The following is a 139,649-nucleotide window of genomic DNA, read 5'->3' as shown; positions in this document are numbered from 1 at the left end:
GATAAAGAATGCAACCTTTAACACTAGATTGCGTACTCACGGCAGTTCTCCTTGCCCGTTTTTTGGTACGACTTGGAAAGAGAGAAAAATTAATGAATGATCGCTGATGCGTCGGTTCTCGATTGTGTTCAGGAGACGTACAGATTGATTGCGCGAAAATAGTTTCTCAAATGACCTCTTAACCCGGATTGCTTTCACGCAATCAGACTCTTCAATGAAATTACCTAAGGGACCTATTTGAATAATAATAAAAAATGCAAAACAGTGAAATTTTGTAAAAAAAGTTGTCAGATCGGAAATTGAACACATTAATAGTCTCCCAAATACAATCGAGACACCGCGATAAAGAGCGAACCTGTAACAAAGTTCATTTAAACATAAACATTATTTGTGGTTAATTTAAAGAAAAGAATAAGCATAGATTTTCTGTACAGTGAAGCATCAATATATTCTCAAAGAACAAAGGCGTTAAACTACAAACATTACAATGAATACAAAACTTACATTTTTATGTTTTTCTCCTACATGGAGCAGTCCAACAATCGCTGCTTTTGTATGTGTGATATTTTGTAAAAATTAAATGTCCTGGCGTGCGCGTAAGTATTTTTTATAGTCACGAGGATTACAAAAGCGGTTTTGTTTTTCTTGGTGATAACGTGGTTTTTGACACTAAATGAAATATAACTTGTAGCGGTGCTACACAACACGTCTTAACAAGTCGGCGACCAGAAGTACAACTAACTATACAGACTCTAGAATTTTCCTAACAAATGATAAATTGTTCTTTCTTCTGTTTCGCAGCTTCTTGCTATCAAGCGCTGCGGCAATGATTTTGAATATCTGCGCCCAGCGAGTCATAGTGTTTAAAAGTACCTTTTAAACGCTGGCCGCGAGTCTTGGATTTCGTTTCTTTACTCTCGCGTTGTCATGCTTAGTATCATTACAAACTACAGCTCGATGGCTGTCCTTTTCTCATATGCAAAAATGTCTGAAATCCAATAATATCACAGAGAACAGAAGAGGTATGTTACAAGTATTAGAACAACAGAGGTGTTGTTAAAAAATCTGAAGGTATATCGTTTTTAATTTTTTCGCCGACTTCTCAGATTACATTAATGAGGCGTAATATGAATTAATATGTCTTCGGCGCATTTAACTGGCGCCTGTATGAGATCTCTAGAATTAATACATTTCGTTTGTTAACACAGATAAAATTTATAGGTACCTACACAACTGCCACCCTACTGTATACTGACGTGTTCCACTATCACTGGACAACAGTATACAGCAGCGGGGCAATCCAACTTCTTCAATTTTCTATCTTTAAACATTTTAAATTATGATTTTTGTCCTGTATGGACCCGAAACACTTTTACTCGTCGTCAAATTTTTAATTTGTTATTTGTTCAGAACGTATCAGCGTTATAATATGTACATTTATGTTTACAAATGATTTACAATAAGCGAATTTGTAAGTCAACGTTTTTGCTCCTTATGTTAGAGTATAATCGTTGCCTGCTACTGGCATGGATAAATACATGAATTTCACGCGCTGTGCGCTGTCCACGCTCTTTGTGATTTCATTGGTATCATTACTACGGATAGGCTGTCTGAGTTTGTGATACCATTTCACTTTTTATCACAAAGTTTGCTAGGAAAGTGTTCACGACGTTGCTTCAAAGTGTTGTGCCACGGCGTGTGCATTCTTGGATTGTCAATGCTGTGACGTGTAGGCTCATCATTTATGGCCTAGTTCAGTGGTTCCCTGACGTAATTCACATATTTTAGTGACTGAACCCAACTCATGCGTTCAGCACCGCGTCGGCACTTGATTGAGGTCAAGGAATTTACAGTGTTTTCTACTTTATTCTGAACCGTCTCTTTTATAAAAAGTCTGTCGTCGCACGGCTCTACCGAGGGTCAAAATGATCTCTGTTTGGTAAGTACTCGCACTTGTTTTACACTTCGACACACAGGTACACTAGTTTTCTGCATTTGTTAAACATTCGTATAACTCCAAAGTCCTTTTTTGAGACGTGACCTTTCAACATAGATCTAGTCTTACAATGGAATACATACAAATGAATTTTGCAATGCATCATTATTGTCTTAAACTAGGTATCTAAGGATTTACATTTATAGAATCACTGACACACTGGGTTTACTCGCTACTTATTCAGTATATATATAAACTTTTAGGTGTCAATTACATTTCTTGTTATATGATCACCACTCAAACCCATTACTACTATATACACTCTTTAATAGCCTCTTTGTCCCATGGATATTTACAGCATTACATTATGCATTTTACAACATTCTGCTCAATGTCGATGCCTTTTATTTTAGATGTCCATTACGAGCAGTTGGTATTTTTAAGTTTCACCTTTCGATATTAACAGGACAACATGTGAACCTAAGTTTCATGCGATGTGCATAAACCTCCAGTCATACATCCTATCTGATGTTAGTGTCTGTCATTCAGATGTTGAAGAGAAGAAAACTTCATGGTATGTAAATTGTGATAAATCAACACAGCTACACTTAGCTATGCCTCCTCCAAGTCTACTAGGTGTCTACTAGTCTGCAGAACCGGTTATATGAAAAAGAATAAGCATTCTAATATAATCCATTATGGAGTCGAGGTAGCAGTTGTCGTTATACTGGTTATCACTGTTAGCATTCAACCGCGATTCTTATACATATATTTTAACAACGCGTTTCAAGAGACAACGCTCTCATCATCAGGTTGTAAAGTCTATGTCATGAAATTAAACGGACTAAAAAGACAAAATACCATCACAAATAGTTGGGAAGTCCATAGAGTAAAAACAGAATTAAAAGTATATTGGACTGTGGGTCCTCGTCTTACATTGAAGTTGTTGACACAAGTCGATGGCCGTCCCATAGCTACCAAGTATGCTGTCGCACTGTGCCGGCTCGGGAGCTGTTGTGGACTGACGTGCCTAGGTGTTGTGGCGTGGTTACAGCCGTGTGCTTCACAGTAACGCTATGCTATTGGGCGCTTTATTTCCTTATTGCATTGGTCTGCCATCGTTAGCCTCTCGCAACTCCGTCAGTGACATGCTACCAGTTTAAAGTCGCATACCTACCCTAAAATAATTCTAAAAACCCGCTAAAAAATCTCATTTCTTTAAAATTATCTTGTGTATTTAGAATATTGCTTTGTTTCTTTTCATGGATAGCTATCTCGAATTCCTCTAGTAAATCAAGTTTCCTCCCTTTCTTTTCTACATGCAATATTTCTACGTTATCTTCTATGCTATTAAGGGGATGGCCTGTTTCATATATATGGTTCGCAACAGCTGATTTGTCATAACTTCCTAACCTGAACGCATCTTTATGTTCTTTATACCGGATCGCGAATGATCTTCCTGTCTGCCCTATATATTTTGCAGCACAAGTTCTGCACTGAATCTTATAAACTCCCGATCGTTCAAACTTATTTCTCTTCTCGCCAATATCGTGCTTAAGGCTATACCTCACTAGGTTATTAGTCTGTAAAGCTATTTTAACATCGTATGGCTTAAAAATATTGGCTATCTTTTGTGAGACTGTTCCGTAGTATGGCATCGTGATCATTTTCTCTTTCTCTCCATCAGGTTTTTTCCTTTTGCGCTTATTACTTTTCTGTAACAGTTTTTTAACCATATCTATTCTGTAACCGTTATTCATCGCTATTCTCTTAACGGTATTAATTTCAGTCTCCCTATCTTTTTCGCTCATAGGTATATTGACTGCCCTATGCACGAGACCACGGAAAGCAGCTTCTTTATAAGCCTGCGGATGGCATGAATCATCCGGGATCACGGCATCAGTCGTAGTTTGTTTTCCATAAACGGAGAACGCATGTTTGTTGCCCTGTTTTTTTATATTCAGGTCCAGGAACTGTAAACAATTGTCAGTTTCATACTCTACGGTAAATTCTATTTTATTATGTGCATCGTCGAACTTTTTTACTATTTCCTCAATGTTCTCACGGGAACCATCGACAAGTAACAGAGTGTCGTCAACATAACGTTTGTAATAAACAATTTTACCCACAATGTTATCGTCAGAATTTAGAACTTTATCTTCAAGGTCGTTGATAAAAATGTCCGCCATAGTTCCTGAAATACTGGACCCCATGGCTATTCTCTTCTTGTCCAAACTATTTATCGTCCATGTTTCACTTCCATACATGGCTACACTCCATACGAATACTTTCAGAAATGACTTCCTGACACTTAAATCAATACTGGATGTTAACAAATTTCTCTTCTTCAGAAACGCTTTCCTTGCCATTGCCAGCCTACATTTTATATCCTCTCTACTTCGACCATCATCAGTTATTTTGCTCCCCAAATAGCAAAACTCCTTTACTACTTTAAGTGCCTCATTTCCTAATCTAATTCCCTCAGCATCACCCGACTTAATTAGACTACATTCCATTACCCTTGATTTGCTTTTGTTGATGTTCATCTTATATCCTCCTTTCAAGACACTGTCCATTCCATTCAACTGCTCTTCCAAGTCCTTTGCTGTCTCTGACAGAATTACAATGTCATCGGCGAACCTCAAAGTTTTTATTTCTTCTTCATGAATTTTAATACCTACTCCGAATTTTTCTTTTGTTTCCTTTACTGCTTGCTCAATATACAGATTGAACAACATTGGGGAGAGGCTACAACCTTGTCTTACTCCCTTCCCAACCACTGCTTCCCTTTCATGTCCCTCGACTCTTATAACTGCCATCTGGTTTCTGTACAAATTGTAAATAGCCTTTCGCTCCCTGTATTTTACCCCTGCCACCTTTAGAATTTGAAAGAGAGTATTCCAGTCAACATTGTCAAAAGCTTTCTCTAAGTCTACAAATGCTACAAACGTAGGTTTGCCTTTCCTTAATCTTTCTTCTAAGATAAGTCGTAAGGTCAGTATTGCCTCACGTGTTCCAGTGTTTCTACGGAATCCAAACTGATCTTCCCCGAGGTTGGCTTCTACTAGTGTTAGTATTTTGCAGCTGTGACTTATTAAGCTGATAGTTCGGTAATTTTCACATCTGTCAACACCTGCTTTCTTTGGGATTGGAATTATTATATTCTTCTTGAAGTCTGAGGGTATTTCGCCTGTTTCATACATCTTGCTCACCAGATGGTAGAGTTTTGTCAGGACTGGCTCTCCCACTGCCGTCAGTAGTTCCAATGGAATATTGTCTACTCCGGGGGCCTTGTTTTGACTCAGGTCTTTCAGTGCTCTGTCAAACTCTTCACGCAGTATCATATCTCCCATTTCATCTTCATCTACATCCTCTTCCATTTCCATAATATTGTCCTCAAGTACATCGCCCTTGTATAGACCCTTTATATACTCCTTCCACCTTTCTGCTTTCCTTTCTTTGCTTAGAACTGGGTTTCCATCTGAGCTCTTGATATTCATACAAGTCGTTCTCTTATCTCCAAAGGTCTCTTTAATTTTCCTGTAGGCGGTATCTATCTTACCCCTAGTGAGATAGGCCTCTACATCCTTACATTTGTCCTCTAGCCATCCCCGCTTAGCCATTTTGCACTTCCTGTCGATCTCATTTTTGAGACGTTTGTATTCCTTTTTGCCTGTTTCACTTACTGCATTTTTATATTTTCTCCTTTCATCAATTAAATTCAATATTTCTTCTGTTACCCAAGGATTTCTACTAGCCCTCGTCTTTTTACCCACTTGATCCTCTGCTGCCTTCACTACTTCATCCCTCAGAGCTACCCATTCTTCTTCTACTGTATTTCTTTCCCCCATTCCTGTCAATTGTTCCCTTATGCTCTCCCTGAATCTCTGTACAACCTCTGGTTCTTTTAGTTTATCCAGGTCCCATCTCCTTAAATTCCCACCTTTTTGCAGTTTCTTCAGTTTTAATCTACAGGTCATAACCAATAGATTGTGGTCAGAGTCCACATCTGCCCCTGGAAATGTCTTACAATTTAAAACCTGGTTCCTAAATCTGTGTCTTACCATTATATAATCTATCTGATACCTTTTAGTATCTCCAGGGTTCTTCCATGTATACAACCTTCTTTCACGATTCTTAAACCAAGTGTTAGTTATGATTATGTTGTGCTCTGTGCAAAATTCTACCAGGCGGCTTCCTCTTTCATTTCTGTCCCCCAATCCATATTCACCTACTACGTTTGCTTCTCTCCCTTTTCCTACACTCGAATTCCAGTCACCCATGACTATTAAATTTTCGTCTCCCTTTACAATCTGAATAATTTCTTTTATTTCATCATACATTTCTTCAATTTCTTCGTCATCTGCAGAGCTAGTTGGAATATAAACTTGTACTACTGTAGTAGGTGTGGGCTTCGTATCTATCTTGACCACAATAATGCGTTCACTATGCTGTTTGTAGTAGCTTACCCGCATTCCTATTTTCCTATTCATTATTAAACCTACTCCTGCATTACCCCTATTTGATTTTGTGTTTATAACCCTGTAGTCACCTGACCAGAAGTCTTGTTCCTCCTGCCACCGAACTTCACTAATTCCCACTATATCTAACTTCAACCTATCCATTTCCCTTTTTAAATTTTCTAACCTATCTGCCCGATTAAGGGATCTGACATTCCACGCTCCGATCCGTAGAACGCCAGTTTTCTTTCTCCTGATAACGAGATCCTCTTGAGTAGTCCCCGCCCGGAGATCCGAATGGGGGACTATTTTACCTCCGGAATATTTTACCCAAGAGGACGCCATCATCATGTAATCATACAGTAAAGCTTTCGAAATGTGGTACTACAGAAGAATGCTGAAGATTAGATGGGTAGATCACATAACTAATGAGGAAGTATTGAATAGGATTGGGGAGAAGAGAAGTTTGTGGCACAACTTGACCAGAAGAAGGGATCGGTTGGTAGGACATATTCTGAGGCATCAAGGGATCACCAATTTAGTATTGGAGGGCAGCGTGGAGGGTAAAAATCGTAGGGGGAGACCAAGAGATGAATACACTAAGCAGATTCAGAAGGATGTAGGTTGCAGTAGGTACTGGGAGATGAAAAAGCTTGCACAGGATAGAGTAGCATGGAGAGCTGCATCAAACCAGTCTCAGGACTGAAGACCACAACAACAACAACATGGCTAACCCATCGTACTGAATATAAAATTTGTTATTAAACGTAAAATAATTAAAACTTGTAATGAACTGTAGGAGTTCAATAAATTCAATTGTCTCTTGCGTTAAATTTCACCGTATTTAAGGAAATTTCTCTTAGTGATTTCTATTGTTTCGTTAACCGGAACACAGGAGTATAAGTTCTTAACATCCAACGAAACCAAACGGGAAGTCTACTAGGTGTCTACTAGTCTACAGGACTGGTTATATGAAAAAGAATAAGCATTCTAATATAATCCATTATGGAGTCGAGGTAGCAGTTGTCGTTATACTGGTTATCACTGTTAGCATTCAACTGCGATTCTTGTACATATATTTTAACAACGCGTTTCAAGAGACAATGATCTCATCATCAGGTTGTAAAGTCTATGTCATTAAATTAAACGGACTAAAAATGTACATATGTATATATGTATAAGAATCGCGGCTGAATGCTAACAGTAATAACCAGTATAACGACAACTGATACCTCGACTCCATAATGGATTATATTAAATCGTTAGTGTCAGGCGAGACATTGATGTTAGTGTATAAATACAGAAATTTAAGACGTAAGTTATTAAAAACTGCCGCAAACATAAACTTTAACAAAGAATGTGTGAAGAATCATGTTACCCCGAATTACGTGAAGTTGAAACTTTGTGATCGCAAGTCATGGGCGGGACGACTAGATGTTGAAAAAGCAAAAAAGTTTTGGATACGCGCAGAAATTAAATATCTATATAAAAAGAAAGACTTAATTAAAAAGCAAATAGTTCAAGCAGAGACTAAGGTCAAGGAAATATTACCGATGAACGTATGGGAAGAGGTTACATGTAGACATCACAAAATACTACAGAAGGAGTTTATAAAGAAAAAACAAGATAAAAAACTTCGTAAATTAAGTAATAACACGCGCGAAGATGGAAAAGATCAACAATAAAGCCTTTCGTCTTTAGACTTTTATCCACGGGTGGTTAACAAAACGGATATTGTATTTGATAATACAGAAGTAGAAATGTTAAATAAGACATTAAAGTTTAATATTGAGCCGTCATTTAACAAGAAGATCGCGAAAGAAGTAATTGCCCTCACTAAAATGACAACAGAAATTGCCAAATTAAATAATAATGAAACCGGGCATGTCGGTCATAAGCTACATAAAATAGTAAAAAATGAACTAAATAAGCGAAATAGTGTTAATCATAAGACTAGAGCAGACCGACTAACTGTCGATTCTATAAATAAAAAACTTAACGAAGTGAAAGCTATTGCCACGAAAGCGGATAAGGGGAATACGGTCGTAATATTAAAAGAGGAGGAGTACGTTTCGAAGACCTTAGCGTTTTTTGTCGAAAATGGCATTACGGAAATTCCGAAAGACATAACAGCCAATTTCCAAATTAAAAACAAAAATGTTCTTAAACGCACACACTTCCTGCTGACAGAAACCGAAAAAAGAAGATGTGTTATCATGAATCCAACGGCCCCCAAATTAAGATCACAGGTGCAGACATAAAGATCTGCATCCGGTTCGTCCGATTGTTAACGGTCGAAATAGTCCAGCACACAAAATAACGAAATTGTTGAACCAAATTCTGAAGAAGACTTACGTGTATAAAAATAACTATTCGGTGCATGGTAGTATGACCATGATAGGTGAAATTAAAGATGCGCCAGTCACTGACACTTCCCGTTTGGTTTCGTTGGATGTTAAGAACTTATACTCCAGTGTTCCGGTTAACGAAACTATAGAAATCATTAAGAGAAATTTCCTTAAATACGGTAAAATTTCAAGAGACAATTGAATTTATTGAACTCCTACAGCTCATTACAAGTTTTAATTATTTTAGTTTAATAACAAATTTTATATTCAGGACGATGGGTTAGCCATGGGGTCCAATATTTCAGGAACTATGGCGGACATTTTTATCAACGACCTTGAAGATAAAGTTCTAAATTTTGACGATAACATTATGGATAGAATTGTTTATTACAAACGTTATGTGACGACACTCTGTTACTTGTCGATGGTTCCCGTGAGGACATTGAGGAAATAGTAAAAAAGTTCAACGACGCACATAATAAAATAGAATTTACCGTGGAGTATGAAACTGACAATTGTTTACAGTTCCTGGACCTGAATATAAAAAACAGGGCAACAAACATGCGTTCTCCGTTTATGGAAAACAAACTATGACTGATGCCGTGATCCCGGATGATTCATGCCATCTGCAGGCTTATAAGGAAGCTGCTTTCCGTAGTCTCGTGCATAGGGCAGTCAATATATTGATTGGCGACTCCATGTTGTCTTGTGCACTACGACCAGATAACAGGTATACTTGAAAAAAGAGACAGCATTGGTCGTATATTTTTTACTATTGCAAAATCGATTTTCTGTCACTGAGTGACCATCTTCAGTGCTATATTGTATAACTTAAATTGGGATGCACTGTTGTCACTAAGCTATATAGTCTATGTGATTGCCGTAAGCTTAGTGACAACAGTGCATCCCAATTTAAGTTATACAATATAGCACTGAAGATGATCACTCAGTAACAGAAAATCGATTTTGCAATAGTAAAAAATATACGACCAATGCAGTCAATATACCTATGAGCGAAAAAGATAGGGAGACTGAAATTAATACCGTTAAGAGAATAGCGATGAATAACGGTTACAGAATAGATATGGTTAAAAAACTGTTACAGAAAAGTAATAAGCGCAAAAGGAAAAAACCTGATGGAGAGAAAGAGAAAATGATCACGATGCCATACTACGGAACAGTCTCACAAAAGATAGCCAATATTTTTAAGCCATACGATGTTAAAATAGCTTTACAGACTAATAACCTAGTGAGGTATAGCCTTAAGCACGATATTGGCGAGAAGAGAAATAAGTTTTTAACGATCGGGAGTTTATAAGATTCAGTGCAGAACTTGTGCTGCAAAATATATAGGGCAGACAGGAAGATCATTCGCGATCCGGTATAAAGAACATAAAGATGCGTTCAGGTTAGGAAGTTATGACAAATCAGCTGTTGCGAACCATATATATGAAACAGGCCATCCCCTTAATAGCATAGAAGATAACGTAGAAATATTGCATGTAGAAAAGAAAGGGAGGAAACTTGATTTACTAGAGGAATTCGAGATAGCTATCCATGAAAAGAAACAAAGCAATATTCTAAATACACAAGATAATTTTAAAGAAATGAGATTTTTTAGCGGGTTTTTAGAATTATTTTAGGGTAGGTATGCGACTTTAAACTGGTAGCATGTCACTGACGGAGTTGCGAGAGGCTAACGATGGCAGACCAATGCAATAAGGAAATAAAGCGCCCAATAGCATAGCGTTACTGTGAAGCACACGGCTGTAACCACGCCACAACACCTAGGCACGTCAGTCCACAACAGCTCCCGAGCCGGCACAGTGCGACAGCATACTTGGTAGCTATGGGACGGCCATCGACTTGTGTCAACAACTTCAATGTAAGACGAGGACCCACAGTCCAATATACTTTTAATTCTGTTTTTACTCTATGGACTTCCCAACTATTTGTGATGGTATTTTGTCTTTTTAGTCCGTTTAATTTCATGACATAGATTTTACAACCTGATGATGAGAGCATTGTCTCTTGAAACGCGTTGTTAAAATATATGTATAAGAATCGCGTTTGAATGCTAACAGTGATAACCAGAATAAGCATTCATTTTACTCTGTTGCTACAGTCCTTCGTTTATCTATATGAAAACCGTTGAGTACATTCTCCATGAATATTTACTAGTTTTGTGTTAACTTACTTATTTAGTGTTTTCTGCCTACTGGTAAGTTCTGACAATACAATTCTGTGTTATACAAGTCATCAACATGAACTGTTTGAAAATACCTGCAATGATCGTCCTTCAGTGTTTGTAAATTATACCTTTTTAATTACAGGATATCATTTTTGTGTATTACGTGTATAACTATGTCACTTCAAAGATTGTGATAGTGAATAGCTGTAAGACAATGTTTGGGTAGCTTGTGATCATTTGTAGATGTACAGAAATGCTTGGCACTCTTATCGGCAACTTATAGTATCTGGTCTGACCCCTTGTGGTTTGGTAGTATGATACCTCAATTTAACTTCTATAAAGTCTGACATATTGTAGCCTTTTCATGAGCACACATTCGCACTATCACATTCACACAATTTCATTCCTATAATTATTTATATTACGGCGAGGTCCTTTTGATTTGGTACCTAGCACCTAACCACTAGTAGTGGAATAAAGCCTGTGCACCCCATGCTGGACTGTTGCAAAATTTATTCAAGATGCTGGATCCAAGATGGCGGCCATAGACGTGGCAACGTCATGCTGACGTCATGGCGAGAAATTCAGATTTTGTCAGGATAATCGGTCAATTGGGCTGCCTCAAGTAATCTAACTCCACCCCCTCCCTCCTCCTTCCCCTGCCCTCTCTGCCCCTCTCCACTCTTCTCCCATCTGTAAATTGGTGGGAATAGGAATCAGTCTGTGCTGGGCTGCTAGATAGGACAGACATAAGTCTTTATTTTGTATGCATTGTGGTACATTGTTTTCTTTGAACAATTTGAGTTGTCATAGACGGTAGCTCCATCCAATGTGTTCACCTTGAGGTCAGGAGTCCAACTGGCCTAGCACACAACACCCCATTCAGAGGGCGCTGTAGGCTCTCCTCCTCCCCTCCTGTAATGTAATACAAAATGGCGGCCCAGGGGAAAATGGCGGGAAATTCGATCTGTCTGTGTCTAGCTGCTGGACTGGGAGGATCTCACGATGGTAGGCTAATATAGCAGGCGCAAGGCATTGTTTAAACAATTTGTTTAAGAATATTGTTTATTTCAGAATTCGCAATACACCTCGAACTGATGCTGGTGTTTTGCACAATTTAGACAACATTAAACAACTGTGGCGCTTCTTCATTCCAATCGTGCAAGAAACCATGTAGTTATACTATCACCAATTGCTTAAACGAATCTGGAAAACTTTCTTGCGTCTCGCCACCTGCACAGGCTGCCCGGAGTCGGAGTGCGCTAGAGGGACTTGGAAATGCTGGCGTTCATGCCGGCCACTAGAAGAAGCCATGTGTCGGGCCCAAAGCACTGGCATGCGGTAGCTGCAGGGTGGCCACATGCTAAGCATTTCCTGTAACACTGGAAATACCTGCAGCCTTCCTCCTACTCATCTCCTGTGCATGGACGTCCCTTGTTGTTGAACATGAACTGCTTCAGGAGTTATTAAATCTGGTGTTAAATAAGCAACAGTGTGAGGAATATTGTCACATACATGTTTCGAAGACATCACAGGAACTAAATGTACCACTGCACAGAGAGAGAGAGAGAGAGAGAGAGAGAGAGAGAGAGAGAGAGATTTGCAGATGATGCAAGAATATTTAAACAATTTGCGATGTAATTATACATTAGTTCTGAGGAATATCATCACCACACTTGAATACAGACTTTAAAAAGAGATCGCAGAATCCATGTGAAACCATTCCTGAGACGAGCTGCTTCAGAAATTACTGAATCCAATTGAATATGTCTCTAATTTACATTCAAAAAGATCGCTGCACAGTAGTTTGCTTCAATTTTGCGATGTATACCGCCACAATTTAACACAGACTCTAAAAAAGACCGCAGCCCACTGGTGAAACCTCCGTCTCCACCCCTCAGACACTTCACGTGCTGCCGGCCAGGGTGGTCGAGCGGTTCTAGGTGCTACAGTCTGGAACCGCGCGACCGCTACGGTCGCAGGTTCGAATCCTGCCTCGCGCATGGATGTGTGTGATGTCCTTAGGTTAGTTAGGTTTAAGTAGTTCTAAGTTCTGGGGGACTGATGACCTGAGAAGTTAAGTCCCATAGTGCTCAGAGCCATTTGAAGCCACTTCACGTGCTTTTGTGGGAAACAGATTCTGAAACCGATATCAGCTGCACTATACGATTTTACACACGAAAACAATGATATTTGGAAGTCGAAATAAATATGTCTATAACTCTAAACATGACGCTCATCACTTTTCGAGTTTTAGCTGCTTGTTTGAAGGCACTGCCAGAGAGAGAAAAATTTCTGAGTCCTACAGCTGCTATGGTCTTCATCACTTCTCTGTAACGCCGAGTGGGCTTAGTTTATACACTATGTGCTCAAAAGTATCCGGACACTCACAAAAACATACGTTTTTCATATTAGGTGCATAGTGCTGCCACCGACTGCCAGGTATTCCATATCAGCGACCAAAGTAGTCATGAGATATCGTGAGAGAGTAGAATGGGGCGCTCTGCGGAACTCACGGACTTCGAACGTGGTCAGCTGATTGGGTGTCACTTGTGTCATACGTCTGCTCGCGAGATTTCCACACTCCTAAACATCCCTAGGTCCACTGTTTCCGATGTGATAGAAGTGGAAACGTGACGGGACACGTACAGCACAAAAGTGTACAGGCCGACCTCGTCTGTTGACTGACAGAGACAACTGACAGTTGAAGACGGTCGTGATGTGTAATAGGCAGACATCTATCCAGACCATCACAAGGAATTCCAAACTGCAACAGGATCCACTGCAATTGCTATGGAAGTTAGGGGGGAGGTGAAAAAATTTCGATTTTATGGTCGATCGGCTGCTCATAAGCCACACATCACGCAGGTAAATGCCAAACGACGCCTCGCTTGGTGTAAGGAGAGTAAAAATTAGATGATTGAGCAGTGGGAAAACGTTGTGTGGATTGACGAATCATGGTACACAAGGTGGCGATCCAATGGCAGGGTGTGGGTATGGCGATTTCCCGGTGAACATCATCTGCCAGTGTGTGTAGTGCCAACAGTAAAATTCCGAGCCGGTGGTGTTATGGTGTGGTCGTATTTTTCATGCAGGGGGCTTGCATCCCATGTTGTTTTGCGTGACACTGTCACAGAACAGGCCTACATTGATGTTTTAAGCACCTTCTTGCCTCTCACTGTTGAAGAGCAATGTGGGGATGGCGACTGCATCTTTCAACACGATCGAGCACCTGTTCATATTGCACGGCCTGTGGCGGAATGGTTACACGACAATAACAGCCATGTAATGGACTGACCTGCACAGAGTTCTGACCTGAATCGTATAGAACACCTTTGGGATGTTTTTGGAACACCAACTTCGTTCAGGCATCACCAACTGACATCGATACCTCTCCTCAGTGCAGCACTCCGTGAAGAATGGGCTGCCACTCCCCAAGAAACCTTCCAGCAACTGATTGAACGTTTGCCTGGGAGAGTGGAAGCTGCCATCAAGGTTAAGGGTGGACCAACACCATGCTGAATTCCAGGATTACCGATGGAGGGCGCCACTAAAGTTGAGGGATGACTGTGTGTGTCAGTGTAGGCTGTGTTAAAGGTGGTGGTATACAGTATTCTGTGAAGTCTGATTATAGTGGGGAAAGCAAATATAACAACAAATGATTCAGAGAACTTTGTGTAAAGAAATTTCTTGATTTGTACCACATTCCACCTTAGGACAAACGAGTATAATCAGTCAGCAAGCAATGAGAGTATAAGGGAAAATACTATATGTTATAATGCAGTTCTGCCACAATATTAATTTACCAAGCTAAGCAAGAAGTTCAGAACCTCGGAAATAAAAGTGAAATGAAGTCAGTGTAACATTGATGCAGGGGCCACATTAGTAGATTGTTTATGAAATACAAGATACAGAGTCCTACAGCCAACTCGTGATAGCCAAATATCCACTCATCTGCTGTAGCTCTAAAAGAATTGTTTTATCTAAATATAGCAAAGCTACATTTATCTATGTGGTTAGCGTCTTAGTAAGGCCTTTACTTTTCAGGTAAAACATTAGAAAACACGGCTTTTTGGATTTGCATGTGTTCTCCCTATGCAGTCTTTCTCATTCTGTTTAATAGTTGTCCTCTACTAGGAAACTATAATAGCCTTGTGCTGTTTAAATAAAAAAAAAATGAGTCTTTCGCATCTTGTAGTCTCAAATCATAGCTTGATAATGAACTCAGTTTCTCTTTGTCGTTGTCACAGTTGTTATGTTATGTTAACCGGGGACCGAGAAACAACGGAGAGGCTCCGTCCCCGCCGCAGCCGCAGTGGTCCGCAACCCTACGACGACTACCGCAGTCCACTTCACCCCTCCGCCGCCCCACACCGAACCCAGGGTTATTGTGCAGTTCGGCCCCCGGTGAATGCCACAGTTGTTACATTATTTCGAAATCTGTTTGGTGCATTTTGCATCAAAACAGCTGAATACGAAATGTAGCTAAAAGTCGAAATTAGTTTTCAAGCTTTAAGGAAAGCCATACCTCTTTTCAGTCTCGAGTAAATAGATGATATATATTGGTGATTGGAGAGAGAGAGAGAGAGAGAGAGAGAGAGAGAGAGAGAGAGAGAGAGAGAGAGAGAGAGAGGAAACCATTTACCAAACAAGGCCCGACTTTAGTGAAGTTTTATAGCAGAATATTAAAACGAAATAATCTTTCTGTGATCCGCAGACATCTCAGCTACTCTGCCGAAAAATAACTAGTTTTTCTGTAACTGAAAGAGGAATAGGACTACACGTCCTCATGAACTTCTTCATGGATACATAACTCTATCATTTCTGAACTTTCAAAGCTCACATAGCAACACTTTCCAAGTCCTGGAATAGCAAGACTATTTATTGTATTGGCGAGCCATTGCAGCAACACGTCAGTAAGCACCTGAACGTGACGAACAGCTGTCTCGTCGAAATATTGTGCAGCTTCCACAACATTATCCAACGCGACCCCCGTGAACCAATGAAGTATCTCCTAGTAGAGGACAACTAATTGAACAAGACAGGTTTACTCGCCATAAAGCGAATAGATTTTTTTCACTTGCCACACACTATATGATAGAGAAACACGGTAAATTCCTAACATCAGAGGTAACTATTGGCACTTACGTAATGCCTGTAGACAGTTCTTCAGCATCCAGACCGACCGCGGTGGCGCAGTGGTTAGTGCAGTAGACTTGCAATCGGGAGGACAACGGTTCAGACCCGCGTCCAGCCATCGTAATTTAGATTTTTCTTGATGTCCCTAAATCGCTTCGGGTAACTCCCGGAATGGTTCCTTTGAAAGGGCATAGCCGACTTCCTTCCCTATCCCTCCCTAATCCAATGGGACTGATGACCTCGTTGTTTTGTCCCCTCTCCCGAATCAACCGGCCAACCAACCACCATCCAGAAGGCACATATAGATTACCGTAAGTGGAAAATACTTTTTACAATTTTTGACGGGGTAACACATAGGAAAATCAACATTCTTGTACAAAATCTTTATTAACTTTTGCTTATGTATTACACACAAAAATAATTGTTTCTTTATTTTTGGCTGCTGTAGTTTTAATAATATCCGCATCCAAATAATCTACTTCTTTTCAGACTACTAATTCGATAAGTAAAAAGAGGGTACATTCTGTCTGCCTATAGTTTGAATTATTTACATGTAAATAATGTGGAAATTGTTAACATAAACTCCAACAAGAACAACACAAATATTATAAACTCCACCTGAACAGACCTCGGAAGACCCAAGGGTACTGACCGACTGCCGGATCATCCTCAGCATATAGGTATCACTGGATGCGGATATGGAGGGTCATATGGTCAGCACACCGCTCTCCCAGACATTGTTAGTTGTCAAGACTGGAGCCGCTACTTCTCGATGAAGTAGATCCTCAATTGGCTCACAGAGGCTGAGTGCAACCCGCTTGCCAACAACGCCCGGCGTACCTGGACAGTCACCCGCTCAAGTGCTAACCAAGCCCGACAGCTCTTAACTGACAGGAACCGGTGTTACCACCGTGGCGAGGCCATTGGCAATACAACTATTATACAGAAATATTATATTAAAACTTGAGAAATTTTTTTTCAATTAAGTACATCGTTCTGCACAGTGCCACCAAATATAGATAGCGCCAACTTAAATCTGATTTTCAAGAATCATTTTATTCCAAATGTCTTAAAAGTAGAACAAATATATAGGACAAATTTAAATCATTTCCTCTTGAAGAAATTAATCCTTCAATTGGATGTTAACGTCTCATGAAAACTAAATGGAAGTAAGGAAAGAAGCACACCTGGATTATTTGATGAAAACAGTTGCCACGAAGTAAGAGTATAAGCTGTTACTGGAAAAAGAACAAGCCATTGCAGATGTGCAAGCAAGACTTAGAAATTACTTTAAACAAAAATCTGGATATGACAAGGAAATACAAGATATTAGCCACATGTTGGAGTACTCACAGAAACTGATGGATTTGGGGACGTTTTCTAGACCAAAGCCGTTGCTGCTTCACAAGCACTGAACATGTCAAACTTACGAGTGCTTGACTGATGACCCAGAAACGAAGACAGACATTAGCACAAAGAAAAATAACATACAGTCTTAAAAACAGATAGACTACCAGCAAAGAAGTACAAATGCACAACTGTGGAATCTCAAGTTATGAAACTGCAGCTAAACACCACACAGGCCAACAGCCATGATAGCTTGAGGATAAAAAAGATCAGTATATCCAAAGAAGTGACTAGTACTACAGTGATGATCTTGACACTTTTTTACTTAGGTTAATACTGTTATAATCTAAGAAAAAATAAAATTTTGTCAGTGGTAAAACAATAACCCATGGAAATCGATTCCTTTACATTGATAACTCATTGTTAACAGCCATTACACCATCAACAAAATTAGTTAATAAACTATACGCCTTTATGTGTATATTATAGGGAGTTCAAGTTTTTTTCGTTTCATTGCCATATGTCCAATGACCTACATTAACTTAAGCTAGGTTTGCTCATGTGTCTGAAGTGATATCACAGCTTGCGTGCCGGCCGAAGTGGCCGCGCGGTTCTGGCGCTGCAGTCTGAAACCGCGAGACCGCTACGGTCGCAGGTTCGAATCCTGCCTCGGGCATGGATGTGTGTGATGTCCTTAGGCTAGTTAGGTTTAACTAGTTCTAAGTTCTAGGGGACTAATGACCTCAGCAGTTGAGTCCCATAGTGCTCAGAGCCATTTGAACCATTTGAACAGCTTGCGGTATTCTGTAGTGGCACTGTGAGCTACTGTTCACACTGGACAATACAAATTCTACACAGTTGCACAATTTTCAATTTGGCGTCAGCGGAGATGATTCGACGAGATTTGTGTAGTAGTGCGGATTGTGGCATGCGAATTGAACCAAGCGTTTAATACAAAGATAAGAATTTCAGATGTTGGCTTTGAAAATGGATTTCGTCTGGGAATAAAATGTGGGCTACAAATACATCTATAAAAGAATTAACATTGGAAGACGAAAGCCTCTTCGTAAACCATTTCCGATTAATAAGAATTTTGAGTACTCATTGAATCAAGTATCGAGCTCCATTCAAAGATGTGATACACATAATGAGAGGATGCAGTTCCAGTGCGTGTGAAACTGGAAGTAACTTTTACATATCTGGCATGTTATCTCTACAGTATACCTTCAATATCTCTAAGAACAGAATTTAAGTATTCTCATGTGAAATGCTAGATGCTTTTTGTAGAAGAAGGAACGCTCAAACGATGATCTGTTTATGAACTACTTTCGAATAACAGAAGAAAATTTCGAGAACTTTTTGAGCTACAAGTTGAACTCTCTAAAAAATCCAATACTCACATTAAAGTTACATTACTAATTGGAACGACAAGTGATACTTTGATATTCTATATCTGGAGATAGCCTGTCATCTCCCCAATACTTATACCACATCCCCAAAGTACAATTTCAATGTTCTTTTGTGATGTGTTGGATGCTATTTAAGATAAGCAGAAGTCTCATTTGAAAGCTAATATTTTCATGCTTACACCTGCAATTAGTTAAATAAGACAACAAATTTATTCTATACTGAATTTAGAAGTTATACTTTGTGCAAATGCTTTAAAAGACATTGTAATATAGTTGGTAATTGTCTAACATTCTGCGTGGTGTCTGTTTGTTCTATATCGCGCAACGACGCTCTGAGCGTGTTTTTTTAGGGAATTGACTAGTTTGAACCTGGGACCTGTTGCTGGTAAGGAGACGCCAGACCACACATGACATGTAGAATTCAGAAGAGTTCAGTGAGACTAGCGATGATATAACCAAATACTTAATGATTTTAGCGTCAGCTCCACTGCACTCCCTGTAAAAGAATCTTAATACTAACTAAATTTAGTGGAAGGGGTCCAAGGCTTTCCTATTTTTAGTTAGCTGGTAAAATAACGTCAAAAAAGCAGTTAAGTTTACCATTGGAAATTTTATTCTACTCACAAAACATTGTTTATAAATTGCACTATTGATAAAAGGAAATGTTTTAATACAGGATGATAAAAACCAACTGTGTTCAACAAAAATGTGAACGAATATTCCCTGAATGGGTTTCCAAGTTCTACAATGGATCGAAGGATGACCTATGCCATATCACATCTAATAATCTAGGTTTAAGTTAAGTTCCACAAAAGAGAAAACTATCAAAATGGTCTACAGTGACCCTCAATTATCTTTAATTACTTATCTAACTTGTCATAAATTACAGTGGCTGATGTGGCTTCTCAATAACTATACAACAGAAAAATCATCGCGTTTCAGATTTTTACTTCAAGTGGCAAATGTGAACACTATGAGCTTTAATTGACGATCGACACTAGTATTACGCAAAAAGGGGGTGTAACAGATGAGACTTCTGCAGTTCTGAGTGAAGCTTTATGCGCTGTTATGCGGCATCGCTGTCTCGGAAGCAACTCTTTCTTAACTTCTCCTTACTACAATTTACCGAAGTTGGTTTAAAAAAAAACTATCTGGCTGTGTTTTCATCTGACCAATCAGGATCTCAATGTTAAACTTAAGCTCCGCCTACAAAAATTCTGTCTATCCAATGAGAAACGTTATACTTTTCGTGGTGGGGCAATGTTTTTAAAGTTTGCAACGTAACAGAGACGCGAAAAAGTCTCACGCTAAAACTTGCAGCTGGTGTGGTCCTTTAGTGTTATCGTAAGATCTATACTGTTCTTCTGGAGGGCTCTATGTTTTAACATGGGCTGGGGGGTGGTCCTAACGTAACAGAGACGCGAAAAAGTCTCACGCTAAAACTTGTGGCTGGGGGGGTGGCCCTTTTTGTGTTATCGTAAGATCTATACTGTTCTTCTGGAGGGCTCTAGCTTTTAACATGGACTGGGGGGTGGTCCTGACGTAACAGAAACGCGAAAAAGTCTCACACTAAAACTTGCAGCTGGGGTGGTCCTAGTGGTTAGCTGGCGACGTGGGTGTCCAGTCCGTCCCTTATCGTAGGGCCTTCTAGCTTAACACGGTTCTGCTCTCGGCTTCTGTTCTCGTTTCTCCCCTCGGAACTGCGTCTATCTCACGGTGGGAAGGTATGACATGCATTTAGGCATTCTTGTGTTAGTCTGTGGTATTCCATTTGCTCACTCGTTACTCGTATTACTTTGGTTAATTTAATGTCACGATTTATTCGGAGCTATGTGACATACTACTGGATTTGCTTATCATGTCAGGGTTTTCATGGAAGATGTTGGATTTGCCTGACACCTTACAATTGGATATTCATATCCCTTCTTAAAAGGTACAGGCAAGTTAAAATTGTATTGCCAAATTAAACCTTGTTACTGCCTTTCTCAAATTAACTCAACATGTGTTTAAATGCATTTATGTTGGCGGCACTAGAATTTGAATATACAGCCTGTATTGAATTAATTTTCATGTTATGTCGACTTAAGTGAGCTGCTGTGAAACTACAAATCATCTCTCACTAATAACTTAAAAATAACTGTGTTGCGCCCCTGCTCCAATTGGTGTGGGCGAGTTATGAGAGATGTCATCAGTATTTGATGCAAGAAGCGACAGGGAAGCAGAACAGAGGGGGGCCATGAAGGTGTTCTTTTGTATGAATGGCCAGAGTTGATGCAGCAAAACTCGTCGCCTACAATAGGAAATCTATGCCAGTCATCATCTTGAAATGAGTCATGTTGCTGCCACTGCTAGACGCTAACTTCACTAAGCTGTTGGTCTGCCTCATGCGCCTAAGCCTGGATACCATTGGGAGTCGAACTGGTGCCTGTAGGCTGCAGGACCACCTACTGGCTGACTTACACCAACTGCAGGTCTCTTACTTTGGGAACTGTTGTTCACAACTGAGCCTGCCAAGCTGCCTTGTGCATGCATACTCTACTGCTGCTGATTCGCCAGATATGGTCACATTGCCGGCTGATGTGGCCGAGCAGTTCTAGGCGCTTCAGTCTGGAACCGCGTGACCGCTACGGTCGCAGGTTCGAATCCTGCCTCGGGCATGGATGCGAGTGATGTCCTTAGGTTACTTAGGTTTAAGTAATTCTAAGTTGTAGGGGACTGATGACCTAAGATGTTAAGTCCCATAGTGCTCAGAGCCATTTGAACCAATGTATTTTTGTGGCCACATTCTACCATAGCTACCTGTTATCACTGCAGTCTGCTCTGTGGCTCACAGTTTAACTCTACACGATCTCTGGCGCATCCTGGACTGATTCGTACACCCTCAAACCAGCATGAGCGCCTTTCTCAGACCGTCACAGCTGTATGTCACCTAGGATGGAACCCTGACTAAGTGTTTCCTCACTGCAGTACTGCTGACAGCTGGTCATAGCCCCACTATGACCTGCTTATGCCGTAAGCTGATTACACCAGCTAAGGCTATGCGCTGAATTCAATACTCTTCGCTGACACCAGGGCCGGCATCCGAACTGTCCACTGTCTGAGACAACATAATGCTTTATACTGATGAATTAACTACAACATTATTACCATTTTCAGTTATCAGAAGAGATCCACCTGGCTCCTGCCCATCGCCTCGCTGCAACGCTGCCCAGGCAGAGCTGAACACCATCCTGCCCTCCAGAAGAATAATTCTTCCATCTATCTTGAAGATCAAGTTATCATAGACTTCTACATTTCATATCAGAAATGTTTCTGCCACGGATGCAGCTGGAGTGTGGACTACATTGGCAGCCAGGATGTGCAACGTCAAGAACACGGTAGGGTGAGTGCAGAGACTTTTTTTTTGTTTTCTTGATCTGCAAGCGTAATGGCGTGTCAGTCTTCTACCACATTTTCTTTTCATGTGCAGTTTGTCACAAGCAAACTCTGACATTGTCCTGGGGATGTGTAAAAACGTATGTTAGTTTACACCTGGTTATTATGGTCAAATAGTCGTGTTGTGAGCAAGGGGTATGGATTATTGTTTTTGGCGAATAAAGTAATAACCTGAGCAGCCACTCAGGTGGAGAATTGGTGTTATAGCAACAAGTGTTATGACAGTGTGACATTTAAGTGTTCTTCACATCAACCTATTTTGTTCCCCTGTTGTTTGTTTCTTGTGTATTGGGCAGAGCTTCCACAGTGTGAGTTAGAGCCGCAGGGGGTTGCCCTTGAGGAAATACTGCAAATTTTGGCTGTTGAGTTAGCTCCGTTGAGAACAAATAATGTGGACATGCTGAAGCAGTTGAAGGCTATTAGAGGGGAAAAGGCTTCATCCAGTTTACCTGCACCCACAATAGTTTCAGTTTAATTGGCCTAGTTAATTCTGTAGAGAGCTTTGTAGAGAAAAACTAAAAGATTGTGGAGCGGCGTGAGGGAATGGAGAAATTAAATAAGGGCAGTACTTGCTTGAGGCAGACAGCCAGGAGAAATGAGTTAATTGCTGCAAAAGGTAATAAGACTGATGAAATTAAGGAAAATAATGTTGGATTAGCAGCTCTAGTATCGTGTGTGAATTCAGAATGTGAACTAGCTGTAGTCACAGACGAATTAATAGGTGCTGTACTGAGGTGAACGAGTGTGTGAATAGCAACGTGGATGATATAAATTTAGACGCAGTAGTACCTACGCCAGCGTAAGTTGACTGGTGTTTTACATAGGCTGCGGAGCCTCCGTCAGGTGTATTTCCGAACGGATATGTACAGGGAAGTAAGCATGCCAGTTACTTTTGTTTCACGCAGAGAGTAGCTGTATTTTTGTTGCGGATGCTGCGATGGAGGCACTGGAAACTTTTGATGATGCAAATAATATTATGCTGCAAATGTTAGGAATAAATGCTAAAGACGCATTTATTTCTAAAGGGACTGATTCGCACTAGTGAAGGCAGCACTTCCTCAGAAGGTGAGAGGGGGTAAGAGAAACTGTCGTGCAGAAATTGATCTTTGGTAAAGCACGGTGGAAGATGGGGCTAACGATATTCCAGCTATGGAGAACTGTTGCCAACGATGTATTGTCACAAAGTTCGTCTGTCATGAAAGACAATCCAATTAAACTGTGGGTTATGTGTCAATATAGTTTTAGCGATAAACTTCCTGGGAAGACGTAAGGAAAACTTTTGCTGCAAAGACGAAGTACCAAGGGATGTACCAAAAAAAAAAAGGTGAAGAAACCACTGGATAAACGAGAGGAACTGCAAGAATGATAGATCAGTTGAGTATGACCATTTAAAAGAGGATGTTTGTTAAGAAGAAAGCGGTTTTCAGTGTTATTTTATTAGTTGGTTTCGTAATGCCTCAATATACAGGGTGTCCATAAAGTTACTGTTTCAGAACGCTAAAGAAAGAGAACCACTGCTCAGAAAGACGTCAGATTTGAACAGTACATTATTGAGGCAAGAGTGCGGGGGGGGGGGGGCGGGGGGAGGGGGGGAGAGGGGAGGAGGACGTCATGAAAAAAATTAGCGGAAATTTGTCCAAGAGATGGTGCTCTAAGCGGCACACGGCTGTTAATAACTTTGCATCCGACAAGCCCAATGTGATTGTCTCTATGGAAAGTTGTGCACTGCTGGTAAGGCTCTTTTACAAGAACGGTGACTGTGCGTCAGGAGCCCAGAACAAGTTCTACACAATGAAGGGTATGAAAAAAGGCATTGATCTGATGCCTGCTAAGGGTCTGGAGAAAATGATTACAAAATTCGAAAAGACAGGTTCTTTTGAAGTGCAAGGTGGCAGAGGGAGGAAAGCGGTTGATCCGTCGTCAGATAAAGATGTGGCCACAGCATTGCAGGAGGGGTCGAACGGTGGTGTCCAAACATGCAGTACGCGATGAACTGCCCAAACGCTGGCCATGCACGCGAGAACGACACAGAAAATCTTACGAAATATCCTCCACCGCCATTCATATAAAATCACCCACGTTCAAGAGTTGCTTCCTGCTGTCCTGCCATCAAGACAAACGTCGCTCTGGATTTTCTTGCTCGCATGGAAGTGGACAGTAAGTGTCCATCGAACAGGACAGTCGAAGCCCCCTTGCATCACCAAGGACATGTCACTAAACAAAACAGCAGAAAATGAGCAACGGAATATTCGCACACACATCAAGCGGTACCATTTAATTCTGCAAAGGTGACTGGGTGATGTGTGTTGACAGCATCATTTATCGTAGGGCCGTATTGTTTTGAGGAGATGACTCCTGCGTGTCCTGTTACCTGTTCGATCACTGGTACACGCTATGAGAGTCTTTTTCGCACCGTCATTCCAACCCTTCAGCAGGGTGGATGTGTGGATAGGATCACTTTTATGGAGAGTGGTGCTCCTCCGCACATTGCATAGCCAGTGAAGCAGCTGTTGCAGAGGCATTACAGAAATGCTAGAATTATCAGCCGTCATTTCCTTACAACCTGGCCGTCCAAATCACCTGATCTTCAACCGTGTGACTTCTGGCTGGGAAGTTATCTGGAAGGCGTGGTGTTAATGCTTCGATTACGAATGTAGCTGAAATGAAGGCATGCTCTGCGCAACGTATTTTGAATAAGGCCCTGAGACACTTGGATATGCTGTGAAACATGCTGTTTCTCGATTTCAGCTTGTAGCAGAAAACGGTGGACAATATACTGAACACGCCTTGTGCCAGTCTCATGAAAATTAGAAATCGATGCTGTTTTTGGCCCCAGGACAGTTAAAAACCGATGTCATTCTGTTTTTTAAGCGGTATTTTGCCTCAGGACAATTAAAAAACGATTTTCCCCGTCCTATGTGGTACTATATTCTCTTACCTAAGCCCTGGATGGGCCTACCTAACAGTGCATTCATGCACACTGAACGGTACGGATGATGTAACGTGCAACTCAAACCATAATCGTCGTATTTCGATTCATCTGTCATTTGTAGCTGACACATATGTACATAAATAGACTTACAGCTCGGTAAAATTTTAGTTTTTTTCCCATGACTTTTGTCCCTGCTCAATATCATGCTGTTCAAATTAGACATCACTCTGAGCAGTGGTTCTCTTTCTGCAGCGTTTTGGTACTGCAACTTCAATTGTAGACACCTTGTAGTATTGCCAATGGGTGAAAAGTAATGTAAGTTCAATGAGCTGAACTGCCCACCCTCCTGAGGTCCCTGTGCACCAGTTATCAGTCGATGGGTTCAATATTAGAAGTAGGAATTTGTTGAGTTTCAGCCAGTGAACATTGTCATTTAAGCTGAACTAGTACGGGGGAAACCTGAATATAAGGTACATTAAATGTGAGGTATTGTCAAGACTTCTTTGAGGGATATTGATGTTTTGCAACCAGTGGACTGGTTCATCTGGAGTGGGTAGGCGTGTTGTGCCTCGACTCTGGTTGACTTGTCACAGCTGTGTTAATGAGGGACGTCATCACGAATGGGTGCAAGAAGTGTCAGGGAAGCAGGACAGAAGGAGGTCGTCGAGACATTATTTGCCAAGAATGGCCAGAACTGACATGGCAACAGTCACCCCCTAGGCCATACTGTACGCAGAGTTACCACATGTCTAGGTTTCATCACCAATGGCAGGGACAAGCACTGCTAACAGTAGAAGTATGAAGTCAGGCTAGAGTACTGCCAACTGTGGTTACGTGTGGTCTGGTCTGGTACATCTACATCTACATGATTTCTCTACAATTCACATTTAAGTGCTTGGCAGAGGGTTCATCGAACCACCTCCCTGTACTACATGGCAAGGAGTCCTAGCTGTCAAAACATCGGTCTAGCCACTTTACCCAAGCAATATCGGTCACTGCCTGCAGCCATCTACAAGAGGAATTCTACGCCAGTCATCGCCCTGAAATGGACCGTCTAGTTGCCATTGCTAGATTCTGACTGCACTAAGCTGTGAGTCTGCCTGCTGCACCTGTCCGCATGCTGCTTGGAGTCTAACTGGTGTCTTGCACTGGAAGGCCACTTGTTGGTTGACTTCCTCTAAATGCGGGTCTTGTGCTAGGGGACCGTGGTTCACATCTGAGCCTGCCTATCTACCTCGTGTGGGTATACTACTGCCGCTGGATTGCACCACGTGGGCACACTACTGCTGCCAGCCACTGTTGCTGCGGTCTCTGCTGGGGTCCACTGTTCAAAGCGACACATTCTTGATTGTCCTGCACTGATCTGCACGCCAGCAAAAACTGGTGTGGATGCCTGCCTCGTAGGCTGTCACAGCTGTAAGCCACATGAGCTGGTGCCCTGACTCAGTATTTCCTCGCCGCCATACAGCTGATGGCGGGACGCAGCCCCGCTATGGCCTACTTACGTTGTGAGATGGCCACACCAAAGAGGACATCGTGCTGATTCAGCATGCTCAGTGCACACTTGGACCAAAGTTCACACTGTCCCATGTCTCCAACAACGTAATGCTGTATATATTCGCCTGGTTCCTATCCACTGACTCACTGCGACCACACACAGAATGGGTAGCTGAACGCCATCTTCACTTCCAGAAGAAAGGCTCTGCCACTCAGCGTAGAGATCAAGTAACCCCAGAGCTCTACACTTACTTACCCACAAGCAAAGCTTTTCTGTATTATAGAAATATTATGGTTTCACCACATTAAATTAACCATTATTTGCTCATAACTGCAAGAACAAAAGTTTTGCCGACCGCTGGGGTCGAGCGGTTCTAGGCGCTTCAGTCCGAAACCGTGCTGCTGCTACAGTCACAGTTTCGAATCCTGCCTTGGGCACAGGTGTGTGTGATGTCCTTAGGTTAGTTAGGTTTAAGTAGTTCTAAGTCTCAGGGACTGATGACCTCATACGTCAAGTCCCATTGTGCTTAGAGCCATTTGAACAAAACTTTTAAATACCACCTACCTTGAATGTAGAAAGTTAATATTATTTTCCTATTATGAGGGGTGGTCAAATGAAACCTGAACACTCACCACAATGGGACCATGGGATGGTTCGATTCAAAAGTAATCACCACATGTGTTAAGACATTTATCCCACTGGGAGATGAGACAGTCAATTCTTGTTCCATAGAACGCAGTCGCCTGCTGACGGATCCATAATCAAATCACTCTTGCACTTCCTCGTCCACCTGAAGCTGACGTCCAAGCATGTCTTTTTTCAGGTCACCAAAAATGTGCAAATCACGCGGTGAAAAATCCATCATGTACAGAGGAGGTTGCAATGTTTTCCGACCAAATCACCGAATCGTAACCTTTGTCTGACTGAAAGTGGGAGCGGATGTTATCGTACAACAAGATGATTCTATCCAAAAACATTCCAAGGGCCCGCAGGCAAACGGCAAGGTTAACACTGGCAAAATCCAACATTATCCCTGCCAAAGAAATCCAAACCTGTTCACACAATTATTTTCAGCCATAATGGCTATGTTTGTGCACCGTGACTGTGTGGGATAATTATTTATTTCAAGTTTCTGCTACCAGTCACTTTTTATTTTATGCTTAATCTAACATAATGCAACGTGTTTCGAACATGTTCTGTTCATCTTCAGGCTTTTATAAATACATAAATGCATATAGAGAAATGTTACTTAAAAATAAACAGTCTTAAACTAGATAATCTAGTACTTTTTGTCCAGTGTTTTTTTATTGTAGCTGCTGGTGTGGCATTTGGGGGGAAGGAGGGGCAGTATATGGCTAGAAATCGAAATCAGTGATGTCTTCTGCTGGTTTTCTTCCTTGTGGTTGACTATGTAAATCACAGCCTGTATAGGATGCAAATAGATTTGCATCAGTTATGTGTTACGAAAATAGTGTGAAAGGCTTTTATATGACAGTTGAACACTTACAATTTCATCATCTTGCTGCTTCACTTGCATCACTGGTGTAATGGCGGAGTTGTTGATTGACACAACACTATTGCACATTATATTTTATCACTGATTGGCAACGTAATTCACTGCACAAATTGCTTCGATGTTATACACACAACACAAGATGGTAGACTGTAGCATTTGAGTCTGTATCGATTATCGAGGTTTTGTATCGATATTCTTGGTACTGACAGATTTTTAGTCAATTATTTACATTGGCCTATCTTGAATCTATTGAGTTAGAACTGGCTTAAGATGGAGAATTTTGAGTTTTTGAATTCGGTTATTTCATTAAGAATGTTATCTCCATGCTTTGTGTTATGTATGAAAATTTCCATTTCTTCCATGATATCCATTCTTTTACTTTTTCCTATTTTCTGTAAAATTTCGAGGTTGTCTTCGATTTTCAAAGGCTGGCCTGTGTCTTTAATGTGAGTTGCTACTGCTGATTTGTTACATTTATCAAGCCTGTAGCAGTCTAAATGTTCTTTGAATCGGGTTCTGAAATTTATTCCTGTTTGGCCGATATAATATTTATTACATTTTGTAAATTCCAGATGCATCAAGACTTGTTTCTGGTGGTTTTATATTGTGAATAAGCTTCCTACTTAGGTAGTTGTTGGTGCTGTAGCTGATTTTTACTTCTGTGTTTTTGAACAGTCTTGCTAATTTGACAGATACTATTCCAAGATATGGCATTTTACATAACTGTTCACACAAGTTCTGATAAGGTCATGATAACCTCCTCTTTTGACTGCAGGGGCTCTCTACTCGTCGATTTCGTCGAGCGTGGAACCACAATCAACGCGCTGGGCTATGAACACGCTTTGTAGAAACTGCTATGTTCCATAAAGTCAAAACACCCAGCAAATGCTGTCGGACGGAGTCATCATGTTGCACGATAACGCCCACCTCCACATTGCCAATAGAGTGAAGGCTACACTTCAAAGATTTGGTTTGGAAACACTGCAACATCCTCCCTACAAACTGGATCTTTCACCAGGCAATTCTGACATCTTGGTTGACCTGAAGAAAGGCATGTGTGGACGTCGGTCCCAGTCGGACGAGGAGGTGCAGGGATGGGTGCGGTTGTGCATCCGTCAGCGGCCGACGGCGTTCTACGACACAGGAATTGACAGTCTCTTTTCCCTGTCGGATAAATGTTTTAACACGTGTGGTGGTTACTTTTGAATGGAACCATTCCAAGGCCCCATTGAGACGGGTGTTCGCTTTTCATTTGACTGCTCTGTATGTAATAAACACTATCATATCACGGATCAGAGCAAATGATGATGATGAAGTCCCATACTCTTTGGCAGAGTGTAGGGGAATGATGCGGGGGACCCGCATCGCAGTACTGGGCAAGGTCCTTCCTCCGCCCGTAGTGCGGGTGAGGTGAAAATCCCTGACCTCGCCGGGAATTGAACCCGGGACCCCGTGCTCGGGAAGCGAGAGCGCTACCCCGAGACCACGAGCTGCGGAGCTCAGTGCAAACAGAATCTAGAATAAAAGCACACGTGTGGTCCGAGTTGCTTGGTACTCAGCCTACAGAGTGGAATCATACTCCACATCATTTTGTTGTCGTGATAGCTGCACACTTATTGTAACAGCAAAAATAATATATTTTTTTTTGTATTTGACTAAGTACGGTAATACATTTTTATCCAACTTTCACAAGGCGTTTCATTTACATTTTGAAGAGTATGCAGGATATTTTTCTAAACACCCATAAAAGAAAGCGACAAGCTTTCTATATGTATAATTTATTTTCTGTACACCCATACATTTACTGAAAGCAATCCTTTTGGGTACCAGATGGTCATGCAAACGTATCACTCTTATAAGATTTTAACACTGTGTTGTGTTCGTTGATATACACATTGTTTTGTTTTGGGGCGCAAAAACAACAGGGGTCATACGTGCCCCAGTCAAAACTACAGAACATGAAGACAGAGAGGAGTTAGAAAACGACTACACTGAAACGTCCCCTTTGAAAAATTATGAATGACAGTGCTGGTAAACTTCTACGTTATTTGATACTGAGACAGCTTAGTAAAACTGAACGTAGTCAGACAGTTCTCTCTTTACTTATTCTGATCATCACTAAACTGACACATAATATTTTTGTAGCGCAACGCAATCTGACTTTCAATAATCCCTACAAAAGAATGGCCCTGACTAACAATAACCTAATCCTTTCATGAATCACTTGCCACACAAAAATCTTCGTTACTCCAACTACTGCAATACAGCGAGCGCCAATACTGCCAGCTAAATAAAAGATTCTAACTACTGAAGGTACTAACTACGGATAGGAGTAGTTAGCAAATGAAAGATTTTGATACAGAACAAACAATGTATTTACCGTGATAATGTTCAAAAGTCATCCTGTATACATCTATCAATTCATGACATCCATCTTTACAAATTTCCTTTTTCTGGCGGATACACGCCCAGAACGTCCGCTTATAGTAACCTCTCAAAACTCTGGCATCTCTCTCTCTCTTTCCACATCCACCACTGCTGGCGGCTGACCTCCAACTGCACAACGCTACGCGCTGTTCACATCCAACCAGCGTTGCCAACCCCAGAAGATAAAATTATGGCATTTTGTATTTAAAATTATCGTTTTTATCTAAAATTATCGTATATTGATAATCTTAAAAAAAACAAAAACAATAATGCTGATAATATGACGTACACAATATTTGTTTTCAATCGCGAATGGCAAAGTCTTCCCATCTTTTAAAATTTTTATCCATAAAACCTCCTAATTACGAACCAAAACGTCTCTAATCGCGATGCTAAGTACTAAAAATACGTTCAGAACCAGATAAACTCGGAAGTGTCCAAAGCATCACAGATTTTATGCAAGGATAATTCGCTAACCCCGATCGAAAAGTAGCACTGTGTACGTAATATAATTAAAAATAATAATAAAATTAAACTCACCCTAATAAGCATCGTTGTCGAACTCCACAACGGCGTCACTATCCCGATGAGATTCCTTCTTCTTAGCATAAATGTTCGACGTGTTCATTGATGCAATCATTGCACTGGTTGGTTCGAACTGTACACAATTCTTCACACGCTGGGAAGTGAGCATTACTGCGCTGACTGTACCCGAATGTAACTTATTTCTCAATGGTGTCTTCAATAGATTGATTTTTGAAAAGACCCGCTCACAATCAGCACTAGAATGTGGTAAAATTAATATATCTAGCACAAAGTTTCCTATTTGGAGGAACTCTTGGTTACCATGAAGGTCCCTAGCGTTCTTTATGAACACCAAAAATTCATCCACCTCTTTAGACCGTAGATTTTCGGAAAATTCTGCACGTGGCAATGCTCTCCACTGATCATCAATCATTTGCATAAGCCTTTTGTCTTTTGAAGAAATCCTCTGAACTGACTTTATAAGTGGAACAAGCGTTTGACGGCCTTGCAGCACTTTTGGACAATGCTATTTCTGGTGTTAACCAACTCAACATTTTTAGAACAGAATTGTTGAAATCATACCGCTTTTTTATCTCACAACAAGATACTATAAGAAACTGTTGCACTCTGTAGTAGAAATCAGTCACTTTAGATTTTTGTGAGATTTTTTTCAGATTGGCTCATGAAATCCATCACAGTTACACCTAAATACATTTGCGTATAAGGCACAAGTTGGGCTGGGTTTGCTGGATCTATGTCTGTCAAATCAGTTTTATTGATATAATCAGGAGACATATAGCAGAGAAGGATTTCTTTGTACGTTTTGCACATTGTATCCTGCAAAGAGCAAATTACTAATTTCTCGCTTTGAAAATATTGATTCAGAGACACAAATTTCGGTAGAATGCACTCGAGAAATATAAAAAATACACGTACAAAGTTGTCCCTGAATGCCTTTGCTAACTGTTCAGCTGCATACAGTCTTTTTTCTTCCCACTTGCAAGTGAAAAATAATTGCAATGCATTCCATTGTTCTAGAATACGTGAAACAACAGTTAACAAAGACAACCATCTTGTTTAAGACGGATGCAGTATCTTGTGAGGTTCGACATTACAAAACTGTTGGAATTCCACAAACTGGGCTATTCTTTTTGAACTATGCTTAAAGAATGAATATGTATCCCTTGCTGTGTCTTCACATAGTCTTGGTAATCGTTTGCAAGCCTCACATGCACATAGGTGCAATGAATGACATATACATGTCTGTATAAAAATACCAGGAAAATCTCTAATTATTCGACTAGCAGCAGAATTATCTTTCCCCATCATTGTGTTGCACCCATCCGAAGCAAATCCTACTAAATTTTCAGGAAGAATATTATGTACTGACAAGGCTTTACGTACGAGGTCGTACAAACGATTAGCAGTGGCACCTTCATGAGCGGCCTCTGCATTTTTCTCTTCAAACAGCTGTAACAACTGCCAAAATTTAGTATGTATTTTGGAGCTATCTTCATCAAAATACCGCACACAAATTTTTCGTAGCGGAAATGTCGGTAGATTCATCAATTATGAAACTGAACTTTTGTCTCCGTAAAACTTCATTCAGTTCATCCAAATGACATTTACCTATGGCATTCTTTATCACCCCTGTGGCTTTTGTTCTACCCAACTGCAAGTTCTCAGCTATTTTAGAATCGGGAAAGGCACTTTTAATTACATCTGTTAAGTGATTGGCTGTATTAATAGAGATGTTATGTTCTGCCAAAAATCCACATAGCAATATTTCAGCCCTCTTGCCCTGCTTATGAAATGTATCAGGCGATTTTGATTGTAATGAAAAGTCAAGTTTCTTTTGTAGAGGCCTGACACATTTTACGGCAATTAAGTGTTTTTTCCCTTTAGCGTGATTTCTCACTACAGTCAACTTAGCACTGAATTCACATCTACAAACTCTACACCGAGCTTTATATGCATCATCACTAACAGGTTGTAGCCAATCCTTGAAAGATAAATCAGTCAACCATTCCTTTCTGAACTTTTGTTTCAAACGTCTTAATTTCAACTCACCACGCAGCCTCAATTTCTTCTGTGGGGTCCGCGGAGAATCTACATCACTGTTGTCACTTTCCATTATTTATATTTGAATACACTACTACAGTATTTATTTAAAGAACACCACACTTTAATTTCCCTTAAGAACAAAACATTAATAATTTCACCAGCAACTGATGATGGTCTAGCCCTAATATCCCATATTGTTGTGAAACAATATTTGTTAGGCGGTAAGGGTATTCCCCGGAAGCGAATATACAGTGTTAAGAGTCGTTGGACTGTTGTGGGGAGTGGACGAGAGAAAAAGAGGAAATTACTTATATTGAATGGAGTATGGACTTAAATATATGAAAACAGATTATTAACGTATGAAACTACTACAAGTATCAATTTATTTTCATTTTAAATCTTCATAAAAATTATCATAGATTCCGAAAATATCAGCAATGTACTATTATCGTGTTCACGTTGTAATTATCATATATCGCGATAATTTATCGTATCGTTGGCAATGCTGCATCCAACTGCCCAACACAACAATAGCGAATATTCCAACAATGCCAACAAGCCACAGACTGCACGCAGCACAGTCAGTGATTTTCATACACAGCGCTAGGTGACGTTACCAACATGACAACCTAAACAGCCTACTTACAACACGTCAATCTCAATCGTCGTAAGAGAAGACAGCTAAAAACAGGGACGCGGAGGAAGTTCTATAAAATACACCATAGAGAAACAGAGATCCAAACCTAAAAATTAAATGGCCTTCGCCATATTGCTACGACGGATAAAAAGTAAAACGCTGTCGACACCTCGCGCGTCGTTCGCCAAAACTGCCGATAACTCAGACGGCAAACCCAAGCGGGGACGAAAATGGTTAAAAAATAGGCTTCCGTCAGGAAATGGCGGACACTTAAAACTTGGGTGCAATGTGCACAAAGTAGTGGGGCAGCGCCACGTAACAAATGGCGATGGTTGAAAAGGCAGTGCCCAATACGAAACCTAGTTAAAATGATCTCTTCCCGGCGGGAGGGCCGAGAGGAAGTCGTCCAAGACGCTGAGAGAGGCTTAATAATCTGGAGCTTATACCTATGAAGGAGGACAAATAGCGATGCCAAAGTGATACCGATTGCTTCTTATTTTAGCTTTTGTGATATATAAATCACAACCTCAGATGTTTTTTCGCATACCATTCACAATATCAAGCACTCCTTAGTTTGTTAGACGTCTGAATTTTTAGCACTCGTTTCTGTATTTCCACAAACAAGGTATCTCCTTGAACAGTTCGAGAAATGTACGTTTCTTGTTAACGACCGCTTTTTAGGCGTCTTTTGGCCCTACGAAGCACACATGAGAAAATTACAAACACGAAAACCAAAATACAGCGATGAGCTTCGAAATTCAGCCAAAAGGTGGGAGTCGAATGACGCTATTCGGTGCCGGGGTAAGGAAAGTGGCATCACAAAGTACAACCGAGGTGAGCTTTGTATGACATGACAAAAGTTGCTTCAGTTGAGTGACGCCACTGAAAACAGTGTTCACACATGCAGCTACGGTGCCACCGCAGTAAGGCACTAGGTCTGGTGTCAGTTAAATTTCTTAGTCTTGTGGCTTCCCCTGCCATTTGTAATTTTTATATGGTGATTTGCGTTACACAGCGGAGCTTGAACTGCAGCGCCTGTAGGGTACGACCCCGTTTTGTTGCTGCTTGTCAGGAAATTAAGTCTGTTGAAAATACGTTGTGTAGATTGTCTTTAGGATGTCAAAGGAAATCTGTGGTAAATTCTTAAAATGCCCAAATGTTATTTTACTATTGTCGGACTGGTCAAGGTGGCACAATGATTAGCACTCTGGACTCGTACTCGGGAGGACGACAGTTCAAACCTGCGACCCGTCATCCTGACTGAGGTTTTCCGTGATTTCCGTAAATCGCTTGAGGCAAATGCCGGGATGGTTCCTCTGATAGGGAACTGCCGATTTTCTTCCCCATTCTTCCCCAATCCGATGGGACGGATGACCTCGCTGTTTCGTCCCCTCCCCAAATCAACCAACCAACCATTGTCAGTTAACTATTGGCTACGGATCTAATGACAGTCTTGATTCCGCTGGCATTTTAAGTCTGGGTTGGTCGTTAGTCCCCTTTGAGCAGCTTTCCTATCTATATTGTTTATGCAGTTTTTCTGTACTAGCCTCGTAAATTATTCTCACGGAGCATTAAAGCTGAGCTGTCACAGCAGCTATCGATTTCTGAGAGATCTGTGCTAGCAGCAAGTAGGAGCCTCTCTGACCCAGAGAAAACTTGATCAACGACAGCTAGAGGTAGCTGCAGCTGGAGAGACAGAGGATGCAAGTGTCCGTAGTGTAGAAAGGAAGTAGCTGCCGAAGTGAGAGGAAGTAAGCAACACGGTGCAGGGTGGAATCAGATTAGCAGAGAGTGTGCGTGGCTTTCAAGCACGGTGTCCAGATTCCCCCTCGCTGAAGCGAAGTCTCTGGACCAAAGAGGGCAAGTGGCTGTGGTTGCAGCGTGCTGCCTTCCGTTATACCAGTTATCGAATGTGGACAGAAGCGAGGAATGCAGATTCCACACAGGTCAGTGGGGTAGCTAGTATGCGGTGGTGAATTTCACTAGCGAGAATCTGATTTCCGACATATCAGCGGGTGTCTGGAGTCTCAAATTGGTTAGGATGTTTTGTTAGAGCAATAAAGAACGTGTTAGATTGCGCTGTAGCGCGTAATGGGACTGCCTACAGCATCAAGCTTAAGTTGTTGGAGTAAGACACTGAACGATGATGAGAATGTTAGAGGGCATTGCAATGAATTATTCAATCTGATTCAGCCACTGTGTTTGGTGTTGCTGTAAGTCTGAACTGCTTCCTAAGAGACAGTTGTGCATATAGTTTGTTTCGAACTGCTTCTCTCTAGCAATTCCAGTTGAGCATAATTGATCCCATTTGGCTGTCACGCATAACAGGTTCTGCCATGTTGGATGTATAAGGGGCGTTCAAAAAATGAACATGTCCTGTGCCAAATGAAGGTTAAAGGTTTTTTTTTACGAGTTTGTTGGGCGAAGTAAATTGTTAAACTTATGTGACACGTTAATATTAAGACATTATTATGTACTTAAAGCTTGTAACAACAACAACTGTACATACAACAACTGTACATATAATGATTTTTTCTTCTGATTTTCGATGAATTAATGTAAGCAATGTTTTGATTTTATTTCTTTTTCTTTTCGTGTCATTATGTTAAAGAAAATGTAAGCAACTTTCGATGTGAATATTAATATTTATGTCAAATTTCAAGAAATGCTATAACAGAATTGAAGTGTAACACATGTTGAATCTATTGTAACATGTTTAAAAATTGTAATTGTGCGCCTGGTCCATACGTAGGCAATGTATTAGGATATGTGGAATGTAAAACCTTTGGTGAATACCCTATCTGTAGGGGAGCGGTAAAAGGTGGAGGGCAGGCGAGTGCGGGAAAATGCACACAGGCGCGGCACGGCATAACGGGCTCAGTAATACAGTCGGAGTTGGGCATCGGTCTGAGGAACACGTTCCGGATCGAGGAGGCTATCCTGGAAAAAGTGGTTTCATTGAGCCTCGGATGTGCCGTTTCCGACGACAATACAGCATGGCTATATTTTATAGGCACTGAATTGAAAAGGATTGCGACGCTAAGAAGAAGCAGAGTGCCGATACAGCAAGAGCCATAGCTGTGATTGTACACTCCTGGAAATTGAAATAAGAACACCGTGAATTCATTGTCCCAGGAAGGGGAAACTTTATTGACACATTCCTGGGGTCAGATACATCACATGATCACACTGACAGAACCACAGGCACATAGACACAGGCAACAGAGCATGCACAATGTCGGCACTAGTACAGTGTATATCCACCTTTCGCAGCAATGCAGGCTGCTATTCTCCCATGGAGACGATCGTAGAGATGCTGGATGTAGTCCTGTGGAACGGCTTGCCATGCCATTTCCACCTGGCGCCTCAGTTGGACCAGCGTTCGTGCTGGACGTGCAGACCGCGTGAGACGACGCTTCATCCAGTCCCAAACATGCTCAATGGGGGACAGATCCGGAGATCTTGCTGGCCAGGGTAGTTGACTTACACCTTCTAGACCACGTTGGGTGGCACGGGATACATGCGGACGTGCATTGTCCTGTTGGAACAGCAAGTTCCCTTGCCGGTCTAGGAATGGTAGAACGATGGGTTCGATGACGGTTTGGATGTACCGTGCACTATTCAGTGTCCCCTCGACGATCACCAGTGGTGTACAGCCAGTGTAGGAGATCGCTCCCCACACCATGATGCCGGGTGTTGGCCCTGTGTGCCTCGGTCGTATGCAGTCCTGATTGTGGCGCTCACCTGAACGGCGCCAAACACGCATACGACCATCATTGGCACCAAGGCAGAAGCGACTCTCATCGCTGAAGACGACACGTCTCCATTCGTCCCTCCATTCACGCCTGTCGCGACACCACTGGAGGCGGGCTGCACGATGTTGGGGCGTGAGCAGAAGACGGCCTAACGGTGTGCGGGACCATAGCCCAGCTTCATGGAGACGGTTGCGAATGGTCCTCGCCGATACCCCAGGAGCAACAGTGTCCCTAATTTGCTGGGAAGTGGCGGTGCGGTCCCCTACGGCACTGCGTAGGATCCTACGGTCTTGGCGTTCATCCGTGCGTCGCTGCCGTCCGGTCCCAGGTCGACGGGCACGTGCACCTTCCGCCGACCACTGGCGACAACATCGATGTACTGTGGAGACCTCACGCCCCAAGTGTTGAGCAATTCGGCGGTACGTCCACCCGGCCTCCCGCATGCCCACTATACGCCCTCGCTCAAAGTCCGTCAACTGCACATACGGTTCACGTCCACGCTGTCGCGGCATGCTACCAGTGTTAAAGACTGCGATGGAGCTCCGTATGCCACGGCAAACTGGCTGACACTGACGGCGGCGGTGCACAAATGCTGCGCAGCTAGCGCCATTCGACGGCCAAAACCGCGGTTCCTGGTGTGTCCGCTGTGCCGTGCCGTGCGTGTGATCATTGCTTGTACAGCCCTCTCGCAGTGTCCGGAGCAAGTATGGTGGGTCTGACACACCGGTGTCAATGTGTTCTTTTTTCCATTTCCAGGAGTGTATGTGTGCTGTGCGCTTCGCCATCTCGCCGCCCGCCAACCGCCGCATCGACACGAACAGGTTGAATCTTTAGAATTGTATTCGTGTGGACCAGTGTTAATTTTGTTCATGACTGTTCAATAACAACTTAACTTTTACCAGAATTAATTATCCCTATCACTAACCTAGACAGGGTCCTTTCCACGTGTTGTGCAATCCGAGTGTCCCGAAATGAAGATTTAATGTTTATGTTAATAAGAATTACCTGCAGACCTATCTATGCTAGAAAGATGTTTAAGGAGTTTTATTGTTAATGAAAATATAAGCAAAGAACAAAGGTCTGACAAAGTTGGAAGATAATTTTGGAATTGGTTTAGTAATGAAGCTTAATTAATTTGAGACAAAATTAATGGTAGTTAAATGAGGAAGTAATAAGACAAAAAGAGTAGCAACTCATATTTTGTAAATCTTGAGTGCTTAATGTTTCCACTCTTTTCTTTTCTATTCATTTAAATTTTGAAGTGTACTGAACTGATTTGACTAGCAAAGTTAAAATCAATATAAAACTTAAATTTATCAGTGTTTTACCCCTATTAAAATTGACATTGTATGTGTGTTTCAAAAGTGCTATTACTAGAGTAACCTATGCCCGATTTCAGTCGGATTAATAGACAAAACACAGTTTGTAGTAATCATTGTAGTGTAATGTTGTGTATTTATGGCTTGTCCGAATTAGTGCAGAAAATGAAAGTATTAGTTCAGTAGATTTTTCTGGTTCTAAAATTTACCATATAATGCAGTATTACTACGTGTTATGCTTGTACGTACATCCACTTGTACAAGGAAAAACTCACTTAATGCCTAATTAGGCTGGCGACCGTATTATTAACAATTGGTAGCATCTGCAGTGTATGTTTCTTGTCCGTCCTAACGTGAAGTTGCACTTTATACTTGCTTGACGTATCATTGTTGTTACTGAGTGGGTGAAAGTCTGATTTTGCCTCCATTCAGGTACACGCGGTCAACATATTTACTAAAATCCTTTCTTATAAGGTGAAGCCCGTCAACTTACCATAGTACAGGCTTTAAAGAGTTAACGTACGCCCGAGCGGAGACGTTACAAGCTGTCATATGTAACAGGTTCATTCCTGTTGGAAGTAGCAATTTATTGTAAGACTGTTGAGTGTCGCATTTAGAACTAAGCCTTAAAATAAAAGATTTTAGTTATTTCTGAATTATGACGACTGTTACGTAAATAATAATTGCACAGAACTAGCCACATGTAGTAACTGTGTGAATGCTGTTATTTTGTGTTAATATTGCCTCTCATGTCTGTTGGGTTGGGTTAATGAAAAGCTGGTGCAGTTAGTTGTTATTAAATGAACTGATTAAGATATCAGTTGAGATAGAAATTGATTGTTGTACTGCCTGATCTATTTTAGACTATATGCAGAGTTGTTTAATGTGTTTAACATTATCAAGTATGTCTTTTAAGGCTTTTCAAATGCTGTGTTGAGTGAAGCGTAAATTTTAAAGTATCTGTTGTGAATAAATTTTGTCATATGCAATTCTTGCTCATGTCGGAACACCCAGCACGCACTGCACACTCACCCTGCCACTCATTTCAGCAATGTGGTTAGCACACCGCGTGTGCGCTCGTGTCAGTCTAGGTGCTACCCACATGCTGGTGTATGTAGAAATTAGTACTGTGCAGCGCTTGGATTATGTGACGTGGCACCTCGAGTTACGCGATATGATCCACTGGATTATAAGATGCGAAACTGCGGATGAAATCCGGGGGACAAGTGGCTGCACAACAGAATGTGCCGAATGACATGTGTGCTAACCTATTCTGTCCCCCTGCTCACACTCATTGCCCTCACGCCACTGCTCCAGAGTAATTGTTTGTAAATAATAATAATAATAATAATAATAATAATAATAATAATAATAATAAAAGGACACCGATTCCAGCACGCATTTCCGACACCTTTAACGCGTTGACTTTCGCTGGGTAAATGTCAGCCACAGCAGAGCCTCACGCCTGAAGTCATGTGCCCATCAGGGAACACACACTCCACTCTTTAGTACAGTAAGTCCTTGGATGGCGTGTAAAGTCGTGAAAAACAAGGTACAGTACCTGATGTCCCGTACACTGGGGTCAGCTTAATCAAGAAACGCAGGGCTGCACTATATACTGTACTAAACAGTGTGTGACTGCTGGCAGAACATGGCGTCATGTGATAACCTCTGCTGTTGCCAGCACCGACCTCTTAGCAAACAGCATGTTAAAGCACAAGTGGTGCTTCCCTCTTCTTGAATCCAAGGGTGGAAGAGGATTTTTATAATAAATAATAAAAGTTGCCAAGCATGTTTCAGTGTAATTGTTTAAATAATTAATGAAATGCATCCATATTTAAACACACGTGAGCTAGTTCACCATCTTGGATTGGGGATTGGAGGGGGACAGGAGGAGACAGGGAGGGTGAGGAGAGAAGGATGGGGAAATGTGGGTAGCACAAATGGTAGCAAATGCCAGGACAAATCGCCATCTCGAATTGCACAGACAACTTGGGTTGACAGAGGGGATAGGTGGAGGGGTGAATACAAAGGGCAGGGCAAGGCCTGACCATGGACCTCATGATACTGACGTTGATGTAAGCCTAATGTCTGCACTAGAACTCTCTTTTTCCCATAGCTTCTATGATTGTTTTTCCTGGCTTGACTTTCATTAATAGTTAGTTGTTAGTGACCATGCATTGCAGTGTTTCATTGGTGTTAAATGGAAAAGAAAGAAAAGAGAAAATGCACGTTTATGATATGTGTTGAAATTGGATATATGGCCTAACCTCCTTCCCCCCTGTCTCTGTCCATCTCCTCCTCCCCTTCTCTTTTTTTCCTCAGCTCCACCTTCCCTCTTTCTGTCCAGCAACTCCTTCCTCCATCCATCTTATCCTCTCCTCTCTCACACATTTCATCCTGCCCCCCTTTCCCCCTTCTCTGTCCATTACCTCATTTCCCCTTTCCTTGTCCAAGTTCTCCTCCCCCTCCCTCTCCTTTTCCTCCTATACCTCTGTCTCCTCTCTTCGTCCATCATGTTGTCACCCCCTTTCTATGTCCCTTTTCACACACACACACACACACACACACACACACACACACACAATTATATATATATATATATATATATATATATATATATATATATATATAATTGGTATGTAAAAACCCGAATATTCGAATGCAGTATTGTGTCACAATTTTAAAGGAATTGGTGAAGAACTTTTGGAGATATACGATTTTGAACAAACGAACATTTGCATTTTTATTCATATAGATAGATTTACTAGTTGCCATTTGAATACACAATCTTTGAAGCTTACTAATATTTTACAGTGTATAAAAGGTAATTAACAGCTGTCATGGACATAAGACATAAAATAAAGGGAGGACATAGAGCTTCTAATCGAATTTCATTTGATGCTGTCAAGAAACAATAACAAGTTATTCCAAACAATAGCAAATTTGACATATATTTATATAACATTAAATAATAATGATTAATGTTTAACTCTTATGGCGTTCCTAGCTCTGTCTAAGACCTCAAACTAGAACAGACACGTTGTGTTTATTAACTTATGTAAAATAATTTTACGTCAACCAATCTTCCAACAAGGGAAGCCATTAGAACATTCATTTAAAATAAAATCAGACAATTATGTATTTAACGTTCCACAAATAAATAAATAACTATAAATAATACCTCTGCTCTTAAAAGAGGCCAGGCATTGTCTTGAATGCTCTACGTTATTGATAAAGTAATCAATTCAAAGTTAGTCTTTAGCGGAATGTGGGCTGTAATGGATCAGCCTGACTAACACTACACACATCTATTGTTCACAGCCCATGCATCTCACAAAATCTCCAGTCTGCCAGTACCCTGCTTGCAACTGAATCAAACCTTATAGAAGTACTTGTCCAACAACATATGCAAGTATATGAATATGAGGGAGAACTGACCGACTAAAGGTTTGAATCAGAGCCCAAGACAAGCCAGCATGACTTTATTGGTTTGAGTTTCCTGAAAAAGGGTATAGGTTCCATATCTGGAGCGAATGTTGTCCACCAGGTCAGTGTAAAAAAAGTGGCAAAATTTGCATCTTTCAGCAAACTTTGGCCTCGCTGAACGGGAAACTACATAAGGATGCAAGTTTTGGTGAGTTATCAACCCTCGTACAAGCAATCATAGATTTAGTCATCCAATGGGATTATGTTGGACGCACTGGTAGGTTGTTTCGCAGTACACAAGAGACCCTGAGTCCAGTGAGGGGTAGTCCAGTGACAGCCAACGCCACCTCTTCCAGCTCTTCTCTGCTGGACCCAGGTAATATGTGAAACCTTCTCAGCACCGAAGCCAACACAGTCTTTATCTCCAGCTGGGCGAAGCGCGCACCTACACACATGCGGGACCCGGCGCCAAACGGTACGTAGCTGTACGGCAACCTGGAGTGGGCAGAACCACCCTCCAGGAAGCGGCCCGGGTCGAACTTGTCTGGGTCTGGGAAGAGGTGTGGCTGTCGCTGGAGCAGGCACAGCGCCAGCAGCACGCAGCTGCCGCGAGAGGCCGTGTAGCGACCTCCCGCCAGCTGGATGTCTTCACTTGCGTAGTGTGGAAGTGTTGGCACAACCGAGAACAGCCTCAGTGTCTCCTGCAACAAGATCAGTTCAGTGCTATCGTCTGCTTAGCGTAATTCAGTGTCTTTTTTTCCATTGTCCGTATGCACAACTACTCATCATAGAAAAAAGACTATACAATAGAATGGGCCTTTTTCAGGCCATGACAAATTTACAAAATGGAGAACGATAGTAAATTGTCAATGTGTCTGCAATTCATAAAACTGGAGAAAATATTTGAACCACTTTCAACCAAATTCATGCAAACAGCCTTTGAGCAACTGGGCACTGATCCAGTCTACGTTAGTAAGCTGAAGAGGAGGTAAAATAGTCCCCCATTCGGATCTCCGTGCAGGGACTACTCAAGAGGACGTCATTATCAGGAAAAAGAAAACTGACGTTCTACAGATCGGAGCGTGGAATGTCAGATCCCTTAATCTGGCACGTAAGTTAGAAAATTTAAAAAGGGAGATGGATAGGTTAAAGTTAGATATAGTGGGAATTAGTGAAGTTCGGTGGCAGGAGGAACAAGACTTTTGGTCAGGGTTATAAATACAAAATCAAATAGGGGTGATGCAGGAGTAGGTTTAATAATGAATACAAAAATAGGAGTGCGGGTAAGCTACTACAAACAGCATAATGAACGCATTATTGTGGCCAAGATAGACACGAAGCACACGCCTACTACAGTAGTACAAGTTTATATGCCAACTAGCTCTGCAGATGATGAAATTGAAGAAATGTATGATGAGATAAAAGAAATTATTCAGGTAGTGAAGGGAGACGAAAATTTAATAGTCATGAGTGACAGGAATTCGAGTGTAGGAAAAGGGAGAGAAGGAAACATAGTAGGTGAATATGGATTGGGGCTAAGAAATAAAAGAGGAAGCCACCTGGTAGAGTTTTGCACAGAGCATAACTTAATCATAACTAACACTTGGTTCAAGAATCATGAAAGGAGGTTGTATACATGGAAGAATCCTGGAGATACTAGAAGGTATCAGATAGCTTATATAATGGTAAGACAGAGATTTAGGAACCAGGTTTTAAATTGTAAGACATTCCAGGGGCGGATGTGGACTCTGACCACAATCTGTTGGTTATGAACTGTAGATTAAAACTGAAGAAACTCCAAAAAGGTGGGAATTTAAGAAGATGGGACGTGGATAAGCTGACTAAACCAGAAGTTGTACAGAGCTTCAGGGAGAGTGTGAGGGAACAACTGACACGAATACGGGAAAGAAATACAGTAGAAGAGGAATGGGTAGCTCTGAGGGATGAAGTAGTGAAGGCAGCAGAGGATCAAGTAGGTAAAAAGACGAGGGCTAGTAGAAATCCTTGGGTAACAGAAGAAATATTGAATTTAATTGATGAAAGGAGAAAGTATAAAAATGCAGTAAATGAAGCAGGCAAAAAGGAATACAAACTTCTCAAAAATGAGATCGACAGGAAGTGCAAAATGGCTAAGCAGGGATGGCTAGAGGACAAATGTAAGGATATAGAGGCCTATCTCACTAGGCGTAAGATAGATACTGCCTACAGGAAAATTAAAGAGACCTTTGGAGAAAAGAGAACCACTTGTATGAATATCAAGAGCTCAGATGGAAACCCAGTTCTAACCAAAGAAGGGAAAGCAGAAAGGTGGAAGGAGTATATTGAGGGTCTATACGAGGGCGATGTACTTGAGGACAATATTGTGGAAATGGAAGAGGATGTAGATGAAGATGAAATGGGAGATACGATACTGCGTGAAGAGTTTGACAGAGCACTGAAAGACCTGAGTCGAAACAAGGTCCCGGGACCAGACAACATTCCATTAGAACTACTGACGGCCTTGGGAGAGCCAGCCCTGACAAAACTCTACCATCTGGTGAGCAAGATGTACGAGACAGGCGAAATACCCTCAGACTTCAAGAAGAATATAATAATTCCAATCCCAAAGAAAGCAGGTGTTGACAGATGTGAGAATTACCGAACAATCAGTTTAATAAGTCACAGCTGCAAAATACTAACACGAGTTCTTTACAGACGAATGGAAAAACTGGTAGAAGCCGACCTCGGGGAAGATCAGTTTGGATTCCGTAGAAATATTGGAACACGTGAGGCAATACTGACCTTACAACTTATCTTAGAAGAAAAATTAAGGAAAGGCAAACCTACGTTTGTAGCATTTGTAGACTTAGAGAAAGCTTTGGACAATGTTGACTGGAATATTCTCTTTCAAATTCTGAAGGTGGCAGGGGTAAAATACAGGGAGCGAAAGGTTTTTTACAATTTGTACAGAAAGCAGATGGCAGTTATAAGAGTCGAGGGGTATGAAAGGGAAGCAGTGGTTGGGAAGGGATTGAGACAGGGTTGTAGCCTCTCCCTGATGTTATTCAATCTGTATATTGAGCAAGCAGTAAAGGAAACAAAAGAAAAATTCGGAAAAATTCGAAGTAGGTATTAAAATCCATGGAGAAGAAATAAAAACTTTGAGGTTCGCCGATGACATTGTAATTCTATCAGAGACATCAAAGGACTTGGAAGAGCAGTTGAACGGAATGGACAGTGTCTTGAAAGGAGGATATAAGATGAACATCAACAAAAGCAAAACGAGGATAATGGAATGTAGTCGAATTAAGTCGGGTGACGCTGAAGGAATTAGATTAGGAAATGAGACACTTGAAGTAGTAATGGAATTTTGCTATTTGGGGAGCAAAATAAGTGACGATGGCCGAAGTAGAGAGGATATAAAATGTAGACTGGCAATGGCAAGGAAAGCGTTTCTGAAGAAGAGGAATTTGTTAACATCGAGTATAGATTTAAGTGTCAGGAAGTCGTTTCTGAAAGTATTTGTGTGGAGTGTAGCCATGTATGGAAGTGAAACATGGACGATTAATACGAGGGTTATCCACAAAGTACATTACATTTTGGAATTAAAAATAAATAAAGTATTGGAAATTTTTTTATTATATACGGATGAAGGCCACACTTAAATACTACTTCTCTACATAGTTGCCATTTAAATTAAGGCACTTATCGTAGCGATGGACGAGCTTGGAGATTCCTTCGTCGTAAAATTCGGCCGCCTGCGACTTCAACCACGTGGTTACCTCTTCTTGAAGCTGTGCGTCGTCATCAAAACACTGCATAGTCAACCACTTCTTCATTGCTGGGAATAAGTGGAAGTCGCTCGGTGCCAGGTCGGGACTGTACGGCGGATGAGGAAACAATTCCTACTTAAATGATTCGAGAACTTCACGAGTGGCATTTGCCGTGAGGGCCCGAGCGTTGTCGTGAATCAGCAAGATCTTTGAGCCCAACTTTCCCCTGCGCTTGTTTTGTATTGTCGTCTGAGGGTGTGCAGAGTTTGACAATACCTTTGAGAGTTTATTGTAGTGCCTCTTTCCATGAAATCCACAAAAATCACACCTTTTCTGTCCGAAAAGACAGTCGCCATCACCTTCCTTGCCGATATTGTCTGCATGCATTTCTTGGGTTTTTGGGGGCAATTTGTGTGCCCTCACTGCATTGACTGCAATTTTGTCTCGCAGTTCGCATGCTTAACCCATGTTTCGTCATAGGAACGATGCGATCGAGTAGTGAGTCGCCATCTTTCTCGTAAGCGTCCAAAAACCTTAACGCTGCAGCCATTCGCTGATTATTGTGAATCTCTGTCAAGATTTTTGGTATCCATCTTGCACAAAACTTGTGGTAACCAAACTTTTCGGTAATGATTTCGTGCAAACAAACTTCGTGAAATTTGTGGAAAACTCAGAGAGTTCCGTTATTGTGAAATTACGGTTTCACGGACCGCGGCATCGACTTTTTCGACAAGTTCGGCAGTCACTATGCTGTTCTTCCACTTCACTCTTCGTCGTGAACGTTAGTTCGGCCATTTTTAAATTTTATGACCCATTGACGCACTCCACCTTCAGTGATTATGTTGTCCCCGTACACTTCACAAAGCTGCCGATAGATTTCTATCGGTGTACAGTTTTTTTGCAGTCAGAAACCTTATTACAGCACGCACTTCACACCTCGCGGTATTTTCAATTAACGCTGACATTTCAAATTGTCACAGTAACTCAACGGAGTACAGCACGAACCTCTCACTAGCACTGCAGGATGCCGACTGAGCGGCGGAATGCCATGACACCAAGATGGCCGCGCTAGCCCCGCCCCTAACGGACACAAACGAAAACGTAATGTACTTTGTGGATAGCTCTCTTAGTTTAGACAAGAAGAGAATAGAAGCTTTCGAAATGTGGTGTAACAGAAGAATGCTGAAGATTAGATGGGTGGATCACATAACTAATGAGGAGTTATTGAATAGAATTGGGGAGAAGAGGAGTTTGTAGCACAACTTGACAAAAAGAAGGGACCGGTTAGTAGGACATGTTCTGAGGCATCAAGGGATCACAAATTTAGCATTGGAGGGCAGCGTGGAGGGTAAAAATCGTAGAGCGAGACCAAGAGATGAATACACTAAGTAGATTCAGAAGGATGTAGGTTGCAGTAGGTACTGAGTGATGTTTGAATCACTTATTTTACTCACATTGTAGTGTTTGCCTCCAGTACAGATAAATTTAAAAAACGAATGGTAGACTTTCACAGATTAAGTTTAAAAGTTATCCTGAAAAATGAATTACAGCAACATTAAAATGCACGGTGACTGCAAGGAAAAGAATATTACACATGGTAACAATGGAGTCATGGAAACAGTTGGGATTTTTTATTTAAAGCAGTTGGAAACCATGACTGGATGTTCAGTAAAAGAAATAAATAAAAGAGCATATGCTACGTGGAGTGCTTTTGGTAAACTGTGTATGATTTTTAAAACTAACCTTTGATATGTTTGGAAGTAAAAGTTTGCGATCACTGTGCAATATCAGTTTTGACTTCCGACAATGGGATAGGGATCGTCAGTTCAAAAACCATCAAATAAACGAGCTGGGAATTTCTAACGGAAGCAGCAAAGCAAAATAATCAGTTAGGAAAAAGACTATAGTAAAACCTGTAATTACGACCATAATGAAAATGAAAGATGTGGCTGACAAGGGTAGTCAGGAGAATCAATGGTACCCTGGACCATGGAAGATCTTTACTGGGTCCCAAGAATTAAGGTACGACTGAGATGATGACCTAATGGCAGATGGTTACACATAATCCGTTCATCATAAGAATAAACCTGATGTAAACAAACACAAACGCCATGATTGGTCAGAAGCCGTAGCACACGTACACTGATGGTGTTACGCTCTTGGAAGTAGGTCCTACTTATGTATTATATATCTTATTACTAAGTTACGTTAAATGAATCTTTAAGATATTCAAATGTATTAACAGCCATCAACGTTTTTCTTAATCACGCTTTAGCTACGCAGTTTTTATTTAAAAAATCGTGTACAGTCATAACCTCAGCAGCGTCGTGCTCTGATTGTCGCGCTATTAATGCGCATTATAACAATGACTGAGGCTGCTTTCTGTTCCGCAGTGAAACACGCGCGCGGAACACATTTAAAAAGTGTCGAGAAATACGTTGTTCTTAATATTTTTCATAAATTTACGGATATAATCGGCTTTCAAGTTTTCACAGCGGTCAGTTGGTAAACTCTCAGTGTACGTGTAGCGCAGTCGATAGCGTACTGGAATGCTAATTAAATGCCGTTATTCGTGCGGCGGTTGAAATCTACATAGAGTCATTTTTCTTCTCGTTCAATTTGAAATACCTACATCTCCTAGTTGTAAAACTCCTCATATTTTTTTTTTATAAATAATGCACGTCTTATTGTTTCTAATTACACATTGGACGCGAAATTCCTGTTTCCATTTCAAATACAAATTTTTAATTATCGATGTTTTAGGAAAGACTGTTTATAGAAGTTGTTTAATTTAAGAAAACGTAACAGTTTAATTTTTAAGGCACACATGGAAAACCAAATCATCTTTATTTGGAACATGTCCACCGTTTTATACCACAGCGGTAGATACTAAACGCGCAAACAAAGCTGACACTAGGCGCGGTGGCTGATGGGAACGACTGCAAAGGCATTTCCGCGGCCCCTCACGCCGGAGGTTCGAGTCCTCCCTCGGGCTTAGGTGTGTGTTTTGTTCTTAGCATAAGTTAGTTTAAATAGTATGTAAGTCTAGGGACCGATGACCTCTGCAGTTTGGTCCCTTAGGAATTCACATTTTTGAAGGCATTTCCCATTTACAGCCGCTCCCATCAGCCAGCGCGCCGAGTGTCAACTTTATTTGCGCGTTTAATAAGTATCGTAGAAACATGAAAAACAATCATTTTCACAGCATCGAGCACTTCATACAATTGCTGCATTGCATGAACGCAATAGAACGGATCTGGAGCCAAGCTGCGGCTTTTGGCCGGAGAAGTAACAAGACTGTGCTGCCACACGTACTGGAAGTAACGCACGCAGCTTTTTCACACGTCAGTGCTAAACGCTGGCGGGATATAGAACTGCTCGTCATAAAAGAAGAAGAGAAAATGCTGCGCCTGGTCGGCATCGTGGATTCTGTTGTTGATAGGATCGTTATCAACGTAGCAGGTGACACTTCCAGAACTGAAATGTATTTCTCGGATCCGGATAAGGAAGGAACTAAGTGATTACCAGACGACTGACTGTAAGTATAACCTTCAGTGGCTACAATATTTAACTATACGGTGAAATCCTTCAATATTCTCTTACGTTACACACAGCTTATGCAGAAAAACTACCCAGTGGTTAAGTCAGGAATTTTCGTCATTCTTGTTTTTTAACTACAACAGTGCGTTAGCTAAAAACGACAACGTGTTGCGGTTTTCGTCTAGTCGTCTAAGGAGCGTATTGTGGGAGATTTGAAATGTATTATTTCATTCTGCTTAAAAATTAAATGACGTTCGAAGCCCGCGCGACCGCTACGGTCGCAGGTTCGAATACTGCCTCGGGCATGGACGTGTGTGATGTCCTTAGGTTAGTTAGGTTTAAGTAGTTCTAAGTTCTAGAGGACTGATGACCTCAGAAGTAAAGTCCCATAGTGCTCAGAGCCATTTGAACCATTTGAACATTCGAAGCTGTATTACTCCTCTGCTTGTCTCTTTTTACGTGTGAACTGCAGCTGGCCACGTCACTGCAGGCTAGCTGTACCAGTTGACCGGCCCAGTGCTGCCCAAGTTAATTGCGCCGGCAAAGCTGTTGTCTCTTATTATCGCTAAGTCGGTGTGCGCGTAACGCACAGCACAAAACTTGCCCGTATTATCGTACTTCACAGTACTCGGGACAGCTTCGCTGCAGTCCCACGTGAAACGGAAATCCAACGAGGTTCCAGCAAACGTGGAAGAATACATAGTGCAATGTTTACATCAGGTTTATTCTTACGATGAACGGATTATAGAAACATGCATAAGCGAATGGGTGTGTGTACTGCAATGAGCAGATGGGGCCTTCATGAACAGTGGATGTCTAGTAGCGGATTGTATATTTATATCTATTGTTATACTGTCAATATTTTGTAAAGTGTTAATAAAATATCATAGAGTATGATAAGTATCTTTTCTGTGTTTCAAAATCACCTAACTTCGAGGCCTATCACAGGATTTAACCTTCATGGCACACTTTCCTCTAGTTAATAACACATTGGACAGGAAATTTATTTACATTGGCCTTGAAGCATGATGAACAGTTTTTATTCTGTTTCGGGGCGACGAACTGATCTGGCATAAACTTATTCAAGATCATCCAAGGGCAGAAACACGAAAATCAATGCGGTTTCCTTCAACCCATTGTGCAATGATCACTTTTCGTGCACAGGAATGTTAACATGTTGATACACAACAAGTCTAGCTCTGAATTATTGAAGGATGATATCAAACCACTTATTTTGCCTTCTCGTAATACTAAGATACAAGCACAGACTGTAAAAAATAGTCCTCAAACGATGATATAGCTTCGAGTTTCACTCTCATTAAAATACAGTGCCGTAAATAACAGCAGCCTTTGGTGAGGTCTTCACGTATCTCATCATTCACAGTTCCTCATAATTGCATGAAACAGCCTCCCACTGCTCGTCAGTCCCACGACGGTGCAGCTTGCAAAGGAACTAAATAATGTTGGTTGTCATTTCAGTGACAATTTGAATGAAGGAAATGAACAATATATTCATTATGTAATGTGCAAATTGTAAGAAAAAGTAATTTTCATGTGGTATACTACATGAAACATCGTACTACTTGTTAAGTTTTGATGTTATTGAACTGAACTACCTGTAAACATGTAATAAAATATTACGATGGACCTGCCAAAACTTTTGAATGAGGGTGGCAAGAAAATCTGTAGTCCTCTTGTATTAGATTTTGCAGACGAAGACTACGAGTTTTATGAATTAGAAAAAAATGAGCTGTTCTAGAATACTGTTAGGTGAAACTGCTGCAAATATTTGTTGAAACGAAAAAGGTATGGAATATCTCGAACAATTATGGTAATCTCGCGTATATTTTACGATTAGGCATCAGTTCCTTTATTCTGATTTCTCACTGCACGGGCGAGGTGAATCTTTATGGGTTTGAGAAAGAGAGAGAGTTGTATGACGTTGCTAAATGTTGGTGCTCGTTTTAGGGTAACATCAACGTGTTCATCCACGCATAAACGTATTGTCGTCTCCCTGATATCTGAACACATAAGCTATGAAAGATGTCTTCTGCAATATCTAATTTTCGTCTCGAAATCCAGTGTGTCCATGAGTTAATTCCTTCCACCAACAAGAATGATTACTGAGTCTAGAGCTTTCCCAACGTTTACAGTTCACTATAAAATCACTAAAAACGATCTAAGGACAACATGTAACTACCTGGAAATTTACGCCAGAATGCATGAACCTATGACCAACTACAGTCACGTTCCATTCTAACTCAGTTTTCTCAGTTACTTCTTTCTGGAAAAAAGTATCTACGGTGATGGAGCATTGTACCCTGCTCAAAGCTTTGTATACATAACTTGAAACAACACAGAGTGTATTCAAAGGGGTGTCAATAAATTTCTGGCCACATAGTATGTAAGAATTAATGAAGTGGCAATTGACTATCATTTTTATTGAAAATGGTGTGTAATGTTGTATGTTTTCCTGCTAAAGAGGTAGTGTGTTTTATGACACAGAAACCATTAAGGAGGTTCCGCAAGGTTCAGTCTTAGTTGCAGCTGGTACATTACGAGGATATGTGTTTTTCCAGACCAGAAATATGGTAAAGATATTTTGAAAAGAATGCAAAATCATTTTTTCACGTTGAGTCTCTCCCTTAATTAACAAAAATAGGCTGCTGTACATCCCGTTCAGCATGTCAATGGGCATAGCACCAAAAATAAATTTAACAAATGGTCAAGAGTTGTTCAGGAGCATACAACCTTCTAAATATTCCGGCTTACATACAGCGGGAATCACCTAACACTAGCACCGCACCTAACATTAGCACCGCAAATATTTCAGATCTGGAAGGCGACTTTCACGGAACTGAATTGTAGGCAAGGACACGTATTTGCAGCCAATACATATTTTGCGACGTTTACGAAAATGCAGTTATTTACAATAGTTACAAATTTTTAAATAGTATCACGCTTATTGACAGTGATATCCTAAAAGTAACGTAAATGAGAATGTCAACGGTGTTCGTTGTAGGAAGGTATGCAAGTTGGTTACTAGTTATCGTATTGTGAACCTCTTATATGCTAGGCGACGATGTTATGTTTGTATACATTGTGTTGTGTGTACACTGCGACGGTTCTGTCACTGTGTGATAGTGGGCGCAGTAGGATGTACTTGGAAGATGGTATTTCCCAATGCGGAAAGAGAGGATACACTCATGGTTTATAGTGAACGTAGAAATAATGCTGTTCGTTCGTGTACTGTGTACGCTGGAAGATTTCCCCAATGGACGTTGATGATCACGATAATTATTTGTGAAATTCTTCAAACAATTACGTGCAGGCAGTAGTGTAACGCCTAAAATATGTAACAGAATGGAATGTGTGACTGGAGAGGAGGGTGAAATTAATGTTGTGACTGCTAGATAAGCAAAGTAGTTCCCGTGCAATCCCACGTCATGAGTCTGGCGTTCTCCATCGTTGTAAGTTGCCATATTTCTCTACAGCAAGTGCTGCATGGAAATGATTTTGCGAATCGTGTGAACTTTTGTACATGGGCATTAAGACATGCTATTCCGGGTGTGTCATGTATCTTGTTTACAGATGAAGGAAAAAAAATGGTTCAAATGGCTCTGAGCACTATGGGACTTCTGAGGTCATCAGTCCCCTAGAACTTAGAACTACTTAAACCGAACTAACCTAAGGACATCACACACAACCATGCCCGAGGCAGGATTCGAACCTGCGACCGTAGCAGTCGCGTGGTTCCAGACTTGTCATATACAAGTAAATCTCAGAAACGTACACTACTGGTTTGTTGACAATACCTGTCGGCTTCGTCAGGTGGTACGTCAGCGTCCATGAAGGTTCAACGTGTGGTGTGAAATAGTGCACCATTTCTTCACAGGCCCGTTGTTCGTAGATGGAACACTGAATTCGCGGAAGTATTTCAATCTTCTACCGGACCATCTTCCACACATGTTACAAGACGTTCTCTTTCAGTATCGGAGGAAACTGTGATATTCATATGATGATTGTCCGACTCATAGTGTACGAATTACGACTATGTTTTCAATGATCGTTTCCAAATCTGTGGATTGGACGAAGCGGACCTATACCTTGACAGGCCTATTCCCAAATCTGATTCCTTTGGATTTTTTTTTTTTTTTTGTATGGGGGAAGCTGAAAGACACTGCCTACAAGGACATACCAACCACATTAGATGAGCCGGCTGGTGTGGCCGCGCGGTTCTAGGCGCTTCAGTCTGGAACCGCGTGACCGCTACGGTCGCAGGTTCGAATCCTGCCTCGGGCATGGATGTGTGTGATTGCCTTAGGTTAGTTAGGTTTAAGTAGTTCTAAGTTCTAGGGGACTGATGACAACAGATGTTAAGTCCCATAGTGCTCAGAGCCATTTGAACCATTTTGAACCACATTAGATGACATGAAATGGCGTATTACTACTGCCTGCGCTGCAGTTTTCACTGCAATGCTAGAACGTGCGCAGCAATCATTGCATGGCAGACTGCAACCTCGTATTGACGCTGGTGGTGGTCATTCTAAGCACAGGCATCGGTTCTTTATTTGTCCGACCCTGCAGAGGCACTGTATTCACTTTTGCTTGTCTTTCGTTTGCCCAAGCTATGTCCCATTTAACAACAAGACACCACTTGAGGCGTATTAACATCCGTATAGTGCTGCATGTACGCACCCACGTCTAATTCACATTCGTTTATGCTACCACATAGAACAAGCAACGGTCGGTGTTTAGAATGGTCAGACTACGATATCTCGTAAACTTCTTGCACTATGCTCCTACAACAAATAGCACTGAGATTTTAATTTACTCTTCTTTCGTTGTGGTACTGTTAATAGGCATTGTTCCACTGAAATATTTGCACCTATTGTAAATAAACACAGATTCGAAACTGATAATAGCCCGTGTACTGGCTGCAAATACGCGCCCTCTCCTACAGTTCAGTTACGTGAAAACGGCGTATCAATAGCTCCTTCCATGTCCGAAATATTTGCGGTGCTAGTGCTAAGTGATTCACTCTGCATACGAGCACATGACAATTTAAACTGAGTGAAATATTTTCTAGAAAACTTATTAACTGCTAACATCTGTAGCTTGGACACTCCACGCCAATGAAAATCTCATTAAGATAACATTCTATCTATTTTTATTTGGCATCGTTTCGAATAAAACTCTGCTGAAATTTACTCCACGAAACCAAGCCATAAAATATCTACGGGGTCATGTATTACCTTTTCGGAAAACGATCTTAGACTAGTAGCGAGCTATCTTAGTAGTTCGGCGCCTTACCTCTCAGGGCTCGTGACTCATCCTTTCCATCAACGAGAACTGACAGTAACAAAAATTTGTAATTTGGGATTTTATGATGAATTGAGTGATACTGAAATCATTGTTAACAATTTCTCAGTGCAAGTAACGTCATCAGCTTCTCAGTGCAAGTAACGTCATCAGCACAGCTGAAGCTGTATATAAATGTTTAAACAGTAAATATAAATAAGAGATTCTGTTCTTGGCGTCCAGCGTGGTAGGTGGATTCCCAGTCTCTGCTCTCTTGCTCGCCCGGCCGTTCTCACACTGTGACCATCTGGTCGGTCGTTTGATAAGTTTGCTTTGTGATCCTATCTACTTGCAACAAAATGTTCCTATACTGTGTATTAAAACCTGCCAACAAAGAATGTAATAAACGTGTGCAGCGATGTGGCAAAAACGCAACAATATTTCTACGTCCTATTTTGTTTCTCTTCATGGAACGCCATCCTATGCTTACATCACAGCGAGCTAATGCCTGGCCGCGCACGGCGAGAATTACCACTACTCGTCTTTGTGCTTGACAAATCCTATCTTGGCCACCAAGTTCACCGGATCTCTCCCCAATTGAGAACGTTTGGAGCATTGTGGGCGGGATACTGCAACTAAATCGAGGTTTTGACGATATGACGCGCCAGTTGGACAGAAATTGGCACGATATCCCTCAGGGGGACATACAGCAACTCTCTCAATCAATGCCAAGCAAAATAACTGCTTGTACAAGGGTCAGAGGTGGACCAACTCGTTATTGACTAGCTGAGTTTGTGAAGCTTTCTCTCTTGAATAAATCATCAGATTTTCTGACATTATACCTCACGCCACCGGACTTTTTCCTTCAGAATCTTTTTCTTCAGAATCTTCAAGGTTCTAGTTCACCAACCCGGACGGCGAACACTAGAAACAAAGAGGAATTAATGGATCGCATTCAACATGCCGCCAATCACATCAGGGCAATGCCACGAATCTTTGAAAGAGTTCGGCAAAATACCGTTCGACGTTACCAAGCTTGTGTCGCGCCAGACGGTCGCCAGCTCGAGCACCTGCTTTAAGTAAACAATGCCCTAGCTACAAAAAAGATCCTTTTCAGGCCCCAACCAATTTGTTACAGGGTTTCTGTACGCGAACTAACAGCTGCTGACGGGTTTGTTCCCGGTACGTCTTATGAAATTACAATGGATTGTGTAGGGACCCAGGCGGAAACGCCCACAGGCCGCCAGGATGGAAAGGCTGGCGCGCCACCACCGAGCGTGCGGGCTGGCTTGGATACATCGCGATCTCCGGCAGGCAATGCATTCGCGGTCATACTTTGTCCACAGCATCCGGCAACAGGGCAATCCGGCGGCCAATCGGAGCGCGTGGCGCTAAGATTCCGTAGTTAAAAAACTGTGCGCTGTCGACCTACAAAACATTACTAATTTTTGATTCCTACTGGCATCAGCTACCCAGGTTAACCGAGCTGTTCTAGGTGCTTCAGTCTGGAACCGCGCGACCGCTACGGTCGCAGGTTCGAATCCTGCCTCGGGTATGGATGTGTGTGATTTCCTTAGGTTAGTTAGGTTTAAGTAGTTCTAAGTTCTAGGGGACTGATGACCTCAGCTGGTACGTCCCATAGTGCTCAGAGCTATTTGAACCATTTTATCCAGGTTAAAGTTTTTCTCCACCCTGTATGTAGGCAGAGGTAGTAATAGTATGACTTGATGATATCTATGATAAACAATAACCAGTGTTCTATCTAGTTATGGTTCTCAAAAACGTTTACCACAGACGTCGAAAACTAGTTTTTTGGGTAAAGACCAAAATTTTCCACTGCCAGTAAAACATTGGATAGCTGAAGTCTTCGGAGAGACGACCTCATACAATCAGATGCATACAGCGAATTGGGAGGGGAACCAACAGAGGACACATACACGCATCACTAGCTACTACTTTTGCATTTTACGAAGCACAGTAGGGTTTGCAACAATTCCATTATCCTTATTTACTAAGAAGTATGGAGTAGCCTTGCACTGCATGAATAAGAACAGCAACTTCAAAGTGCTCCCAGAACGTGAGGACACAAGATGGGCTTTAAGTCACTGTTTATATGACGTTCTGAGTAGTGAAATGTCTACCTAATTCATACTGTGTGCAGTGAAAGTCATCAGTCATCCTAAATCCATTTGTACAAGAACATTTGAATGTGGGACGAGCACTACTGGGAACTTTCCTGATATTTTAAAATATGTGTCAGGCAATGTATGATCAAAAAGTCTGGGACTGTGTTTATAATTTTGAGTCGGGAAGGGGGGGGGGGGGAGGGTCAACAATAAAGACACAGCTATTACCAATGAAAACAGTAAATTGGACGATCAACAATAAAGACACAGCTATTACCAATGAAAACAGTAAATTGGACGATCAACAATAAAGACACAGCTGTTACAAATGAAAACAGTAAATTGGACGTTTGAAATGCAAAGGAGGATTTCTTCGACTCCAAGCAGGATAATGTATGATTGCGATACTTTATGTTTAACCAATTTTCGAAAAAACTAACAAAAATTATCTTAGAAATCCTCTATAAATTACATCCTTAACTTGTGCAATGTAAAATTATCGTAACATAAAATTATGTCAATTTAGTTACACACCACAGCCTATCACAAGAGTCAATATTACTCAACATTTAACTGAAGGCCATATAAAAAAATATCAGTTACAACAGGACTTCCCTGCGGTCTGTCAATCGGACCATGTCTTAAAACTGCCCGTACGAGTGAAACTAGCTCTATTAGTCTAGAGTTTAGTGTGCCTACCTTGACGATGCTGTCGATGACAGTCAGCTGTGTGAGATCCTCCAAGGTGCAGGGCCGCAGATAGTCGTCTCCATTCCCAAAGACGGCGTCGAGCTCTTTTTGAGCGACGTCCTGCCACTCGGGGTGAAGTCCCAGTAGCGACAGGGCGAAGCCCAGCGTGGAGGCAGTCGTCTCTGTGCCCGCCATGGCGAACGTGCATACCTGTCCAGCAACGAAACAGTGTCAGATGCGGCGCCTCCCAATTGGCACTGGGGTCCTTAGCGACCCAGCAGTGGATACGTTGGCAAGGATGGAGAGGGCTTGGGGGGTGGGGGAGGGAATCGTCCATGTCCTTCTCCTGAAGCTAAAGTACAAAACGCCAGGATGACCAGATTAAATTTTGGACGCAGCCTCTCCCTAAAACGAGTCCAAAAGTTTTGAGCACCACAACACCTTTGTCACTACTGTGCAGCGCAAGGTCACTTCAGATGGGTTTCAAGCGTCTAGGGCTATAATTGTACAGATTGTAGAGGACGCTTAACTGAGTACTTTAGGATAAAGGATTAATAGATGCAAATGCGTATTTGGTTTGTATTAACATCAGAACTTGGGCCTTACAGCACCAATAAGGCTCACAGCAACTCTTCAAAATGGCAAACATAGTCTCAACACACACACTACAATGATATGAAAAATTTTGCCATACTGAGATTTTCTTGTTATTTATTGCACAATTCGTCTTTTCCCTGAGGCTTTGCCAATGCATGAATTCAACACATGTAATGAACACATCTCCTAATCCCCTTTCTGTATAAACCTCTTTCTCCCTCAATCCATCGATTTCATTCCCACATCGCCATCTGCCTTTCTCCTCCTCCCCCTCTCTGTCCCTTTATTTCAACCTCTCCCTCTGATCATATGTTTCTTCCCCATCCCTTTGAATATATCTCTCCCCTCTCTTTTTCCATCTTTATATCCCCCACCCCTTTTCCACCTGCCCAATACCCCTCTATATTTTCCACATACCTAGTGCATCTCTCCTTCTTCCCTTCTCTCGGTCCATTTCCTCCTCTCTCACTCTGTCAATCTCTTCTGTCTATCTCAACTTGTCCTTAGTAAAGCTCATTGGCAGGTGTAGCCCGTGCAATACAGTTCAATAAACCAGGCCACTACTATTTCCACAACATGCCTGTCATGGAGGCAGGCTACACATCAGGAGCTTGAAAAATTATTTGCTCGCCACCTGAAATGCAGGCAACCATGCAAAGCATATCCATGAAGCAGGCCAATACTGCAACACACTGTACCTGTCATAGAGGGTAGTCTATAGGCCAGGGGCTGGAAAAAAAAATTTTCTGTGTCTCTGCTCCTACTGGAGCTAGGCAGTTATGAACCCCACAGTCCTGATACTTTTGAGATCAATTGTTTCTGAGCCAAATTTGGTTGAAGTCGATCCAGGGTTTGGGAGGAGATCCCACACATACACACATTTGGATTTAGGCTTTATACATAGCAATAGAGAGGGACACTTAGGACCCTATTCAGTTTCTTCTAGGATTCCATGCACCAACGATTTTGTGCAGCACTACAATCAAAAAATCTCTAAGACATCCGATGATATGCTGGTCACTGGAGAAAAACACTTCTTCCAATCCAACAGAAACAGCATCCATTGTTCAGGTTTTTAGAAATTAATAATGAAGTGAGATGGTGCTTCATTATGTCGTAGCCAGAACCTCTCTCATTACGAAAGATGCAATCTCCAACAACTGTGGCAGAACATTTTCAACAAACTTCTGGTAACGTGCACCATTCAGACTGTGCGGCAGCAAATAAAATCCTATCAGTTGAAATTGTATAATTTCAGGCCATTAGTAGGTAGAGAATCCTTGGTGGTGATTAGAGAGGAGTGTAGCATATTGGCTTTTCATCACACCATACATGGTTGTTGCGGCATTTGGAAACACCGTCACGTCACATCTATGGGCACTATAAACTGTAGGAAGATGGACATTTCAGTAATTCACTGTGCACTGGATTATCCATTGAAAGAATTGAAGAAATCAGTGTTCAAAGTCATTTGGCACCATTAGTTGCACACAGTGTTCACTATAGGGGTGTAATTGCTGGTCTGGTGATGTACTCTCCACATGCTTTTCTTTGAAGTGTGCATTTCGTGGGCAAGATGATATACAGTTATTGATGAAATTTTTCCCTTTCGAACAATTCTTTGTCAAAAACGTTGATATGATTACAAGATTGAAGACGCAGTTACTCATATTTCTGTCCATGTCGATAAATTTGTTCCAATTAAAAAGACACCTGACGAGAAATTTTTCTCTGAACAATCGTTTGAGTTTCTGGCCCCTACATTTTGCTACACCATATCTGTAAGTTCCTGTAACAGGTTACGTTCTGTCTTCGATACCCAGGGATTAACTGTAGACAGCGCCGTGCAAAGCATCATATGCTATTGTGTGTGTTTTTCAAGATAGCGCCACCAATGCCGAAACGACAGGCAGCTATTTCTTATGAAACTTTAGTTTACAAACACATGCCTCACACGCATTGCTTATACAAGTCCTCACATCACACGTTTTCGGTCACTGATTCCTCTCCAAATTCTCAGTTTAGGATCCTCTACGATCTGTATAATTTTTGGTCCTAAAGATATGGGATCACCTCTATGGTCAAAATTTTGATTCTGCGCATCACTGATAGTGTTTTTCACACTCAGGAAGTCCAGGAAAGGAAGGATGCTACTATCGTTACTGGGAGTGAATGAAGGAAGGATACTGACCATATCTTTCCTGAAGAACTCATCTATTATTTCGTTTGAAATGATGTACCATAACCATTGACTGTACCATATAAACTGTAGTCGCCAGAAGCGATTTGAACCTCACTACTTCTAAATATGAGTCCCATCTCATTTCACCCAAACGAGGATCTATGAGACCTCAAAGATATTCTAATATCGAGAGGATACGAATGTACCTGTCACTTAATATCACTTACGGTGGAAAATAAGTATTTTGAGAATTGAAGTTTAACAAAAACATGCTTCGAACCTCCCGTGTTAGAAGACAAGCTCAACGTTTTTGCATCGCTTAGAACTGAAAGTAATGTTTTAAGACAACTGAGTCATGAAGATGGTGTAAGTAGTTTCGTTAGTATCAAATGTAGGTTCAAATCAATTAACGAATAAGATTAAACTTCCAATTTAAAGTTGACTATTTGGGAAAGTATTGCTTTTGTATTAATATAGGTAAAATTTGCATGGCTGACGCATTCTTTTTGTTTCCTCGTATTTGACTAAAAAGTATGTGTGCTTATACACTGCCTGATTAAAAAAAAGATGCACCCAGAAGACATGGTAGGAGGCCATGTAAATGATTTAGAGTTTCACTTCTCTATGACAGATAGAACGGCCACTAGTGTGCACATGTGTTGTTCGTGTTTAGTGTTGTTACCAGTTTTGGTAGGGTGTGCAAGGGACGTGTAGAGAGTCAGATGATGAGTGATAGGCCTGAAGAACACTATGGTGCCGCGCAGATTAGAGGATGTCAGAAAAGTGAAGAAAGAGCTTGAGTTTCAAGTGGTGCAGGACGAACACAGGAAGGGAGTAGACATAGGAACAATCAATATTGTATTTGTAAACTCCGTAGCTGTGTTGGAAAAGAACCAGAGCTGCAAGTGCTAATAGAAAGCACTGAATCCCAAATCGTTATAGGTATGGAAAGCTGGCTAAAGCGGGAAATAAGTGCAGTCGAAATTTTTACGAAGGACCTAACCGTGTTTAGAAGCGATAGATTACATACAGTTGGCGGTGAAGTGTTTATTGCTGTCAGAAGTAGTTTACCTTGTAGTGAAATTGAAGTTGGTAGTTCCTGTGAGTTAGTGGGGGGTGTTTGAAGTGGTAGGTACAAAACGTCGTCCGAAATAGTACTGAGCGTCTTGTCAGAAAATTATTTCGGACAATTAGTTCAGGAGCCCATTCGAAGTGTAAATGAATGCGAAAACGTACTTGACCCCTTAGCAACAAATAATGCTGACCAAATAGGGAGCATTATGACAGATACTGGGATTAGTGACCGCAAGGTGGTTGTAGCTAGATTGAATACCGTAAATTCCGAACTCATCAAAATATACGCAGAATCCATCAATTTAAAAAAATCAGATAAAAATCAACTTGGCACCTTCCTAAGAGACAGTCTCCATTACTTACAATCCGACTAACGGAGCAAGATAGCGCAGTGGTCAGCAAACTGAACTCCCATTCGCAAGGACGACGTTTCAAACCAGCGTCCGGCCATCCTGGTTTATATTTTCTGTGATTTCCCAAAATCGCTTAAGGCCAATGCCGGGATGATTCCTTCGAAAGTGCACGGCCTCTTTCCTTCTCCATCCTTCCCTAATTCGAGCCTGTGCTCCGTCTCCCGTCTCTAATGACTTCGTGGTCGACGGAACGTTAAACACTAATATCCTCCTGCTCCTCCAGTCTGACTACGTAAGCGTTGACCACATGTGGCTTCAATCCAGAGAAATAGTGTCGACGCTAGTTGAGAGATATATAATAAATGAAATAATAAGAGGTGACATTGATCCCCCATGGTACACAAAAAAGGCCTGAAAACTACTGCAGAAGCACCGAAAAAAGCATGAAAAATTCAAACGAACGCAAAATCCCAAGACTGGTGAAGCTTAACAGAAGCTGGAAATTTAGCGCGAACTTCATTGCGAGATGCTTTTAATAGTTTCTCCAACGAAACTCTGTTTCGAAATTTGGGAGGAAACGCAAAAAGATTCTGGTCATAAGTGAAGTACACCAGTTGCAAGCCGCAACCAATACCTTCACAGCGCAATAACACTGGTGACGTTATTGATTGACACTGCCACTAAAGCCTAGTTACTAAAACGGTTTTCCGAAATTCCTTCACAAAAGAAGACGATGTAAATATTTTAGAATTCGAATGTAGAACAACTCTCAGCATATGTTGCTTAGAAGTAGATATCTGCTGTGTAGCGAAGTAGCTTAAAACACTTAAGAAAAGCAGGGCTTCCGGCCAGATTATATACCAGTCAGATCCCTTCCAGAGTGTGCTGACACAATAGCTCCATACGTAGCAATCATATGCAACCGCTCGCTCGTACGAAGATCCGTACCCAAAGACCTGAGAGTCGCACAAGTCACAGCAATAACCAAGAAAGAAAGGAGGAGTAATTCGTTGAATTACAGGCCGATATCACTAACATCGATTTACAGTAGGACTTTGGAGCATATGCTGAGCTCTAACTTGAATCACCTCGAAGAAAACGATTTACTGCCTGACAGCCAACATGGATTCAGAAAATATCGTTCTTGTGAAACACATCTGTGTCTTTTTTTTATTTCTACGAAGTAATGAGTGCTATCGACGGAGTCGTCAAACTGATTTCATATTTTTAGATTTCCAGATGTCTTGACATCGTTCCTCAAGAGCAATTTTTAATTAAATTGCATACCTATAGAGTATAGTCTCAGCTGTATGACTGGATTCGTAATTTCCTGTCAGGAAGAACACAGTTCGTAATAACTGACGGAAAGACGTCGGGTAAAACAGGAGTAATATCTGGCGACCCAATGGAAGTGCTATATGCCCTCTGTTCCTGATCTACGTAAACGATGTAGGAGACAATCTGAGCAGCCCTCTTAGATTGTTTGCAGATGATACTGTCATTCGCCTTCATGTAAATTCATCAGATGATCAAAACTAATTGCAAAATGATTTAGACAAGATATTTGTATTGTACAAAAAGTGGAAGTTGACTCAATTATGAAAGTGTGAAGTCATCCATATGAGAACTAAAAAGAAACCGTTACACTTGAGTTACGCGATAAATCACACAAATCTAAAGGCTGGAAACTCAACAAAATACTTAGCGATTACAATTACGAATAACTTAAATTGGAGTGAACACATGGTGTGTCGTGGGACGATCACTCTGTTTTTAAAATAATTGAAAAGCCACGATCGCTTCAGTCGTTTATTAGGTGACCGGTTTCAGCACTCTGAAGGTGCCATCATCAGATCTGAAACGTGGATTAACATTTATAAAACCATATGGACATCATGGCATATGAGGCAGACCATCTGATAAAATAATTGTCACAACCAATAAAAAATAAACTGCTCTCATGATCGTTCTTTCCATAAAATATAGAACTGAAGTCACCAGATGAAACTACCACTGCTCGCCTAACACCCGTCGGCATCATCACTGCAGTGCATTATTTTTTATTGGTTGTGACAATGATTTTATCAGATGGTCTGCCTCATATGCCATGATGTCCATATGGTTTTATAAATGTTAATCCACGTTTCAGATCCGATGATGGCACCTTCAGAGTGCTGAAACCGGTCATCTAATAAACGATTGAAGCTATCGTGGCTTTTCAATTATTTTAAAAACTTAAATTGGAACGATCACATAGATAATGTTATGGGGGAAACAAACCAAAGGCTGAGATTCATTGCAGAACACTTAGAAAAGGTAAAAGCTTACACTATGCATGTCCGCCCTCTTCTGGAGTTCTGTTGTGCGGAATGGGATTGACATCGGATAGTATTCACGGACGACATCGATAGAGTTCAAAGAAGGGCAGCTCTTTTTATATTATTAAGAAGTAATAGAGAGAGTGTCACGGATATGATACACGAACTGCGATGGCAGTCGCTAAAACGAAGGCGTTTTTCGCTGCGGCAGGACCTTTCTCATGTAATTTCAATCACTAGCTTTCCCCTCAGAGTGTGAAAATATTTTGTTGCCACCCACCTAAATTAATGATCATCTTAATAAAATAAGAGAAATCAGAGCTTGCAAGGAAAGACTTAAGAGTGTTTTTCCTGCGCGCTGTTCGAGAGTGGAACGGTAGAGAAGTAGCTTAAAGGTCGTTAGATGAACTCTCTGCCAGGCACTTGATTCTGAATTGCTGAGCAATCATGCATACGTAGTTCGTGTGACACAGGGTTATCAGCAAGTTACAGAGTCTGAAAGCCGCCTCGCCGTTGGCGACTATTTGGCCGGCTCATCGATTGGGACAATATGCAGACGTGCGGGCATTCGGATGTGACAGTGGCCTCTTGTTTTGGACTGCATGGGAACAAGACGGCAGGCACGCTCGTCGTCGTTGTTACGGTCGAACACGTCTGACGGCTACAAATTAAGATCGCCGTGTTGTGTATCAGGCAGATCATAAGCCCTTCATAATTGTACCCGCAATTTGAGGACAATTCCCCGCAACATTCCTTTATCATCCCGCACCATTGTTCGGAGAAAAGCAGCAGACGGACTTGTGAATTACAGTGAGACCTGAGTTTCTCCTGGCGCATACAATTTTCAAACAACTTACGGGAATTCAGCCAGGTAACATTAACAGCGACCGCCGATATTTCGGCGGGAGCACACCCCACCTTTTTCAAGGCAAATTGCAACGGATAGGCGATGTACAGGCAAATTTAAAACCTCGGTTCTTGGATAATACAGGAAAGATAACACACACTAAACACTAGTGCCACCAAAGATTACCAAAGTCAGAGATATCGATAGTGAGACTACGAACGAGCAGGTGAGTTAACATTGACTCTGCCCCTCCGTTTTTTGACAAAGGAGAGAGCAGGTACACAAGGAAGGGGTTCCTTTCTGTCCTATAGTGGGTAATATCGGCGTGCCGACATACCGTGTAGCAAAGCATCTTGCTTCTCTGTTCAATCCGCAAGTTGGCCGGTGTGAACATCGTAACAGGAACTCAGCTGATTTCTTACGTCGTTTGGAGCGACTGCGGTTGAATGACTAATATTTTAGTGAGTTTTGGTGTCTCTCTCTCTCTTCACTCGCGTTCCTCTGTCTGATTCGTTGCGGTTAATTGAGGTTAGGTTTGGTGCCGAATTAACTAATCTCTTTCGGCATGTATTGACATTCACCTACTTTTTATTCAATGACCAGTATTACGAACAGACAGATGGAGTTGCGATGGGTAGTGCGTTGTCTCCTGTGATCGCAAATTTGTTTATGGAAGACTTCGAGAAACGTGTATTGGAGTCTGCGCCTTTGAAACCCACCCGTTCCTTCAGATATGTTGATGATACCTTTGTTGTTTGGCCTCATGGTAGGGAGAATTTGAATGCCTTTCTAAAACATCGGAACTCGATCCAACCGAACATTCATTTTACGATGGACGTGGAAGAGAATGGTTGCCTTCCCTTTCTTGACGTTTTGGTTAGGTGGAAGGATGATGGATCATTGGGACATTCAGTTTACAGGAAACTTACTCACACCGACTTATATTTATAGGCTAATAGTTGTCACCATCCGACTCAGCATGAAGGGGTACTTCGTACTTTGGTACGCAGGGCACATGTCATTTGCGACACTGAGATTCTGACAGCTGAGCTGTCCCATCTTGAAGCTACTTTTTGTCAAAACGGTTATCGTGAAAGACAGATTGAGCTTGCGTTGCGATATCGACCAACTGTGCATCGTGTGAAGGATGATAATACTGAGTCGACACCTAAGTCTACTGCCTTTTTGCCTTACGTAGGAAGCACCTCCAACAAGATCAGTCGTATTTTACAGAGATATGATGTGAAATGTGTTTTCCTACCTCCATCTAAAATTAGAATGCTTTTGGGTTCCGTTAAGGATGATCTTGGTCTGCGTAAGGCCGGTGTATATCGCATTCCTTGTATATTTGTGAAACTATCAGGACCGTGAGGCCCGATGTACTAGGCATAAACGACACATATGATTACAGCAGCCAAGTAGATCTGCTGTTGCCGAACATTGCTTTGATACTGGTCATCCTATATTATACAACAACACCGAGATATTGGCATGCACGTCTAAGTATTGGGACTGTCTTATCAAGGAGGCAGTTGAGATTAAATTAGCGAGCAACCTCGTAAACGGGGATGGAGGTTTTTCTTTAAACTCTGTTTGGAATCCTGCTCCCTCCCTTGTCAAAAAAAAAAAACAAAAAAAACAGAGGGACAGAGTCAATGTTACATGGCCTGTCCGTTGTAGTTTGCCTTGAAAATGGCGTGGTGTGCTCCCGCCGAAATATCAGCGATTGCTGTTAATATTACCGGGCTGAATTCCCGTAAGTTGTTTGAAAATTGTGAATTACTGTCCCACGCGTGGGCTGCTGTTAAAAGCTCAGCACAAAGGGCTGCATTTCGAGTGATGCTGTACCGGGAAGCACAGACTGTTGAGGAATGGCGTGTTCAGCTATGAATCGCTGTTCTCTACTACCTCGGGTGAGTATCGTCGGCTTGTTTGGTAGCGACCTGAGAAGTTCCATTCCTTCAATGTCTTCATGTTACTACTTCATAGTGGTGTGTGTGGAGGGGGGAGGGGGGAGGGGGAGGCGGGGAGGAGGGCATCGGGTATGAGTTTAGGTCACGGATGGCAGCGATTGTGGGAACACAGACGGATATCCTACGTCCTCCTCTTTACCTCTCATGCGACAGGGTAATGCTCGTCCATGCATGGCAAATGTGTCTGTGAACACCCTATAAATTTGAACAACATGGCCCAGAGGAGCAACAGTGATCTGGTAATACAACCGGGTTAAAACAACAGTCTAGATCGCTGTAATATTTTGCTAATGACCGATTTCGACTTCTACATTAAGTCACCTGCCAAAAACGGGAACCACCTGGCTGTTGCTGGCGGCTCCTCGGGTGCTCACACGACAATGCATCAGTTTGCGATTGTGTTCCCACGTGATCATCCCAGCAGCAGCTAGACGGGGTTCATTTTCTGAAGATGACTTCTGCATGAAGTCGAAACTGATTATTAGTAAAATATCATTGCGATCTAGACTGTTGTTTTAGTCTGTTCTCTATGAACTGCCTACATGATGTTGAGAGACTCCCGTGGTCAGGAAGACGCTCAGACAGTTTCGTGTTGGATCAGCCCAGACATCAGCTCTATCCCAGTTCCAGTAACGAAGATATGAATAACTACTTAGAACATTGCGTACCGGATTACATCAGAAGATAATAAAAAATGGATCAAATGGCTATGAGCACTATGCGACTTAACTTCTGACGTCATCAGTCGCCTAGAACTTAGAACTAATTAAACCTAACTAACCTAAGGACCCCCCCCCTCCCATGAACCATGGACCTTGCCGTTGGTGGGGAGGCTTGCGTGCCTCAGCGATACAGATAGCCGTACCGTAGGTGCAACCACAACGGAGGGGTATCAGTTGAGAGGCCAGACAAACGTGTGGTTCCTGAAGAGGGGCAGCAGCCTTTTCAGTAGTTGTAAGGGCAACAGTCTGAATGATTGACTGATCTGGCCTTGTAACAATAACCAAAACGGCCTGCCGTGCCGGTACTGCGAACGGCTGAAAGCAAGGGGAAACTACGTCCGTAATTTTTCCCGAGGGCATGCAGCTTTACTGTATGATTAAATGATGATGGCGTCCTCTTGGGTAAAATATTCCGGAGGTAAAATAGTCCCCCATTCAGATCTCCGGGCGGGGACTACTCAAGAGGATGTCGTTATCAGGAGAAAGAAAACTGGTGTTCTACGGATCGGAGCGTGGAATGTCAGGTCCCTTAATCGGGCAGGTAGGTTAGAAAATTTGAAAAGGGAAATGGATAGGTTAAAGTTAGATATAGTGGGAATTAGTGAAGTTCGGTGGCAGGAGGAACAAGACTTCTGGTCAGGTGACTACAGGGTTATAAACAGAAAGTCAAATAGGGGTAATGCAGGAATAGGTTTAATAATGAATAGGAAAATAGGAATGCGGGTAAGCTACTACAAACAGCATAGTGAACGCATTATTGTGGCCAAGATAGATACGAAGCCCACACCTACTACAGTAGTACAAGTTTATATGCCAACTAGCTCTGCAGATGACGAAGAAATTGAAGAAATGTATGATGAAATAAAAGAAATTATTCAGATAGTGAAGGGAGACGAAAATTTAATAGTCATGGGTGACTGGAATTCGAGTGTAGGAAAAGGGAGAGAAGGAAACGTAGTAGGTGAATATGGATTGGGTCTAAGAAATGAAAGAGGAAGCCGCCTGGTAGAATTTTGCACAGAGCACAACTTAATCATAGCTAACACTTGGTTTAAGAATCATGATAGAAGGTTGTATACATGGAAGAACCCTGGAGATACTAAAAGGTATCAGATAGATTATATAATGGTAAGACAGAGATTAAGGAACCAGGTTTTAAATTGTAAGACATTTCCAGGGGCAGATGTGGACTCTGACCACAATCTATTGGTTATGACCTGTAGATTAAAACTGAAGAAACTGCAAAAAGGTGGGAATTTAAGGAGATGGGACCTGGATAAATTGAAAGAACCAGAGGTTGTACAGAGTTTCAGGGAGAGCATAACGGAACAATTGACAGGAATGGTGGAAAGAAATACAGTAGAAGAAGAATGGGTAGCTTTGAGGGATGAAGTAGTGAAGGCAGCAGAGGATCAAGTAGGTAAAAAGACGAGGGCTAGTAGAAATCCTTGGGTAACAGAAGACATATTGAATTTAATTGATGAAAGGAGAAAATATAAAAATGCAGTAAATGAAGCAGGCAAAAAGGAATACAAACGTCTCAAAAATGAGATCGACAGGAAGTGCAAAATGGCTAAGCAGGGATGGGTAGAGGACAAATGTAAGGATGTAGAGGCTTATCTCACTATGGGTAAGATAGATACTGCCTACAGGAAAATTAAAGAGACCTTGGGAGAAAAGAGAGCCACTTGTATGAACATCAAGAGCTCAGATGGAAACCCAGTTCTAAGCAAAGAAGGGAAAGCAGAAAGGTGGAAGGAGTACATAGAGGGTCTATACAAGGGCGATGTACTTGAGGACAATATTATGGAAATGGAAGAGGATGTAGATGAAGATGAAATGGGAGATATGATACTGCGTGAAGAGTTTGACAGAGCACTGAAAGACCTAAGTCGAAACAAGGCCCCCGGAGTAGACAACATTCCATTGGAACTACTGACGGCCTTGGGAGAGCCAGTCCTGACAAAACTCTACCATCTGGTGAGCAAGATGTATGAAACAGGCGAAATACCCTCAGACTTCAAGAAGAATATAATAATTCCAATCCCAAAAAAAAGCAGGTGTTGACAGATGTGAGAATTACCGAACAATCAGTTTAATAAGCCACAGCTGCAAAATACTAACACGAATTCTTTACAGACGAATGGAAAAACTAGTAGAAGCCGACCTCGGGGGAGATCAGTTTGGATTCCGTAGAAATACTGGAACACGTGAGGCAATACTGACCTTACGACTTATCTTAGAAGAAAGATTAAGGAAAGGCAAACCTACGTTTCTAGCATTTGTAGACTTAGAGAAAGCTTTTGACAATGTTGACTGGAATACTCTCTTTCAAATTCTAAAGGTGGCAGGGGTAAAATACAGGGAGCGAAAGGCTATTTACAATTTGTACAGAAACCAGATGGCAGTTATAAGAGGCGAGGGACATGAAAGGGAAGCAGTGGTTGGGAAGGGAGTAAGACAGGGTTGTAGCCTATCCCCGATGTTATTCAATCTGTATATTGAGCAAGCAGTAAAGGAAACAAAAGAAAAATTCGGAGTAGGAATTAAAATCCACGGAGAAGAAATAAAAACTTTGAGGTTCGCCGATGACATTGTAATTCTGTCAGAGACAGCAAAGGACTTGGAAGAGCAGTTGAACGGAATGGATGGTGTCTTGAAGGGAGGATATAAGATGAACATCAACAAAAGCAAAACGAGGATAATGGAATGTAGTCGAATTAAGTCGGGTGATGTTGAGGGTATTAGATTAGGAAATGAGACACAAAGTAGTAAAGGAGTTTTGTTATTTGGGGAGCAAAATAACGGATGATGGTCGAAGTAGAGAGGATATAAAATGTAGACTGGCAATGGCAAGGAAAGCGTTTCTGAAGAAGAGAAATTTGTTAACATCGAGTATAGATTTAAGTGTCAGGAAGTCGTTTCTGAAAGTATTTGTATGGAGTGTAGCCATGTATGGAAGTGAAACATGGACGGTAAATAGTTTGGACAAGAAGAGAATAGAAGCTTTCGAAATGTGGTGCTACAGAAGAATGCTGAAGATTAGATGGGTAGATCACATAACTAATGAGGAGGTACTGAATAGGATTGGGGAGAAGAGTGGTCTGTGGCACAACTTGACCAGAAGAAGGGATCGGTTGGTAGGACATGTTCTGAGGCATCAAGGGATAACCAATTTAGTATTGGAGGGCAGCGTGGAGGGTAAAAATCTTAGGGGGAGACCAAGAGATGAATACACTAAGCAGATTCAGAAGGATGTAGGTTGCAGTAGGTACTGGGAGATGAAGAAGCTTGCACAGGATAGAGTAGCATGGAGAGTTGCATCTAACCAGTCTCAGGACTGAAGACCACAACAACAACAACCTAAGGACATCACACACATCCATGCCGAAGGCAGGATTCGAACCTGCGACCGTAGTGGTCGCTCGGCTCCAGACTGTAGCGCCTAGAACCGCACGGCCACTCTGGCCGGCAGAAGATAATAGAACGGCTTTATGACACCCTTCGGATGAGTGCGTGGATGTCGTTTTGATGAGTGGGTTCATAATGTCAAGGTCTTTGTAAAGTCCACCATTGTGTAATTGGCGAAACAGCATCTCATACCCATTCAACCTGCGAGGTTCTATTTCGATCCCTCGTAGAGTGGCTGGCTGACATTACTTTTGTTACCTTCTTTTTGCCTAACATTTCTGTGTACTTGTAGTTAAGCTAATCGACTTTTAAATTGGAAATACAGATCTTTGATGAGCATGACTAAAATTTTAGCTTGTTAATTATATTCTTTGTCAAAGCGATGTTTATAAATCGTGTTGAATATTTTAATGATTTCAATACTTTAATCTGCGATGATGAATTGATTAAGCTGTAAATTGTATAGTAAAGTCGTATATAATTAAATAATAAAATTTATTACTGTGTTGCATGCTTTAATACGAAAATTGCTCTAAAATGTCCCCTTGTAGAGCCCACACCACAGGTCCAGCCTATGGGGCAAATAGGTCCTGAATACGATTTTAGTGGTGCGTTTATTTCTGACGATACCGTTTGTCCAGATACCATTTCGTAGACGTTCGCGGTCCCTCACCTACCCGTTTGCTGCACGCGCGCGTATCTGCTCACTCTGCTGACAGAGATGGCCCAGCCCAGTGGCAAGCCCTACATTACCTAGCTAGTACCGGCTGGTTATAATTAATGTGCAAAAAATGTTCAAATGTGTGTGAAACCTTATGGGACTTAACGGCTAAGGTCATCAGTCCCTAACTTTACACACTACTTAACCTAAGGACAAACATACACACCCGTGCCCGAGGGAGGAATGCCGGAAATTTGCCACGCCGGACATTTGCCACACTTGCCCCTTCGCCAGATAGCTTCAGTAGCGATACCTCATGTAAGGGACGCCCTTCCTCGTACTCTTTCTGTCCGCTTTCAAACCGCCGTCTCCACATATTACTCGATACAACCAGTACGTAAGGAACCTTCTTCTTCGACATCTTGGCGAAATACGGAGCTTCTGTTTCGAAATCGAAATATTTATAACTTTTGGGAAACGAAAGCAATACCGACGATTATGTCAGTGTGTAATTAGTTCTGCCAAGTATAAATATAGATCCATCTGTCTGTACGGTAGCTTCCTTTCACTCTTACTGATTCCGATAGAAACAGTCTATCGCCATGGGAGCAACAAGAAAGGAACGATGTAAAGAGAATGCGAATGTACGCTAATCATTTCTTTTTGATCACTGCATTTGTGCCTACTTTAATTACTACAGCTGCATGCCCAAAAGACAATAAGGAAGGAAGAAATGGGTATGTGAATGTTTGAAAAGAAGAACGACATAGTCCATATTAATTTACTCTCTAAAATCCGGTATCACTTGCGGCGACACATTAGTTAATAAAGTGTAGCGGGACAATGTTCAGAACATGACAAAGTACGTTGACTAAATAGAGATAAGAACATCTATGATTGACGTGTCATCTAAAGTCGACGTACAATTTTAAAATGTTAGAAATGAGGAAATGAAGTAATACAGAATGCTATGCTTGTAACGTACGTTGTTGTTCTACATTGTTTAGCTCTGGTATTTTCAGGGTCACAGAGAAAGCATCCTAGTTTTTGGAGGGAAAAGCCGTAATTGTAATGATGTGCACTACATCAGAAACAAGAAGCACAACTTAAGGAAAAAATAATGTAATGTGTGTTCCGGCTCACAAGCGACATTGTAGCAGATAGTTCCTGTGACTTACTATGGGCTGAGGTTATACTGGACAATCGGAGTAAATTAATAACTGGCTCCTTTTACCGACCACCGGTCTGACATGAAACAGTTGCTGAACAATTCAAAGAAAACTTGATCTCATCACAAATAGGTACCCTACTCATACAATTATAGTTGGCAGTGACTTCACTCTACCTTCTGTATGTTGACAAAAATACATTTTCCGACCCTATTGTAGATAGGAAACAACTTCCGTAATTGTTCTAAATGCTTTTTTTTAAATTATTTTGAACAGTTAGGAGGCCATTGAAATTGTAAATGGTTACGAAAACACACTTGACGTCTTAGCCACAAATAATCCTGAGCATCACAACGGATAAAGGGATTAGTGAGCACACAGTCGTAGCGAGGCTCAATTCCGTAACAGAGAAATTCACCAAAACTAAACGCGAAATATATCTATTTATAAAAGCAGCTAAAAATTCGGTTGACGTCTTTCTAAGAGACAGTCTCCAATCCTTCCAGACTATTTAAGACCATATGTGGCTTAAGTTCAAAGAAATAGTATCAACAGCATTCGAGAGATTCATACCAAATAAATTAATAAGAGACGGAACTGATCCCCAAAGGTACACAAAACACGACAGAAAGCTGCTGCAGGAGCACCGAAAAAGGCACGTATAATTTAGACGAACGCAAAATCTCCAAGATTGGCGAAGTTTTACTGAGACTCGAAATTTGGTGCAGATTTCAATGCGAGATGCATTGCGGGTGAGGAGGAGGATGAGCAGGAGAAGGAGACAAGGGACCGAACCCTTCGGAGCAGGTAAAATCGTGGCAAATGTCCGCATACCCCGACCCCGAGGGAGGACTAACATCCGCCGGGACCAACCGCACAGCCCATGACTGCAGCGCCTCAGACCACTCGGCTAATCCCGCGCGGCAATTAGTGTGCAGCTAGTCACAGAGGTCCAGTGTGTGCTGTAATTATCGTCTGGTAGCGAAACTTAGTAGATATTCTAATGCGTTAATGCTGTACAGATTTAAGCTGGAAAAAAAAGCTCCAACTTCGGCCACCAGATACTGTGAATGCAAGAAAGACGTACAGAAATGTTTCCATATGTAATGGATTAGAAAAGGGATGTGGGCACAAAAGATCAAATAAGTGAGGAAGGAATAATATTGATTTTATTATTATCTGCCGCTTACACAATTCGTTCGCTATGGGCACTGGAGATGTCAACGAGACACTGTACAGCGCCAGATTTAGCCTTGGTGGCCAAAATTGAAACTATTTTTTTTCAGCGTAAATTGATTTCAGATTAACATATTAGCATGTCTACAAACTTTCGCTGCCGTATTATAATTTCAGCCCACACAAGACCTTCCTGAGTAGCTGCAATTTAATTACCGTATAAGCATCCAGTACTAATCGCGACTGGCAGTGATTGAGCGCCGAAATGCTAACACTGCACTGGCACTGTCGCCCTGTAACTGATGCGCCGAAGCTACCGGCCCCAGTCGGCTATTAAGGCAGACCTGTGACGTACACACCTCGTCGTGGACCTCCTGGGGCGACAGCAGCAGCTGGCCGTGCGGCGCGATGAGCACCTCGGCCAGCGGCCGCCTCTTGGCCGGCTCGCGGTCGCCGCCGGGGTGCTGCCTCTTGTAGGCGATGCCGCGCGCCACTAGCCGGTGGATCTGGCCCTTGCGCTCCCGCAGCCAGCGCGCGCCCAGTGCAGTCGACACAATGCAGACCACCTGCAGCCACGGCCGGAACACTATGCGCTGCAACACCGAAGGCTCAGGTTCAGCGCCTTCCAATGAATTAATTATTGCACAGCATTCATTAATAACAGCATTTTATTGTCTTCCTGTTATCTTCTGACAAACGTCTCCATGCAGGGCGTCGACCTTTAACTCATCACGATGCTCCACGATTTCGTTGAAATGGAAATTTGTGGTAAGGTCTTATGGGACCAAACTGCTGACGTCATCGGTCCCGAAGCTTACACACTACTTAATCGAACTTACGCTATGGACAAAACACACACACACACACACACACACACACACACACACACACACACGCCCGAGGGAGGACTGTAACCTCCGACGGGGGAAGAGGGAGGACGGGTGCCGCATGGACAGTGACAAGGCGCCTTCGACCGCTCGGCGATTTCGTTGATACGATCGTTATAAAAATATCGTGTTCTGCCGCGTTTTCGTCTGCCAGATGGTTTCCGTTTGTTACATGGCTGTTTTTTTTTCACAATTGTCCCGTAACATGTTTAATAATCCAATATGCAGATGTAATTAGTAAATCAATTCACTAACGCTGTATGGAAAATGCTAGCAATTATCACAAACGCCAATGGCTACAAATCTAATTAGGTCTATCTCTTTTCCTTTTGGTATGTGAAGTAGTCTTGTAATGTGCTGCGTGGGGCTTTAAGATGTCTGTCTAAAGGTGAGCGTCACTAGGAGAATCACATAATTTGTAAAAATGTTTCTGCTGAAATCCAAAGTCTCAGCCAGGTAAATGGAGGGAAGAGTACTCTTCCGACCAAACACTGGAGGAGAGACAGTAATATCAGAAATTGAGCCCGCCTTGATTCAAAACACCTTGCTATTCGTTTATTTCTTTATTATCCCAAACTATTATCTCTGGCCAAGATAGAGCAGACACGGAGGATCACGCTAGCGAAGATATGGGCTGCAAATGGGAAGATTCGTTAAGATAAGCGACTTTGACCAAGGGCAAATTATTATTACGCAGACACTTTGAACGAGTATCTCGAAAACGGTGAAATTCGTCGAATGTTGACGTACTACTGTCGTGAGCATCTACGGAAAGAGGTAGAACAGCGAAACTACAACCAGGAGCTAAATGGTTGGACGTCCACGACTCTTCACAGAACGTGGGCTTCGAAGGCTTGTCTGCTCTGTAAAGCAGGAAAGCTGGTGATCTGTGGCATCTGTGCCAAAAGAGCACAATGCTGGAGCACGCGCAAATGTTTCGGATCACACCATTCATCGTGCGTTGTTGAACATGGAGCTCCACAGCAGACCATCCCTGCGTGTTCACATGTTGACCTTCGACATTGTCAGTTACGATTGCAGTGGGCACAGGACCATCGGGACTCGACCGGCGATCAATAGAAATGTATGGGCTCTTCAAGTGACTTACATTTTTGCTACACTCGTCGATGGACGTCTCCACAAACGCCGTCATCGAGGTGAACGGCGGTCGAAACGTGCAGCGCACCACAGACGCAGGTTGGTGGGAGCGATATTATACAGTGGAAGACATTCTGCTGCTCTTTCACGGGACCTGTGGTAGTAATCGAAAACACGCCGACAGCTGCGAACCACCTGCATGCCTTCATACTTGATGTATTCCCTGACGGTGATATATTCCAGCACTGTAATTGTCCGTGTCTCGGAGCTAAGACCATGCTAAAATCATTTGAAGAGCATTTTAGTGAAGTCACATTGATGACTCGGGGACCAAATTCGCCTGATGTAAATCCTATGGACCCATCTGTGCTCTATCGGCCGCCAACACCGCGCACGCAAATCAGCGGCCCGTTTTTTAAGTGAATCACATAACCTGTGCCTATACATCTAATGCCACATACATCCACAAACCTACGAAAAACTGTCGGATCCCTGATACTGAGAATCAGAGACGATTTCGGTCCAAAGATGGACAAACAAGCTGTTAAGCACGTGGTCATTGTGTTTTGGCTCAACAGTGTATGAACTCGACACAGACTTATCAGACCTGCGCCGTTGCTCAAATGTAGCGCTGAAGTAGAGCAAATTAGGGCAGCTGTGTGCAATTAGAGGCTCTCCATTTTTCATGCTTTTTGTCCAAAGATCTCGACTTCGTGCTATATTATTTGTGTGCCAATAATATCTGTCAAATTTATTACAGTATAATCAAATCCCATGTCACTTATTTTGAAATCTGTCGTTTTGACGTTAATGTGAGAGGTAAAGGATGAACTGCATTGTGATCTTCCTCAGTGGAACAGTTTTGGGCGTTTAGTATTCTGGCCTTCTCTGTGCCATCCTTCGTTTCGATGCCATTATGATAAGAGTGTCTGCACAGACAGTTCTGATCCATTTACTTATTTAACGTAAGCATTTTCTGTCAAGTCGGTTGACAGAATTTTAATTTCTAATTCGTTGGACGCTACAAGTACCTCTCTCCTTACGCTAACATTGCTTTGTTTAGTTTTTGTTTGCCTGTGTGATTTTAGCTATGTTTAAATTTGCAGTGAAGCTTTCTTTGCTCTTGTAGCAGCTTTCTAACACGGCTCTCCAACCACGACAGGTCTTTCTCATCCGTAACAACTTCGTTCGACCCATACCGGTGCAAAGCGTATTGGACATTACTGTTGAAATTTGTCCATTTATGCGTAACATATCCAGTGATGGAAATGAAATTTTCAGGTTAACCACTCGGATAACCTGAAATCTGCTTCTGGTAGCGGCCCTTTAACGCTCTCTTGAGGTGCGTGAGTTCTAAGTGAAAGGAAGTCCTCTCCCTTCCCTCTGCCCCCCCCCCTACCCCTCAATCTAGTGCTTCGGAACCAATTGCCTTTCTCCCGAATTGTTAGGCTTGCAATCCTAATCATTTAACCGATTGGGTTCTCAGGATGATCCACATTACACTCTAAATAAAATAAAAATATAGGTTTCATTTTCTCTGTATATAAAAGGCAATGTCCTAACTGACTGACTGGCACACCATCGCCCAGTCCAAACCCCCTAAGGATGTTGTTGTAGTCTTCAGTCCTGAGACTGGTTTGATGCAGCTCTCCATGCTTCTCTATCCTGTGCAAGCTTCATCTCCCAGTACCTACTGCAGCCTACATCCTTCTGAATCTGCTTAGTGTATTCATCTCTTGGTCTCCCTCTACGATTTTTACCCTCCACGCTGCCCTCCAATACTAAACTGGTGATCCCTTTATGCCTCAGAACATGTCCTGCCAACCGATCCCTTCTTCTAGTCACGTTGTGCCACAAAGTCTCTTCTCCCCAATACTATTCAATACTTTCTCATTAGTTATGTGGTCTACCCATCTCATCTTCAGCATTCCTCTAAGGATAAAAATTTGAAATCTGGAGAAGATGTGGATAAGTTTTGTATTTTAGAAGGTCTTTTTCGAAATTACAGCCCTAAGGGGATGAAATAGCGGATGAAGGATTTTTTTGAAAGTATATCGGTATTAAGGGAATTTTTAAGCTAGAAGTAGGCAAAACTGGTATTTGATGTCTCAGTCAGGAAATAAAAAATACATGTTTCAGCACTTTTGCAATTTCAACCACTAAGGGGGTAAAATAGTGGGTGAAAGTGTTTTTTGAATATAAATAATTACTAAAGAAGTACTAACGGGTTCCTAAGGCTACATCTATGGCACCTGGTATTTGACTTGTCGGTAAGAAATTAAAAAATGAGTGTTTTAGTGTTTCTGCAAATTCAGCCCCTAAGGGAGCACAATAGGTGATGAAAATTCGTGTGAAAATATTTAGTCACATTAAAAAAATTTTAAAGCTAAATTTATGAAAATCAGTATTTCACTTCTCGGTTGGATACAAAGAAATATTTGTTAAGGGGTGAAATTTGCCTTGGAAATATCTCTACAAGACCGCAGAAGGCACGAGTAACAAAATTTTGGACTCCAGCTACAAAAACCGCTTTTTGGTCAGAAGTTCGGAAAAGACTATCCCTACATGGCCATAATTACCTGAAAAGCTTAGAAGGTGTTGCAGTTTGTAAACAACTTACAAATTGGATTAAATAAAAACAAAACAAAAAATCTCTGCAGGCCATACAGTTTACGCGAGCGAAGCAGCGGGCACTAACAAGGAGACGGCACGACCATGGGGTCGGGGATTTGTCCGAAATTTTGTGTGGTGAAAGAGGACCCCTAACATCTCACGTGGTTAAAATATTAGGACGCACTACTCGGAAAATCGATCCAAAGTTTCTTAGATGCCTTATGAGTATAAAATGTAGTTCATTGCCGAGTCGCCGTCTGGCCTACATGGTTAGCGCTCGGACTCTTACGGCAGAGGTCTCGGGCTCGATTCCTCCTCCGGCACTTTTTTTTTCTTCTGTTGCTTGCAAAATTGCAGCGCATTGTTACAGGAGAATCGTGAAATTAATTCCCGGGAAGATTGTATAAAAATTCATTCTATAATTCACCATCAATTATCGTCACCAATATCCCGAGACATGATTCAGTATGTCTGGTTTGCCTCAAAATTATCAGAAACTCAAAACATTTTCGTAAATGTTAATGGGGCATATTTTTATACAGATTTATTGCAAACGCCCTGTGATTGTAAGAAATCCTCTTTTGTATGCTGCGGAAGATGTCGCAAAAGCCGGCCGAAGTTGCCATGCGGTTAAAGGCGCTGCAGTCTGGAACCGCAGGACCGCTACGGTCGCAGGTTCGAATCCTGCCTCGGGCATGGATGTTTGTGATGTCCTTAGGTTAGTTAAGTTTAACTAGTTCTAAGTTCTAGGGGACTAATGACCTCAGCAGTTGAGTCCCATAGTGCTCAGAGCCATTTGAACCATGTCGCAAAAATTATTGCTTTGTTTGTTTTTACGATAATTACCACTGCGGTTCTTGTTTATAATTATTATATGTATAAAAATAATTGAATGTTTCCCAATCGACTGTTATTCTGATTAAAAACCCAATGTTTCCCCTCATATACTTTACAATGAAAAACCCACCGCCATGAATTGTGTTGTTGGACAAAAAGAAAATACTTTTTATTCAATAATGTAACTAATTTATTAAAGATAATGTAGGTTTGGGAATCTTTCTGAATAATTGGTGGAATAATCAAAGAAAATGAAACAGAAGAGAAAAAAAGTGCTGGAGGAGGAATCGAACCCGAGACCTCTGGCGTAAAAGTCCGCGCCCTAAACATCCAGGCCAGACGGCGGCTCGGCAACGGGCTAACATTTTATACTCATAAGGCACCTAAGAAACTTTCTTTGGATCGATTTTTCCTGGGATTTTCTGAGTAGTGCGTCCTAATATTTTAACCACGTGAGGTGTTAGGGGTCCTCTTTCACCACACACAATTTCGGACAAATCCTCGACCCCACGGTCGTGCCGTCTACTTGTAATTTAGTTGTTAATAGTGGTCAAACGGCGTAAGCTTACCTGGATTGCTTTCATGGATTTGTAAAAGTCCGTAGAGAAGTGCACCTGCTTGCTATGGTCTGGCTCCAGCTGGTCCAGGCCGACGCCGAACAGGGTGGAGGTGAGGGTCCGGAGAGCGGACTGGAAGAACGTGGGGTACACGTTGAGCTCTGTGCCCTCCGCCGCAGACAGCCGCTCGCACACGAAGCGGCCCGCCTCGTTGAACGCCCCCATGAATCGGCCCAGCACCTGCAGTTCCGCACCCACCAGCGCATCAGCCACTCTACTAAACTTGTACTAAGCTATCTGACGTCTTAACTTACCTGTCAGGCTGGTAACAGTAAATAAAACTAGGCTAGCTTCAGAAGATTATTCCCTGGTCTTCACACATTTGATGAAGATAACAGGTTTAGGGTGCTCAACAGCTTGATCATCAGCGCCCTGACTGGGCATCAATACACACATTTTTTGTGTCTGAATTCTGCCTGTTCTCATAAATAAAATTACTGTGACGATTCCCCAGGGACACATATTAGCAGTTTTCTTCATATGGACGGCTATGTTGACACAAATATACAGTTTGTCGCTGAGACAATAAATGTATCTTATCTTGTTATGTATTAATATCCAATAATTGTTAGGAAAAAGGTTTTTATGTCAAGTACAGCTCAATGGTTCAACGGCGGCTGATTAATTAATGCCTCCATTGACAATGCCATCTCCGTAGTTAAAGAAGAGTCATCTTGGATATTAATAAACCTGTGCAGCTGTATTTAATCCTTTATTTTTAGATCAATACCGGCTTTCAAGGCACTAGGAGACACATTCAGGTGAACATCAGCATAACAATAAATCAAGAAGGAATAATAACCCTGAGATATCCACTGATATGGTAATTTTTTAAAATTTTAAGATTTTCATTTTTTTAATAAAAACTTTTAAAAATTCTTGCGTAAGAATATTAAAGTACACGCGTCAAAAAAAGTTTTGCATCACCCCGGTTGCCAGAACTCCTGAAGATAGACATTGACCGTGGATATTGTATCACAGACAGTCCCTTTGACTGTTCAGAGACGTCACTAAACCCGCCCAAAGATGTAAACAACTTTGCATGATCAGCGCCTATTAGGCAGAGGGGGCCCGACAGCCGATCCATTCCAGTCATTCCACCAGGAAGGAGGTACATGACTCGTGTTGTCTGTAGTTCAAAAATGGTCCAAATGGCTCTGAGCACTATGGGGCTTAACTTCTAAGGTCATCAGTCCCATAGAACTTGAAAACTACTTAAACCTACCTAACCTAAGGACATCACACACATCCATGCCCGAGGCAGGATTCGAACCTAAGACCGTAGCGGTCGCGCGGTTCCAGACTGTAGCGCCTAGAACCGCTCGGCCATCCCTGCCGGTGTCTGTAGTTCAACCACGCCTAGACGGTCAACACCGCAGTTAGATCGCGTCCGCATTGTTACTTTATGCCAGGAAGGGCTCTCAATAAGGGAAGTGTCCAGGCGTCTCGGAGTGAACCAAAGCGATGTTGTTCGGGCACGGAGAAGATACAGAGAGAGACAGGAACTGTCGATGATATGCCTCACTCAGGCCGCCCAAGGGACGGCCGCTACCTACGGATTATGGTTCAGAGGAACCCTGACAGCAAAGCCACCATGTTGAATAATGCTTTTCGTGCAATCACAGGAGGTCGTGTTACGACTCAAACTATGAGCAAAACGGGTCAGGGAAACGATCGAGGCGCTCAGTTGGGAAATACTAGGGCACGTGGCTCACTCTCCAGACTTGGCTCCGTCCGATTATCATCTGTTTGCATCACTGGGACACGCTCTCGCTGAACAACGCTTCAATTCATATGAAAATATACGAAAATAGCTCGTTCACTGGTTCGTTTCAAAAGAAGAATTTTTTTTTTTTTGCATGGCATTCATAGCCTGCCGGAGTGGTGGGAGAAATGTATTAATAGCAAAGGAGATTATTTTTAATAAAATATTGTTTTTCAGTTTCAAACAACAGACGTGTAATTATTGCAACCAAGTTTGATACTTATTATACCAACAAAAGTTTTGCATCACCCCAGATCCCGGAACTCCTGAAGATAGACGTTAACTGTGGACATTGTATCACAGACACAGTCCCTTTGACTGTTCAGAGATGTCACTAAACTCGCCCAAAGATGTAAACAACCATGCATGAGCAGCGCCTATTAGACGGAGGGGGTCCGATAGCCGATCAGTTCCTGTCATTCCACCAGGACGGAGGTACACGGCTCGTTTTGACTGTAGTTCAACCATGCCTAGACGGTCAATACCACGGTTCGATCGCGCATGCATTGTTACTTAGTGCCTGGAAGGGCTCTCAACAAGGAAAGTCTCCAGGAGAGGAATCCTGACAGCAACGCTACCATACTGAATACGACTCCAACTGTGCGCAGTGGGCTGCATGACGCGCAACTTCACTCCCGACGTACACAGCGAGATCCAGCTTTGCAACTACGACACCATGCAGCGCGGTACAGATGGGCCGACAACATGCCAAATGGACCGCTCAGGATTGGCATCACGTTCTCTTCACCGATGAGTGTCGCATATGCCTTCAACAAGACAATCGTCGGAGAATTGTTTGGAGGCAACCAGGTCAGGCTGAACGCCTTAGACACACTGTTCAGTGAGTGCAGCAAGGTGGAGGTTCCCTGCCGTTTTGGGGTGGCATTATGTGGGACCGACGTACGCCGCTGGTGGTCATGAAAGGCGCCGTAACGGTTGTACGATACGTGAATGCAATCCTCTGACCGATAGTGCAACAATATCGGCAGCACATTGGCGAGGCATTCGTCTTCTTGGATGACAATTCGCGCCCTCATCGTGCACATCTTTTGAATGACTTCCTTCAGGATAACGACATCGCTCGACTAGAGCGGCCAGCACCTTCTCCAGACATGAACCCTATCAAACACGCCTGGGTTACGGTGAAAAGGGCTGTTTATGGACGACGCGACCCACCAACCACTCCGAGGGATCCACACCGAATCGCCATTGAGGAGTTGGACGATCTGGGCCTTGATGAACTTGTGGACAGTATACTACGACGAATACAGGCGTGCATCGATGCAAGAGGATGTGCTACTGGGTGTTAGAGGTACCAGAGTGTACAGCAATCTGGACCTCCATCTCTGAAGGTCTCGCTGTATGGTGGCACAACATGCAATGTGTGGTTTTCATAAGCAATAAAAAGGGCGAAAATGATGTTTATGTTGATCTCTACTCCAATTTTCTACACAGGTTCCGGAACTCTCGGAACGGAGGTGATGCAAAGTTTTTTGATGTGTTGATGTGTGTAGTTATACATACACAACGAAAACATTACAGCTTGAAAGTTCGGATCTTAGAACCCAACATTCGTTATCCGCCAGAAACACGGCTAACAGGTGGTATGTCATTGAATAAAAAAGTCGGAGACATGGATTCCAATCCATTATGGTGGGTGGGGTCTAAACAAATTACACCATAGCGATCCACTGTTAAGATGAAAATGTATGAAAAAGACAAAGAAAACCTAAAATATACGCAGTGTTTCTATTAAATTTCGGATTCTGCCTACAAAGTCTTTCATCTTAATTTTGATAGTAATTTACAAAAATTGGTTCAACACAAAAAGGCATTCTGGGGGGAGCATCTTTTAAAACGTAATCTTATTGATACACGGAGGAACCTGGTTGTCAGCTGACAATTACGTTAGTGAAAATGCCTTTTGACACTAAATGACGAAGTGGAAATGTTGTTTTTAAGTAAAACCGCTTCAGACGGAAGGGAGGACTTCGTGCTGAGCTCTCTTACGAACCCAATTTGTGTCTGTCGTAGCCGTCTAAAAGATGCCTTTTTGTTTTTAGTAATGTTACGTTGGCAACAAGTTATCTACGTTGGTTTACGTTGCCGTGTGATGGTTGATTGTTTATAAACTAAATATGTAATAAGTTGACGGTATCTTTGTATTAATGTATTGACAAGGAACCGTAATATTGACACAATGAACATGTGGGGTTCTAAAATTCGGCTACATAACCGAGAACAAAGAAATCATTTCAACTATAGGGCATTTAAGCAATTCCTATACTTGTGGCGTCTAACATATAGGCCTACATCTGACCTTGAATGGATTTTTGATTCTGAAGCATAGTGTACACTGTTTGCCGCCCGGAGTGGCGGAGCGGTTCTAGGCGCTACAGTCTGGAACCGCGCGACCGCTACAGTTGCAGGTTCGAATCCTGCCTCGGGCATGGATGTGTGTGATGTCCTTAGGTTAGTTAGGTTTAAGCAGTTCTAAGTTCTAGGAGACTGATGACCTCAGCAGTTAAGTCCCATAGTGCTCAGAGCCATTTGAACCATAGTTTACACTGTTTCTAAACTGTGACAGTAACACTGTGTACTATAATGGGATTCCAACACCAAATCCTGACTTTCGCGGACAAAACTAGTACAGACAGTTACCCAGTTATCACGACACTCCATCACAACTTTATTTCCACCAGTAACTCACTCGTAAGTTTGCAACTTCATCGAAACTCTTTATCTTGCGGTGCTAACGCCCACTGGAAGAAAGGATGTTACGGAAGAAAAGGCTTATCCGCAACGTAGGAGATTTTTTTAGAGTATCTTTCACTGTGAGCCGGCCGCAATGGCCGAGCGGTTGTAGGCGCTTCAGTCTGGATCCGCGCTGCTGCCACGGTCGCAGGTTAGAATCTTGCCTCGGGCATGGATGTGTGTGACCTCCTTACGTCAGTTAGGTTGAAGTAGTTCTAGGGGACTGATGACCTCAGATGTTAAGACTCATAGTGCTCAGAGCCATTTGAACCATTTTACTGCGGAGAGTGCCCTGTTTTCAAATTTCCTGGAAAATTAAAGCCCTGGGCCAGGAGTTAGAGAGACGCTGATGGCATTGAAGCTCAGATCGGGTCGTGAGCCATGCATGATTGTTTCAATCGATGATGACACGGTAGCCGAACGTGATCTGTCTGTGGGAAAAACACCACGCAGTTTTAATCTCACAGGAAGTTCCATAATAGTCCACAATTCACGGCAGCGTGAAGGATTTATTCTGTAAACGAATTCCTAGGCTGTGGCTACACCGTTCCTCCACAATACCTTTTTTTTGTAGGAGTGCTAGTCTTGGAAATTACGAAGAAGAGTTTCTAGGAAGTTTGGAAGGAGGCACTGTCGTAAATAAAGCTGTGAGGGCCAGTAATAAGTCGCGCCTGTATAGCTCAGTCGGTAGTGTTAATGCCTTTGAAAGAATGTTTTCGGTGTGAATCCCAGGGCTGCTAACAATATTAAAGTACCAGCAAGTTTCAGAACAACTATACTTGCGCACTCTGATGTCTCTCACAGCTGAGTTAATTGTGTGGCGACTGACCTCAGTGTGGAACGTCGGCAGGACTATCTTGCGGTGTGCCTTCCAGACGTCATCCTTGTTTGTGATGAGCCCGTCTCCTATGAAGTAGCGCGTGGGCCGCAAGAAGTAGGGGTCCCTTTGGCGCTGTCTGCAGTCGACCAGCACCGCCTTCACGTCCTCGGGCTGTGTCACCACCACGAACAGCTTGGGCCCCACGTAGAACCTAGAGCCAGCAGACATCTCATGACCGTCCGCAGCTTCTACAATACATCACTCAAATCTCACAATTTACTAGACTCTCAACCACTAATGCAAGTACTGCAAAGCCATTATGTAGCAACGGAAAGGTTCGCCGTGACTACCTCTTTTTCTTTTAGAAACCAATTACTGCACTGAATTACTTGCTCAGATTGTCATAACCACCTTCAGATCAAATTATTGCCATAGCAGTAATATGATCTGAAAGTGACAACTGAAATGAGCAGTTCAGTATAATAATGTTATTTAGTCGGTGAAACAAAAATTCCTAAAAAACAAAAAAAAGAGCACTTGCGTTATACAGTGCTTCAGACCTGCCATGTAGATAACTGTTGTCGGTAACAGGGAACCTGATCTTTATCGTCTTAAAAGAGTGCTAGCCAAACCGATAAGAGCCAACAGAATGGTAAACCATACAACGACATCACTGGAAAATAGATACTATACGTGATAGACGTGGTTAGTGAGAGTCTGATGGTTCAAATGGCTCTGAGCGCTATGGGACATAACATCTGAGGTCATCAGTCCCCTAGAACTTAGAACTACTTAAACCTAACTAACCTAAGGACATCACAGACATCCATGTCCGAGGCAGGAGTCGCACCTGCGACCGTAGCGGTCGCGCGGTTCCGGACTGAAGCTCCTAGAACCGTTCGGCCACCGCGGCCGACCTGTGTGAGTCTGAATCAACGGATAGAAATTAGTACGCTCCAATGAGGCGACATTGCAGAAATCCACGAATTTTAACATTCTATCACAGATTTTTCATCTACATAAGACCACGTGCACTTTTGACTATATTATGCAAAGTAAAAAGTGTGAAGAGTAAAAGGAGACGTATGTAGGGTCGACACTATATTTCATTAGTTAACATGGAAAACGGTGCAGTAACTAAAAACAGCGAGAAAACTAAAAGAGCACTTCATCTCGTCTTTTTGTAGTTAAAGGAATGGATCAAACACGGATGGTGAATAACGAAAACAGTAACATTCGGGAAGTGATACGCCACACGTTGTGTATAACGCCGTTGCAAGTATGAAAATGGAGCAGGTGCTTGAAAATATTCCAGTAAAAATGTTTGACAGAGGAAAATTAACACAAAAGCAATTTTTTATAAAAATTTACAGCATCTCTGTCGAGGAACACCAGTCTCCAAAACAAGTATAATGCAGTACCTTTCTGTTTCAGAAGGGAGGATACAGACAAGATATCAAAGACTGTAAATCTATCAACCAAGGTCTCTGATGTACAAAATATTCATTAATCAGGCGAAGGAACAAACATTGACAGCCAGTTCCCAAACGCTTGTTGTGGTGTCATCGCCAGACACCACACTTGCTAGGTGGTAGCCTTTAAATCGGCCGCGGTCCGGTAGTATACGTCGGACCCGCGTGTCGCCACTATCAGTGATTGCAGACCGAGCGCCGCCACAAGGCAGGTCTAGAGAGACGTCCTAGCACTCGCCCCAGTTGTACAGCCGACTTTGCTAGCGATGGTTCACTGACAAAATACGCTCTCATTTTGCCGAGACGATAGTTAGCATAGCCTTCAGCTACGTCATTTGCTACGACCTAGCAAGGCACCATTATCAATTGCTATTTATCTTGTGATGCATGTACCGTCAGACCGATGTTCACCATTTATGGATTAAAGTTAAGTATTTCAGAAGCTACGTACTTTTTTTACTAGACTCAACTCCTTTAACTGTTCCAGACCTCACGCCAGCCTGCGTGAGCTTAAACGCGTGCCTTTCGGCTATCTCATAGTGGCTTGGCTGTCTTGCCAAGTCACAACACTTGTAGTAGTGACCGATAGGCACAAAACTAAACCAAATGCGCAACCAATAACCGATAACTATTACAAGCACTGTATGGCCAACAATAGTTCTCATTCTGGTCTGGAATGCTGTTGACGCGAGGCGACCCGCAACGGGAAATACACACACTCTCTCGGTTATGTTATTAGAATACATCTGTATAATAAAGTCCCTAGAATTCGATCGAACGAATAACTTCTGGTTTCTTTGTTTGCCCACAACTGAGTTGCAGAATAGTTTTGTTCTGCTACATCTACATCTACATCCATACTCCGCAATCCACCATACGGTGCGTGGCGGAGGGTACCCCGTACCAAAACTAGCATCTTCTCTCCCTGTTCCACTCCCAAACAGAACAAGGGAAAAATGACTGCCTATATGCCTCTGTACGAGCCCTAATCTCTCTTATCTTTGTGGTCTTTCCGCGAAATATAAGTTGGCGGCAGTAAAATTGTACTGCAGTCAGCCTCAAATGCTGGTTCTCTAAATTTCCTCAGTAGCGATTCACGAAAACAACGCCTCCTTTCCTCCAGAGACTTCCACCCGAGTTCCTGAAGCATTTTCGTAACACTCGCGTGATGATCAAACCTACCAGTAACAAATCTAGCAGCCGCCTCTGAATTGCTTCTAAGTCCTCCCTCAATCCGTCCTGATAGGGATCCCAAACGCTCGTGCAGTACTTAAGAATAGGTCGTATTAGTATTTCATAAGCGGTCTCCTTTACAGATAAACTACATCTTCCAAAAATTCTATCAATGAACCGAAGACGACTATCCGCCTTCTCCACAACTGCCATTACATGCTTGTCCCACTTCACATCACTCTGCAATGTTACGCTCAAATATTTAACCGACGTGACTGTGTCAAGCGCTACACTACTAATGGAGTATTCAAACATTACGGGATTCTTTTTCCTATTCATCTGCATTAATTTACATTTATCTATATTTAGAGTTAGCTGCCATTCTTTACACCAATCACAAATCCTGTCCAAGTCATCTTGTATCCTCCTACAGTCACTCAACGACGACACCTTCCCGTACATCACATCATCATCAGCAAACAGCTGCACATTGCTATCCACCCTATCCAAAAGATCATTTATGTAGATAGAAAACAACAGCAGACCTACCACACTCCTCTGGGGCTACCCTGACCTCCGATGAACACTCACCATCGAAGACAACGTACTGGGTTCTATTAAGAAGTCTTCGAGCCACTCACATATCTGGAAACCAATCCCATACGCTCGTACCTTAGGAGTCTGCAGTGGGGCACCGTGTCAAACACTTTCCGGAAGTCAAGGAATATGGCATCAGTCTGATACCCTTCATCCATGGTTCGCAAGATATCTGGCGCACCAGAGCGACGATTGCATATTTTACTGATCTGATATTTCCAGTTCGACAACAGCTTCTAATGAGGAACTCTCATTTCCGTTCTATAGCGTATAATGATGAACTTTATTTTCACTCACTCTGTTGGCACTAAATTTTGGTTATGGTCAACAACTATAAAGCAAAAGTTCCCGACTATCTTGCAGCTGTGTGCATGCCGGAATGATTCCTTCAATAGCCCCATGACTTATTTCCTGTGTCAACATTGCCCAGTGCCAATTCGTGTTTGCCACTGATAATTCAGCCAGGATGTTAAAACCTAATCTCTTCTTTTTTCGTTGAGAAGTTATTTACTAGATTCGTTCCGGAAAAATGAGATTCCGGTTAACACTTTATTAGCCACGCATAGAGCATAGGAAGGTTAGAGGAAAACGACGGCCATCCTCAAGGCCTTAAGCTGAAATCTAGCATTATCGTTAATTCGTGAATCAATACATCAAGCCCTTGAAATTTCGTATTCTACTGTTTGTTTACAGACTTTATGCATGGCGCGCTCCGTTGGACCTAAGCAGAAATCCTTGGAGCCCCAGAACTGGTCATTAACGGTCTTTGAAGGACCTCCACCTAGATTATATCTTAGAGCAGGGCCACGCTAAATTTCACGTGTGCAGCGTGTGCGGGCCACGTGCTGGCCACGGCTGTGCTCCTTCCCGGAAGTATCCGGCACGGCGCGACATTGCATTTCGTATTGCGTTTTTGCATTTTTCATTCTGCACAACTCTCTCCATTTCGGCAGAATCGGTGGTGTCAGTGCTTTTTCCTTGTGGTATGAAGGACGTTCGTAGGTATCGCAGCTATTTGCAGAAAAAGAGGCAGTCTAACGATCCATGAAGCCTTTAAAAATGAATGGGACTGACAAGAGAGGGATGAGAAGTCTCAGTACCTATTAGCTGTCTCATAAGTAAAGGGAACTGCAAATTTGCTATGAAACTATATTACAATACCACACAAAAAGAATTTAAAGATTTAGTTAACAATGGAAAAGAAACAAATTACAGCGATCGACCGACGGGATTCGTTATTCCATGCATCAGGAAGTAAATCTGTAGGCATGCAACGCATGGGGAAGCTGATGGTATAAATAGCAAAATTTTTGAAGTGGCACACATTATTCCACTGTCGGTTGCAACAGCTTTAGGTGCAAGTGAGAGAAGAGAATGGAGACACTATTTACTACTGCAAAGCAGGTTGGTTAAGTAAAGGAATACGCTTGGAAGGGCTTTTCGATTTAAAACTCGATATTGTTGAATTTACGAAGAAAAAATGAGTAGGAAAGAAAATTAGAACATCCAGAACTTATTGCGCACCTCACATTATAAGTGGATTTGACTGCACAGTGCCCACAGCAAGACATTGCAAGATGAGAGACAACTACTTTCTGGTTCGATGGGGATGCGTTTGAGAAAGAAAATACCGTTATAGAAGGGACGCATTCTGACGAACACAGTCCAATTTCCTAAGCTCGCTGCAGTTAAAGAAACGCCAGGTTAGAAAAATTTAGTGTGTCCTTGAATGAGTTACAAGGATCGTTTCCTAAAGGTTTTGAGGACACTTTCAATCTTATATCTGTTTTTCGAGCTGTTTGCGAGAGCGTTTACCGTTCTAGTCGAAAGTGTCCCTGTGCATGTGCTGATGTAGCTGATTGACATGCAAGGTAATTCCCATTTTAATGACAAATTCTTTTTCCAGAACCCCTAAATAGCTTTCCTCAGGCAGTTTTTCCACATATCCATAATGAGGCTGAAAAAGTGTTGCAACATTTCGCTCGATCTCTTTGTATGAGAGATTTTTGTTCGATTATGCAACTACATATTCACGATTAAATGGTAACTTGAGTGCGAATATCTGTGAAATTGTCAGCGTTTGTCCGTAATCCGAAAATTTGTACCAGATAAATACGATATCACTTTTTCAGTGTGTCAAAATAATCAAAAACTGAAAATTTGTTTTGTTTGTGATCCATGTTGTCGAGAAATGACAAATACAAACCCAGGTCACAAGCAGTGCGATAGCGTTGCCATTTAAATGCAGCGTGTTCCCAGCTTCCCCCTCTAATCCATCCAAGCGATCAGACGGCATAGCGTGGTGGTGGTGGCGGAAATGTGTAGCGAGGCCGAGCGCTATGGCACTTGTGCTAGGGCAGGGCCGTGAGCCGAAATCTTGGCCAGCACTGTTTTAAACTATAGAGCTGTAGCTTCTACATTTAGCTGGTAATGTATCAGTAATGGTGACGACGCTTTCGTAGCAAGTTTACGAGTTTCCATCTATGCTTTGATAATTTTATGTTCACTGGCTTCCCTGACCAGAGACAGATTCAATTTTGTGTCTAAATCATTTAGGAATTCATTGTCTGCACTGGACGGTAAATGTAGATATCAGTTGTAAAAAATTTAAGAGGGTTGCTCAGATAGTCTCCTAAAGCTTTTATATAGACTGAGTAGAGCAAACGGACTGTTACACATCCTTGAGGAACACCAGATAAGTGTTTCGTTGAATGGTTCGCAATCTGACACTTGTTGATGGCCTAGCCTTGAAATCTGCAGCAGTTTGCGGAAGGGTTGCACTTCTGTCACGTTGACCGATTCTCTTCAGTCGTCGTTGATCCCGTTCTCGCAGGATCTTTTTTCGGTCTCAGCGACGTCGGAGATTTGATGTTTTATCGGATTCGTAATATTGACTGTACACTCGTGAAATGGCCGTACGGGAAAATCCCCACTTCATCACTACCTCGGAGAAGCTGTGTCTCATCACTCGTGCGTTGACTATAACAACATTCAAACTCACTTAAATGTTGATAAACAGCCATTGTAACAGCAGTAACCGATCTAGGAGCTGCGCCAGAAAGTTGTTGTCTCATATAGGCGTTGCCGATCACAGTGCTTTGTAACACCATAGCTTAGACACTACATACCTTTTGTTGATTCATTTGGCTTTCTGTTTTGTTCAACATCTCATCGTTGAACTTCTATAATTAGTGTACGATTAATTAGATACTGTAATTAAATATAATCTCTGTAATGATATGTTTTGTCTTTGTTATATAATCTCTTTGGTTATCTTTAAAATTAAATAATTTTATTTAAATAATTTTTTGTAGAAATGTCAATATATGCAAATGTTCTGTTTTATTTAAAATGTTTGTTTGCTGTTATGTAAATTGCTGACCTTCACTTAGGGTTTAGTTATTTTGTATGTAAAAGGTGTTGTGGTTCCCCTCGGGAACGGAACTGTGTAGCGCGCGCAAGTGTGGTTGGCCTAGGTAGAAAAGGTGGAATTGAGAGTCAGTCGGGGACGAGCTACCAAACTCCCAACTGCTCATGTAAAAGTTGTATATTGTGCTGGTGCCAAGAGAGGTTTTCCTGACGCTTTCCAATGCCTCAGATGGATGGATAAAGAGCTGGAATTATTCTGAAATTAGCATCTATCATCGCCACCAAGAAATGACAGAATCCAGCAATTCTACCTGCAAATCCACCTACCAACATGCAATCGCCACCACATTGCACAATCACTGTAATGGAACACTATAGTAATGTACAGTGAAGGATCAGCTTATTGGATGTGTTAGTGTGCTCAAATATAAGGTAATTTGTAATTGAATTTATGTACCTACCTCGATTTTTTTCCTTATCATAATACCTCTTAGGTTCCTCTCCGTTTGAACTAAAGTGATTACCGAGTGTCTTTATTGAAAGAACATTAAAGCCTATTGTTTTAACTAATTAATGCCTCTTGAACATAGTAAAAAGAAAGTTAAAGTTAATGTGGCAAGAGAGTGAGTTATAGTAAATGATGCTTACTGAAAATAATTTTCCTATTAAAACTGCTTATTAATATGTTGTTGCCAACTTCAAAATTAAAAGTTCTTAAGACTGAGGCTTATAAAGTTTTGCCTAGTAAATGATCACATTGCTGCCTGTTGTAAATCGCAAAAGGTGAGTCAGTATCTTACAAATATGTTAATTTTGTGTCTCACTGTAGTGAAAGTAGAAATCTGCAATTGTGGAAAGTTATATTCTCATGCTTGCTAAACACTTGTTTCTTTTGTTTACTGAAAGTGCCTATTAATAGTGTAATAGGATCCACAGGTTATCCTTTATGCTCATGATAAATAATAATTAACAGAAAGACAACTATTTATGAAAACAATTTCTTTATTCAAAAGACATTGAGAAGTAACCTGTTAGTGAATTCCATTTAACTTTCATTCTAAATAGAAAAGTATTTAGTTGAGAGACACTTAACTTGTGATCAGTTCATAATGTTGCAGTGTTATGGCTTATTCTGCCTGTTTATATATCTCTGTATTTAAATACGCATGCCTATACCAGTTTCTATGGCGCTTCAGTGTATTAGGTTGGTGCATAGGTTCTTAGCGTTTTTCTATTAGATTAATAAACACAGTAGTACCACATAACAGACTTTAGTCATCAAGAATACTCTAGAATTCTCCTTCAGTATTCACGAGTGTGCCAACAATGGGATAATTTTTCGATTCCGCGGCTATAGAAATCACATGGTTTTGAGGCAAAGAATTCATAGGGCCATGTTTGGAACGCATTTTCATCCGGAAAGGAAGCTCCTTCAAGGTTGTTCGATAGAGAACGGGAAATGTGGAAATCTGAGGGCGCAAGATCAGTGAATATGTGGGTGCGGAAAGACTTCCCATCCAAAGACCTGTCCAGCTTTTCTTGTCAGTCTAGCAGAATGCGGGCGGACGATATCGTTAAGTAGCATCACTTCACGCAATCTTCATGGTCATTGTTCTTGGAGTGCGTCTGCAAGACATCTCAGTTATTGATTATAAATATTAGCAGTGACGGTCATACCTCGGAAAAGCAATGCGCAGTACACCACACCGTTGTTGCTCCACCAGATGCAAAACATTGTCTTTTGTTGCATACATCACTGATCCAGTGTATTATTAATGTAATAGCTTGCATATAGTAAATGCAGGATGCGAAACATATGGCACTTACTAGGAAATCTATTCGATCTTGCATACATCACTGATTAAAATAGTATTTAATTAAACGAAGCACGCAGGTCTGTACGGGGAGTTGCTGCTTCGTTTGGGCTCAAATAGTCCTTTCTTTTCCCTTTTCCTTATGATAGCATAAAGACACTATTTCTCGTCACTAGTAACGGTACAGGATAGGAACAGTCGGTGTCGTCCACGAGCCAATTGATGACGTGCAAGCAGAGACGAACATGTGGCCACCCGTTAATATTTTATTGTTTTAGCTTAGAGTATGCGACACCCGTAAACCAGATTTTTGAACCTTCCTCTTTGCTTGCGAATATCGCATGATGGCGTAATGATCACAATTCATCACATTTGCCAGTTCTCAAGTACACTGCCATGGATCTTTGTGGATTAATGCATTTAAAAGATCCTCATCAAATTTCGAATGTCTTCCTTAACACGGAGAGCCACTAATGTCAAAACGACCCTTCCTAAAACTAGAAAACAATTATCTTGCCGTGCTCTGTACAATGACATTATCCCCACACACGGCGCAAATGTTTCTGGCTGCCTCTGATGAAATCGAATAAGTTCAAAGAAGTGCTGTTCGTTTTGTATTATCGCGAAATAGGGGAGATAGTGCCACAGACACGATACGTGAATTGGAGTGGCAATAATTAAAACAAAGGCATTTTTCGTTGCGACGGGAGCTTCTCATGAAATATCAATCACCAGTTTTCTCCTCCGATTGGGAAAACATTCTGTTGGCACCCACCTACGAGGGTAACCCCAAAAGTAAGGTCTCCTCTTTTTTGTAAGTACATAGACCTGTTTATTTCTACAATGGTTTACATCAGTTTACAGCTTGAACATTTAGCTATTTTTCGATATAATCACCATTCCTATTGATGTATTCTTGTAGACGCTGTGGCAGTTATTGTATGCCCATGTCATACCAGCTCGCCACCATGCTGTTCAGAAAGTTATGAACCTCTTCTTTCACCTCGTCCTAGGAGCTGAATCGCTGGGACCACAATTAACGCCGACAGGTACTGTGAGACTCTGGAAAAACTCAAACGGGCAATTCAGAACCGGAGAAGAGGACTTGGCGCCCAGCGACTATCACCTGTTCCCTAGGTTAAAAGAACATTTGGCCGGAAAGCGATTCAGCTCCGACGACGAGGTGAAAGAAGAGGTTCATAACTTTCTGAACAGCATGGCGGCGAGCTGGTATGACATGGGCATACAATAACTGCCACAGCGTCTACAAAAATGCATCGACAGAAATGGTGATTTTGTTGACAAATAGCTAAATGTTCAAGCTGTAAACTGATGTAAACTATTGTAGAAATGAAGAGCTCTATGTACTTATAAAAAAATGGGAGACCTTACTTTTGGGATTACCCTCGTACATAGTTTTAATGATCATCACGGTAAAATAAGAGAAATCAGGACTCGCACAGAAAAAATTAGGTGCTCGTTTTCCCGCGCGCTGTTCGAGAGTGGAACGGTAGAGAGACAGCTTGAAGGTGGTTCGTTGAACCCTCTGCCAGGCACTTTATTGTGAATAGCAGAGTAATCAAGTAGACGTAGACGATGCTGTCACCCCTCTATTGAACTCAAACAGAAGAACATGTCGGAAATGTTCCGATTTCTCCACTTGTCACTCTATATTATAGCGTCGAAAGCTCCACTCAGTATCTCCAAATGACAAAATGACTGTATGTAAACTCAAACAGCAACAATGAAGTACAAATAAAAAATGACAATCATAAAGAAACCCACAGCAACCGGAATACCAACATGAGAAACAAAAACGATGCGAACTTATGCACCAACCTAATATAATTTTACTTATATGCCATTTGTCTCAATTTCTTAAATGCTTTCTTGGATAACAAAGATGGCTCTTTGTACTTAATGTAAATGTGGCGACATACAGTATGTGTAACAGCCCTGTGTAAAGTTACAGTGTAACACTATGTACAGTGAAGAGAGCATACAACGAACAGCAGTATGGATCATCGTTTTGTTCTTGCATAATTCATGTTGATTGCTTTAGCAGTACTGCTTCTGAAATAAAAATTATCACCTGCAAAGAACAAAATATAGTCTGTTTTGTACTTTGCCCGCTACTGTGAGAAAGGCGTCTAGTCTCTTCTGCAAAAAAAAAAAAAAAAAAAAAGTTCAAATGTCTCTGAGCACTATGGGACTTCTGAGGTCATCAGTCCCCTAGAACTTAGAACTACTTAAACCTAACTAACCTAAGGACATCACACACATCCATGACCGAGGCTTCGAACCTGCGACCGTAGTGGTCGCGCGGTTCCAGACTGTGGCGCCTAGACAGCTCGGCCACACCGGCGGGCAGTCTCTGCACTAATTCAAGAATGTAACTACACAATTCCTCCCCTGAAGATAGTATGAATCTTCGAAACGTATAGTGGTGCAATAAATAAGTGACTAACGCAGAAATTGTGTGTTATCAATACAAAATTGTTAATTATCAGTCGAAGTCTCCATGGCGTTATCCTTCATGAAGAAATAATTATGATAGTCCTTGATAAACAGCGCTTAATGGGCGAAATATTTTTTTTTACTATATATATTCCAATATATTACAAATCATTGTTTATGATAAGAATCTGCTTTAAAATAAAAACTTTTAGTTTAACCGATTGCATTGTAAATTCAGTCTGATGTCAAAGGACTTGAAAGATCAGTCAAATACGATGCTTAGCGTCTTGAGAAGAGGTTAAGTCGAACATCAAGAAAAGTAAAAGAAGGGTAACGGAATGTAATCAAGTCAAATCTGGAGATGCTGAGGGAATCAGATTAAGAAACGAGACACTGAAAGTAGTAGATGAGTATTTTGAGCAATAAAATAACTGACGATAGCCGATGTAGAGGATATAAAATGCAGATCGGCAATAGCAAGAAACTCGTTTCTGAAAGTTTTGTTGATATCGATTATACATTTATGTGCTTGGAGGTATTTTCTGAAGATGTGTTTACAGAAATTTAGAGCTCTTTACTAAGTAAAATAATAGAACTTGGAATAGCTCCCCATGGTGCACAACACAGTTCAGGTCATTTTTGCAGAAACGACGAAAAAGCAGGCTATTTTTAAAAGAACAGAAAATACCCAAAATAGGCAAAAGTTTAAAGATGCTCTAAACGTAGCACGGAATTTAATGCGAGTTGCTTTTAAAAGTTTTCACAACAAAACAGTCTCTAAATACGGCAGAAAATTCGAAGAGGTTCCGGTCGTGTGTAAAGTTGACCGGCGCCAAGACAATATGTTCACTGTGTGCTACCAATGGTAATGTTACCAACAACAACGGCACCACTAACACGGAGTTACTAAACATGGTTTTGGGAAACTCATTCACCAGAGAAGATTCGGTGAATATTTCAGAACTGGAATCAAGAACAGCTGCCAACATGAGTAATCTAGAAGTAGATATCCCTCTGCGTACCGCAACAACTTAAGTCACTTGATAAACGAAAGTCTGCGGGCCCATATTCTATACCAATTAGGTTCCTTTCGGAGTATTCTGATGAAATAATTCAATTTTTATCGATCATAGACGCGGTCCAGTCACTTTAATGTGCTCATCGCCTATGTTCGACGTCATCAGGCAATAACCACCACAGACGGCCGGTGGCAGCACTAGCAGTGGAGGGTATATAAAGCATGTTGGGTGAGGGTGGGGTGGGGTGGAAAACAGAGCTTTGGCTTTCTTGCCAAGGGTGGAAGAATTTCCGAAACGGCTAAGTTTGCAATCTGCTCGCAAGCCGCTGTGTTTGAAGTATACCACGCGTGGCAAAATGGCGCTATCTAATACGAGCGCGAAGGTAACTGTGATGCACCATGGACCATAGATGACAGGGGTGAACCGCCACTGTGGACATACGTGCGGCGAATAGATGTGTAACTGTTGAGCAACTGATGACCCAGATGAACCAAGGGGCTACCAACAGTGTCTCCTCAACGACTGTTCAGCGAACATTGCCTTGTATGGGCCCCTGCAGCAGACCCCCACCTAGTGCACCCATGCTGACTGCTATCCATCGTCGACGGAGGCTGGAGTTCCCACGCCTATAATGCATCCAGACGTCCACTGAGTGGCGACAGGTCGCCTTTTTTGACGAATCACGCTTTATGCGCGTACGGCGTGCAACCCCGAAAGCAAACACCCTGTAACAGTAGTCGGAAGGATCCAGGCAGCGTAATGGTGCGGGGAACGTTTTCGCGTCATCCCCTGGGTGACCGCGTCATTCTGGAAGGCACAATGATCAAAGCAAGTATGCATATATCCTTTGGAACTATTTTCACCCCTACGTGCTGTTTGTTTTCCCTCGGGGCGACGGCATCTACCAGTACGACAATGTAACGCGTCGCACAGCTCACAGTGTATTTGCGTTGTTCGAAGAGCAACAGAATAAATTTACTGTACTCCTCCGGCCACCAAACACCCCGACCAAATCGATCAGGCAGTTCGCGCCACGGATCGCCAATCGAGAAACGTAGCACAGCTGGCTACGTCATTGGAATCGGCATCCATGGCAGTACGTTCCATATCCTCATTCACTCTTCCTGCACGTCTCGCAACAGTCCGTACTGCAAAAGGTGGTTACGCAGGCTTTTGACAGGTGACCACGTTAAAGGGACATTGTACGTGAAATTCGTTGAAATTTGACATTTTTAGATTTTTACTCCATAATGTACTTTGAGCTTTCCTCAACATTTTGGTATATAATACAAATAAAATCAGACAATTGTGAGACCTTCAAATAATATTTTGAATGTTGACGTGTGACTGTAAAATTTCGCGGATATGCATATATTGCCACAGTTGAGCAGTAATATCTTGGGATCTACACAGTCCACAAGGCTGTGAAATGCTTTGTTTTGTGCCTACTACTACGTCTCAGAATTTGCCATTACGAATAAACAAATCAGTCCTTTGTTTCTGATACTACTTTTCGATGAAAGTAGTGTGATTTCGGCTATTTTTGTAGTAAGTTAACTTCTATTGCTTTTTATACGTAAATAAAATGACCTAGCGTAAAAGTAACTTCAAGAAACGCAGATTCGCGGGTAACACATGTGAGACCTGCATTTTCTTCTGAAGTACTTGAAAACACGTGTGATAGTGGTGAAGGAAGCCATGTCATGCTCTGTGTCCACCTCCAACAAACACTTGGTGTAAATATAGGCAAGCTGAATTTTCTGGCACCCTGGATGAATGTACATAAACATTCTCTCTTCCTTTGGCAGTAATGGAGGCAATCAAACCTATTTACAGAGATTTGGCAAATCCTGAGCTACTAAAGAAGTGTTTACATGGGAAGACCCAGAATGTGAATGAGTCCTTCAATAACGTTGTGTGGTGCTGCATGCCTAAAAATGTATTTGTTGGCGTTATGACTAAGTTAGCAGTGTCTGATGCTGAAGTAACTTAATGGTGGGAACTATGAAAGACTTAAGGTTCTACAATTTTAGTAATAATTCTAGTTCACTGTATCTAGAAAGGTGCATTTAATAATTAAGGAAAATTGTAAGTTGGTGTCTTAAAAAGTTTCAAAGATAGTGAGTACCAAAATTCAATAATTTAACATTGGCGGCATAGGACATACAATGTCACCTTAATGTGACTGGATACTGCTTAACCGCTCGCTAGACGAAAGATCTGTACCTAGAGACAGAAAGTTGCACCGGTCCCATAATTACACAAGAAAAGAAAGAGACTAATCCGCTGAATCATAGGCCCATTCATTGATATCGATTTGCAGTAATTTTGGAACATGTCTATGTTTTTACGTTATGAAATCCGTCGACCATCAGGGTCTCAGGAAATATTTTTGAGAAACACAATTGACTCTATTCACACGAAGTAATCAGTCATATTGATAGGGGATCTCAAATTGATTCGATAGTTCTATTTTTGATAACGTTCCTCCCAAGCGGCGCCTAAACAAATTGCGCGACTCGATTCGTGATTTCCTATCAAACTTCACAGTTCGTAATAACTGACCGGGAATAATGGAGAGAAACAGAAGTGATATCTGAGGTTCCACGAGGAAGCGTTGTAGGCCCTCTGCTGTTCCCAATCTGTACACCATAAACGACTTTGAAGATATAAACAGCCCTCATCAGAAGGTCAAGACTAATTGCAAAATGATGTAGACAAGCTGTTTATGTAGTGCGAAAAGAGGCAGTTGAGCTTAAACAAAAAGTCTAAGGTCCTCCCCCTGAGTACTAAAAAAACCGTTAAATTTCGTTTACAATAGATAACTCAAATTGAGAAGCTGTTGATTCAACTAAATACCTAGGAATTACAATTACGAATAATTTAAACTGAACCAACGCCAGAAAGCGTTGCGTGGAAAGCGAAGCAGAGACTGCGTTTCATTGGCAGAACACTTACAACATGCAACAAATTCTTAAGAGATTGCCTATACTTCGCTAGTCCGTACTCTTCTGATCTACTGGCGGCAGGCATCAAACAATTTCAAATCGAAACAAAGGTTTCTCTAGTTGTGGTGAAATCTTACGAGTGCTTAAACCTAACTAACCTAAGGACATCACACACTTCCATGCCCGAGGCAGGATTCGAACCTGCGACCGTAGCGGTCGCTCGGCTCCAGACTCTAGCGCCTAGAACCGCTCGGTCACTCCGGCCGGCGAGGCGATAGGGAAACAGCCTGAGAGTAGTTCCACGATCCCTCTGCCAAACACTTAGGAGTGAATTGCAGAGTGATCATGTAGATGTAGATTTGCCTGTAGTGCAGTCCCGTATGGAAGTGAAACGTGAAGGATATACAGTTCAGACAAGAAAGGAAAAGAAGGTTTTGAAATCTATATCTACATGTGCATCCATACTCCGCAAATCATTGTGTAGAGTACCTCCCATTGTACTTGTTAGGGCTGCTTCTCATTCCATTCACGTATGGAGCGCGGGAAAATGACTGTTTAAAAGCCTCTGTGCGCTCTGTAATTAATCAAATCTCCCTCCAGATCCCTGCGAGACCGGTACGTAAGGAGTCTTAGTATATTTTGACAGTTATCATTTAAAGTCGGTTCTAGATGGGTCGCACGAGTGATTTGTAAGCTTTTTGGAAGAAATACGTTTCTTGCAGAGACTGTTCTTTATTTCTATTTAATATTTATTTGCTTACCACTGTGCGCAGCCACACCTCATGGTGCCGAGGTGCCGTTGCACACAGTTGAGTGCTACCTGATAATAGCAAACTGCGCAAATTACAATGAAATGAAAACCCTTAGTTGCACACAGGCGTTGATATAAGTCAACATGGACAGTTGAAAATGTGTGCACCGACCGGGACTCGAACCCGGGATCTCCTGCTTACACGGCAGACGCTCTATCCATCTGAGTCACCGAGGACACAGACGATAGTGCGACTGCAGGGACTTATTTCTGGCACGCCTCCCGTGAGACCCACATTCGCAACTTATTGTCCCGCATTATAGCCATAGTGACCCTGCCCATCATACTCATTACTCGCGGCTTTAGCGCCGATTCCCGTAAGAGTTCGAACACCGTTTGTTTTATATACATATAAAGCGTAGTTGTGTGCTGCTGTTTATACTGTATCTAATATTATCGCTACAGTTCTGAGGTCTGGACAAGCACGGACTGTCTCTGAAAATAACCCAAAACATACGAAGTTAACAGGCTAAAGATTTTACTTGAGAATGGCTACAAAGCCGAAACGTCGTAGTACGGAAAATAAAAATAAAATGGACAAAACATTCGTTGCAGGAAACCTTTCATTACTTTCAGGATATTTATCACGTTTCTGAGCCTTCTCGCAACAAACATAAGTAAGCTCTCAAATGGCTCTGAGCACTATGGGACTTAACTTCTGAGGTCATCAGTCCCCTAGAACTTAGAACTACTTAAACCTAACTAACCTAAGGACGTCACACACATCCATGCCCGAGGCAGGATTCGAACCTGCGACCGCAGCGGTCGCGCGGTTCCTGACTGTAGCGCCTAGAACCGCTCAGCCACTTCGGCCGGCCATAAGTAAGCAACTATGTTTGTAGACTGATAGTATTTTCCTAGTATTCCACCAATAAATCGAAATCTGCTACCTGCCTTAACTACGACTCAGCCTATGTGATCATTCCATTTCATATCCTTACAAAGTATTACACCCATGTATTTGTATCTATTGATTGATTCCAACTGTTGCCCGTCGATTCGGCTGCTACAGTAGAATGTGTACGATTAGATGGCGTGATCGAATAACTAGTGAAGAGGTACTGAATCGCAAAAAATTTCTAAGCGGTATAGGAATTAACATCTGAGGTCATCAGTCCCCTAAACTTAGAACTACTCAAACCTAATTAACCTAAGGACATCACACATGTCCATGCCCGAGCAGGATTCGAACCTGCGGCCGTAGCCGCAGCGTAGTTCCGGACTGAAGCGCCTAGAACCGCTCGGCCACAGCGGCCGGCTACTGAATCGAACTGAAGAAGATAGAAATTTATGGAACAGCTTGAATAAAATAAGAGATCGATTGATAGAATATATTCTGAGGCACCAATAAATTAGGAAATGTGTACTATACACTGAGGTGACAAAGGTAATGGTATAGCGATATGCACATATACGTAGGGTGGTAGCGTCGCGTACACAAGGTATGAAAATGCAGTTCATTAGAGGACCTGCCGTTTGTAATCAGGTGATACATGTGAAAAGATTCGTGACTTGATTATTGCCGTACGACGGGAATCAACCGAATGCGGAGTGGTAGTTGGGCGAATGCCACATTCCGTTTCGGAAATCATTAGGAAGTTCAATATTCCGAGGTACACAGTGTCAAGAGTGTGCAGAGAATACAAAATTTCAGGCATTACCTCTCATCACGGACAACGCAGAGGCCGATGGCCTTCATTTAACGACCGAGAGCAGCAGCGTTTGCACAGATTTGTCAGTGGTAACAGGCAAGCAACTCTGCGTGAAATAAACGCAGAAATCAATGTGTGACGTACGACGAACGTATCCGTTAGGACATTGCTGCGAATTTAGCGTTAATGAACTACGGCAGCAGATGCGAGTTCCTTTGCTAACAGCACGACATCGCCTGCAGCGCTTCTCCTGGGCTCGTGAGCATATCGGTTGGTCCCTAGATGACTGTAATACCGTGGCCTAGTAAGACCAGCCCCGACTTTAATTGGTGAGAACTAATGGTAGGGTTCGAGTTGGCGCAGACCCCCGAAGACATGGACCTAATTTGTCAACAAGGCAGTATGCGAGCTGGTGGTGACTTCATAATGGTTTGGGCTGTGTTTGCAGGGAATGGACTGTGTCCTCTGCTCCAACTGAACCGATCATTGACTGGAAATGCGTTATACTCTGCTACTTGGAGACCATTTGCTGCCATTAATTGACTTCATGAGCCGAACGACGATGTAATTTTTGTGTACGATACTGCCCCATGTCACCAGGCCACAATTCATTATTTGATTGAATCGCCCGACATGAATACTATAGAACACTTATTTGACGTAATCGTGAGGTCAGTTCGTGTACAAAATCCTGCATCGACAACACTTTCGCAATTGTTGACGGTTGTAGAGGCAGCATGGCTCCGTATTTCTGCAGGTGACTTGGATAAATTCTAGTGTCCGATACCACCCGTCGGCTTTGACCAGTGACGTCATACGTAAGGCAAAGATGCTGTAATGGACAATCTATGAATGGAACGGATCATACTCTTAAACGAATGTAGCATGCCGTAAAACAACACATTTAATGCGACTATTATTTACGCTCGAATTTAATTTAAACGAGTTGAAGATGAGTGAAATAAATAAGAAATATGAGCAATTACGAGTGCATATATTATATTATATTTTCCACACGTACTGCTAAAACGATCTAAATAATGAACCGTCTAACAGTTCGAACCAACCTATGTAGGAGGTCATTTATAGTTACGGATTCCAATATTTGTTTGTTGCGCAAAAATCTTATATCAGAAACGTGCTTAAAAAAATTATCTTGTTAGTGAACAACAGAATACAACTAGACTTTCAAAAAATGAACATTTTTACACACATTACTGACCAAACCTTGCAACCGATAACTATACTACACGAAAGTCACACCAGCTACAGTAGCTCCATATAACACTCAGTAAAATCGATACACCAGGAGTGACAGTAAAAATAAGAGAAGAGTAGCAGAAACATCGAAAAGAAAAACATAAAAGTGGCTACATAAAAAGAAACTTACTGCATATGAACTTCCAAACGAGTCAAAGGTCGAGGCTCACAAGAACGAAATAAGGACATAACAAGAAATAATAATGTTAGAAGTTCGAACAGTAACGAAAGAAGCAAAATCCAGAATAACTAATGAAAAAAATAAGAACCTCAAACTGACCGGCACGAATGAGGTACCACCCAAATCAATTCTTCCCTACCACCCGTCCTCAATCAGACGCAAAATTTTAAAATAGTAAAAAAAAAAAAAAAAAAAATGAAACCACGAGTCAATAACAAACTCTCCGGCAGAGACACAGCAATACCCCTCGGCACACCATTTTAACCAGAAAATATTAAAACGACAACAAACCCTCCCTCCAGAGAAACCAAAAAGGTAACACTGGCACGATGTAGTAACATAGAAAAACGCAACCTAAAACAAGAAAAAAGTATCAGACCCACCAACACCTAACTAACAAAACGAGGCTTCTCCATTTTGCTGACAGCTTTCATAAATGCAAGAAATAAACAATAACCTTTAGGAATACTCTTCCTACAACAGTATTCATCTAAATGGCCTTGCAACACAGAAATCAGTCTCTTTCCTCGCCCGATAACAGATTTTACAGCCCCCCAACACCTCTCAATAGTATTAGCGCATGCCCCCGTCTTATAATCCTTAAACTGAATGTTGTGATCCACGACCAAATGATGATAACCCATTTCACCCAACCCCTTGTACGAAGCAAACCCATCCGACATGACTACAGAACCTTCTTCCACATATTCTTCTATTAAAGATGTGAAGACTTCCTTTGTCCGATTCGGTACAACCCTAAATACAACATCAGCACAATCTCCTCCAGAAACTACTACTTCAAAAATCCAAAGCCCAACAACCTCGTGCCCCCTTTCGTAATTTCTCTTTCCAAAATGTGACTCATCTACTTCAACTATAAACCCTTCCCCAATGACCCCCTATACTTTATAAATTCCCCGCAGACTTCTCTACAAAACGAGAACCAGTCGACTACAGTGCCACACGAAACCCCTGCTTCGTGCATGACAGATTTGCAAGAATATTCACAGCGAAAATAGTAGGTTAGCATGACAATTACTTCTAAATTCAGACTCGATCTTTCGAACCACGCCCCCCCTGCGTATGGATCTGCATATGTTACTTTTTCTGCACCTCCACTTGAATTCGTGGGAAGTTCGTGATGACGCAACCTTCGTCAAAACCATATAATTTCCACAGACACTGTATTTGCAAAATTCAGCAATTACGCCCAATGATTGCAAAAATTTTATAGTTGATTTACGGTCACTCATTTTCTGAAGCAGAATTTTCACAGTAAAAACAACTGACTCATCCATAACGAACAGCGTCAGAAATCAATACCTTACAAATCACGACTGCTTTCGTTAACAAAAGATGTCGAAAACAAATTACGAGATGAAAACAAAAGAAGCTACATCGAATTTTAAATATATGCGCGTAACGAGGAAATCGAGAGAAATCATTTAATGTTCATCGACAGCAATCTGCGGCACAAACAAAATAACATCACACATTACGTCATTGGTCAAAGCCGACGGGTGGTATCGGACACTAGAATTGACCCGCGGACTTGACGATATGTTGGTTTATGCCGTGTAGAGTTGGTGCACTACGCCGGACAAAGGTGGTCCGACACGATATTTGGAGGTATCCCATGAATTTTGTCACCTCGTTGTACAATGAGACAAGTAACTCACCTGAAGACGTCTCCGTACTGCGCGTGCATGTCCTTCAGCTGTTGCACGAGCACAGGAAGTTTGCGGAAGAGCATGAGGTTGCCTAGCAACGGCAGCGTGGCTGGACCCGGCGCCGAGGTGCGAGCGCGCGTCGCCCACAACCACCACAGCACGCCCGCCAGCCAAACCGCCGCCCACGCCGCGCCCGTCATCAGCTGCGTCCACATCTCCGTGCGCGAAGTCAGTCACCGCGTGTGAGCGGGGTACGCGCCAGTGCCCCAATATATGCGTTACCCGGCGTCCACAGCCAGACACGGCGGCGCCGGTCCGGAAACTCCCTCTGGCCTTCGTTTCCGTGTACACGAAAACACGGCCAGAGGTCAGCAGGCTGTGAGTCAACGTTGATCTGGTGAAGCGAAGGAAGGCAGGCAGCGGTGTTTACCGTCCCGATGTGTTTACGGCCATAAGCTGCTTCGCAACTCAGGGAATCACCATCTACTTCCACATCTACATGGACACTCTGTGAATCACATTTAAGTGCCTGGCAGAGGGTTCATCGAACCACCTTCACAATTCTCTATTATTCCAATCTCGTATAGCGCGCGGAAAGAATGAACATCTATATCTTTCCGTACGAGCTCTGATTTCCCTTATTTTATCGTGGTGATCGTTCCTCTGTATGTAGGTCGGTGTTAACAAAATATTTTCGCATTCGGAGGAGAAAGTGGGTGATTGGAATTTTGTGAGAAGATTCCGTCGCAACGAGAAACGCTTTTCTTTTAAAGATTTCCAGCCCAAATCCAGTATCATTTCTGTGACACTCTCTCCCGTATTTCGCGATAATACAACACATGCTGCCTTTCTTTGAACTTTTTCGATGTACTCCGTCAGTCCTATCAGGTAAGGATCCCACACCGTGTAGCAGTATTCTAAAAGAGGACGGACAAGCGTAGTGTAGGCAGTCTCCTTACTAGGTCTGTTACATTTTCTAAGTGTCCTGCCAATAAAACGCAGTCTTTGGTTAGCCTTCCCCACAACATTTTCTATGTGTTCCTTCCAATTTCAGTTGTTCGTAAATATAATACTTAGGTATTTAGTTGAATTTACGGCTTTTAGATTAGATTGATTTATCGTGTAGCCGAAGTTTAACGAGTTCTTTTAGCACTCATGTGGATGACCTCACACATTTCGTTGTTTAGGATCAACTGCCACTTTTCACACCATTCAGCTATTTTTTCTAAATCGTGTTGCAGTTTGTTTTGATCTTCTGATGACTTTATTAGTCGATAAACGACAGCGTCATCTGCAAACAACCGAAGACGGCTGCTAAGATTGTCTCCCAAATCGTTTATATCGATAAAGGACAGCAAGGTGCCTATAACACTCTCTTTGGAACGCCTGAAATCACTTCTGTTTTAGTCGATGCCTTTCCGTCAATTACTACGAACTGTGACCTCTCTGACAGGAAATCGCAAATCCAGTCACATAATTGAGACGATATTCCATAAGCACGAAATTTCACTACGAGCCGCTTGTGTGGTACAGTGTCAAAAGCCTTCCGGAAATCCAGAAATACGGAATCGATCTAAAATGGTTCAAATGGCTCTAAGCACTATGGGACTTAACTTCTGAGGTCATCAGTCCCCTAGAACTTAGATCTACTTAAACCTAACTAACCTAAGGACATCACACACATCCATGCCCGAGGCAGATTCGAACCCGCGACCGTAGCGGTCACGCGGTTCCAGACTGTAGCGCCTAGAACCGCACGGCCACTCCGGCCGGCAATCGATCTAAAATCCCTTGTCAATAGCAGTCAGCACTTCATGTGAATAAAGAGCTAGTTGTGTTTCACAGGAACGATGTTTTCTAAACCCATGTTGACTGTGTGTCAATAGACCGTTTCCTTCGAGGTAATTCAAAATGTTCGAACACAATATATGTTCTAAAATCCTGCTACATATCGACGTTAACGATGTGGGCCTGTAATTTAGTGGATTACTCCTACTACTAGAGGTAATTTCGGGAGTACCGCAGGGAAGCGTGATAGGACCTTTATTGTTTACAATATACATAAATGACTTAGTTGACAACATCGGTAGCTCCGTGAGGCTATTTGCAGATGACACGGTTGTCTACAAGAAAGTAGCAACATCAGAAGACTCGTACGTACTCCAGGAGGACCTGCAGAGGATTAATGCATGGTGCGACAGCTGGCAGCTTTCCCTAAACGTAGATAAATGTAATATAATGCGCATACATAGGGGCAGAAATCCATCCCAGTACGATTATGCCATAGGTGGTAAATCATTGGAAGCGGTAACGACCGTAAAATACTTAGGAGTTACTATCCGGAGCGATCTGAAGTGGAATGACCACATAAAACAAATAGTGGGAAAAGCAGGCGCCAGGTTGAGATTCATAGGAAGAATTCTAAGAAAATGTGACTCATCGACGAAAGAAGTAGCTTACAAAACGCTTGTTCGCCCGATTCTTGAGTATTGCTCATCAGTATGGGACCCTTACCAGGTTGGATTAATAGAAGAGATAGACATGATCCAGCGAAAAGCAGCGCGATTCGTCATGGGGACATTTAGTCAACGCGAGAGCGTTACGGAGATGCTGAACAAGCTCCAGTGGCGGACACTTCAAGAAAGGCGTTACGCAATACGGAGAGGTTTATTATCGAAATTACGAGAGAACACATTCCGGGAAGAGATGGGCAACATATTACTACCGCCCACATATATCTCGCGTAATGATCACAACGAAAAGATCCGAGAAATTAGAGCAAATACGGAGACTTACAAGCAGTCGTTCTTCCCACGCACAATTCGTGAATGGAACAGGGAAGGGGGGATCAGATAGTGGTACAATAAGTACCCTCCGCCACACACCGTAAGGTGGCTCGCGGAGTATAGATGTAGATGTAGATGTAGATGTACTACCTTTCTTGAATATTGGTGTGACTTGTGCAACTTTCCCGTCTTTGGGTACGAATCTTTCGTCGAGCGAACGGTTGTATATGATTGTTAAGTGTAGAGCTAATGCATCAGCATACTCCGAAAGGAGCCTAATTGGTATACAGTCCTGCGGAACACCCTCCTATCTGGTGGGGGTTCACAGAACACGGTTATTTCCAAAACTCCGTAATTACCGGGAACCGTTGCCTATCGAACACCCGGGCTCCGGAAGATATAAAAGGCGAGTCACTTAAAACCTATCCGCAAATACTGCGGAAATTGGAAGTGCTACTTGATGTCTGGTTTTCATAGAATGGACTGGTAATCAGGGACCCTTATTGTTGCCAATCAATACATTGTAATAATACTTAAAAAGTGGTTTTTTGTTCAAACATACATTTTCTTAAATGGAATAATTTCTATTAACATTAACAAACTAAAAGTAGGGTAAATTAGAATGTCAGTGGAGTTTGTTACAGGAGTCTAGTGCGAGTCGTTTACAAGATATCGTACTGTGGAAGGTTTCCACACCAAAACTTCTTTGCGTCTTTCAAGCTGCGCAGTTGCTACATACGATGTTGTTGTGTTTGCTTCCAATGTGCTTGCGTATATCTTGAGTGCATTACAAAAGAAATGGTTCAAATGGCTCTAAGCACTATGAGACTTAACATGTGAGGTCATCAGTCCCCTAGACTTGTAACTACTTAAACCTAACTAACCTAAGGACATCACACGCTTCCATGCCCGCGGCAGGAGTCGAACCTGCGACCGTAGCAGCAGCGCGGTTCCGCACTGAAGCGCCTAGAACCGCTCGGCCACAACGGCCGGCAGTGCATTACAACTTGCTATTTAGTTTTTGTGTGCCAGTCCAAGCAGCGGGTCCTGAGTGGACGGCGGGATTTAGCAATGCAGAAAAAGCCGACATGCTAATGGTGTATGGAGAGTGTAGGAAGACTGCATTTCGTTTTAGAACGGTGTATGCAGCAAGGTATCCCATAGACATCAATTATTAATCAACCTCTTTTGTCAGTTATGTGAAAGCGGTACTGTTAACTCTTAGACAGCGTTAACAGAAGGAAACAAGTGACGACAGAAGAGGGGGAAATTAATGTTCTTGCTGTTGTTGCAGTTAATCCGCACGTTAGCTGCCTCGCAATCGCACGAGGAAGTGGCATGAGTCAGGCAAGTGTCCCACGCATTCTCCATCGACATTTGTTCCAGCCCTCCATCAAGAGCTGCGTGGAAACGATTACGAGAATGGTGTTAACTTCCGTACATAGGAATTAAGACAGGATACGCCAGATGTATCTTGTTTAGTGACGAAGCCACATTTACCAGTTACGACCAGGTAAACCGCCGAAACATGCGTTATTGGGTGTTGACAATCCCGCTTGGCTTCGTCAGGTAGAACGTCAGCGTCCATGGAGTGCAAACGTGTGGTGTGAGATAGTGAACGATAAGCTCATAGGCCCGTTTTTCATAGACAGAGCACGCACACTCCTGACAGACCGTCTTCCACGGATGCTAGAAGACGTTCCTCTGCAGATTAGGTGGAACCTCTGGTACCATGATGGCTGTCCAGCCCACAGTGCACCAAGTACTACCGCATGTTGCAAGAACCCCCCACTCGAGCTAAATCTCCAGAAAAGTCTTAGTTTAGCCTGTGAGTCCGTAGCTGGTGGTATAAGTTGCGTGCAGTACAACTGGCTATGATTTCCCACCCGAGTTTTAAGATAATTAAGCCGGTCACGCCTTGAACCGACTTAGTGAGCCGCCGCATAGGAATTCTTTCTAACTGTTGTGTGGAGATGCTTTCGTAGTTTTATGTCTCCTTGCAAAACCGTAGCAGTGCAATACTACTGTCTATGTTTTACGTAATGACGAGTGAAGAAGTTTTTTTTGAGAAATAATTTTTACACCGGATGCCGTTATGGTGCGTTTCTTCAAGAAACACCGTAAAATGAACTTGTTCACTCTAATATAAGCCAACAGTTAACGGTACGAGAGTATGGTCTACCGCATGACTAGATCGAAAGGCATCCTATGGGCGGCTGCCGACTATGGCGGACAGTCTGTAACGTGACCATACAATCGGTATAGTTCGTGTAAGATCGTACCTCTTCGGTTATGCCAAAGTTATTCATTTATTTATTAATGTCAACTTTTCCCGGCATTGTAAAATTACTGAAAGCATTTGTGATCCGTAGACACCTCCTAATGTCTGAGTGGAAAAAGGCAACTTTTGTTAGGAAATATTTAATAATAACAATTACATGATTCGCGCCAGAATAACGTCCTTTCCCTAGATACCTCTTTGCTGACGTCACGAGCGATTTCTGCATCGGCACCTCGTCTCACTGACTCAGAAAGCGCCAGATGGCCAACCGCCTCCGCTAGGAACATACCGCTCGCTCCTCACTCCATACCTACTGCAGCGTCGATACATCCACTTCACGTACGTGATATAGCAAAACTAGAAATAAAGTAACACGTACGTGATATAGCAAAACTAGAAATAAAGTAAAATGCGCTGCAAATAAGGGGTACCTTACAATGTCTTCACGAACTGTTTTCAAATCGTTGGACTGGACTCAGAGCACATGTACCTTGGCCGGCCCGTTCCTCGGATTTGAAGCCTGTAGACTTTTTCTGCGGGGAAAGCTGAAAGACACTGTCTACAAGGACATAGCAACTACAACCGATGATATGCAAAGACGTATTACCTCAGCCTGCTCGGAAATCTCCGCTCAAATGCTAGCACTTGTGCAGCAATCGATCCATACCAGACTGGAAGGATGTATTGTCGCCGCCGGTGGTCATTTTGAACACTACTTGTGACGGTCAGTTGTCTCGGCCATAATCCACATAGTGTATGCACTTGTGTTGTTCTTTAATCTGTAGTATCACAGGTATTGTACAAGAGTCGGTGTGTAAACTTTTCAAAATACGATATCTCCTAAACGACTCACACTAGGATCCTGCAGTAATCACCAATGGCTTTCTAATTTACCCTACTTTTAGTTTGTTAGTGCCAATAGGCATTCTTCTATTTAAAAAGTGTATGTTTGCAAAAAATACACTTTCTAAGTATTATTACAATCTGTTTATTGGCTAACAGTACGAGCCCCTGACTACTAATCCATTCTGTGAAAACTGCACATCAATGTTTGAGCTGTAAGTTTTAGGTAATTCACCCTCCTGGCGGCAAATATAGATACTGTTGATTTTGTTGGCTACAGATACGACAAAATACGAACGTTTAATAAGTTAACATAATTAAGATAATTTCACTTGTTTTACTCGTCAGCCACGTCTTCTTCATGGACCATTCCGCGGATTGTATACGTCGCCGGAAGTAAGCCTTGTTTCTCGTGATCCTGGTACACACTAGATGTATGTCTGAAGAATATTGGGAGAGTCTCAGAAGGTTGAATTTTCCCATGAAACCTCAAACTGTGGAACAGGTACAGTTCGCCCCTGTCTCCCAATCGGCCTTGTCTTTTAATCGACGATTTGACACATTTCCAGAAGCGCCCTTTATTTTGCGTGTGAAGAGCTGGGGCATCTGAAGAGACAGATTCCACAGAATGATTTACAAATTCATGTTTGAATCTTTCTTTCTTGAAGGTTTTGTAGAGCTTAAAGTCGTCAGCTATGTATTTGGTAGCTGGGAAGACGAAGAGGCATTAAAGTTTTCTTGCACCTCGAACATACTCTATGAAGCACTTCCGGGATTCACTTTCAAAGCCTCCGAAGATCCATACGTGTCAATCTCGTTTTCTGGTGGTCGTCCTTTCTTGCATTTCCGATAGGTATATACCATTTGTCTATTTCAACTGTCTTGTTTTCTCCACCGTTAGGAACACTGGCGTTTCTGACTGTCGCATAGCAGTCTTCTCCACAAAACCCACAGCAGTCACAAACGGCGTTTGTCGATAACTCAGTCTCGGAAGCGGTCACTTGTAGGGTATAACCTCTTACCTAACACGAAACTAAAATAACGCTCTTTTAGATAGTTAACTTACAATTTTCGATCCATGTGCTTTCCCTGATCGATATCCTTTTCTGACACTGCGCACATTACAATTGAAATAGGAAAACATCATCGGCGACTTTCTTACGAAGTTTGTCATAGCTGTCTTCAGGACAACTCTTGAAATTGTCATTTGGTAGCAATGTATATTCCCAACAGAAATCGAAACAAGATTACCTTCTACCCATTCGGGGAATTAAGTTTCACCAGGTAACAGTATCCAGACTTGAGACTACAACGGCTTCACTCATTCCTGTTCCCAACACAAAACGTTACACGATTTTCCCTCGGCAATGCACTAAACGTTTTCCATATCCCCTGCCACGACAGCCGCCCGTTCGATATATATAAGTTCGGAGCCTGCGCGTTCGATAGACAACGCTTCTTGGAAATTACCCAGAACTTGACTGGATGTGGTGCCGTGTAATGCCATTTAAATGGGTAAGTGCACAACTGCAAGCAAATATTTTTATAGCAAAAACACCGGAACAAGATAAGATCCAATGAGGGGCGGATTGTTTTATCGCACGATGGTTCAGTCTGCGCGAGAGCGTTATGAAGTTCATCGAACTCCAGCGGAGCTACAAGTCAGCCGTTGTTCACAGAGTTTATTGTAGAAATCCCGAGAATGTACGTTCCTACAAGAGCCAATCAGTATTTTGCTTTCTGACACACATTCCTTGAGCTAAGACCACGATGGTAAATCAAGAGAGATTCGAGCTCACAAAGAGGCTTACCAGTGTCTATAAAAGACATCATATTTACACCAGTGACTGTAACGCTTCCTTTATTTCACGATTGAAATTTCAGTCTTAGGCCCTTATCAAGTGAAGATGTTATGGCTATTAAGCCATGTCAACCTAAAATGAGCTGACACATTTAATGACTGGGTGTTGTGTGATGTCCTTAGGTTAGTTAGGTTTAAGTAGTTCTAAGTTCTAGGGGACTGATGACCATGGATGTTAAGTCCCATAGTGCTCAGAGCCATTTGACACATTTAAATGCCGTTGTCATTACTTTTAAATACATTGCGGCGGCAGTTTAGTGCATATATTGTAACCTCCCCACAATAATTTTAATGAATTGACAATATTATTTAGGGATGCTAATGGACATTGCTGTAAGCGTAACCTGCCCACAATGAAATGTACTGACAATGGCAACAAAAATGTGAAATACGCAATCTGACTCGAATGTAAATCCTTCAAAAAAAAAAAATTAAAGTCCATTCAGTGATAAGGAAATTCAATTAAACCGAAACATCGGTCTTTGGCCCTGTGTAAAACAATCAGAGTTAAAGTCTTACCTCAGAATAAATGGATGTCACATTTCTGCTCTTATCTTTCTGCACGGCTTGGAGGAACTGCATTGCAAATGATAATATTCCTTTTTTCTGTGATTTTACTGAAAATTTTCTTTAAAAGAAGTGGAGTGAAATGGGAAGTGCAACGAAATCTTTAGTTCAATAAAAATTAAATTTTTGAAAAAAAAAAATGCTTTTGAAATAAAAATTATTATTGGGGCACTTGTTAGAGAATAATTACAATAAATAAATTTTTACATTATCTAATGATTATATTAATTAACAGTATACCTCATTCAGCATCTTGACCAGAGTTGCCGACCGCCTACATCACACAACCGACTGGGCTGCTACCACTGACCGACCGCTCTGCATGACGACTACTGGCGTACTGCACTGCACGACTACTACTAGAGTACTGCTCTCAACTAGACAGAGCTACAGACTCGCAACGACAGACTGACTGACTCGCAACGACTGACTGACAGACTGAGAACCGCTCGCAACACTCGCGCGGTCAAGCGCAAACTCTCTGGTCACAGATGCTACAATGCCTCGCCATCGCTGCTGCGTTACATACGTGTTTCATAACCCTCCACTGGGGGGGGCAAAAATTTGGCAGCGATGGTGAGTCATTTGGACTTGCCAATCGCGGCAAAATTTTTAATTAACTAATAAACTTCTACAATTTACAGAATATTTAGATGTAGTACATAAAGTAAATGTTGTGCACACGCATTAAGTACAAGATATATCAGACAAAGACAAAATGTGAGTACAAAACATAGTAACAAATCAGAAAAATGTATATACAAATTATTTGACAGATAACAAAGTGCACAGGCACTGAAAAAATTCTTTAGCATATTCAGAACAAATAAACAGACTGGCAAAAAATATTATGTTGACAAGTGACATGAGTGCACATGCACTGCAGTTGAGAACATATCAGTAATTGATGAAATGTATGTACAATTAGTAACAAATGGCATAAGTGCATTCGCATTAAAGTATTGAATATACAGAATAGTAGAAATCATATTGAAAAATGAGAAAAGTGCACAGGCACTGAAGTTCAGTAGAAAACATATTAACACCTAACATAAGTGCACATGCACTGTAGTTCAGAACATATCATTAAAATAAAAATGTATATACAATATAAAAGACAAGAGTGTACATATACTGTACTTCAGAACAAATCAAAAAATGTCTTTAGCATTTTGGCAATAAATAAACATAATAGCAAAAAAATCATGTCGACCAGTGACATAAGTGTACTCGCACTGGAGTTTAGCGAATTGAAAAAATGTATAGCCATGAACATAAATAATGTTAGCAAAAATGATTTTCACTATGTGACAATAATTAGGATAGGAAAGGGAAGGATTGCATCATGGTTGTAGCACTTTAGATTGCACACAGCTGTTCTGAAAGTCCATATCTTTCCACAGAAGTACAACACCAAGTGACACAACTTGAAGTTCTTTTCCCATCAGAATTTATCAGTGTAGCCAAGACACTGAACTGTCGTAGTAATGTTCCATGTTTTCATTTTGGCAGTACATTAGGTACACCAAACAGTGGGACCATAATAATGTCTTCATCGCTCATGGTGGTGGACAGCATGTCGTGTCAACACCACGCTCTTACAAGGCACACCCACGTAGAATTAGTGCAAAACCAAAGATAGTGCTCCATGATCACTAGGATAAACAGGACAAATGGACATTGCAATAATTCAGGGTAGTCAGCTTATGATGTGAAGGACATCAAGTCACATAATATTGACAATTAGAGACTTAATTAGTTTGTGGCATTCATAGCCCAGTTATTGAACATTTCTGTACCAAGTATGTAGTATTACAGAAAAATGTTCATTAATTGTTTTACATGGAATCAGTAGCCTTCTTTTCCTGGTTACAAAGCATTATTAAATAATCGCATTCTTTTCAGTTACAGAGTGTAATCAAGAATCATTAACCTTCTCCTAATTACAGTTAATTAATCATTTGTCATTAATTAATCATTTGTCATTCCAATAGTAATCATTAGCCTTTTCCTAATTACAGTTAATTAATCATTTGTCATTCTAATAGTATTAATTATTAGCCTTTTCCTAATTATAAAGCATTATTAAACAGTACAATAGTTAATTAATTATGTGTCATTCCAATCTATTAAGAATCACTAGCTGGCATCATGGGTAATCGTATTACAATAAACAGTGGCGGTCCTTGGCCAGTTACAAAGTATATTTAGTATGACAGAATAATGTTCATCATAAGTCTTAGTTGAAAAGGAGAGTCAATTATTGGCCTAGCATTAACATAATACATTGAGTGATACAAATTATTGGCACTCATTGGCCATTAACCAAAACATGAAAACTCAACATGGGAAAAAAGGGCTAATTAATGGCATAATTAATAACAATTCCTCAAGTGACATTAATTATTGGCACTCAGTGGCCAGCAAGTATTGAATAGAATCATCATTCAGTATTATTCAGATTATTACGAAGTCATTATTAAAAATCAGTTAATTACAGTCATAGCATTAATAATCACAGGCATTATAAGTCGTCTCATTACAATAAACAGTGTTTCTCCTTCAGTAGTATTCAGATCATTACAAAGTCATTATTAAAATCAGTTAATTAGTCATAGCATTAGTAATCATAGGCATTATAAGTAGTCTCATTACAATAAACAGTGGCAGTTATTAACTAGTGACAAAGTCTCATTAAGAAGTCATTACTCAAGTGACATACTATTCAGAGCTAATCAGTATTATTCAGAATTTTCTCAAACTGGTATCACTATTTGGGACTGGTAATACATTTTTTTTTGTTAGCAATGCATTGCGTTGAGATCGATAATTAATTGCTGAGGCATAGCACAATTTGCTTTTGACCTATTGCTGCAAATGAGGATAGGTAACGTCATTCGTCATGAGTCAACTGTAGCAAGATTATGGAACAAGGCATTATATGTGATCACATTTATAAATGATAAACACAAATGGGTAAAAAAAATAAAATGCAAGTACTAGAACAGGTATAATAAGTAACAGGTTTAGTAAGTATCATGAAAAGCTTCTCCTGAAAAAAATACAAAATGGATTATTGACCTGAAAGAAGAAATGCACACTATGCTGAAAAGTAGTGAACTTCGAATTAACAGGTGTGTTCCATAGCTGTCCTTTCCAAAACTTTCCGTCATCCTACTAAGCAATGTAACACCTGCTGTCAAAGCAAACTGCAACAAATACTTAAATAACTACATAGCGTAAATACATAACTTCAACCTTATCCTCATCTGTAAAGAAAAAAACTTCATTATCCATATCATCATAACTTCATTATCATCATCACCTGTAAAGAAAAACTTCATTATTCATAACATCATTTCCTTCGTCATTATTCATCAGTATTCATTATCATCTGCAAAAAATCACTTCATTACTCATTATACAACTATTCCTTATCTCTAGCATATTTCATCACTAAAACTAAGATGTGTAGTTCAGTCTGACAGCCTGCATCAATCACCTTGTATTCTGAAAGAAAAAATTAGTTAAGACTGCTATTCTACGATGAGTATTGTATATTCTTGTTAATGCTTGTTAATCCTGATCCATTTACTCTTCCTCATAAAGTTATTGCATCTTCTTTCGTTTATTCCGCAGGTGAAATTCCCATTTCTGTTGAATTTATTTCTTACATGCATCATTTCTTTCTGAAATTCATGAACAAAGATTAATGTCCTGCATTTAAATCATATACCCACTAAATAATGACTGGTTTATGGTAACATACTTAAGCATACAGCATATCATGACAGAAAACGTAATATGTCAAAGAAATTGATAGTGTTCAAAGCTAAAAATGTACAGAGAATATCACAATGCAGCAGCAAAAAATGTAAAACAGTCACGATGTTGAGATGTCATAAGGCAAAAAAAATGTCAAAGTCAACTGGTGTGTGTTATATCTTAGCTATTTCACAATGCATACAAACAAAACATGTAAACAATCGTACATAAAAAGACAAAAATGTGACGTTCGTTGTGTTCAGCTTGTATGTAGTGTAATTAATCAAGGCGAGAATTAAAGACTTTAATAAAAAAAATGTAATGAAAATAACATGTCATTAGCTAACATTGCATAATTAGTCATAAAATACGTAAGTTCGTCTGAAAAAATATGCACGGTCTGATGTGTAACGACAAGAAAAGCGACCTGCTAACCTTACCTTGCCGGGCACTTGCCAAGAAAAAATACGATAATCATCAGTAATTAGTCAGGTGAAATAATTGCATTAGTATATGGCATCATAGTGTGTTGAATCATACAGTGGTTTCACTCAATAAACGGTTTAATGTTTGAGATGTGGTGATTGCCTTTCGATTTTCTAGTTCTCAAAGTTTCGACGTGTACAACATTGGGGTGAGGGATGCTGCGAATCCGATATGGACCTGCGTATAGAAGTTCAAATTTACTGCACTTACCTTTTAATTTGCTGGATAAATAGTGTGTACGTATTAGTATCTTCTGTCCAACGTGAAAGACGCGGTGTGTACAAACCTGTTTTTGCTGTCTTCTCCGGCGCTCTGCGGCACGTTTGATGTTGTTCAGCGCAATGTCAATTATTTCGTGGTGTCGTAATCGACGAGATGTAGGAAATGTTATCAATTCTTTAATTTTGTTAGGTGGTTCAGCATTTTTCAGTATAACAGACGGAGATAGCATAGTGGATTCATTTGGAATGGAATTAATTACATCTTGGAATGAGAGTATGTATGTATCCCAATCAATATGTCTTTTGTGGCAGTATATTCGGCACAGCTTACCAATTTCTTTCATTAATCTTTCACAGGGGTTCGAAGAAGCGTGGTACTTGGATATATAGATCGGAGAAATGTTTCTGGCTCGTAACATGCGTGTCCATACGGTACTACGAAATTGAGATCCATTGTCAGAAATTACTCTCATCACATGCCCTACATGAAATAGAAAATGTTTTACAAATGCTTTCGAAACAGTTTTGGCAGTAGCTTTGCGTAACGGAGTGAAAGTAACAAATTTTGAAGTGAGCTCAACAGCGACAAAGATGTAGCAAAAACCTCTGTTAGTTCTCGGAATCGGACCAAAAATATCTACTGCGGCCATATGTCTTAATTTAACAGGTATAATGGGATATAATGGAGGAATATGTGAAGTGGTGTCTGATTTAGCTTTCTGGCAAATTTTACAAGACGCTAAAACTCGTCGTATACGTTTCTCCATATTAGTAAAATAACAGTTCTGTCTCAGTATAAGAAAACATTTTCTTGCTCCGTAATGTGCGTAACTTAAATGAGTGTACCAAATTAGTTTGTTAACCAGTTCGTCAGGAATGCATAATAACCAATTGTTGCTGTCAGGATGAGAGCGGCGAAACAGAATGTCATTGCGCACAGTGTAGTGGTTCCTAATCGTAACATTATTCTTATCTTCCCAAAAGTGTTTAATTTCTTTCCACACATTGTCTTTATTTTGCTCCTTTGCTATGTCCTGTAATGACGATGAAATAAAGTTTTCAAATGCAACTTGCTGAATGTACATGACACTGAAATTTGTTTTGCAGAACTTGGTTGCTACGTCTTGCTGATTGTTGCCGAGAGAACGCGATAGTGCGTCTGCTATAACATTTTGTGTGCCGGGAATGTGGACAATCGTAAAATCAAATTCCTGTAAATAAAGTTTCCATCTACTTAACCTGTCGTGAGTGAATTTAGCCGAAAGTAAAAATTGTATCGCTCTGTGGTCTGCCATAAAGAAAGTGCCTAAATCTCGTAAAAGCCCATACAACACATAATGTTTCAAGTTCTGTAACGGAGTAATTTCGCTCAGCAGGTGACAAAATGCGGCTTGCAAATGCGATGTTTTTAATTACTGTAGAACCGTTTTCTTCAATTTCCTGGAAAATGTGTACGCCTAAAGCGGTGTTAGAACTGTCGGTAGCAATGGAAAAATTTCTGGTAAGATCTGGGTGCGATAAAAGTGGAGCATTCAACAAAGCATGTTTCAGTTTCATGAATTCAGAATGTGCTTGCTTATCCCAAGACCAAATAGCGTTTTTACCTGTTAATTGGCATAGTCTAGGCGTGTCTAAAGCAGAATGGTGAATAAATTTACGAAAAAAGTTAATTAAGCCCAAAAAACTGCGTAATTGTTTCTTCGTCGTAGGAACAGTAATGTCACGTAGAGCCTGAAGTTTTTCTGGATCAGGCGCAATGCCTTCTGCTGAAATCACGTGTCCAAGAAATTTTATGGAAGTTTTGCCAAAGTGCGATTTACTAAGATTAACTGTAAGTCCTTGTGCATGAAAAGTTTGTAACAGTTGTTCAAGAATCAGATTGTGTTCGGACCAGTTAGCTTCTGCGATAAGAATATCGTCTACATACGTCGTAATTCTGTCTTTAAGTTCTGTCGGAAGTATAGTGTTCAAACCGCGAATAAAAGCTGCAGAAGAAATAGTTAAGCCGAACGGTAGTTTGCAAAATTGATAACAGTCGCCGAAACAGAGAAAAGCTGTATATTTTCTGCAATTTGGATGAAGTTGAATTTGCCAAAATCCCGATTTCAAATCTAATGTAGAATAAATAGCTGTACCATGAAATTTTTGTAGAAGTTCCTCTAGTGTCTGTGGTCGATCTGTTTCATTAATAATAATGTCATTAATGTGACGTGAATCAAGTACAAGGCGAAGTGAGCCATCTTTTTTCTTAACGATATGTAGCGGGTTTATGTACGGACTAACTGCTGGTTCTATAATTCCTTGGTCGAGCATATCCTGCAATTCTTTTTTAACTTGTTCTCTGTGAATATATGGAATGGGATAATGCTTTGCTTTAAATGTGTCGTGCTGTTTCACTTGAAATTCATACATAAAGCCGGACATAGTACCAGGAATGTTATCAAAAACTGCAGCTTGCTGTAAAAGAATTTTATGTAATTGCGTTCGTTCGTCGTCTGTAATTGCACTGCTCTCTTTAACTTTATCAGAAATCATTTGCATTACGTCGTAGTCAGCTTCGTCTGGAGTATTATAGTTATGTACGTACGTATCCGTGAACAATGTGGGATTACAGTCTATGCTACGTGTTGCGGAAATGACCTCTGTGCGGTTAATTGTTTGTTCTTCCGCAGATAATGAGTGCTGAAATTCTAAAGCAAGTTGTACATTTTCATCCTTTAACATTAAATAAGAATTCTGAAAATCAATAACTGCGTCGTGTTGTACCAGAAAATTCGTACCTAAAATAACGTCTGTTGTCAATAAAGGAACAATCCAAAAATTAGAGTGAAAAGTATGACCTACAATACAAAATGATAAATGCGTCTGTAATTTGACGTCTACTCCTTTACTCGGTACTGCTCCTTTCACTTTTGTTTTGCCTAAAGGTAATGTCGGATAGGTATTCTCTTTGTTGCACTCGTTGAAAGTCTCCTCATTTATTACTGATATAGGTGATCCAGAATCGATTACTGCTGAGAATTTCGAAGAACCAATTTTAATTTCGATAACAGGATGTGAAATGGTTTTCTGAATAACTGGTCTTTCCTGTAAAAGTGTGTCTCTGATGTCGTCAAAAGTAATTACATTTTCGTGAACAAATTTTGCGTGTCAAAAGTAATGTTTGCGTTACTGTAATATGCAACCTGTGCTGTATCTGGTTAAAATCTATCGTATGTGTTATTATTTACGGGAGAATGTTGTGGCATATCCACTATATGAACTGTTCTGTTATTTCTTACTGACGTGTTGCGCTATGGATGACACCTATTGTCTATTCCATTCATGATTATTTGTTGTTGCTGATGTTGTTGCTGCTCATAAGATCGACTGTTACTAAATGTACGCTGAAAATTGTGCTCGTTATTTTTACGTCTGTCAAGATAGTAATTTCTATACGGCGTATTGCGATGCGAGTTGAAATAGTGTGTTGTCTGTACGTGGTTATTTCTTTGCTGCCATGCGTTACTATTTGTTGTATCAGCGACTATACGTGCACGCGGCGAAACATTAAAGCCTGGTTGACCTTGTAGACTGCATTGTTGGTTAGGTATGCTAAGCGGCTGACTTTCATGCTATTGTGGTGAAAAAGTCTATTGTTACCAAAAAAAATGCGTTTGCTGTTAATTTTACACATACTGATGATTACGATTTTATCTGTTATTAAAAATTACACTAGTTCTGGAGTGCCTAATAAAATTGTCATATTCGGTAAAGATTTGTCACATCGGGTTTTCTTTGTCATTTTTCTTAATTCTAGGTAGAGCAATAGTTAAAGAGCAGTTTTGATAGATATAAAGGATAGTAGAAGAAAAGGCAGCAGTGCAGAAAACTAAAGATGAAACAGCACTACTACAGCTCGGGGCCCTATGCTCGCTACGGCACATATTCATTAAAGCGTAATGAATCCCCTGAGGTCATTTACGCACTGCAAATCAATTTTAGCTTTTGCGTTGCAGGCAATGGCGGTAAAATTCCAAAACCAAATTGTTGTAACCATGTTAATTCCAATTTTTGCATAATAGATAATGCTGACGAAAATACAAAAATAAATTGTCGCATCTGGTTCAAAGCTAGCTTTTGCATTACAGGTAATAGCGGTGAATGTACAAAGATAAATTGTCGTATACAGTGCAAAGCGTGTACCTGTACGCTGTCATTATTAAATTCCTTACATTTTCTTACAAATGAAAATTGCTCGAAATCTACGTTCTCGTCACTCAGTTTGATAACACGTTCAGGTTTGTGTGTGAATCTGTTTGTCTGTGTCATTTCGTACTTCAAGTTGCATAGCTTTTCAGATTTTAAGTCGCGTGGCTTTTCGGATTTTAATTCGCGTAGTCTCTGTAAATTGTTCACATTATACACGCTGCGTGACTCTGACAAATGTTCACTAAGTGGCGGATTCTGTGACGTATTGTTGACTGAAATAATTGTTAATTCTGTTACTTTAATACTTTCGTCAATCTGGTTGTTGTGTCGTGCAAATTTCTCGTCATCTTCCGTATTCAGAGTGTGTGAAACTTCCACTGACTCTAAATTAATTTCGTCGCGAATCCGTACTTCGTTTTTAGGACATTCTTCAGTGACTGCATTAATTTCATGTATCTGTGTTTCGTTCGCTGAACATTGTTCAGTGACTGCATTAGTCTTGTCTTTATGTGATTCTGTTGTACCTACACGTGTGCTACTTGATTCTTGTGCAACAGTGCCAACTTTTTCATTACTGTTATTAGCACAAGTCTTGGTATTCACACGTAATTGTTCTTTAATGTCCTGGCATTGCACGGTAACAGCTGTATTCTGTTCACTAACTTGTCTGTTCCGTTCGTTAAGGTTGTCTTCTTTTTCGTTCGTCAGTTTGAAACTTTTATCAATCATTTCGCTAAGTTGTTTGTGCCGTTCATCAAGTCTTTCATTAAGTTGTTTAAACATTTGTTGCAAAAATGCTATAATTTGAGCTTCAGTAGCATTACCTGCTCTATTCTCTGTACTGTTTGACGGGGTATCTACAATTGTCGCGTTTTGTGTGACCATTTGGTCATTCTGTAATTTACAAAAACGTTGATCAGTCGGATGTACATTGTCAGACACTGTTCTGGAATTAAATAAATCCGTCGTACTTTCAGTATCCTGTTCATTTTCATTAGACAAATTTGTCTGTACGTTACTTGAGTTTTCCAAATCGGGTGTGTTAAGCTGGGTAGCGCTCATTACAATGGAGCGTCCCACGTCATCAATTGTCGTCAAATTAACAGAAGAGACAATTGAGTTCGTTTGTTCATCATTAAGATAAAAGTCATCATTAATGGTTGTAATGCACTGATTGTTAGTGGACGCAGGATTGTCATCATTACACTGCGTGTCACATGTCCTATCGGTAAAGTCGTTTGAGCCGGTAATTTCGCTCGTAATACCTCGCGATACACTATTCACAGTCTTTCGCGGCATTTTTTTTTACAGTAGTCACAATTATTCACAAAACAAATAAGCACTATGCAAAAGCAACACACAAATACAACAGTGCAAACGAATTGTCGTTGATCTGTGGAAAGAGAGTCACAAAATTAGTAAAAGCGTAGCGCCAAATCCTAATTATAGTTAAGCAAACAAGAGCAGATATCTGACTGTCGCTCAAAAGACTCTCAACGAAATACGATCCTGGCAGGGTCGCCAAGTGTAACCTCCCCACAATAATTTTAATGAATTGACAATATTATTTAGGGATGCTAATGGACATTGCTGTAAGCGTAACCTGCCCACAATGAAATGTACTGACAATGGCAACAAAAATGTGAAATACGCAATCTGACTCGAATGTAAATCCTTCAAAAAAAAAAAATTAAAGTCCATTCAGTGATAAGGAAATTCAATTAAACCGAAACATCGGTCTTTGGCCCTGTGTAAAACAATCAGAGTTAAAGTCTTACCTCAGAATAAATGGATGTCACATTTCTGCTCTTATCTTTCTGCACGGCTTGGAGGAACTGCATTGCAAATGATAATATTCCTTTTTTCTGTGATTTTACTGAAAATTTTCTTTAAAAGAAGTGGAGTGAAATGGGAAGTGCAACGAAATCTTTAGTTCAATAAAAATTAAATTTTTGAAAAAAAAATGCTTTTGAAATAAAAATTATTATTGGGGCACTTGTTAGAGAATAATTACAATAAATAAATTTTTACATTATCTAATGATTATATTAATTAACAGTATACCTCATTCAGCATCTTGACCAGAGTTGCCGACCGCCTACATCACACAACCGACTGGGCTGCTACCACTGACCGACCGCTCTGCATGACGACTACTGGCGTACTGCACTGCACGACTACTACTAGAGTACTGCTCTCAACTAGACAGAGCTACAGACTCGCAACGACAGACTGACTGACTCGCAACGACTGACTGACAGACTGAGAACCGCTCGCAACACTCGCGCGGTCAAGCGCAAACTCTCTGGTCACAGATGCTACAATGCCTCGCCATCGCTGCTGCGTTACATACGTGTTTCAATATGACTAGTGATGGGCCAACGAACATGAGTATCGACAGGCTATGCTGTTGTATGACATATGAATATGTGCGCTCGCACTATGTAACAGCATAACCAATATATTTAATAGTAATGACAACGACATATAAATGTGTCAGCTCATTTTAGGTTGACATGGTCTAATAGCCACAACATCTTCACTTGATAATGGTCTAAGGCCGAAATTGCAATCGCGAAATAAAGTGTTACAGTCACTGGCGTAAGTACGATGTCTTTTATAAAGTTCTACATGACTGTGGATCCTAGGTATAAAAAGTTAATTAATTACCAGTCTCTCTTCCCTACGCACCATTCGCAAATGGGACGGGGTGAGGAGGGGGGCTAGGGGTATCATATGTATTCTCCCCCACACACCTTAAGGAGGCTTGCGTAGTAGCGATGTAGATCAAGAGATCGAACGTAATGTTATGTGACATCTACAATGCGATCGAAAAGTCGCGCATATGTAAAATAAGTGTGCTTCTAAGGCTGCATTCTTCTAGGATGGGATGTAAGGATAAAAGGAAAACACTTTATTTATTACTCATTCAGTTAGGCTTGGGCACGCAATGGGTCCTTTAGCCTGCTGTCTTTGATGATGTCTATCTCCTGTGGAGGGTGAAATGTGTCGAGGCTGTTATGTGTGACTGCTTCCTCGTGTTATGACAGGTTGCCTATGGGGGGTGAAAAGTTATTGACTACGGTACTCGATAGTTGTGCCATCTTGCAGGGGTTACCGTTCCTACCGATTCTAATTGTCGAACTTCGTCCCTAAGGGCATCGCTTTTGTCAAAAACTCGTAGAGCCTTGTCATGGACCTTCTCTTGTATAGTGGTCTCGTGGAGTGCGATGCGGATGTCGACGTTTCTTGTCCACCATGGAGCTCCTGTGATCCATCGATAGCAAATGTTTTGCAGCGCTTGGAGTTTTTTGTAGTTGGAGACGCACGTAGTTCCCCACGAGGTGGAGCCATATAACATTGTGGGTTCCACCGTTGCCTTATACAATTGGAGTTTAATCTTAGGGTTGAGATCCTTACTCTTCAGGAACGGAATCAATGACCTGGCCATCTTCTGGGCTGCCGTCTTCTTGTCGTCAATATGCTGCGTGAAGAGTAATTTTTTGTCAAGGTAGACACCGAGATACTTCACTCCCGGCGACCATGGGATAAATTGATCAGCTATTTGGAGTCTGTCGTTCAGAACTGGTTTCCTCCGTGTGAACAGAACGGCTGCCGTCTTCGTCGGGTTGATCGTTATCTTATTTTGCAGCGCCCAGCGTTCCATTACAGCAAGTTGCTGTTGCATCCTAGCGATTAGCTGGTCCAAGTGTCGTCCAGTTGTCAGAAAGGCCGTATCGTCCGCATAAAAACTCGCCGTGACAAGGGGGACTGTTGGGATGTCATTTATATATAAGTTGAAAAGCAGAAGCGAAATGACAGAGCCCTGCGGAATTCCTGCGGAGATCAGTTTCATTTCGGAGTTTTTATCGTCGACTCGGACATACAGTTTCCTGTCCTGCAGAAAGCTGTCTATGAGTCCAATGTAACAATCCGCGATAGGGGTAGTGCGATGCAGTTTGACGATAAGGTTGGGCCGCCACACCTTATCGTAAGCTTTTTCGATATCAAGGAAGACACCAGTCGTGAAGTGCTACTTGTTGTATCCTTCTTGTATCCGTTCGGTGATCCGTAGAAGCTGAAGTTCGGCAGATAACTTGTCCCTGAAACCGAATTGTTCGGGTCGTATAACATCATGCTCTGTAAGCGTGTCATGGAGCCTCTTCAACAGCGCTCTCTCGAGCACCTTGCCAAGGGTCGGCAAGAGGCTAATTGGCCGGTAACTAGCCTGCATTCACAGTGGCTCCGACAACCGTCGTCAGACGTCGTCACCAGAGGTCGCCCAATAACACCGACCAACAGCTTGGCTGCGGTGCGTCCGATCTCCGTCAGCATTTGGCGTGGTGAAGGTGGTTAAGTTAGAATCTGTTCTATGTACCAGGTGGGTTAGATTTTAACCTCTTAGGGTGGGATGGATACCACGACGCCTCTCTGCTTTGAGACTAGTGGTGCAATGTGGCGTTTGCTATTTACCCTCAAATAGCATCAGGTGGTGTCCGCACGGCCGCATGCGCCACAGCCTCTTCCCTAGCGCCTTCGTGAAATACAGGGAAGCCATTTCTCTGCAGATAACCTTTCTTCCTGTACCGTTACAGCCATCCGTCAGGCTACGTCGTTGAGGTAAGTGAAGATTGCCTCTTATCTTGCATTTAAACAACGCGTGACAGTTTAGGGGTCACGTGATCCCACGTGGTCTTCTACGTTACATTTTTCACCTAGACGCATCGTCTTGATAACGAGTAATTTTACTAACAGAATTCAGTAATAGGTCATCTTATTTTTGTTTTTGTGTTACTATCTCCTACCAGGATAGGGTATCTCGAAACATACTTTTTCGCACCTCACTTTTCTGATTTGTGTTTTTAGTGTACAATTATTATCTTTTATTTTTGTTTACAGTATCTTGAAAAATGTACAAAATATTTTTGTAGAGAAGAAGAAATTCTACAGGAGTTGAACCGGGAAATGTGTAAGTTGGATGCAGAAAGTATGGAACAGCTCGATCTAGATTTTTAAGACACCGAAGACTGTACGTTGTCTAGCGATGATAACATCGAGGATGCATTTGATGCAGACGACATGGATTGTGCGGCTGGTCCCGGCGGAGATTCGAGTCCTCCCTCGGGAATGGGTGTGTGTGTTTGTCCTTAGGATAATGTAAAATGGTTCAAATGGCTCTGAGCACTATGGGACTTAACATCTGTGGTCATCAGTCCCCTAGAACTTAGAACTACTTAAACCTAACTAACCTAAGGACATCACACACATCCATGCCCGAGGCAGGATTCGAACCTGCGACCGTAGCGGTCGCTCGGCTCCAGACTGTAGCGCCCAGAACCGAACGGCCACTCCGGCCGGCGGATAATGTAAGATAAGTAGTGTGAAAGCTTAGGGACTGATGACCTTAGCAGTTAAGTCCCATAAGATTTCACACATATTTGAACATTTTTGAACGACATCGACATTACTCTCCAGGAAAACGATTCGGATAGAAATTTCTGATTTGCCAAGGACAATGAAACCTTCTGGACTAATAAGCCTCTGATTTCTCGATTTACGAAGGTACCAGCAAAAAAATTGATTTCCCATCTTTCAGGTCCTAAGGGAGAAGAAGATGGTGTAAAAAAAGTATCACATTATTTTCTCTTTTCATTATAGAAGAAATGATTGTCTATTGTGAGATTTACTAGCAGTGAAACAGATGTACATCAAAGTTGTATAAATCTACAGAGGGATACGCGTCTCATACTGATGCATTAGAAACAGAAGTACTGTTAGATACACTTTACGTAAGTGGTGTATCGAAAATTCAGGCTAGCGTACGACGGACACGTTTTCTTCTATTTTCGGCCCATATTTGTTTCGCTGCGGAATGTGAAAAACAGATTCAAATTCCTCCTTAGAAGTCTTTATTTTTATGACGAGGTAACAAGAAGTCAGCGTCAATTTATCCCTTTTCGTCATATGTGGAATCAGTTTGTAGACAATTTTGGCAAATACTACACTCCTTCAGGATATGTCACTTTAAACAAGATCCTTCTTAGCTTTCGCGGAAACTGTCCATTTAGGATGTATATCCTCTCAAAGCCTGACATCTACGGCCTCAAGATTATTTCACTGAGCGACGTGAGGACCGTCTACTTCCTGAACGGAATATCGTATGTGGGTGTCTGCACAAAACGTGTTCATCATTACTGATTCACTTGCTGGCATCAACAGGAATGTAACCTGTGGTAAATGATTTTCGTCTACCGAGTTGGCAGAAGGGTTAGCGACGGCAGTTATCATTCTCAGTAAAAGCAACCTCAAATGCCACCATCTATGTTCGCTTCTAGAACACCTGTTTCATCTGGCAGAGATCAATACTAATCTGACAAAATGATTATCTCCTGCACCCCAAAGAACAATAAAAATGGTACTGATTTCCTCATTTCATTGTGCTGGTCAAATGGGCGAATTAAAACCTGAAATAACAGAATTGTATAACCTAGCAAAGGGCGAAGCTGACGTCTTGGACAAGTTAAGCCACGAAAGACCACCATACAGACAACCAGGCGCTGACCACTAAGATATTTTTTTGTACTTCGTGACATGGCTACCGTGAACTGCTTCGCGTTGCATACCTTTAACCTCAACTTGGAGAACTACTCCCATGTAGAGAGAACGGGTTTCGTAAAAACCTTTGCTCTTGAACTCACTCAAACCTGGATGACGAGAAATATGCGTCTCCCAGGAAAGCTTCGATAAACAGTACAAGCATTAGTTGTTCAGTTGTGTGTGAGTTCCTAAGGGACCAAACTGCTGAGGTCATCGGTCCCTAGACTTAACACTACTTAAGCTAACTTTAAATAACTTACGCTAAGAACAACACACATACACCCATACCCGAGGGAGTACTCGAAGCTCCGGCGGGAGGGGCCGCGCAATCATGACATGGCGCCTCAAACCACGCGGCTATTCATCGCGGCTGTAAAAGCATTACTGGGGATATAAGAAGACGAAGCGGAAGCTCTTGTATCTTCGACGTGTAAATTGTCAACGTTCCTTGTGTGGGGAGCACAAGAAAATAGACTTTGAGGAGCCGAGTGGCAGGGTGTCGGACACGGAAATTACAGACTTTGAGGAGCCTAGTGGTGCAATGACAGTCAAACGTCAACGTATACATACCTACTTTTACCCTTTTCATCTCATACACATACGTAAAACTTTGTAATTACGAAATATAATAAGCACTACTTAATTTCAAGGAGTGTCTCTCTCTTCCTGCCTCCTTCATATCAGTTGAATAGGTATCGCTTTAATATATCGACGGTTAAGAACGGAGACCACGTACCTGACAAAAGAGAAATTTTACAGGAAATCTAAAAAACATAACTTTTTAATAAAAATTTTGATTGCTTTAATTTTTTTATTTAGAGCATAATCGCTCTCCTATATTCGATATTGTGAGTCTTTCACAAGATATAATCACAAAACCGAAAAAATACCCATTTTTCTGGTACATTTTTGCCCCCCACCACTTTCCCACAACTCCGCCAAGGGGGAAAACCTAGGATAGTCATACTGGGACACAAACGAAGCCATTAAAGCAATAAAACTCTCAGGTTGTGCATTGTCTTTTTTGCATCATTTTGTTATAACATATATTTTTTTGACTTACAAATTTTTTTGAGCCAGGACTTTTTCTGACATCTGTCAAATACGAGGTCTGAGTTTTTAACCCTCGATATATGAAAAGCGTTTTTAACATTAAATTTCAAATTTTACAAAATTTTAATATTTTATTCTATTGCTATATTAAATAAGTACAAGACAATGGGTTGCTATAGTTCTGTATTTCAAAGAGTCTACATAAGAATTACTGAAGAACTACATTTGAAATTGTCTTAATTGATAATGAGAAGTCCGCAGCTCGTAGTCGTGCGGTAGCGTTCTCGCTTCCCGCGCCCGGGTTCCCGGGTTCGATTCCCGGCGGGGTCAGGGATTTTCTCTGCCTCGTGATGACTGGGTGTTGTGTGCTGTCCTTAGGTTAGTTAGGTTTAAGTAGTTCTAAGTTCTAGGGGACTCATGACCATAGATGTTAAGTCCCATAGTGCTCAAAGCCATTTGAACCATTTTTTGATTATGAGAAATAGTCCAACTTTAATGAGGAGCTGTACACAAATGGGTGGTCCAATAAATACTCTTTTGCTTTCATTGTGCAGAATTTCTCTCTTCATATCTTTTTTATGAACGACATTATTGACAGGTGGTTTAGATTCAATGATATTACCAAAAAACAGAGGTTAAAACGAAAATTTTTGATGAACATGTAAAATTGGTCCAGGTTTAAAGAGCACTAGTATGGAAAAAGGTGGTCCAAAAAATATGCGGATGGTCTCATTCAATGCAGAATTTCATGCCCTACAATTTTTAATTCTACTACGTTTCCGATATTGTGAGTCCTTCACGAGATATAATCACAAAACCGAAAAAATACCGCTTTTTCTGGTACATTTTTGCCCCCCACCACTTTTCCACAACTCCGCCGAGGGGGAAAACCTAGGATAGTCATACTGGGAGACAAACGAAGCCGTTAAAGCAATAAAACCTTCTGTAGCAATTATTTCCGATTTTAATGCTAATTCTACTGGACTAAACAGCGAAGGCCACCACAGGTGGTCGAAGGCACCACTGAAGTCCACCGTGATGCCAACTGCATACTTGTACGGGGCTGAGTCACAGACCACGGCAGGCAGGGCGATTGCGTCAGTTGCCGACTGCCCAGGCCTAAAGCCGAGCTGCCTGTTACTCACCCGGCACAGCACACGGTGTGCAGCCAGTCTGCCAGCCAACAATTTCTCAAGTAATTTCCCAAACAAGTCCAATAAACAAATTGGTCTGTATGATTTAGTTTCAACCGGGTCTTTGCCGGGTCCTTTCTTTATAATCACAACGTTTGCAAATTTCCAGATTTTCGGAAATTTTTGCTGCCTAAGCCACTCGTTGAATAGTTGGGTGAGTGGTGTCACTAGCTGAGGGGCTAAGAATTGCACTACTTCTGCCACAATGCCGTCTGGTCCAGGGGCTTTCCCTCTCTTTAGCGATTTTATGTGGGCAGCCACCTCCTCTTCAGAAAAGGGGTACACTGCGCTATCATTGCTGTATCTAACGAGATCGTCATTTAACAATTGGCACTGGCTTTTGGTTTCCCCGTATGAACTATCGTCAGGCAGCAGGATCCAGAGGAGGACCTCAGCAGTTTCCTGCCAGGATTCCGTCATCCCGTCCCCATGCCTGACTGTTGACATCGCCATTGGAGAGCGGATCTTTTCTCTTACTAGCTTCTAGGGTCCTCCCCATGGGTCTATAGCTAACTGATTTATTACGTAGCTTTCCCAGCTCCGTACACTTAATGCCCGAAGTTCATTTTGGAATCTCTCCTTTGCCTCCCGGTATTGCTGCAAACATCGTTAACCTTCCCACCAGACGACCGCCTCAGCCTTCTGACAGACCGATCCATATCCTCTAATTCGGCTGACCATGGTAACGGCGAAGCCTCCTTGGCTTTCCTCCTACACTCATCCTCATAAATTAAGGATAATTGCGGAATGTGATGCCAGACAACGTGGCACTACACAAAACTGGCATTAATAGCATAGGCACATACGGAACACATACGACACAGATCTGTAAGTCCTCGGTATTGGTGATAAGTTGAGAAAACCGTGCCGAAACACATGCGCTACAAAACGCCACTGTTTCCTGTGCATATACCCCGAAATCAGTATGGGAGACGATCACTATGCACACGTATACAGTCCGCACCACAGGTTGGCATACTCTGGATCAGGTGGTCGAGCAGCTGCTAGGGTATAGCCACCCATTCTCGCACCAGTGCCTGTAGGAGCTCCTGAAGTGTCCGAGGGGTTTGAAGACGTGCAGCGATACGTCGACCGAGAGCATCCCAGACGTGCTCGATGGGGTTTAGGTCTGGAGAACGGGCAGGCCACTCCATTCGACTGATATCTTCTGTTTCAAGGTACACCTCCACGATGGCAGCTCGGTGAGGCCGCGCGTTATCATCCATCAGGAGGAAGGTGGGACCCACTGCACCGCTGAAAAGGCGGACATACTGGTGCAAAATGACGTACACTTGACATGTTACAGTTCCTCTGTCAAAGTCATGCAGGAGTGTATGTGCACCAATCATAATCCCACCACACACCATCAAACCACGACCTCCATACAGGTTCCTTTCAAGAATATTAAGGGATTGGTATCCGGTGCCTGGTTCACGCCAGATAAAAACCCGGCGAGAATCACTGTTCAGACTAAACCTGGACTCGACTGTGAACATAACCTGGGACCACTGTTTCGATGATCATGTCCTGTGTTCTTGACACCAGGCTTTACGGGCTCTCCTGTGACCAGGGGTCAGTGGAATGGACCTTGCAGGTCTCCAGGCGAATAAACAATGTCTGTTCAGTCGTCTGTAGACTGTTTATTTGGAGACAACTGTTCCAGTGGCTGCGGTAAGGTCCCGAGCAAGGCTACCTGCAGTACTCAGTGGCCGTCTGCGGGCAATGATGGTGAGATATCGATCTTCTTGTGGTGTTGCACACTGTGGACGTCCCGTACTGTAGCGCCTGGACACGTTTCGTGTCTGCTGGAATCGTTGCCATAATCCTGAGATGACACTTTGTGGCACACGGACGGCCCGTGCTACGACCTGCTGTGTTTGACCAGCCTCCAGTCGCCCTAGAATTCCACCCCTCATAACGTAATCAATATGTGTTCTTTGAGTCATTTTTAACACACAATCACCATTAGCACGTCTGAAAACGTCTGCACACTTACTCACTGCACCGTACTCTGACATGCACCAACACACCTCTGTGTATGTGGACTGCTGCCAGCGCCACGGTGTGACGACCGCAGGTCAAATGCACCGCATGGTCATACCCCGAGGTGATTTAAACCCGCAAAGCGCCCACCAGAGCGTTGTTTCACCACGTATGAGAATTATCCTTAATTCATGAGCATGAGTGTAGGACACTTTTACTGTAAATACAGATTATGCGTTTTTAATGGCATGGTCTCCAACGCTTTTTGCATCGACATATGGGTGATTTCTACTAATTATTGTCCCTCTTAGAGATAGTTTTCCACCCCAAGAACGAGAGGGCTTTCCGAAACTCTTTCACTTCCTCAGCCCTCTTTGACAAGGTTGTTCGCAGAATGATGACGACGACTTCTTGTACCACAAATCTAGCTTCGTATCATATAGTCAAAACTAAGATAGATAAAGCTTAGAATTTAAAGTCTCCCTACCAGCAAAGTCACAAAAAACCAATACCAAACCAGGAAAGGCATGAGGGTTGCCGAGCGGAGTGGCCGCGTAGTTACTGGCGCCATGTCACGGACTGCGCGGCTCTCCCGCCGGAGGTTCGAGTCCTCCCTCGGACATGGGTGTATGGCCGGCCTATGTGGCCGAGCGGTTCTTGGCGCTCGAGTGTGGAGCCGCGCGACCGCTACGGTCGCAGGTTCGAATCCTGCTTCGGGCATGGATGTGTGTGATGTCATTAGGTTGGTTAGGTTTAAGTAGCTTCTAAGTTCTAGGGGACTGATGACCTCAGATGTTAGCTCCCATAGTGCTCAGAGCCATTTGAACCACATGGGTGTATGTTTATAGCATAAGTTAGTAAAGTAGTGCTTAAGTCTAGGGACCGATGACCTCAGCAGTTTGGACCCTTAGAAATTCACACACACACACACACACACACACACACACACACACACACACACACATCAGAGTTATTCGACTGTGAAAAGAGACCACGAAACGAAAAGATACAGAAGATTATCGGGAGGGTTGATCCTAGTATCATCCGAATACCACTCTGGTGCCTTAAGAATTGTTCGACCTGTCTCACTAATATTAAAAGTGCAAAATATTGTGCATTGCGCTTGTACGAATCCTTGTTAAAAGCGAGAAACACACTGGTACAGTTCTAGATAGCATAAGGCGATTAAAAACGGAGTTTAGATGAGTTATGTACACTACTGGCCATTAAAATTGCTACACCAAGAAGAAATGCAGATGATAAACGGGTATTCATTGGACAAATAATTATACTAGAACTGACATGTGATTACATTTTCACGCAATTTCGATGCAGAGATCCTCATACATCAGTACCCAGAACATCCAACTCTGGCCGTAATAACGGCCTTGATACGCGTGGGCATTGAGTCAAACAGAGCTTGGATGGCGTTTGCAGGTACAGCTGCCCATGCAGATTCAACACGATACCACAGTTCAAGAGTAGTGACTGGCGTATTGCGACGAGCCAGTTGCTCAGCCACAATTGCAGACGTTTTCAATTGGTGAGAGATCTGGAGAATGGGCTGGCCAGGGCAGCAGTCGAACATTTTCTGTATCCAGAAAGGCCCGTACAGGATCTGCAACATGCGGTCGTGCATTATCCTGTTGAAATTCAGGGTTTCGCAGGGATCGAATGAAGAGTAGAGCCACGGGTCGTAACACATCTGAAATGTAGCGTCCACTGTTCAAAGTGCCGTCAGTGCGAACAAGAGGTGACCGAGACGTGTAACCAATGGCACCCCATACCATCACACCAGGTGATACGCCAGTATGGCGATGACGAATACGCGCTTCCAATGTGCGTTCAACACGATGTCGCCAGACACGGATGCGACCATCATGATGGTGTACACAGAACCTGGATTCATCCGAAAAAATGACGTTTTGCCCTTCATGCACCCAGGTTCGTCGTTGAGTACACTATCGCAGGCGCTGCTGTCTGTGATGCAGCGTCAAGGGTAACCGCAGACGTGGTCTCCGAGCCGATAGTCCATGCTGCTGCAAACGTCGTCGAACTGTTCGTGCAGATGGTTCTCTTGCAGACGTCCCCATCTGTTGACTCAAGAGATCGAGACGTGGCTGCACGATCCGTTACAGCCATGCGGATAAGATGCCTGTCATCTCGACTACTAGTGATACGAGGCCATTGGGATCCAGCACGGCGTTCCGTATTACCCTCGTGAACCCACCGATTCCATATTCTGCCAACAGTCATGGGAGCTCGACCAACGCGAGCAGCAATGTCGCGATACGATAAACCGCAATTGCGATGGGCTACAATCCGACCTTTATCATAGTCGGAAACGTGATGGTACGCATTTCTCCTCCTTACACGAGGCATCACAACAACGTTTCGCTAGGAAACGCCGGTCAACTGCTGTTTGTGTATGAGAAATCGGTTGGAAACTTTCATGTCAGCACGTTGTAGGTGTCACCACCGGCGCCAACTTTGTGTGAATGCTCTGAAAAGTTAATCCTTTGCATATCACAGGATCTTCTTCGCGTGGGTTAAATTTCGCGTCTGTAGCACGTCATCTTCGTGGTGTAGCAGTTTTAATGGCCAGTAGTGTAATAACTGTGGGGGACTTAAAATCTCCAAGTTTTCAGTCTAGATAACCAGCGTAGACACAGTGGGTCAACATTGTATATTTTCTCGCTTCATCATCTTTCAAGAATTGTTTGTAGTATCGATACATGCATATGGTATTGTAATGGACAATGGTTTAAGAAATGACGTCAGAGAACATTTCTACGGAAACCACGCTTTGCATTGTCATATTTCTATATAAGAGCAGACGCAGGAAAGTTTAGGCAGTGTTTTGGAGACGGGTCGCTACAAGCAGACAGAATGAAGCAGAAGCGTACATACGTGGACTACGCCGTCACCGCGTACAAGTCACTGGAAGTGCAAAAGCTTAGGAGGTGGCGGCGTCGATGAAGTTAGCGAACTATACGAAGGTACGCCCTGGTATCTGATTGCGTACGAGCTCCTACGACTTGTGGTAAACTTTTCTTCACGTAATCTTTCTTTTTTTTCAGAGTTTATATTTACTGGAGTGCAACGACGATGCCGCCGCCGTGTACGAATCTCTGGAAGTGGAAAAGCTGGGGAGGCGTCGTCGTAGAAGCTGCTTGCTAACGATATATTGTCGTGGTGTCTGAACACATTCGAGCTCCCGCGACTCTCACTAAAGCCTTGCTGACATAGGCCTGCTCTCGATTTCATTCAGAGCCTTGCCTTGTATTACTTTGTGTACGACGACGACGACGACGTACAATTTGGTGCAAGCGCAGTAGTTGAGAGGAGGTGGCGGCGTCTAAGGTGTCTGCGAAAAGACGAAGGTATGCCGTGGTGTCTGAGCACATACGAATTCTAACGACTTGTGCTAAATTTTTGCTCATGTTCTCTCTTTTTTTTCCAGAGTTTTGGGTTTGAGTACAACGACGATACCGCCGCTGTGTACAAATCGCTGGAATCGCAATTGCCTGCGAAGGTGGCGGCGTCGGAGCTGTTTACGAACGATACGAAGATTTGTGGTGGTGCCTGAGCACATGAGTCTCCGCGACTCGCAGTAAACTATTGCTCATGTACTCTCGTTTTTGTTTCAGATTCTTGTATTTGTGTATGACGAAGACGCCGCTGCCATCACGATCGCCGCCGCCGTGTGCAAGTCATTGACAGCGCAAAGCTGAGCAGGGGGCGGCATCGAAGCTATTTGCGAACGATGCGGAAGTACGCCGTGGTGGCTGACATCTTAGACCATTACAACACTCAAGTCGCGCTGGGATGGTGGGAGACCGATCTAACAACTGTACCCGACGAGCGTAGAAGATGATGATGGGTGCGCGCTGAATTTCTGGACTCAATACGAATGCACTTGTAAATGAAACAAAATAAAATTAACCTGAAATAAGTAACCGATTTTGTTGTAACTGCTGTACTGGTAGACATAAAAACATACACATATAGAAATATACACCAGAGCCGCAAAAAATGTTTCTTCTCAGACTCGAGGCTCTTCAAATTATGTGTTAAGTTGAAATATGGAAATTGAGTTTGATGGATAATGCACTAGTTCGAGGCTCGTAATTTCTACTAGAATAACAAAAGTAATCATCCCCCCTCCCCCCCCCCGTAAACTAAAAAATACCTGATGCTCATAATTTCTACTAGAGTAACAAAAGTAATCTCCCCTACATCGAGCCCATACAGGTAGGAGCGGAGCAGACATGTCACTTCTATTCTTAAGGGTCACGTAAATCAGATGGCTCACATTAACGGGTCACGTAATGGCGTTGACAGCGCATGCTACGTCGAAAAAACACACTACGCTGGGCAACTCTGAATTCCAGAGCAAGGGTCTTTTTTCCATAGTGTGGAGCACAGTCTCATTCGTGGGCATTATTGCTGCTGACACAGAATTCTGCAGTCAGTAGCACCAACCAGCAGAACGGGCTGCAGAATTACACCGCCATGAGACGAGAGTTATCATGTTATGGGTGATGAGACACTACGGTATCAGAGCAAATGAAAAGATCGACATTCGCTAAGAGGTCGATTCAGCATGTTCCGTAAACTGCTATAACGACTCGAAGAAGCGACTATGCAAATATAACGCAGAACATTCGTGCACCGCAGTGGTACACCTTCATCATGCATCACAGGAAAATGTTAGTCATAGTCATGTTCGTCTCCTCCTCAATCACGGGATAGAATGCAGCACCTCATGCAGTACTTATGTCGTGTGTGCGTGCATAAGCGTGTAGCTTGAGAGTAACCCAGATTTAAACTCAGCTTAGAAGAATATGTTGTCTATTTACAGGCACTTACGGCTTTTAATTATGTCTAGCTGACGTATAACAGTGTACTCTTCCCTCAAAATGACCGAAGTTATTTCCTGAACACAGCGTGTCTGTCAATTATACGAACTTGTGTCATATAATGATATCTGCAGCTCATATTATACCGGCAGTAACCACACATCTGGATCGCAGCATTATCAGCAGTTAGTATCCTTACACAATAATGTATTTTCCAAATACAGCTAAGTTTGATCTACTTCACCCTCGACCACCAGTTGAATCCGATAGTTACTGGAAACTTTCCCCTTGAGATCACACAAATCCGTGAACTACACAGTGATTTTAGTTGCCTAAACGTAAACCCTTATGTTCTTTCCTTTCCGACCCTTCGTGCGAAGAACTTCGGCCTCCCTCTTTCCCACCACTCACCCGGGCACACTCTCTTTCTCTTGGTTGTAACATTACGAAGCGGAATGAGAAAGGATGAAAGCCTCTGTTAAAGAGCCCTAAGTTAAATCTGCGATTTGTGGCAAAACTTTTAAAAGCGCCGTAATGTTATTAGATTTCTTTATAACATCATCGTTATAATTAATCACTATAGGCAGTAGTCCTACAGCATTAGTCCTACAGCATATAGACTGAAATTTCATTTCAATACTTGTGTTTGGATGACTTAATCTTTTTAAAATAAGAGCCATTATTTTGTGAAAAATCCTGACATGATACAACAAAAAGGAAGTATTTTTCGAAATCTATATTGATTGTAGAACACCTGTATTTGAGAAATCATTTGCCAAAAATTTCCAAATGTAAGCTTGCCTTTTCTTCGTCTCTAAGAAGTCTGTAACACTACTCCGTATCGGTACAAAAGTGTGGTGCCCTGCAGCGTCACCATAGAGCTCGAG

At 41.9% G+C, this 139,649-nt stretch overlaps 1 protein-coding gene across 1 annotated transcript; it reads right to left on the bottom strand.

Annotated features, from left to right (window-relative positions):
* Nucleotides 1-42,056: 42,056 nt before the first annotated feature.
* LOC124789139 (cytochrome P450 4g15-like) lies at nucleotides 42,057-106,288 on the bottom strand. Its single transcript, XM_047256432.1, has 6 exons — nucleotides 106,083-106,288; nucleotides 85,660-85,861; nucleotides 80,264-80,491; nucleotides 74,619-74,852; nucleotides 57,786-57,986; nucleotides 42,057-43,068 (listed from the first exon to the last, which is right to left on the bottom strand). Exons 1-6 carry the CDS (start codon nucleotides 106,286-106,288, stop codon nucleotides 42,628-42,630), a joined length of 1,512 nt encoding a protein of 503 aa, XP_047112388.1. The 3' UTR covers nucleotides 42,057-42,627.
* Nucleotides 106,289-139,649: the final 33,361 nt, after the last annotated feature.

The sequence above is a fragment of the Schistocerca piceifrons genome, chromosome 3 (assembly GCF_021461385.2).
Source record: "Schistocerca piceifrons isolate TAMUIC-IGC-003096 chromosome 3, iqSchPice1.1, whole genome shotgun sequence".
Classification (NCBI taxonomy): domain Eukaryota; kingdom Metazoa; phylum Arthropoda; class Insecta; order Orthoptera; family Acrididae; genus Schistocerca; species Schistocerca piceifrons.
This window is presented reverse-complemented; position numbering and strand designations above follow the sequence as displayed.

Coding starts and splice junctions, on each gene's coding strand:
- LOC124789139 (XM_047256432.1), bottom strand. CDS start 106,288: ATGTGGACGCAGCTGATGACGGGCGCGGCGTGGGCGGCGGTTTGGCTG. Junction 74,853..80,263: donor AATCCATGAAAGCAATCCAG/GTAAGCTTACGC, acceptor TCGGTGTTGCAG/CGCATAGTGTTCCGGCCGTG. Junction 57,987..74,618: donor CCCAGGAGGTCCACGACGAG/GTGTGTACGTCA, acceptor GTTGCTGGACAG/GTATGCACGTTCGCCATGGC.